At 41.6% G+C, this 127,228-nt stretch overlaps 7 protein-coding genes across 7 annotated transcripts; 2 read left to right on the plus strand and 5 right to left on the minus strand.

Moving 5' to 3' along the window:
• Positions 1-10,700: 10,700 nt before the first annotated feature.
• RPF1 (ribosome production factor 1 homolog) lies at positions 10,701-17,463 on the plus strand (the record flags this gene model as incomplete). Its single annotated transcript, XM_084266421.1, has 9 exons — positions 10,701-10,871; positions 10,970-11,026; positions 11,991-12,071; positions 12,481-12,576; positions 13,346-13,499; positions 14,080-14,162; positions 15,009-15,190; positions 15,271-15,397; positions 16,209-17,463. 9 exons carry the CDS (start codon positions 10,701-10,703, stop codon positions 16,248-16,250), a joined length of 993 nt encoding a protein of 330 aa, XP_084122547.1. The 3' UTR covers positions 16,251-17,463.
• Positions 17,464-17,554: 91 nt separating this feature from the next.
• Positions 17,555-21,450, minus strand: GNG5 (G protein subunit gamma 5). Its single transcript, XM_084266422.1, has 3 exons — positions 21,294-21,450; positions 20,078-20,233; positions 17,555-17,802 (listed from the first exon to the last, which is right to left on the minus strand). The coding sequence occupies exons 1-2, from the start codon at positions 21,372-21,374 to the stop codon at positions 20,108-20,110; spliced, it is 207 nt and encodes a 68-aa protein (XP_084122548.1). The 5' UTR covers positions 21,375-21,450; the 3' UTR covers positions 17,555-17,802; positions 20,078-20,107.
• A 1,183-nt stretch (positions 21,451-22,633) lies between these two features.
• SPATA1 (spermatogenesis associated 1) lies at positions 22,634-37,222 on the plus strand (the record flags this gene model as incomplete). The annotated part of the gene is given in 14 exon segments (XM_084265879.1): positions 22,634-22,666; positions 23,569-23,675; positions 27,133-27,153; positions 27,155-27,248; positions 29,240-29,293; positions 29,392-29,686; positions 29,772-30,020; positions 30,576-30,702; positions 30,862-30,922; positions 31,878-31,995; positions 32,795-32,920; positions 34,603-34,772; positions 36,173-36,271; positions 37,115-37,222. Coding segments are annotated over 14 exon segments (1,662 nt in total).
• Positions 37,223-39,590: 2,368 nt separating this feature from the next.
• Positions 39,591-44,459, minus strand: CTBS (chitobiase; the record flags this gene model as incomplete). The annotated part of the gene is made up of 7 exons (XM_084265829.1): positions 39,591-39,819; positions 40,740-40,901; positions 41,621-41,718; positions 41,912-42,083; positions 42,637-42,845; positions 43,816-43,954; positions 44,322-44,459. The coding sequence occupies 7 exons, from the start codon at positions 44,457-44,459 to the stop codon at positions 39,634-39,636; spliced, it is 1,104 nt and encodes a 367-aa protein (XP_084121955.1). The 3' UTR covers positions 39,591-39,633.
• A 279-nt stretch (positions 44,460-44,738) lies between these two features.
• Positions 44,739-67,711, minus strand: LOC311193155 (vitellogenin-2-like; the record flags this gene model as incomplete). Its single annotated transcript, XM_084265880.1, has 34 exons — positions 44,739-44,892; positions 45,039-45,200; positions 46,295-46,454; positions 46,539-46,636; positions 47,107-47,198; positions 48,503-48,689; positions 49,801-49,936; positions 50,638-50,776; positions 52,097-52,239; positions 52,337-52,549; positions 54,087-54,173; positions 54,335-54,382; positions 54,722-55,063; positions 55,321-55,496; positions 55,585-55,813; positions 56,600-56,726; positions 56,931-57,116; positions 57,797-57,890; positions 58,216-58,405; positions 58,505-58,624; positions 59,221-59,322; positions 59,982-60,106; positions 60,520-60,617; positions 60,741-60,958; positions 61,329-61,547; positions 62,624-62,749; positions 63,231-63,396; positions 63,479-63,639; positions 63,737-63,887; positions 64,324-64,472; positions 64,631-64,792; positions 64,948-65,199; positions 66,984-67,135; positions 67,672-67,711. The coding sequence occupies 34 exons, from the start codon at positions 67,709-67,711 to the stop codon at positions 44,777-44,779; spliced, it is 5,166 nt and encodes a 1,721-aa protein (XP_084122006.1). The 3' UTR covers positions 44,739-44,776.
• A 3,881-nt stretch (positions 67,712-71,592) lies between these two features.
• On the minus strand, positions 71,593-93,107 carry LOC311193156 (vitellogenin-2-like; the record flags this gene model as incomplete). The annotated part of the gene is made up of 35 exons (XM_084265881.1): positions 71,593-71,711; positions 72,560-72,721; positions 74,068-74,227; positions 74,878-74,975; positions 75,770-75,861; positions 76,190-76,376; positions 76,645-76,780; positions 77,289-77,427; positions 77,815-77,957; positions 78,047-78,259; positions 79,314-79,403; positions 80,143-80,193; positions 80,623-81,339; positions 81,749-81,924; positions 82,012-82,234; positions 82,343-82,487; positions 82,952-83,137; positions 83,251-83,344; positions 85,007-85,196; positions 85,283-85,402; positions 85,867-85,968; positions 86,079-86,203; positions 86,502-86,599; positions 86,751-86,968; positions 87,251-87,469; positions 87,803-87,928; positions 88,818-88,983; positions 89,073-89,230; positions 89,345-89,495; positions 90,014-90,162; positions 90,250-90,411; positions 90,958-91,209; positions 92,646-92,797; positions 92,903-92,923; positions 93,038-93,107. 35 exons carry the CDS (start codon positions 93,105-93,107, stop codon positions 71,593-71,595), a joined length of 5,610 nt encoding a protein of 1,869 aa, XP_084122007.1.
• A 6,391-nt stretch (positions 93,108-99,498) lies between these two features.
• On the minus strand, positions 99,499-115,616 carry SSX2IP (SSX family member 2 interacting protein; the record flags this gene model as incomplete). Its single annotated transcript, XM_084265911.1, has 13 exons — positions 99,499-99,580; positions 99,783-99,903; positions 101,879-101,990; positions 103,948-104,121; positions 104,552-104,688; positions 106,148-106,298; positions 109,328-109,499; positions 109,577-109,652; positions 111,138-111,273; positions 112,451-112,561; positions 114,222-114,422; positions 114,658-114,824; positions 115,574-115,616. 13 exons carry the CDS (start codon positions 115,614-115,616, stop codon positions 99,499-99,501), a joined length of 1,683 nt encoding a protein of 560 aa, XP_084122037.1.
• Between the last annotated feature and the right edge of the window lie 11,612 nt (positions 115,617-127,228).

Raw genomic sequence — 127,228 nt, forward strand, 5'->3', positions numbered from 1 at the left:
GTGAAGAGCATTATCTGCAGCAGCTTGCTTTCTGAAAGGAGAAAAACTGAAACAATTCATGAATGCAAACGTGAAGGCCATGGCACTTTCCAAAGAGTTTTGAGCTGCAGAGTTGTGGAGTGCCTGCCTCCTCCTAAGGCAGGGTGACACCTCGACATACAGCTAGTAGGTGAGGGTACCAGATGGACATCTCACCTGAAACAACAAAATTATGTTCTTCAATTTCTGCCAGCAGGCCTAATGGAATGAAAGCTCCTGAGCCCAGAGGAAAGCAGATCATTGTGTCCCCAAAAAGATGGACTGCTTCCTCCTGAGATAATGTTAAGGACGGGCTGCTCTCCGTGCAAAGCTGGAGGGGTGCCCAGAGAAACAACAGCGTGGCCAATGGATGCGATGATGTTCATCCTTGTGAGGGTGGCAGTCTGTTCCCAGGACTACCAAGCACAATACAGCTGAATGAACAAGTGAGAACAAAATTTTAAATACCACCCTGAGCCCGGATAAACGCCTGGAAAATTATACATTCGGTTGTAAAAAATCTAGACTGACATGCTAAAAATCCTCAACAGAGACTTGCAAAGAGACTACAGCCATCTGAGCAGTATATTCTAGTAAATTTTTTAAAAGTACAACAGAACTTGGTCTGGATAAAGCATTTACCCAGGAGCTGGAGCAGTTTTGTTAGGATCCCTAGCAACACCATCACTCCACCTCTCAACAGCTCTATGGTTGGCATTGTGTCAACAATATTAGCCCTTCAGGTTGTGTAACAGACTAATGATGCAACCCTTAGGGATGAAGGTGGAGGTGCTGGTACGATGACAAAGTCCCACCACCCACATACAGTAAGAAATAATGGAGATTAGGTGAGGCTGCAGTCAAACATGAAACATTAAAAATACTATTTATTAACAATCACAGAACCAATTAAAGTAAATTTATATAAACTATTTAATTAACAGATTAGAAAGCCTGAAGTGACCTATGTGATCTTCTAGTTTGACTTCCTGTATAATGGAGAGTAAATTTCCCTGAACTAGTTCCTTTCTGAACTAGATTTTTATCATTTTAAGGTGGAAACATCACTTCTTGATATAAATGGCAACAGAAAATTTACCATAATTCATGGTAACCCTCTCAATGGTTAATTATGGGTAACTATAAATTAAGATTGTAGGTCTTGGATCCTTGCTAGAGCTAAGGTATGTATTTTTAAATGAATATTTACTACATAGAAAGGTACGTAAAGGGCCCCCATTAACCTTCTCTTTGATAAGCTAAATAGGTGGAACTCCTTGAGCCTCACATTAGAAGGAGACCATCCTAATCCTTTAATCATTTCTCATGCCTATTCTATGAATTCCCTCTCATTTTTCATCACTCTTTCTGAATTTAGGACACAAACCCCATGTACAACATTCCAATTTGCCTTGCATCAGTGCCAGGTACAGAGGAAGTATAAACCTCTCTGTTCTTTCCCAATATTTACTTGCTTGAGCAATCAAGAGTTAATTTCCCTATTCTAGTCACCATGTCAGAGAAATAGCAATTGTGGTCTATGAGTCTCCAACTCCTCTTTAGTGACTCTGCTTCCCAGAAGAGAACTCCCCATGAGATTTGCTGAGCCCTTGTTCTTCTCTCTAGAATATATATTAAGCTTATTCATCTGTATAAAGCAAAACCACTTTCATACTGATTTTGAGGAAGAATAAGGCAGGAAGGGACTTATCAGAGAAGACCATGAAGTATGTCTGAAGGAGGACAAGACAGGTCTTCCAAATCCGATACTGGCTCATTAACAGTTCAAGTCGAATTGCAGAAGCCATGAACAGATGCATTGTCAGCTGATGGATACAATCCCAGTATCAGACCAAATGCTGCCATTTCTTTTCACATGCACTGAAAACTCTCCTGCTGAAATACAAGAACAGGGCTTGAACCATTTAGCCTAACCCTCTCCTGCCAAAGGTAACCAGATCGTACTTTCCCTGTCGTAAATAAGGTCACACAAACTTGGGAAGTAAAATATTTTCTCAGGCAGTAGGAAAATATGATCAGAGTGGAAATACAGACAAAGGAAAATATCACAGCTAACTCTTCCTTGTCATCTTGTACAGCAACTTTTACCAAAACGGTGGGTTTGATTCTGTCCTCTGGCTCCTACTGCAGGGGACAGAGATACTCTTCAGCATCAGTCTGTGCTGGGTAGAGCTCCAAACTTGCAGAACCATGTAGACCAAGCAAAAGAGCTACTGCACTGGAAAGGTCTAACTTAAGACCAGACTTCACAATGAATTTCATTTCTTCCTTCACTCAAACACTATGCACCAGACGGGATTGGCTCTGACAAGCTTCTACTGTAAAATGGTATAAAAGAGGCTGAAAACTAGGCCAGAGCTAGGGATAGTTCTTGGGAAGCTCTCTGGATTTCCTGGAGGGCAAGGTGTGGCTCTGTATGTGGGAGGTAAACAGCAGTGATTTTCTGTTACTAGTAATTAGGTGCAGCTTGAGTTTCATTAATAAGAGCTACATATGCATACTGGAAAAAAAAGAGTTTATCTGACACTGGGATTATTACATGTTGCCAGCTAAATGTCTTACAATGTTCATTACCTTTGTTATTTTGTGATTAGCACTTATAAACATCCAAAAACGTGTTCATATTTTATCAACACATAAGAAAAAAAGTTCTGCCACTAAGAATTTATAAAGTAAAAGAGAAGGAAATCTCCTGGTAAATCTCCAAATCATGTCTGATATTTTGGATTTTCTTGCATTAGCATTTGGTTTTCACTAACTTTAGTCCTTTTGATGTTATGATCACGATAAATATAGAAATGTGATTTCCAGAAAGTTATCCTAAGGTGAGTAAATAATAATAATGAAAGAAATGGAATCTTGTTGGTGAAAGGGGCTGGGTAGCCTTAAATGCAAGAGATACTGCAATTCTGGTGATTCTTCATTGACATTTAGCAATTCAAACCCTTTAATGTAGCTAAAATTGGCTGTTAAATTATTGTAAAAATCTGTTCATTGCAATCTCTAATCGCATCCTACCTCAATATTATGGCAGGTAGTCTAAAATATTTCAGAGGGTGTGGGGGTTTTTTGCTCCATTTTGGTATTTCATAGCATCATAGGTTTTCAGGCCAGAAGAAAGCACCGTGATATTCCAGCCTGACCTTTTGCACAGTACAGGTGTCAATTAGATCAACTGATGGCTGTACAGAATTCTGGCGTAGCTAGAGCACTTCCTTTGGAAAAAATCCACCTTCTTGATCTAAAGATTTAAGGTGATGAGGAATACTTCACAGGTGCATCATTGTCATTTAATTTTTTCAAGGCTTAGTTAGTGTAAGGGGTTGGTTTGGGTTTGGTTTTATAATCAAAAAACATCTCTCAGCTTTCAGGTGCTACATGTTTTTAAAAGATTTGCCTGCTAAACTGAAGATTTCTATGATTGCAGTTACTCTCTTCTGTAATTCCCAGTGAGTTAGCTCTTATGTGATTCACTGATGGGCTAAGCAGATCAAGTTTTTAAAGTCTCCTCTGGAAGAAGGGTTTCTAGATGCCAATCAACCACATAGTTCTGTTGAACCAGTTTGTTGGTTTTTGTATTGATATCAGGCCATGACATACTGCTTTTCCACCAGCAAAATCCTTACTGCTACAGACAGTGTGCTCCCCACATTTATCCACAAAGACAGCTTTTCTGTGTGCTCTTAATTGCTTTTCTTAATTGCTCTTCATAATGCAGTCCTCCATCAGATAACTGATCGACATGTTTCTTTCTTGGAAACATGAGCCTGTGCTTAACTATATTGAAATGCACATTGTTCAAGTTAGCTCATCCTACTAAAGATTCTGGTAACAAATCCTTATCACGCATCACTTCACAAGTTCTGGTTCTTATGCAAATGTTATCTTACAAATTTGGAAACTAATATGTGTTAGTGGCCATCTATGAATACCTCTGATTTCTTAATAATACCAAGGAGAAAGTGGTCCAGACTAATTTTTCCCAATTTAAAATGTAAAGTATCTACTAAGAGCTAGAGAGTAACACATCTTGACACCAAAATGTATTAAAATGCAGCATTTCAGCAACATACTTTGCTTACCTGTTGATAACTTGTCTTGATACCATGGAGTTAAGAGTGATCTGCAAGGGGAACAGCAGTTTCATTGGACATGTTTTACTCTAAGGAAATTGTTACCTTATTCCTTTAGAAACACCTACAAGTTATGTTGTAATAATTTTTAATATATTTTGAATATATCTGTGGGCAACCTGAAAGCAGAAAAAAAGCACACTTATTTGCTATACCAAGTTCTATTTATTACTGAGAAATTATTCCACTACAGCACAAATATGCCTTAATATAAAACAAAGGGCAGTTGATAAATTAAATGAAAACACAAATCCAAAACATATCTGGTTAGAAACAAGTCACACTCTAATGTTGGACAAACTTTCTTTGTCACTATGAAGGAATGTTTTCCTACAGTAGCCCAATCCATGTGTAATTGCCACCAGCAGAAAGATACCAGGATTGCTTCCCACAAAGAGAACCACCACCCTCCCCAAGAAGTTTTTCTACATGCTCACAGAGTTGATGAAACGTTGCCACTGACTCCCTTCCCTTTTACGGGACAGTTCTTTAGAAAAGGATAGTTATCTCCAGGAGCAGCAAAATTAATTCAGCATTAACACCAGGCTAGAAACAGTAAATGCTTCTCCTGTATTTTGCCATGGGTAGCCATCACAGAAACTTCTCAGAATGTCTAAATGCATCAAGTTACAGTTTTCTTGTGCACAGAATTTCTGGTTGGGGAAGTATTCCAGTTTTTGGCACTAGGTGCTTGAAGCTCCAGCAAACTCCTTTATCTTTTTTTTCAGCTTACATAGAATAAATGCATTATCTAGCAGTTTTAATCTACTGACTAACCAGAAGTGCTGACAGACTTGCAGTAAATCAAACACCCAGTATTCATCAGGCTGATCAGCCCAGATTAGGATAATGGCCAGCTATGCCACCTTGATAGGTCCTGTAGGAAGGAATTATTGTAATGTCTGTTATAACTACATGTTTATAATTGTGTTGACATCCATACATAAAGGAGCTGTAATTCTTTTTAAATCTAATGAGCTTTAGAACTGGACACTTACATGGAGCAGACTACAGGATTTCCCTAATTTTTAAATAAGACATTTTCTGGTTTTTTGTAAGAATAGCACATAAAGAATACCACTCTCCTTTGCTGCATTTTTGTTTAGATTGTATTTAAGTTCTGCCCTCTCTGGCTTCCAAAACCTTTGCTGCTTTTTCTTTCTTACATGCACACACATCCACCTTCTGAGATGTTAGACACAGACTGTGTAAATGCATCAGCAACCACTGCTCGAACCACTGAGCTCAACTGCCACAACTTCAAGAAGGGCATGGAAGACCCAGGAAGAACAGGTCTGTCATCCTCACCTCCGTCCCTGGGATGACTGCGGAGTGAGTACTCCAGGAAGACATTTCCAAGCACCTGAGGGACACAAAGGTGACTTAGAACAGCTGGTGGGTGTAAAGTGGCTTTACCATTGGCAAACCTTTGATGGGAAGGCTGGCTTAGCAGAGGAGGAAGAGCAGTGTATCCTGTTTACCTCAACTTCAGGGAGCCCTTGGACATGGTCTCCCACAGGACCCTTACAGTCAAATTGGTGAAAGACGGGGCGAAAGCAGGTACTACAAGGCAGGCGGATAATCGGCTGGGCTGTGGGGCACAACGGGTGTTGATCAGCAAAGTCTACCAAAAAGGTGGCTGGTTACTAGCGGTGCCCCTCAGGGACCCTCACAGGGGCCAAGCTCTTAATGTCCGTATTAATGACCTAGACAAGGTGACAGAGTGCACGTTCAGCAAGTCCTGGTGTGATACCTGGATTGGAGGCACCAAAACTCTGGAAGACAAAGCTGCTCTTTAGAGGGGCCTTCACTTTTCACTTATTTTGCCTTTATTTGTTTTTAAATCTACAGCTTTTAACATAAAAGCTATAAACCCCACAAAGATCATAAAGAAACACTCAAAAGTGAGAGCATTACAGAGCAAAAACTGACTAAGAAAATTTCATTTAATGTCCTTATTCACCCATGGTACAGCAAACCTTAATTTCCTTTTAGGCACAGACAAGTAAGTCTGCATTCCTCATCTGTAGGTGCTCAACTTGAGATATCTGGAATCTGGTATCTAGAATGATCCTGGGCACAGTGAATTGTGAATCTAACTGAACCTACCTGTGGTTTGAACATATGGTGCTAAATATTCTCAAAATATCCAGCACTGGTGTCTTACACTGGGCATTCTAACTTCATAGATACATTTGATAAAATAGCAAATGTGTTTAATTTTCCCACATGTATAATGGACATATCTTCTTTCCAATAAGCACTTTACTGTCTGTACACAGCTCAGCTACTGTAAAGGGTAACCCAGAACAGTGTATGAAAAGAATTAATTTTTCTGAAGAGCTTTGGGATGAGGGCAGACACTGGGAACACAGCATAAGATCTAGTGTTTGCCCTGGAACATTAAACGAGCTTCATTGCGTATGTTCCCCATTTTATCCATCAGACAGATTGCCCTGGGTGACTGAAAATACTGGAATGGAGATCCGCTGAGGAATGCAAGCCTCTAAGTCCCTAACAGGTGATCCTGAAAACTGCCCACAGAGATCCTGTGCAGGCACCCTGTAATTCTTGTTTGCTGCCCTACGTAATGCTGCCCTGGAGAAACAGCTCTGGGTATGCCCACGTCTGGGAACAGTCTGGAAAGGGCTAAGCACTTTAGCATTTATTTCATGCTTCTGCTGAGCTGGATGAACAAGAGGCTTTTCTACAGCAGAGACCTAGATGGCTTGGTACAGTGAGGCAGAACAAGCATCGCAGGCTTTCTCTCAGAAAGGGATGGTAGAGATGTCTGTTGTTGGTATGACAGCATACTGTGGCGCGCCCATGTTCAACTCCTCCTCGGTTAAAGGGATGGATCAAATAAGACTCCCCTGCCAGACCGAGCATCTCCCACTCCTCTGAATATTCCACCCTAGTGAGACCACGTCACCCTTTCTTTTTTCACAGTGCAAAAAGCCTAAGAGAGCATCGGACCAGGAGTGTAAGAGGAACCAGACTCCAGCCCCCGTGCTCAGGGCACACATCTAAAGACAACCTGGTTGCAACCCATTCTCTACAGCTTGTGTCTGTATTGCTGTGTTTAAACTAAACTACTGGGAGACTATGGAGACCTGGCCAGAAATCTAACACCCCATCCCTTCAGGAAAAGCGTGACCCAGCCACCAGCTATTTGGTCCAGTGTTTTCTGCACCCTCTCCAGGCAATAACTTTGGTCAGAAGAATGAAGAAAGTTCTCACCTCTGAAAAACCTGAAGGCCTGTGGTTTGGTTGTTCCTGTAACAGGACAGATGTTTTTCTGTCTCCAGAGGCTGAAAAATCCTGTTTTCCATAACAAATGCAAATACTTTAACCTTTGAACAACCAGTTAAGGAAAGCTACTATCACTAATTTTGCTATAGTCAGTGCTCTTAGTCCTGGAGAATGCCTACAGAGAGATGCTCCAAGCAGGACTGCAAAGAACTTCTATTTTGAGGGGCCTGGAAAGCCTCAGACATGATGATCAAAGCTGTACTAACCACTCTGCAGTCTCTAGGCTGAGGTGCTTACAGGCATAACAAAACCCAGACCTTTGGGGTACAACTTCGTTATCTGCACAGCACCAAGAAGGCATGGGAGAACTGGCTTTGAACCCGAGTAAGAGGAGTACACGTCTTAGTTCAGTAGCCTGCAACCCTGAGCTGCCTCACTGCTTACTCGTGCTTTGATGTGACCTCATGTTCTGCGTATTTCCCTCTCTTCAACACTTTCAGATCCGTGACAGCACTGTTTCCAACTACAGAACTGGGGGGGGGGGGGGGGGGGGGGGGAAAGGGTTGTGCTAGAGGAACATCAGTCACTTCTCCCCAGCCTCCTGCTCTACTCGGAACTGGGACGCTACAGAAACTGCGCCATCAATCGCATGACCTTCAAATTACTCCTACCAATTGGCAGTCACCTGCTTTAACAACAACCGCAGGGGACTCTGGCTTGCTGGGTCCGAGGGAGATGCTTTGCCACTCTAACATGGCAAGGCATCTACAGTCAAACTGAATCAATGTTAAAAACATACAACAGTTCTTTATTTTTTGAGTGAAAAACCAGCATTCTCTGGGAAGACAGGGAGAATCCTTTTGTCTGTATTTCTTTTCCAACCCTAGCAAGGGTTGGTTTGGGTTGGAGCCCTGCACTAGGGCATTTTGTTCGGTATAATGAATCTTGAAGACAAGTAGTACACCTTCTCATTACCTCATTTCAGGTAATGAAATGAAGGAAAACAAAACAGGAACATAGCAAACTGTTGGTTATTACATTTAGGAAAACAAACAAACCAACAAACCCATTTCTCTAATAAACTCCTGAATGCAGAGCCACCTTGCCCTCTTTTCTCGTCTCATTCCATAAATGTTTTCTAACTTAATTTCCTTTCCCCAAGCAATTCTTTGTCCTTTCAACTTGATCCCAAGATATTTTTCAATTGCTTAAAATGTCAGAACAGCAAAAAACTCCAGTAGTCTATCAGTGCAACTCAAAATGATGCTTCCACTACAGCAGCTGGGTCAGTGGTAATTTACAGAAAGGTTTCCTCCAAAATTCCTTTAGTGCTGACACGGAATAAATGTCTTCATTCATCACTCTACTGGAGAACTTACTTGGTTTGCACAAATCAAAGCTACTGGTGTTTTCATGGTGTTTGTTTGTTTTTTGTTTGTTTGTCTTTTAAACCAACTTCTTCCAAAAGATCTTTTCCTGGCAATGTTACATTAGTTGTGTGAAAAAAAAAAAGTATCCTGGTGAAGATGTTTTTGCCATAGAGTTCAGAGTGAAAATACACAAAGACCCAGGGACCTTCTCTATGAAGAAATTAAATTAACGCTATGCATGCATTTATTAGTTGGGCCTCCTATTGAAGTCATAATTGTACCCTGTTAATGATCTTATTTTTACCAAGTCCACAATGCATTTCTGGTGTCTTTTTATTGCCCCTCCCCTGCCCTGGGAAGTTCTTGCATTACTGTGTATCATTATTTTGTTCCTGACAGTCCTTGGAAAAAAAGCCTTTGAGTAATATGAGGAGGTTGTCTTCCCACTTCCTGGGAGGAAGAAAGATAATGTGTTTTTTCCACACGTAAGCACTCAGCAAGCTTCACACAGTGATGCTGCACACTATTTTGCCATGATTCCGACAGAAGCAACATTGCAAACTGCAACTACGAATAACCTGGAATTGCCTATTCGTTCTGCTAACAGCAGTGATGAAATTCTCTGCTTAAGACTTTGAGACGCCCTTGCAATCTCTGATAGTTGAATCAGCCGGTGAGATAGTTACAGAAAGCCCTTGTTTAACATCCTCTTAAGTCAATCCCCCAAACCTTAATTACCATGGAAACTACTTATCCTTAAGGCACTGAGGATAGCTGTAGTATTTTCTCTTGACAAAAATGGGAGCAAGGCCAGAAGACTATGGCATTGTGCATAATGAGGCCTTTGATCTTTCATTTAAATCCATGTTAAGTGGAAATAACCTCAGTGAAGCAAGTTGAGTTATGGAGTTAAATTTGTTTATAGGGGAGAAATAGGTTTGAAACATTGTCTAGTTCAGGTTACTTCTAGATCTTTTCCCACTTTCTTCACCCATTTATGCCGCAGCTTTCTTCTTCACTTTTCTAGTTGAAGAATCTTCGTAATGCCAAGTGGTATTTATATGGGTATTTAGTAGGCACCTTCCAAGCTCTGAGACACCCCTTGGGACAAACGGAACCGATCAGCCCCACCAGGGCCCAGAATTGTGCAGTCTGAGCTCGAGAATGCCTCTGGCACAGCCCAGGCTTCCCAAACCCCCCAGGTACCCGGCTCCTACACAGCAGAGCAGTGTCTCAGCAGTGCAGCCATACCCGCACACCTCTAAGCTGGAAAACCAGCTCAGGAACAGACTGCACCTCATTTCCAGCTTCACAGAGCTGGGCCTCTTTATTTAGCCGCAGGGGTTCTCGTTTGACATCAGTTTTGAGGGCCTGCAATGCAATGCGTTTTCAGGGGGGCTACCGCGAGAAATCCCCCCGGCTGCCTCGGGCAGCCGGTCCCGCAGCCTGGCCCGCGGGGAGCCAGAGCCCGGGCGCGAAACGCGCCCACAGGGGAAAACACAGCTGCGTCACGTCGTCCCTGGCGCCCGCGAATGCCCGACCCCGCAAGCTGCACGGCGGCGGCAGCCTGCATGGTGCCCTCTCCTCTCGAGGCCCGCCCGGCAATTCGCCAGCACTTCCCAGGCACCCGCGGCGCCGCAACAGCGGAGCCCGCGCCACGCCACGGCCCGGGGAGCAGCTGACAAACACCGCGGACAGAGCCGGGCTGCCGCCCGTACGCCGGAGGAAGCCAAACCCGCCAAGCCCCGCTGTGCGTGAGCCCAGGCACAGCCACGACACTCGGCGGAGAGGCTGTCGCCAGGCCGCATGCGCGGCGGCAGGCCTGTCTTTCCGGCCGGCGGCCCCAGCGCAGGCGCAGCGGGTGCGGAGGTCAGAGGTGAGGGGTCAGCTCCTGACCGGCGGCGGCATGGCGGGTGGCGGCCCGGCAAGTGGCGGCCCGCAGGGCTCCGCGGCGGAAAATGGGGCGCCGCCGGCTCCGGAGCGGGTTCTCTTCCCCCCGACCTTCAGCGTCTCCGAGATCAAGAACAAGCAGCGGCGGCACTTCATGTTCCTCCGCTGGAAGCAGCAGCAGAGGAAGGTGCGGGAGGGCCCGGGCGGAGGCCGGTACCGGCGGCGGGGGTGGGGGTCCGGCGGGGCGCGGCTCTGACTAACGGATCGCTCTCGTTCTCCCGCTAGGAGAAACTGGCCGCCAAGAAGAAACGCAGGAAAGAGCGAGAAGCCCTCGGAGACAAAGTAAGTGCCCCGGCCGCAGGCGCCGCGGGCCCGTCTGGCGGCGAGGCCGCTCCCGCTGCAGGGAGGAGGCGCTCCGCCGCCGGCGGGAAGAGCTCGCCTCGCTGGCTGCCGGGCCTCGGCTCCCGCGCGTGAGGCGGCCTCTCCGCAGCCGAGTCCTGCGGGACGGGGGCCTTCAGAGAGGCGGCCTCGGGCAGGGCCGTGTCCGGCGGCGGGGCCTAGGAGCCGCGTTGGTGCCGTGTTAAGCGGTGCTGCAGTCGGGCGGGATCAGGTTCGTGCTAATAGCGGTATAACAGCAGCCCCTTCCTGAGAGCCTCACCCGTCTGATGCGCCTGCGGCGGCGTTGGGTTGGTGGTACTGGGAATTAGACTCCAGTATGCCATTTTTGTATTAATGAAAACAAACAGATCTCACCTAACCCTGCCCAGGCTTGGTTGTCTGCTTGTTTCCAAGCCTAGCCATGAACAAGGCTTTTGCTTCTTCCCCTGAACTACTTCAAAAGCATATTGACAGCTGAAGACAGTCAGTTGTGAGCTCCTCCTGCATTGCCGTACTCTTTTAAGAGTAGTGTAAGTAACAGGGTAAATGTATGCTATTAGTGTTAAATTGTAGATGTCGAGGCTAAAATGCGTTGCTGATGGAAGTTGAGCTTTTTTCTTCCACAGAGAAGTGGAAAGACCCCCTTTTTTGTTGTTTGGTTTGGTTTGGGGTTTTTGTAATCCCTTTTCTTATTAGACTGAAATTAATCGGTGACACTGTTGTAGTGATGTGTCTCCTCCATATGATCCACTCTGAGGCCTCAATACCTATGTGTATTTTTAGTCAAGATGATGTTGTGACTTTTTTAAAAGCTGGCATAAAATAACTAGTACTTCTAATTCTAATATGATGGTAGGTTGAATGTGTTTTTTGCATTAGACTTAAAAATTACATGAATGTGTTATGCTAATAAACTGACTTATTTTAGGCACCTCCAAAAGCCGTACCAAAGACTATTGAAAATCAGAGAATCTACGATGAAACGACTGTAGATCCCAATGATGAAGAGGTAACCGCTTCGTTTCTGCATGTGCTATTAAGTTATCCATTTTTTTTCCAAGAAAGGAAATAAAATGGAATAATGAAACTTAACATTCATCACTCTCCTGTTAAGGTGCTGATGAATTACTTGTGACAAGTGGTGGGTTCACTAAGAGGTGATGTCATTCTTTTATTACCTACATTGGATAACTGCTTTTAGCATTACTGTTATTGATGGTAAAACCTGTCAATGTTCATCACACTATATTCTTAAAAATGTAAAAATGACGTGCTTTGTGATGGTTATTTGTAGGATAGATCTTGTGAATTGGCATTTTTCCTACTAAATTCAATTTCATCAGACTTTAGCTCAGAGTGAAGAATTGATGTTCAGTGATTGCATGTATAGCAGTTTAACAAGATTTGTGTTCTTCCAGGTTGCTTTTGATGAAGCAACTGATGAATTTGCACCGTACTTCAACAGACAGACAGTTCCCAAGATTCTTATTACAACATCAGACAGACCTCGTGGGGTACGTATGCTTTACTTGGGGAGTTCTGAGCAATCAACTCGTTCTGAGATAGCAAGATTTTCATATTCTGCTTGGTATATTGAAGCTGAAAATAAAAGCTTTCACGTGGATTTTTTTCCTGCTGTTGTATGTAGCAACTATTAGGAACCTCTGTGAGTATGTAATCTATTAATTTCTCTAGCACTGTTTTTTTCCTTCATTAAAAAAAAACCAAACAAAACCAAAATCAACCAAAGAAAACCAAACACCCTTACCCCTCCCTAAACAAACCAAAACCAGCCTCATGCATATGTTCCTGTGTGCAAGTGATCTGTATTATCTAACTGAGGAGATTACTGACATTTGTGAAAGCTACAAAGAAAGTGTTTTTTTAAATAGGAAAAAGTTTATCTGGAAACTGGGACATTAGTACTTGAACTAATAGTTACATTGTATTTTGAAATGTTACAAACTTGTAAGTGAATATCCTTAATAAATACTTGGTTTGGGGGTTATGCTTTTGTAATTTTCCTGCTTTGCTGTGATTGAGAGAGGATGAAAACATCCTTAAATAAAAAAGCCCCTAGTGTGCTGTAGTCTACTGCAAATACTATTTTTTTTTCACTGACCAAATGACATAATTTAATAGTTTGTCTTCAAATCTTTATCTAGATACTGGAAGTAATACATCATCAGGGAGGGCAGTTGGAACAAGCAACCCTCCCTTCCCCAAGTACTTGAATTTGACATTGTATTTACCACGTTGCAATTAAATCTCCTTTTTTTGCAGAGAACAGTGAGATTCTGTGAACAACTGTCTACAGTTATACCCAACTCCCATGTCTACTATCGGAGAGGACTGGCTTTGAAAAAAATTATCCCACAGTGTATTGCAAGGGACTTCACTGATTTAATCGTCATTAATGAAGATCGCAAAATACCAAGTATCCTTTTGTGTGTTTATTAAATAGATACACTAGCTTTGGCCTCACTGGGGAAAGAACATAGTTCTTTAGTGTGTTTTAAAGATATACTTAATTCCTGGGTTTTTTTCTCTTCAGTGTGCAGTTTACAGTGTAACTGCAGTTAAAAAACACTGTGCCAACTCGATTGTATGAAACTTGGGTAATGAAACTCGGAATTATTAAAGGAACAGTGTTGGCTTTTTTAAGTTTAATTTATAATGCATGGATAAGCACTTACTATTTCATTAAACCTAAGTTTGATTAATTTACAAGTTTTTCTGTCCAGGAAAATTTAGTTTTGCTAATAATCAATTATTAGTAAGTGATAAAGTGATAGAAGATAACCCTGGTTAGCTATTGAAACAAAATTTAATGGACATGCTTCAGAACACTAGTTAACCAGATTATGAGTGTATATTTGAAAATATAATGAAACATTGTAAATCAGGTATAGATGATGAATATAATATTCTAATGGAACAGTGTGCTTTGCAGATAGTGTTCCTTGGTAAGTTACACCTTGAATTTTACCAGCCCTTTTTTTTAACTCTCTGAACAGATGGTCTTGTTTTAAGTCACCTGCCTGAGGGTCCAACTGCTCATTTTAGAATGAGTAGTGTCCGTTTGCGTAAAGAAATAAAGGTAAGACTCAACCAAATTGAATAGATGTATAGTTTTTTGTTCCGAGTGTTGAAAGTGCTTGTGCTTTTGTGCCATTCAGCTGATCCTGTCAGTGGTTTTCTGTAAGCTAATATGAGGCCAAGGACTACCTTCATAAGCAGCATATTTCTACTTTGATAGCTATTTTGTGAATTTCTTTAACTGTCTGCAGTGTAGTTTTGTAGTTGTGTCAGAAATAGCAGCTGATAACCTGCATCAATTGGGAATACCCAGTGTTTACATACACGTGATAGAGTGTATAAAAATCAGCAGTAAAAAGGTTTTAAATGGATGTAGTTCCTAGTTTTGAATAAAACCTAATTTTTCTTATTCCTACAGCAGTCACTCCTTCTGTAGTAAGCATTGCTTGCTTAGCCCTGCGTAAATTGCAGTGAAATGTTTGTTTTTCTCTTTTTTTAAATAAGTAATCTTTAAGCTTCATCTGTGCTTAGTGTAGAAGAATCCTGTGTTGGTTGGTATTAGTGCAGAAAGGAGACTCCTGTGATAGGCAGACTGCACTGTTTGCTCTGAGGGTGCTTCCAGGAATGGAAATTGGTGTAGGAGGAATGAAATGTGAAATTTGTGCTTTTGTATTCAATCTGTATTGTTGAACTGAAAATCCTGGTGTTACCAGATGCTATTTTACTTCTATATGAGTTTAAGTAAGTTGTGTGTGAAAAAAATGAGTAGGGCGTGTTACCAGCCCTGCTAGTAGTAAGCCCTGGTTGTCTTCCTCATATTTGACTTCAGACTCTTCTTTGATAGTGCATTAAATTCCTTTTGTATTCGATCTGTCCTCTGCGTTCCTATCTGCCGCTTTGGTTCCAGCGGACAGGGAAGGAGCCCACGGAACACATCCCTGAGGTCATCCTGAACAACTTCACAACGCGACTCGGCCATTCTGTTGGCCGCATGTTGGCTTCTCTCTTCCCACATGACCCTCAGTTCATCGGAAGGCAAGTGGCAACGTTCCACAACCAGCGGGACTACATCTTCTTCAGATTCCACAGGTGACCTTTGCCACAAAACTCACGAGTGAGAGAGCTTTCTAGTCATTTGCTTCCTGACTTGTATTTTCTTCTTCCTCAAGATACATCTTCAAGAGTGAAAAGAAAGTGGGGATTCAAGAACTTGGGCCACGTTTTACATTAAAGCTGAGGTCCCTTCAAAAAGGAACTTTCGATTCCAAGTTTGGAGAATATGAATGGATTCATAAGGTATGCCCAAGTAATGGTAACAGTCCTGCTTGTGAAGGGAGACTGACGCTGACATGAAATGCAGTCACACATCTTAGCCTAAAAAAGTGTCATGAATGCAATTCTCAACATGGAAGTGTTTGCCTGAAATACATAGAGGTATGTTTTGAAAAATACAGAGCAGAAGAATTCTGCTATACTGCAAGTTAAAAATAGCAAGGATGATGAGTATCAACATACCACAGCTACTTATTTGCAGAATGTAATTTATTTAACATTTACAGATAAAAGGAAATGTAAAAACTGCTCCCCTTGGTATAAGCTATTATTGGAAGCACAGTAAATTGACTAGAGCTATTTTTGTGCAAGGTGAGCGCAGGAATCATAATGTAAAAATGATTAAGCTATTTACATAAGTATCAATAGCAAATCAAAAAGTAACTGACCCCTGCACATCTTCAGGTGAAATGGACTCTAGTCAAGGATAAATTGCTTTTCTTGTCATTTTTACCATGGAACTGCAACTGATTAGTAAAACTTGTGAGTACCCAGGGGAAGAAAACTAATACCCCTGCTGTAGTACATGAAATGGATAATCTTGTTTAAGACGCTTTGTCTACTGTTGGCAGACAGAGAACTGCTGCATGTTCTTTAGTTCTAAATCACTATAATTCTTCTCTCTTGTTAGTCCTGAAAAGCTGACTACAGACTCGACTGCACTGTTAACTGTGACACATTCCACTGCCTACCCTGCTGTAAATGGGAGCAGTCATCCTTGTTTGTACCCTGTTGCATGAAGCTGCTGGTTAATAACTTTTCTTTTAAATTTCAGCGCCGAGAAATGGACACAAGTAGAAGAAAATTTCACTTATAAGGGACAGCTTCCTGCCAGTTGCTGGTGACCAGAAATACAACTGTTTTGAACTGTGGATCATCTCCAACTCTTAACTAATGATAGCGACACTGAACAGTACTGTCTGCAGAAAGACAAACTGCAAACATTGAAACTTTCTACATGAGCAGATCAAGTAGGACTGAATCTTTCTTCCTGTGTTTGTAGCTGAATCCAACACAAGAAGTACAGTGACTCTTTCTCCAGTTTGGCAGGAAAAACAATGCCAGTGTCAGAGCAGCTTGTAAATTAGCTATCAGTGAAAATTTGCCATGACTGCTGCTGTACTGTAGAGATAAATTACACTTTGCAACATCAGAGACAGTAAATATTTTGGTTAAATAAAGTATTTCTAATTTGACAGTTTATTTTGCTATTAAGTAGCTAAACCCACCCAGATGTCTTCTATTAATCAGGTAAGAGAGAGATATTTTATTACAGTATGCTGTTCCCTGAAAGTATGGTGATAGCTTTCCAAAAATGGTCCATTCAGAAGGCTGGATGCAATCCAGGAAGTCTGTGGTATTTTATTTCATTAACATCTTGCATAAAATAGCCCTGTTGCTGAAGTTACAAAAATAACATGCTTGACTCCTACAGGTATCTCTTCTGTAAACGTCATACTCAGAAGAGGTATGTACCCAAAGCAGTAGATACTCCTGTATATAAAAACAAATAGACACTGATGGGAAAGAATTCAAAGGCCTGCTTACAGGAAGCACATAAAGCTATTTCATCTGAAAATGCTGTTGGGTTAAACATGTGAGGTCTGAGCAAGGTTTTCTGTATTGGACTCTTAAACACTTCTTCAGCCTCAGAGCTGTACTTGAGTTGGTATTACCTGCAGAATAGGCTACTCTTCTGCCTTAAGTTTGCACATTCTCACTAGAAAGCTGCGATTTCTTTGAATTACTTTCTTTTCCTATGCAATTCTACTAAATTTTTTTTTGTCTAAAAAGCAAGGTGGCTCATACAGTAAGTCATCTACTAGGGTAGAATTACTCTTTAAGATAATTAAGTTACTCCTTGTCCTTATTTAATATTTATGATACGGGACAGCTGAATAGCTGAATTATAAACTAACAGCCAAACTTTTTTTTCTGTTCTATTATGCTTCTAAGTATAATGAAATAGAAACCTTGTTGCTCTGTAACACTGTCAACCCAAGGCAAACCTGCAACAGCATGGAATATTTAAACAGAGTCCTGTATATGCTCTCCAGCTGCTGCAGTAACTGGTGAGGTGTCATCGTATCCAGAAGTTTATCAGTAATTTCAAGACCAAACTCTAACTCAAGGACACTTTTATTTTTTGCTTGGCATATAAAACTGATTCCCTTATGAAACAGAAGTATTGTAACTAGCATACAGTTCATCTGGAGAGGTAGATGGTAAGAGGTCTGACAACAGTAGCAATTTTACAGTTAGATTTGGCACGTTGAAGCTAAGCATTTTGTACAGACTTCAAACAAGGCCACTCCTTGAGGTACTCCGCCTCAACACATGTCAGCAGTTAGGAAAAGATGCTAAAAGATCTGAAAAACAAAAACCAAAACACAGTTAGAAAGATATCAGTGTTAAAATGCAGAAATTAAATTCAGTTCGCCATGGGTAACTATGAAGGGAAAAAAAAACCTAACCCTCTTTTCCACAGCTATGTGGTTTGTGAAATAAATCCATGTTAAATCCATGAGGCTGTCCCCAAGGGTACAAGAAGATAATCAAAACAATTATAAAAGAACTGAAGCTTAGTGTCTTCTGGCAGCCAAACTGCTAAGTGGAAGGACAGAAGTTGTTCCCAGTCACTTGGTGCCCACAGAAACAGCAGGTGTATACTCTGCCTTTGAAAAGCAAGGGGAGTCACTGTAACCAGCAAATTCACTTCCTCTTCACTCCTGAGAGGTGGTTCTGACTGCGCAAACAATGAACTCTATTGGCTCATCATGAAAACACCAGGATTACCACTAGAAATCTGCCTATTTTGAGGAAGTGCTTGCAAGAGATACAGTGAAGGGATTAAATTTTCTATGTAGGTAGTGTAACTAAACCTGCTGTTATGATGACTTCAGGGGGAGGGGGCTTGGGGGGCTGGTGGTTAGGTGACCTCCGAGGTCCCTTCCAGTCCCTGCCATTCTGCAGTTCTGGGACTTCTGCCTGTAACATCAACAGAAACAATTGCACCATTCCAAAACCAGAAAGGGAAGATAAGGGCTGTAATTGAGAAGGAAAATATTAAGCCTCTTCTGCCCTGCGTATGCACACGTGTGTGTGAGACACAGGAAACGCTATTTCCCGACATCCACACCCAGGAATTAGTAGACTTTGGCAAAGCTCAGTAGGAAAGTGTATGTGTCACTGATTAAAGTACAGTTTATTTGGCTTTTTATAGGTCATGAGGCTACAATGCTTATAGATTATCTTATTTCTTCCTTGAGTTACTGGTTAAAGCTGATGCTACAGTAGGGTGAAGGTAAGTCAGTGTCCAACAAAAATACCTTTTAAATAAAACAGTTGATAAAATTCATGATAGAAATACCTCCAAAAGCTACAAGAACTCTCAAAGCACATATCAATTCCACTGCTGGATTTTACTACTCAAAACAATGGAGGAAGTGTCTTAAATAGTTACACATTCACCTCGATATTGTTATTACTCTGGTCTTTACTAGCACGAACCATGTTGTTTATACACAAACCTTCTGGAACCTTTCTAAGGTCTGCTTGAGGGGAAGAACAATTCTGAAGAAATTTCAACAGCTCAGCCTGGGTACAGTCACCTTTCTATAAAGCTGCCGAAGTAACACAACTTAAATCCAGCAAACTACAACTCTTTGGATGATGAAAGTCAGCTACAAAATCAGAATTATTCAAGGCTAAGACTTGCTATGAGATTTCTAAGGATAGTTAACTATACTTAACTGCACGTCAGGCACTGCAAAATAACATACACGCTCTTGCCCCTAACAGATGCCTGTCAGGAGGCACTGGAGAAGGACATGGTAAAATTACCATGCATTTATTGCAGGCAAATACCAAGCTACTGTGACTCTGAGGGTCTTGGTGAGACCACTGTGGATCTGAAATTCACCTTTCCATACAAGTTAGTCTGAAACGTAAATCACCAGAGTTTTCAAGGAATGCCAGATTAATCTTTGTAATGACAGCAACAGCATTAATGAACCTCTATAAGTTTGGAATGAAAACCTAAATGAGTATTGAACTGTTTCTAGTTATTTAAACTGTTATTCATGTAGTAGCTTGGAGTGGAGTATAAGCCTTGACACGATTCCCGGAGTACGTACTTCTTCCTTTTGGCTTAAAGGGTGTGTCCTGCAGTGCCCTTTGTGACTGCCACTAACCTGTCTTTGGAAGGGCTCTTTGCAAAGTCCAAGATCTAAAGTCTTGCTTTGTGTGTCACAACAGGGCCTTGGCAGGATTACCTGCCTGACAGCATACACATGTGAGAAAATGGAAATAATATCCTTACACAAAAACAAGAGCAGAATACAGCCAGGTTAGTCCAAATAGCACCTCAGTAGTAGCTGGCCCCACTACTACTTTGCTGTAGCAACAGAAACTGGTTGAAGCTCGGCAACAGCTAAATGAGCTCATGCTACTCATGAACAACATTACGTCCACTACAGAGCTACTACCAGAACAGGGGAGGAGGGGGCCAAAACAGGGATCTAAACCAATACCATCTGCAGAAGTACCATGTCTGCTCTGAATGCTTTTAATACAGGCAGTCTGATTTAAAGCCAGCTATTTTTAATGACAGAACAGTTAATGAATTGTAATTCAAGAACTTACCACTGAAAGGTATCAAAGTAGTTCCCATTATTACAAAAATGAACAAACTTTCTGGGGTCTGAATGGATTTGTACTTGATGATACTCCTGTCAGTAGGGGATCGTGTTGTGCATTCTGCAGGCAGAACTGCTTCAAGTCTGCTGCAGCCTGGGAAACCTAATCATAATAAAGGTTGGCATTAGAATTCACTGAACGCTCTGGTCAGAATGAAGCTACATGACAAAGTACAAAGAATACTGTTAAAAGATTCTGCAATATAGTTTACGTAGATTTTATACAAATTTCACCATAGTTTTTTTGTTTCTAATGACAAGTTGTGCAATATCAGAGTAAGAATTAATTTGGAACATTTTCATGTTAAAAGCATAAAGGTTAAAAGATAAGGAACATCTTGGAGAGGGCTCTGAAGACCCTTTTTCTAGCATAAATTGTTCAAAACCACAACCCACAGTGTAAGATGCTCTACTCGACTATAATGTCATTTCATCTCTTCCCTTGGAAAGCCATCCTTATGATGAGATAGCGTATGGGGTGTTGCCAGGCTGTACCTCCCTAACAGTGAAAAAGTTCTTTGTCGTGCTGTAACTCTGAACTCTGAAAAGACAAAGTTTCAGAAAACAGCATCTTCACCGATTACCGTGTACCTGCAGTTTGTCAGGGCTCCTCTAATGTGCCAAGGCTCAGACTGACGCTTTCAGAAACACGCAAGCTGAGGGCACAGGTCTCCATTTTACAGTGCCAGGCCAGCCAAGGCAACCTGTGGTCGAACCCCCGACTCCAGCTGCTCTTTTCACCACGGTCCGCTGGGAGAAGGCAGTCCCCGGAATAAGGAAACGAAAGGGGAGTGGGGCACGTCCGTCGCGCCGGGGCAGCGCTTCGATCGGGGAGCGGCCCCGGGGGTCCCTGAGAGGCTGCAGGAAGCGAGCAGAGGCGGCGGGCCGGGCCGGGCGCCGCACGGGCCGGGCCTTGGGGAGGCGGCGGGAAAGGGAGGCAGCTGTGCAGCCGCCCCGGGGCGCGGCCCGACGGGCCCTCGGGGCTAAAGCCAAGGAGCGGGTCACCGCCGGCATGGAGGCTCGGCGAGACGGGGCAGGTCGGAGCTGGCCGCTGGCCCCTACCCGGCGGGGCGGCCCGGCCGCCTGCGAGGAGCGCCGCGGGGCGCGGTCCCCGGGCCGGCGTAATGGCGGCGCGTCTGCCCTGTCCCGGCGCCGCTTCTCACCTTCACTCGTGTCACACTGGCCTCCAGGCGCAGCTGCTGCACCACCTTCTTCATGGCCGCCACGTTGGAGGAGCCGGACATGTCGGGAGCGACTGTGGACACGACAGGCGGCGGCACACCCAGCGCCAACTTCCCCGCTCTTCCCAAACTCTCTGTCCCGGCGGCGCCTGCGCAGCTACCGCCGCTCCCCAGCCAGGCCCCCGCCGCGGGGGGCGCTGCGGGGCCGCAAGCGGGCGGCGGGGCGGCCCTGCGGGACGGGCCGCTGACCAGGTTTGCGGTTAGCGCCTGCGGTTCGTGGCTGCCCGCCTGCGAGCTGTGTGCCGGGGCCGGGACCCGCCTGGAAACACAGAAATAAGGGAGAGGTATCGTGCGGGAAGAGCTTGTGCTGTGACCAGCCCCGTCTTTGGTTGGGAATCACTGCGGCGAAGCGTTCAGTCAGGTCACTCGGGAGAGCTCGTTGCGGGGTGTTGGGAAGAGGCAGTAAGGACACGGCCCCGCTAAGCGGGTGCGTCCCGCTGCAGGAGGACAGCTTGAGCCCACCCCATGGAGCCGGGCCGAGACCGGCAGGGTCCTCTGGAAGGTCTGGTCACTTGCGCTGAGGAAAAGGTGAATTAGGCGTCGTGGGACTGCGAGGGAGAGCTGCTGAGATGACCTGAACAGCCAGGATACTCAGCAGGCTGAAAATCTGAGGGAGGTGTGTAACCTCTGAGGTGCTGGAAGAGCCTTCAGAGTGAGGGCACAACACAAAGTCATCACAAGTTTAGGGCAGAGATGGAGTTAAGGGCAGGATTTTTCTGGCAGGGTTGCCCAGCACAGTCAGGTTCCGTTGGAATGCCGTGTTTGGTGTGCAGGTGGCTTGGCTGAAGTTCACCATAATTGTCCCTTTATCAGAGAGAAACCCAGACCTTTCAGGAACCCCTCTGTGTGGGGATTTAGGTCTGTGTCTTTAGGAAGACAATGCAATTGTGTAGGAAATTACATACAACCAAAGTATTTTTGAAAGGGGAGAAAATGTGAAGAGGAAATACTCCAGGGCAGATCTCTTGGAGCTGCCGGGCCGTGGTTTAGCCATTCCCCCAGTTACTTAGGTGATACTCACTGGTGTAGAAGGTGTGGTTGTGTCTGTTTGCCTGTGGTTAGCTGGAGGCTTCTGCCTCCGCACAGAAACAACTTTTCCATCTTCATAAATGGAAAGAACAGTAAACGAAGGCGAAGGGTATTAATGGGTTAACTTCTCTCGTAACAGATTATCATGCAAGTCATTCTGAAAGAATACTGTGATCAAAAAGAAAATAAGAACACCCACCTGGCATTCACTGCGATCAAGTGCAGCCACCAACATGTTCAGTCAAATGAGACCTCGAACTTCACAGGTGAGAGTTTTTTAACTTCTCCATTGAAATTTTTTCAGATTTCACAACTAAAAGTAAGAAAATATTAAAATAAGTGGCACTGCAACGTTTTTAGACCTGTGAGGAAATAAACTACATTTTTAAAACATAGAATATATATAAAGCATTTCTGGTTTATATTTATTAGCAATTGCAGAAATATGTAATATAGCTTATTTGCATGGCTTCTAGTTTTAGGGAAGTGCATCATCATTGTTAATGCTATCTGATTTTTACTAAAAATATCAAGACCCAGACAGTAACAGTCCCATAACTGCTACAGGTTTGAACACAGTCTAAGTGAACCTTGCTCAGAACAGGCCTAATTATTTGTGTGGCAGACATTACCAGGAGCATTTAAGTGCTTCCACTGTAGCTAAAATTAACAACTGTTGGAAATATTTCTATTTCCCCCTCCTTCCTTTTCTTTTTCTCTTTTTCTCACTGGCAAGGTTATGTTGTGCTGCTGTTTGGATCAAGCTTTCAGGGCTTTGCCCTTTTTATGAGATGAACAAAGGTAGGATTTCAGCTGGAGTATTTTTGTAACCATGACATGCTGTAGTGTATCAGCTGGTTTTGGTAAGCTCTGTCCGTTGCTGTCACAGTGACATACAGCAGTAGCACAGGCTCTCTTCTCTCACTTCCATGGTTGAGCTTGTTCTAATGTGTCTTACTTTGATGCTTTCAGCTGGTGTTCAATCACATGTTGCTTTACTCATTGCTGTTCTCGCTCTCTAGTCATCGTCAGACAAAATCTCATTCTTCTAAGCCATATCCTAACATCAGAGAAACCATTCCTGTCTCCAGAAATTCAGAGTCCACCTAAGCATATAGGAAGATGGTTGTAATTTCTCTACAGTTACAGTCACCTTTTCTTTTTTTAGTTGCTGGAGCTCCATGTTTTTTATGTCCCAGAAGAAGTGTGGAACTTCAAGCTGAATACAGTTCCCATAGCTCTTAGTAGCAAATTCATCTCAGCTGGATTTATAAGGTGGGTATAGCCTTAGGCTTCATGTACAGCATAGGTCCTTTATGTTGTCCTTCACTCATTTGGTCTGTTGCTCTTTAGAGAACAATCTGTCAAAGAGGTTTGTTCTCTAATCAATTCTGGAGGGCAAGTGGTGCCCATGACTAGTGTTAGATCTCTTTGGACTGTTTCAGGCTTAGTTCCATGGCAACCCTTGATGTAGACCATTGAAATGCCCTTCCAGAGTCATGCTAGTATTTCTGCACAATGGTTTATATTGTAAAATCACAGTCTTGCATTCATTCTGTCTCAAGGAGACATTAATTTCTAAGGAGACAGAATGAATAGAATCTTGAATTCTTTTTGGCAGTGGGCCAGCGTCAGGACAGAGTGGCTGAATGAAGACACAAAAGTGTGTCCTTTGCCTGGAACAGGGATATGACAATCTGAGCTCAGTCTGAAGGAAGAGCTTAAGCCATGTTTCTCAAGGGGAAGCCCATGCAAGCACCAGCACATCTTCTTTCACCTTCAGTAGTATTTCTAGAAAGTTGTCCACACTACCATGTGCAACGTGTGCTCACAGGTAGCTGTGTAGAGGACTTTGTGAAAGGATACCCCAGTCCTAGTCTCAAACCTGGCACAGAGAGATGCAGTTTTAATCTTTGATAACTTAGAAAGTTTGTTTTGTACTCCTAAACACTTACAAAATCTCTGTGTATCTAGTGGTAAGCAGTTGCAGAAAAATCAAATAATGTAAAGATGTGTGTTGAAATGGAGCTTTTATGTGTACCTTGTCTGCTCTTGTGCAAAAACTGTCACCTTAAGCTGCAGAGAATAGGGTTTTAAGCTGCAGGCAATATGACTTTTATCTCATTTAAATTTAGGCTTGTTCACTGAAGACAGTGTACTGTGTAGCTGGACAGTAGTCAGGTATGAGCATGCAGGGCTGAATGTATTCATTCTCACAGCGTCTTTTGTTGAAATGTTTCTCAAAACCAGATTAAATAAGTACCTGTACCCATTTTGTTTGCTGGACTAGTCTCCAGCAGAGGTGTGAAACGCATGCCTGCAGCAGGGACTTCAGATCATATCATGTGACTGGGCATCTGCCACTGCTCTCTGTTCCCTAGTGTAAACTTATTTCACTGAGGCTCTGAGATATCAAATTAGCATTCTCATCAATTTCAGTGGGTTTATATCTGTCTGGGTATTTGTTGTTTGCTGACGAATCTTAAATAATTGTTAATTTTTCTACAGGTACTATGCAATGCTACAGTACTTAATCTTAGCAATAACTGTCATTGGTTCAGTGTATCATTGTTTTTAAAACCAAACCCCATATTTTAAAAATATTGTCTCTTATAATCCGGGAGAAGGAAAGCAGCCTTGCTGGCACTCATGCTGTCCGCTCAGCGTGACAACCTTAGTGCTGTCCAAGTCAGCTTAACACAGGATTCCTAGTCTAAGTACAGGCCACTTTAATTAATCATGAAATCAGAGGAAAATATATAATTGTCTATGGCCCTCAGTTCTTGTTCCTGTGAATTTGATTTCTCAGACCCTGTGATCTTTTCTTTCTCGTTCCTCACCACAGAAGCTATACTTTTGTTATTTCTAGATGAAATTGCTGCAATAAACTCTAGTTTGCATTACTTTTAAAGGAACATCCTGAAGCAATTGACTCAGATGTGACTAGTTTTCTGCTAGCCAGTGGATGCAAGTAAGAAATGTATTATATTTTTCTAGCAGCTGCACTGGCAAACAATTTTCAGGTACATTTTCTGCTGTGCATCTCATGTTCTGTATACCTAAATCATTTTCTCTCACGATACATCATAGTTACCTAGATGCTTTCCCTGCTGTTCATGCATGCATTAGATTTAGATTTCCATTCTGGTCTGGGAGGGCATTATCAGTGAAGGATGTGCAGTTTCAGAATTGCCTGTGAAAGAGCTTGCATTTATTGGGTTTCAGAAGGCCGTTCAAAGGGCATATCTTCCCCAAGACACCAGCATGAGGAAAAGATAGCTAATGAGAGAGATTTGAATTATAGATCAGCTCAGTTCTCATGTAAGACCTTGGAAGAATGAGTTATGAATTATGCATCTATCTCTCTTTTACATATTTCTTTATACATTTGAAATAAATAACATTAGGGCTACTGTCTGCAGCAAGTGTGGGCAAAAAGTGGCAGTGAAGAACCACACAGGAGCTAAATGTAGAGGGACCAACAGTGTGGCCTAGGTGTACCCACTCTGCAGACGTGGGTCACTGCTGCTTGTCTGTGCTCCAAGGCAGGTTTGTCTTCCTGAGAAGGGCCCTCTGAAGTCCAGGGTGTTTGCAGCAATGCAAGGGAAGCATTGCAGCCCACTGAAGTATTGATTCTATGAAATGAAGCTGAGGGTGTTTTTACAGACATGGGGTGTGACATGAAGGAATATATGGCTGTTTGAGAGAACAAACCAACCCTGACAGGTTCATGTTGACCTGTCCAAGTTGAAGGGATAGTATGTTCTTGTCTGTACTCTTTATTGAGAATGGCATGTGCTATCCCCCAGGCTACCTCTGTACATTGCTTGAAGAGCAATGTACTGCTTGGGCCCAAGTCATGCTTGGTAGTATACTAGCACTTAATCAGCATGGGATAAGTCTCAGGCCTTAATGTGTTCCCTTGTTTATTTTATGTGGCATGGGAGCAATTAGAATTGCTTATGCTGTGCTGCAGAACTTTTGTGTGCCTCTTGCACATTTGGCTTTATTCTGCAAAGGTGCTTTTTATTCTATGGTGATTTTTATACTGAGCTCATTACTTGAATATTTGCATAGTTTCCAGTAGTACATTAAGTGATGCAATTCATATTCGTGTCAGCTCTCTCATCCTCAAACTATGGTGGAAATGTTCATGCAGCAGTGTTTGGTTTTGATTTAAAATACATTTGCATGTACACATGCACACACCCAACTGTAAATTTGTGCTGGAGAACACAAAATCAAAGGAATGTGCCTGCTCCCTAAAGTGGAAAGTGATGAAGACTCCTCTGGCACTTAGTGCTTGAAGGAGAATGTTCTGCAGTCCTGAACTGGCCTCACGAAACTTTGTCACCTGTATGGAAAAGCCTGACTGTAGTTTCCAGTGTTCTTGTTACTCATCTGCAAATGAGCAAGAGCGTTCTGAAGAAGTAATTTTCAAATTTCAGCTACTTCTGTATTCTTCCTTTATATGCAGGTCCTAAAATATGAATATTGCTAGTTAATGTTATGACAGCCCTTGGAATACATTCTGCCATAACATAATACAGTATTCTGACTCAACCATACCAAAAGCTTCCAGCCTATATGTAACTAGAGAACAAAAGTGTTCCCATATTTGGCCATTCTGTCTGTGCAAGCCAGTATGAATATAGCATTATATTCCCCCTATTAACTAACTAGCCATCGCTATTTGATCTTACAGATGTATTAATGAATAACAACATTCTAGGGTGTCTCCTCACATGACATTGAGTGCTACGGGAGAAGCTTGGAGAGTACCTGGGTGGAGTTGCAGTTGCAGATAAATTCAAATTTTTAAAATGCATTGGGAAAAAACTAGCAGTGGTAAGTCAATAATTTTTTTCTGCAGTGCTCTTCAACTTTATAAAGTAAAGGACAGATTTCATTCCTGAAGACTGGATAGTATCGCAAGAAAACAGATGTAACTTTAAGAGCATTTGTTTTTAAGAGTTTTTTAAGAGTGCAGGCTCTTGTCAGAGCACATCTACTTCCCCAAATACAAAGGTGCAGCTGGACAGGTATATTAGAAACATCCTTTAAAGCATCAGATGTAATTAGTTTCCATCCAGTGAAAAGATGCTGGTTTTGCTAAGGCATTGGATTAAATATGACAGATCAAGTTGTATTTAAAAAAAAAAAGATCCCCCTAAGGTGATTGTAACAATTACAAGGTTGGGAAAGTGGCACTTGAAGAATTTGCAGTGAAAGCTGAAGAAGTCAGAGTAACTCTACAAGCTCTTTGTGTGACCCACACAAAAGCCTTTAAAGATTTGTCTCTGAATGGAACCTTCTCTGGATGTACATTTGTGTTCCACTAGTTAGTCCAATAATACAGCCTGAGATTGATGTAATCAAAACTCTACATCTCTGAATCACAACAGTTCCTCACATTGATGCTCTTCCATGTCAGACACACAGACTCACGTGATGTACATACGTATAGAATACTCTTGTCACTTCTCATTTCACCTGTTATGCATGGATTTGGAAATTAATTACAAGCTGGAAATCAGTGCTGCTGTTTACTTCGTTTGTAGTTGAGTTATCACTAAAGTTCCCCCATAGAAGGGTATGATAAATAAATACATAGAAACTGAAAGATCATGACACAATCTGAATCTGAAAATGCGCCTGTGTCTTCAGAGAATGGAGGAACATTTAACAGCATGATAGCAAGTAAGATGGCTTGTTTTCTTCCTCACTGATAGTTCTGAGATAAAGAAAATTTTCCAGCTTCCTTTAGAATGTCAGGGATTGAATAAAATATTTTACCTTAATAGATAATTAAAGATATGGGTCGATACAAGTGGAGATTTTTAGTGACAAAGATACAGTTTTAATTTGGTGTATTTACCATCGCTTGATCTTTAACTTTATAACAAAGTGCAAAGCAATAAACTAACTAACTGTTTTATTTGTTGTTTAGGGTCATGGTAACCTCATTGAATTACATCCCCATGATCAAATATTTGTTGAGTGGTTTCTTCCCCCTCTCCAGTCTTCTGTTTCATAACAGTAACAATATGAGCAGTGCTAAGAGTTGTACCCTACCTGCAAGTAAGGGTCTTTAAATGAAAAAGAAACCAAAGTTGTGTTCCTTTGCTGATCCTCTTCTTGCATATAGCCTGTGTCTAACAGAGAATCAATGACATTGCCTGGTTGTTATTGACAACAGACTTTGGCCACATGCTTAGTTCAATTCATTATTTAAATGTAATATCAGGTTTCTTTTTTTTCTATTTCCCTTTTTTTTTCTGTTGGAGCACATATTTCAAATCTGCATTGATATTCTCAGACTTATGGTTTTGAAATGTGAAAGTGTGTATCACACAAAGAGTATCGAGGCAACAAATACAAAAAGACATTGGAGAGTAATAGATTCTTTTTTCCTTAATACATTAAATATTTTGCAATATTGTGTCAGGTGGACAGAAAAAAATATGTAAGACAGCATTTGTGTTCAGATTCAGCTTGAAGCAACTTCTGATACAGACAGTCTAAGACTTTCTTCTGCTGTGACTGTTGGATCAGGTCCTTGGTACCACAAGGGAAAGCGCAAAGATTAAAAAAAAAAATAAATCAATACATCCATGTGTTCTTGTGGGTCTGAATCAACAAAGTTCCAGTGCCATGTCAGATAATAAAAGGGTAGCCTGTGTTCCTTCTTCCCCATCAGGCCATTACAGAAGGTAGTGCTGGTTAAGAGAAAAATGTAGTGTATAAAGGTGATGATAGAATGCAGAGATTAAGAGATATGCAATGTTACTGATAAACAACTATTTTGCTGGTTACGTTTCCATTCTTTTTATTTCAAGGTCAAGCCAAAGCAAGAAACAGAACTGGAACTGGAAGCATTTGCTCCTCCTCATGTATGTATTGTATGGCTTTTAAGGTATCAGTTTCAGCAACTTTTTACATGCCACATTTCCTCTTTTGCCCTGTCTGATGAATATACTGCATATTTTAGGCACTTTGTCCTGAATTATACTTACTGCCCGAAGCGGAATACTTGGAAAATATTTATCCATTATCATCATCAACTCCACAAAGACTTCACTTTAATGCAGAAGCTAATAGGTTTGGTTATAGATCAAGATTATCCAGTCTTCCCCCACCAAAACCAAACCAAAACAGTCAAAATGAGGAAGTGCAGGGTGCTGTGGAATATGCTGAGAAAGAACCTGTTCCAGTGCTGCACACAAGCCATAAGGGAGACCATAAGAAAAGGGTTCAAGAAAAGCAGACATGGTTTAGAGAAAAAGGTAAGTTTAACCAAGTAGTGAAGGAGGATAATGAAAGAAGAATGGTTAACACTTACAGTAAAACAGTATTTCTATTATTATGTAGATCAAAATGGATCCAGTGGATCTCTCGTCACACCAAGTCATTCAAATCCTGCAGACTGGGAGTCAGGAAAGAGTGATGTGGTATTACAGACCCCTCTGCAAAATCACCTCAGCCAGGACCAAAAAGAGCATCACAGTCCTAAGTGGAATGGCAAAGCCAAAGGAAATGCTCTTACTCTTCATGAAAACCACAGAGATGAACAAAGCCAGAATAACCAAACACCCCAACATCACATTAAATATCAGAAAGGTACAACTGGTCATTGTCATCTTTTTGCCAGAGCATGCTTTTTAGAAAGTTGGCAGAGTAAAGCTAAGTTTTAAGAAAATTGTAGTTCAAGCATGATTTGAAATTTGCTATAAGGACAGTATTTTAGTTTTTAAAACAATTATAATATCTTTCAAAGAGCTGCAGTTTTTACAAAAACATTAAGAGCATAAACATTTTGCTCTTTTCTACAAGCTGGCTGCAGATTGTAGAGGATCTTTGGTCTCTGAAAAGCAGAAATTGTTAGATACAGAATTAGTGTAGGGAAGGTGAAATAATTAAGTGTTTTCCATATCTGTGATAATGTTTCTTGTACCAGAAATTACTGGGATTAGTTAGATACTAATTCTCAAAACAAAGATACCTTCTCCCCATTTATTTCTTTCTTCTGGTGTTCATGCATTCCCAAACCCCAGAGATAACATTATTTATTGGATTGATGCACTGCATAGGTTGGAAAGTCCAGGCATTGAGTCAAAATAGCTTTAATGTTGTGAGTGTAATCTGTATATTTTGATCATTGCTGTCTTGTCACAGAACTAACGAACATGGAAAATAACGACAACCAAACAGGTACTGAACTCGAAAGAGACAGAACACAGGATGCTGGAATTCTTAAAATAATAGAAGAGCAAACCACAGAATTTGTAAACAAAAATGAAAGGTTAGCAAATGATGATCCTGCTAGGATAATGGATAATATTATTTCATAGCTAGAAATGTTTATTGTACAGACTTCAAATAAATGAAGAAAGAAAATGGGGGGGGGAAGCCCCCATTTAATTACATGAATTTTCACTTGCTGCTTTGATTTTATCTGTAGCTTGCAGCAATACAGAACTAGCAAGTCTATGGCTGATCCTGGTGAAAAAGTGGAAAATCAGGTGTGTTCTATAAGGTAACATTCTTAGTAATCTGGGGCAATAAACATATTCCTCCACCTAGAAATAGTCTAATTTGATAAGGCAGGTGTCTCGTTAGAAATATGAAATACTCAAATGAAGACTTGAGAGTAGTTGAGAAAATTGATTCATGCATTGCTACTCTGCATATTTGCTAATGAAAAATCAGCTGTTTCTAAACAATGAAATCATCAGAAGTTATACATCTGGGATAATTTAACTGGAACTACATATAAAATATCTCAGATTTATTAATTGTAACATTTTCAACAGTAATGTTTTACTGTTTTTGTTGGTGACATTTTTATAATTTCATATTTCCTGTGGGGTAAATCTGTCTTCTCTCAAGCCAAGCAAAACTGATAAAATAACCTATAAAATACTTTAAAAATACATATGAGATAATCATAGCATCAGAACTAGAACGTATTTAGGAAGACCCAGCATCCCCATGCAATCATGCAGCAAAATAGCCATCGACTGTTAACTGTTACCTGTGAGCTCTTGTGCAGAAGTGGTTGTGGTGGAGTCTTAAGAAAATAATTATGACACTGAAAATCTGCTATTATAAATTTTAGTGTAGAAATTGGCGGTCCAGATGGGTCAGATGGCAGTTTTAATGCCCATTATTCCTGTTCTTGTCTGGGAGTGTCAATAAACTGTGAGGTTATGGACGTGGACAAGAACAATGGGTAATAGTTACATTTTTTTGTCTCTATGTTCTCTGTGATTTAAGTGGTCAGTGCTCTGATTTTATTTGCAGAGGTCCAGCTGTTTGTAATTCAGTAATCTTTTGTACTGGTCACAGAATAAAAAGTTCATATGCAGAGTTCAGATTCAGCCCCTCCATTCACTCAGGCCGCTTTTGGGACATACAGCTAAGGCAACTGCTCAGGATTGTGCGTTATGTACTTACAGTTGTGTCTTGACTCTACAGGCAGATGAAAACAAGCAAAGCCATCTTACTATTCCCAAAGAACCTACTTTGTCTCCTAGTTCGCCTTTCCCGGCACTCTCTGTAAATCCAGCTCAAGTTCATTCAATTCAGACAGCAAGTGAGTATATAATGCCAAGAAATGGCAGGGAAGTGAACATTCAGTCAAGACAGAATAATGAAAACAGAAATAGCTACTTTATGAAGGAATGTTTATGCACATTCATTCAGTGTTGTTACAAAATTTTAATTTGTGGTGGGAAGACTCCAGGCATTCATAAGTGCACGGGCTGTTGGCAGAGCATGGCAGCTTCCCAACTTGTGGATGAAGGAGAACAGAGCAGGGATCAGAAGAAAAACTGCTGGCTCCAGTCAGAGTGTAGCAAAGAAAACTATTAGTAGTATTGCTGAGGCTGCTCCTTTGAGGTGGAGGAGGACGAGGATAGTGAGAAGGTAAGTGATTGACCCATGTTGCAGACTAGTGAAAGTCTGAGATACTCTCCTGCCTATGACCAGGTGGAGTTTAAGGCCAGATTTTGCTACAGTTTATATCACCAAGTATTTTGATCAGGAAATAGTCTTTTGGAGGCTTTTTTGGCTTCATGTGGAAAGAGTTTTCAGTGTATGCAGTATGTATGTTTATCTTGAGTATAAAGTTTTAGTAATACGTTGTCTGGGCATATAAGAAGGTGTTTACTGGTTTGTATGTGTATATAGTGCCAGGATGCATGCTGGATGTCTCAATTTTTTCTAATGCACTGGCCATTTTGAAAAGTTAATTTATTAAAGTAAAAAAATTCTCGTGTCTGTTCTTACAGAGCTTATGTACTGATTTATGATGGGTGCATTACAAAAATTTGATTGATCCTTCCTACTTACAGTGTCCAGGTGCTTGCTAAATATAATTATAATATCTTTAGAAAACAAGATGGTAGAACAATTGCACCAAATGAAGAAAGACAGAAGGCACATGGAAAAAAATAGGGAAGAACTGATCAAAAAAGCTAAAGGGCTGCTGGAACAAAATAAGCTGAGGAGATACCAAGGTACACTTCTAATTTATTTTGGAATTTGGAATGACTGAGAAACATTTCCACATTGGTTTCAGTGTCATTTCTCCTTGTCAGTGAGCTTAATTAGAGAGAGAGCAGCTTGCTAAGCAATAGTTCTGGGAAGGTTCATTTGTACAACAGTGTGCTGGAAGGATCCAAGGTTGCTATGTTTCCTTCTACTTTTTTGGTGGCAGTCTTCCAAATCTAAGAATATCCTGGCTTTTATAAACTATTCAAGTTGTGTCCCATGTATGTACAGTGCCCAGAGAGCTATTGCAGGCTGCTTGAGGCCCAGGCAGGGCTGCTGACAGTTTCTAAACCTGTCTTTAGCTGGTGCTTGCAGAGGTTTTTACTGTGTCCATAAAAGCTTCTAGTCAAATTGCCAGTATAATACTTTTTGTTTCTCCTATCTAATGGTATGCAGCTTATGGCATGGAAGTTACAAGCCTGTTGTGACAAGTTTGATAAACCTTGTTTTTTAACAAGGTAAAATCCCATTAAAATCCCACCCAAATTTTCTTTAAACAATTATTTTCAAGTTTATACTTAGTAAACTATCATCCCTAAGTTACATTCCTGTTACACAGACATAAGGTTTAATCACTTTGATGTTTTGAGAGCTTTATCTTTGTACTTTAAATATAGCTAAATTACTAGGAGTCTCAACTATTAATAGCAGCTTTGTTGAAAGAAGAAGGCAAGCCAATTCTTTAAGTTATTCTCTAAGGGCATGGCTACACTGCACTCTGCAGCACGCAAAAGTTGTCTTAAAACCACCAAACCCAAACTTGGGTACTTGAAGCAGTGGATCTGTAATAGCATAGAGCTGCAAGGCAAGCTAATTTACCCTGCTGAGATAAGCCCTAAATGGCTCCCACGTTGTCTTAAATTATGTTACCCACTTAGGTAAAGTAAAGGTTATTTCATAAGGATTCAAACAGCTTCTGCAGGTTCTTTTAAGAAGCACCTCTACCTCTGATTTATTTTTATTAGACCTGTAGTGTTCCATCACTGCATTTGTGAACATGTTTCTTCACAAGGTCTGAAGGGAAGAGCATACTCTGTAGTAACAGTGGTCCAGTCTCTATTTAATATCCTCCTAAGACTGCCCTGCTGATGGTCACTCTCAGTTACATACAGTATAGTCCTCCAACAGCTGGGTTCTTTTTGGAAAGTTTGTAAGAAGCAGTTGTCCTGATTTCCTAAAATATGCCTTGGAAGAAAGAATCATTTAAGATGCTTTGTCGACTAGTATGTGGCCATAAGGCTGCCACACTAGATATGGACAGATTTATGTCCCAGCTGTTGATAGCACATTAACAACATCAGGAATCACCGTTAAGTACAAAGGTAAATAACTGTTTCCTATAATCTTGGGACTTTGTGTAAAACTGAGCTGTCCAAAATCACTGTCCCTGCAGAGTTACAGCCTTGTGTTCTATCTTGGTGGACAGATAAAGCCTTTTGTTGCAGGTGATGGTGAGAAAATTGTTGCATTTATAGTGAATGACATCTTAATAAAGATTTTTCTCTTTTTTTCTTAAAGAAACTTCTTGCCATGTTTTAATGTGTGCATGGGCCATTGAATCTTGTGAGAGTGGTTGGTCATTGCTGTCTTCACCAGACCTTATGTTAAGGTGAACGAGACCAAACAGTGTTAGTGTTTTCCTCTGCAGTTCGTGAGGAATGGAAAAAGAAGTACTTTGAAACAAAGAAAGATACAGGTGCACTTGAGGAGGCTTTAAACAAACTGCAACAAGATTTAGAGCTTTACCACCAGAAATTACTCTTGCAATTGGAAGCCAGAGATAGCCGAAAACAACCGAACAACATGGTAAACTCCAAGGTATGTTCTTGCTTTAACCTCTCTTTTTATACAGCTCGGCTGTTGGTTTGGGGTTTTTTTTCCTATTTTATACAAATTAAAGTAACCAACTCATCACTAACAAATGACTCATAGTAGCTTTAACAGCCAAATACCCCTCAGTGATCTAATGTATGATGTATAGAATTGCTTCAGCCCGTTCTTCTCAAAAAGACTAAAGTGCTTGAGTCTGAGCATTTAATTCTTTATGCTTTGTGTTTGTACAATACTCTGTCGTCACAGAATCCCCTTTTGTTCAGTATGGTTAATGAATTGTTTGGTTCAGTGGTGTGTGGTTGTATTTCAACTACAGAGATAATGAATGCTAGTTGTGTTTGGAGGACAAGAAGTATCTCTTGAGTTGTGAAGTGCTTGCACCTGAACTACTGTGCAACTGAGTCAAATCATGGTAAGGTCAGAGAGGAATTAAATAAAAAAAAATCTGCTAATTTTTCTAAGTGTGTTAGTGGAAGCAAGTCTGTTGGTAAATCTGAAGCTAGGCCAGGAAAAATAAATGTCCTTTTTCTGTATCTGAAAGGTTGGGGGAGTATATATTATATATGAATGTGTATTATTTGGACTCTCTTAATATAAGTGTCTGCAATATAACTATAGGGTTCATATTACATCAGAGTACTATCTGTGCTCTGATACATTATTGCTTCTTTGAGGGTGTTTTTAGGTCTCTCCCTGGCTTGGCACAGAAGCCTTATATGAAGGGTAGGCACAACTGACCATGCACACAGCAGTTATTTATTGGCTAGCAGGCACAGAAGGGGACTAGGATTTACAGAGCTGTAAGGCTAAGCAGGGATATGTGCTCTTCATCCCTCATAAACTACATACTACGTTAGTCAGGTGGGAAGAGTCAGGCTTTGAGGAACCAGCTATTACTGGTTTCCCCTCTCCACCAGCTTTGTCCTCACAGGTGACTCAGCTACTGCTGAAATGATGTGCTGCATAACCAGGACTTTATCAGCACTAAACATCACATGAGTGTAGCAATATCAACAGATGTACAGTTACAGTGATAGTAAGCCTGAGAGAGACAAAAAAAGGATTTAAAGTATTATAAATGGGGGGTAGCATAAAAGATAATTGCAAAACAATGTGCCATTATTCAGGAGATCTGATCTGGATCTTAACTTCCCAAAGCAATAGGGAGTGGAAGAACCTCCACACCCAGCTGAAGGGAGCAGCATGCTCTTGGAGAGCAGGCTGCCTACAAACCAAAGGCAGCTCAGGATGCATTAAGGACTGGAAGAAAACAGCGGAGTTGTTGAAAAATGTTTAGAGGATTGTTTCTGAGTGGTGATGTAACACCCAATGAGTGATGAGATGCACTAAAGCTGCATGTAAAGTGTTGTTGTTGTTTTGTAAAGAATTACACAATCATCCGGATTACTACAGTGCAGCATGAACTCGATCAACTGAGGAGGAAGCTGGATAATACAAAAATGAAGCTCATAATAGAAATCAAGGTACCCTGGCTTTTAATTTAAACAGTCAAAATATGTATTAAAACCCCTTTAGATCTTTCCAAACATTAGGTGATGTATTTGCTAAACAGTTCTTGTTTTATGCTGGTAGCTTTACTGTGTTAGTTACCATTGTATCTTTATCACTTCAGCTAAATTACTCCAGAACACACATTATTAGATGATTTTGAGCATATTGCATTCAAGCAGTTGGATTTTTCAAGGCATTATGTAAACTAAGCTTCACAATTTTCATGAAATTCCCATTTCAGTCTAACAGTAATCAAAGGAGCATACTTTGTGAGGCACTGAGCAGCAGGTAACTATGGCTAAGGAAAAAAAAAAGCCCAGACTGGTAAAAAGGGGAAAAAAAACCCTGATATAAAGAGGAAAAAAATAAAAAGAGAGATAATGACTCCCCAAGCAGATGCTTTATTTCATATTGGTGCTGCCTACAGCTCCCTTTGGAAGTAAGGTGATGGTACAGGTCTTCACTGTAGCTGGATAGCTTTTCAGTTTGAATGCTTGAGTCCTTAGAATCACAGAGACTGCCTGTTTACTAGGTAACCTAGAGTGGATGTATATCTCCTCCATTGTATTACAAAGAGTGGAAAGCACAACGAATTTCTTAGTTGTCTGTTAAAAACAGCAAGGTGGAGTACAGAAGGAAGCAGTGATACAATTAGGCCATCCAATTAAACATGTAACATTTTCAAGATAAGAGATGTAACCTGTATTCAGCCATCCTGTATAAAATTCAATCTTGGTTCTATAAACCCATATGCATGTCAGCTCCAGAAACTTCCTTAAATTGCAGTTCCTTAAATTACTTGTTTTTTTCTGCAGATGAGAAAGCAGGCAGCAGCAGATTTACGAGCCCTGAGAGCAGAACTGACACAGAAGAAGATTCATTCAGCTTTAATTGCCCAGTCCAAAAATCAGGAACCTATGTGATTTTTAACATCTGTAAAGTCTTCAGAAGCTCTGTAATGTACACAGAAGCTCAGAATTTCTGAGCATTTTTACGTTCTTACAGGTATACAAAGACATCATCTGGATAAATCTTGTGGAATTTCTATACTAGGCCACTGATGTACCACAGCTCACTTCTTTTTTTAAACCTCACTCTCATTGTAAGATTAGTCAGCTGCTTAAATATGTGGTTTAGCCTAGTAACATGTCTAAAACAAAGTTATTTTAAAAGTGCAAATTAGCGTATTGTGTAGCATCACATTCATTACCAAAACATGTACTAAGCAAAAAAACCTGTAATCCATAACCTCCTGTTCTTATTTTCAGGCACAAGGATTTTTTTTAAACGATTAAAATACATCAGTAGAACTACAGGACCAGTAATCCTTTATGTAGCTATTTACTGAAGTGTATTTTTGTCATTATGTCTGTCTATAAATTACAAATCTATTCTTACCATACTACTATGAAGTATGAACAAAGTCTCTGATAATCTCACCTTATTTCACATGTAGTTGGTTTTGTTCCATCTCTTACATGGACCTTCTTCTGTAGTTAGTGGGACTGCAAGCTTTGTCTGGACAAGCTGTAATGATGATCCTTGAGCTACTTACAGTATTATATTGCATACTCTCTTTTTCTTTACATTCAAGCTCATGCATGTGCTTAGATAACAATTTTCTGAAACAGTAATCAGAAACCTCTTCTTGATAGTAATTTTCTGACTCTCCTCTTTGCTTTTTTGCAATTCCAGATGTTATTTGTTAAGCAGTACAGCAACATGCTAGGAATTAATGTCAGCTAAAAAGCTGATAAGGCTGTATTTATTACTGAGGGTGAAATACTCATAGGAAATCAGTAATAGATTAATTATTAAAACTACAACCACTTTTGCTCGATTCAGGATGGAATCCTACAGCCTGTATTTCAGAATTGTGTCTTATTTAAGAGACAAGGGCAGGCAACTAGCTACTGGAAAATCTGAACCCAAATTAAAAAATAAATCGTAATATAAATGCTGAATTATCTATACATCAAATAAGTTTATCACTTTCTTCTAAAACCTACAGACCAGAATTCTAGTGCAAAACCCCTGATTTTTCCACAACACTTTGTTTTTTTTTTTTACTGTGAGTACTTTCCATCACCTGTCATATCAACCAGTCAGACACTCCTGGGAAGTTCTCCACATCTCAGTAGCTAGTGTGGTAGTGCTGCTCTTCCTTGGTGTTTTCCCAGTAACTATGTAGCAAGGGTAAATAAAATAAAAAAACCCTCATAAAACAAAAATCAACTGCTCTACAACTGACTACATCTATCTAATTAAGTAAATTGTTTAATTAATGGAGTCACTTAAGCAGGACACAGTTGCACTTAATCTGATTGTGAAACAGTTCTGAGAATCAGTGTGGGCTGTAAGCTGTGGAACAAGTAAAGCATAAACAAACACTGTTTACCAATCTTAGTGGAGACAGCATTTTATTTAACAAAAAAAATCCTGTAAACATTAAGTCAATCTTTCCATGACTACAGCTACTATAAAAAGTTACACAGTATTTCTAGACAAATTATTTTATGAAAAATATGAACTAGAAAGAAAATGGAATCTCAGAGACAGCACCACAAACAAACAACAGGCTACTGAATGAATCTTTTGAGTGGAAAATTACATATGCTGTTCATTAAATAAGCTTCTGAGTTTTAGTTTTCAGGAAGTAAAGCAGTTTGAAATGGAGGACCAGATCATCCAGGTCCTCTCCATATTAATATTCTCTCTTCAAGATAAGGTAAAAGATTTTTGGCTTTTGAAACTGAGGAATTTACATGATACACACAGCAAAACTGGAATTTCCTTTCTAACAACAAGCAGCCTGATAAAAAAATTTACTGGCAACAACTTCATGTTACATAATCAGTCCATAAAATAATTTAATCTCTAGTGGAGTAATCAAGCACAAGTTTCACCAAGTTGCACGTAAGCAACAATCCGTCTCTCCAGTGTTCTGTTTCATTTGATTCACGGGTGACTTACCTAAAATAAAAGTTGGGGTGGGAAGTTAGAAAGCTGAGACTGCACCATGTGGCCCTGGAATGGATACCTGCTGCAGCAGGCAGCCTTAGCAGAGGGGCATTATTTGATCCCTCCTGTTAATCCACCTGGTTTTACCCATTACCATAGGCACTGGGTTGTGAAAAATGTGAGCAGTCTTTTAAAAAACCTGCTGCTAAAGCAACACTGGAACTTTCTGAAGAATGAAAATATGGCTTTGCATTCAAAATAAAGTGAATTTGTCTAGTTCTCACAACTTTTTGTAATTACAGTATATTTATATAAAGTCAAAATCCATGATAGTACAAGCCATAATTCAAAAAAATACCAATTTTCATTGTTTTTATGGTGTCAGGGCTTGCCACATTGCTTCAGTTTGTTGTTCTGCTACACCTTCCTTGGAATAGTCCAGACTATTTCCATTCCACATGCCAATGCCCCTTAAACCTCGGTTCCTCACATATGCTGCTTTCAGAGAGATGCTGCGAGGGTCATCATACCATACTTGGTGGAAGTGACCAAGAGAATCCTAGGAAAACATTTAAACACCAGCATCAGTACCTATATCTATATATATAAAAACATGATACATTAAAGTTCATTGAGTTTTGATACATTTTCTGTTGAACATAGTGGAAAATACAAGCAAAATCTCAGCTATTCAAACTACAAAGATTTACATTGTGATACTTTCCTGATTTAGAAATGATTTTTCACACAATTAAAAATTTTAAGTCAGATACTTGGCTATTTTTTTTACTTGTAGAATCTAAGTTATAAACCAGTGATACATTTTACTTAGGTTAGACTTAGCTAATTTTTTAAAATACAGCTATAATCTCAGATACCCTGTCTAATCTTACAGGTGAAATCTGTTAGACATTAAGTACAATAAACAGTTTTAGAAGAGATTGTGAAATTTTGCCAAAGTTCTGCTGCTTTGAACTTGTTTACATCTTTTGGTCATCTATGTGTGAAACTTAAAATTGTGTCTAAAGAAACAGACAAAATGCATACACTGTTGATCACATAAGCACAATCACTCACAGGCTCCTTCACTATCTCTAGGTAGAAACCAATGCAGAAAACAAGCTGGTGCATGGAAGCCACTGGGTTAGAAAAACTTCAGAGCATCTCAGAACCTGTTTTCATTTACATCAATCATCAACTCTTAAAAGTAATTAGAACAGTGAAGGATGGATTTCTTTGTGCCCAAAAGTCCTTTTTGACATGATACAATCTCTTGAGAAAACTGCAAATTAATAAAACCCTTTATTACTCCTGCAGTCTTCAGTTGCACCCCTCTTTTGGATCAGAAATGCAAGATATGGAAAACCAGCCATTCTTTACTACACAGAAAGTAGTCAAAAATACAAACATTTTTAATCAAAGAACTATGGTTCATGAACATTTACTCCACAACATGGTGTCTTAAAGACACTTACTTACCTTGTATTCATAAAATGGAGATTTCTGTACCTCATCCCACATTGCTCCTGACAAAGAGCTGTTCACCTGCTGCATTATGGTTCTGTAGGGGACCTGACGCCCCGCAGCATCACTGCAGGGAGCCCCGCGGAAGGGCACTTTGGAAAGGGAACAAACGTGAGCCTAAAAAAAGAAACAGCAGAAGACACACATGAGTTTTGTGTTACATTGATCTACTGAACTCCAAAATAGTACAGCCAACAACGATGTCACAAAGTGCATTGAGGGTCCCAAAAATGCCAAATTTTCAAGCACCTGGGGCAGACACAGTACTTGTAAACATAAATCAGAACAGTTAAATGTTGTTTACTCTGTAGTGATATGGGATGGCTGGACATCATTCAACTAATACAACTGTCTCTTCCACTTTTCATTCACTTTTGTATTTTTTGTAAGTATAATGTTTGAGACTCCATAAACTGCTAGACTTTAACAGCCATAGGTTTGTTGCCTCTAGTGTCTAAGCAGTGAGCATCCCTGCTTAGAAATGCAGTCCCCCAAGCAGTGAGCTCAGAGACTGGTTTGAGAAGGCAGATACAAAGGTTGCAGTGCCTTGGAAATCATCTCTTTTCATACAGATAAGAGACTCCTATAGCTTCTTAGTCAGACATGGTGCTTGGGTATCATGGGATTCCGGTTGCGTAGGGCATGATGAAATGCCTTGTTTGGTAACACACTGCTCATCAGTTGCCAGCCAAGCAGAAGTCTCTGTCTCAAGTCCCAGCTTTATCTTACCCATTTGACCACGTGTTTATCCAAAGACAGGATCACCAAAATCTAGCTGGCTCCTTCCAAAGGAAAAAATGAACAATACAACTGCAAGTGAATAATCTTCATCTTACCTCAGACAGATTTTGGCAGACATAGTCATAGCCATACCAGGGGACGCCCATCACGAGCTTCTTAGGATCAATGCCCATAGCAATGTACTCTTCATATCCTAGTTTTGATGGAAATAAAAATTAAGATGCATTATTGCATTTTCCCATGTATTTTATTCTTAGAACCAATATAAAACTTGCATGATCCCTATGGCGCAAACTCCTTTACCTCCCACCTAAATGCCCCTACACTACTGCTACAGGTTCTGTGCAAGCAGACACCCTTGCTTTGGGGAGGTGTTTTGTCCTCACCAACTAAAGTCTGCAGGTAAGGAGCATTGGCTTTTGCAATACAGTCCGTCCATATCTGGCTCTGTTCATCATATGACATCACAAATAAGAAGTCACAGGCATCTGCAATCCCAGTATAGTTGTAGCACCTTTTATCTATGCATGATGGAGACCAAGCCACATCAAATGTTACCTAAAGGAAAAAGGCACAAGGTAGTATTGTGTGTGGCAATTAGAGCTCTGCTTTTCTTTTTAAAAAAAGCTGTAAAAAGTCTTTCTCAAATGTTGCAGTGGTTAACATACAGTGATACCAATGAACTACTCAAATGGTAAACACTGGCTAACAGTGAGTGCCCTATTAGTGAATTCAAAGCACCAAAGAAATTAAATACAACATGAAAAACATCTGATCAAAAATAGCAAGTGTGATGCAAAGCCTAACAACTTTAGTGATGGGTTTACCTAAACATAGATGCTTCTGCACTAGAAGGCTGTACTTGTCCTACTTTCAGATTCATTAACCTATACTGCCACAGGCAATAACACCATTATCTACAAACCTCAGTGAAACCCTTCTTTCATTTGAATTCATACAGGTCAAAACTAGTGATTCTTACCATAGCCTATCACAGCCAACATAACTAACCATTTGTGCATTAGATCTGCATATTTATTCATATACTAAAGACCATTCTCAAAACTGCTTTTCATAAAGTTAATGTTTATATAGAGAACATTATTATTACCTGTGATCCTGGAATTTCTCTGTGAAAAGCATCTGTAGTTTCTTTAACAAGCTCTGTTAATGCATAATACTCAGGGGAGGTTTCATTAACCTCTTGCTCTATATCTATGTTAATTCCATCCATGTACTGTCTTTTTGCAAGGTCCACCTGTTGGGATATCCACGCTGCTCTTTTAGCAGGATCAACAATTTCCTTAAGAGGTACATCACCTAGACAAGAGCCCTTCAAGAGTTAATGTGTATTTGCACCGTGGTAATAGTAGGGAGAAAAGGTTTGTCTTTACTAAACCAACTAACATAACAACTCCCCACACTGGTAAAATAGAAAGGAGTGAACTTTTTACTCCAAGCATAATTTTGAGAACCCACCCCAGAAGAGTGTACCAAGCTTCTTCGAGATGGCAATGTTTAAAAAAAAGTTCCTTTTGGATTTTTTTTCCCCTATCATTTTACTCTCTTTACTTCTGCTTAGTATTTTTTTGGTCACTGTAAACTTCTTTTCTTGAAGTCAATTTACTTCCAGTATTTCCAGGGAGCCAGAGGGACTGCGTCTTACTGTTCTGATAAACATACTTCTACATTTAAGCTTTGTTGCTTTTCATGTTGTGATCTTAGATTACGTTTTTGCCTCAAGAGAGCCAAAGCTTGATTACAGCATGTAAGCACATATACACAACATGGACTTTGTTTTTCTAATCCTCAGTCCCTGAGTATTTGTGTTTTAAAACTCAACCACTTCCTCCTAATACAGAGGGATTAATTTAAGGGAAAGATACTAGAAATTACTTGCAGCCCCTTCCCTCCCCTTGTCTTTCAGGTACTGCACATAACGCCCAGAACACAGACCCAAACAGCTATCTACTACAGGCTTGTCCTTTCCTCCCTTCCTCCCTCTTCCGCAGCAGCTGTGATGTTCCCTGTTAGAGAACTTCCATTTAGAGGTCACTGGAATGGTTTTGCTATTACTGGGGCAGAAACCACCAGTGGTTTTCTTTGTAATACCCTGCATACCAGCACATGCAAACTGTCAGGGTATTACAGAGTCCTGTGTGCATCATCCCCTCCTAACTAACCCTCTTACTGGGTTTTAATACTCCGAGTACAAGGTACAGCCATGCCTACCTTACACTTATTTATTTATGTATCACCTAAGTAACCCCATTTTCAGAGTGTAACCAACCTTTCAGCACGACCCTGGAGCCTCTGGAATGAGCGTAGCACATGAGCTCAGGATCGTACTTCCCGAAAGCTGCCACGGTTGTAATTTTGGACCAGTTGTAGGATTTCCAGGTATCCTTGCCCACATCGAACACGAAGACCTTGAAAAGGGGCGAAAAAGGGTATAAAGCACCCTCGATAGCTACAGAGACTTTCTCAGCAGGATGATTATCTTCCACGTGCCTCCCGAAGAGGCACATGATCCCCGCATGCCGGCTTGCGCAGGTGCCTCCCTGCTCGCCGGAGCGGTGGCCGAGCGGCCGGCCCGGCCCGTGTGCGGGGAAGCCAGGCTCGCCCCAGCTCTCGCATTGCCCTGGAAACCCCACGCACCGATTTTTTAACCATCTGCTCGACCCCAGTGCGGACAGTTAAAGCAAAGCAGCTGCGCACGGCGCGTTTAACGGGCCCTCCCTGCTGGCCGGCAGCGCCGCGCCTCCCCGCAACCCCGAGCCGCCCGGGGACGCGCACCTCGAAGCCGGCGGTGCCCGTGACGGGGCGGCAGAGCCGCGGGTCCTGGCAGGGACATGCGGCAGCACCGGCGGCGGGGCCGCCCAGCAGCTGCAAGAGGCCGAGGGGCAGCAACCACCGACCCCACGGCCGCCCCATGGCGGGTCGCCGCTTCGCTTCCGCCTCGGGACCGGCGGGTGCCGGCCCGGCCGCGCAGCTCCGCCCCGAGCCCGGCGGGCGGCGTGGCAGTGGGCGGCCCGCGGCACGCTGACAGCCCCGTGGGCGGCCCACCGTCGGTGGCCGCGTGTTCAGAGAGAAATGAGCCCGAGCGACGGCTTTTGCAGAGTTAACGGTTTATTAAAGGCCGAACGCGGCGAAGGGTGCCCAGAATTATTTTCAGGATCTCAAAACAAGGAGAGAAGGAGGGGCTCTGCAGGGGCAGGGCTGGCACCGGCACCCAGCAGCGCGCCGGGGCGTCACGCCGGGCACGACTGCTGTTCACAGGAACACGCCGTGTGAGCCGAAACGGTGCTGACGATGTCCTCGGGTTTCTGGTCTAGCCTAGCCTGGCTTTCCAGAGTGGCAGCGGAGTCTGTGAGTGAGAAAAGAGGAAAAGAATTTGTGTGAGGTGTTCCTGTGCATCGCGGTACCCGTGGCACTGCAGTGAGCCCCGGGCTTTCACAGGGTCACAGCCGGACTTGGCCGTGCTGTCCACAAGCACCCGTTCGGCAGCCTCACCGGCTGGCACGCAGTGGAAGCCCACGGAGACCGGGACGGCCCTGGTTGCGGAGCAGCCGTCAGCGCAGCGAACCACGGGCTCCACGGAGAAGCATTTTGCTGCCGCCTTCTCAAACGCAACCGGCTTCTCGATTTTGACAAATTTGCGATGCAGCTTGCAAGCTGTGAAACAGGAATGCCCTTAAAGCACCTACGGAATTAATAGAACTAACTTTTTGCACTTATTTCCTAGAATTAGCAACTGAGACCCAGCGGATGAACCAAGTGACTCGAGCTACGTGAGCCTGAGCTGCCTGAAGCGAGTCCATGTCCTGTCAACGGCTGTCAGAAAGCGAGGCGTCTGGGGCGCAGTCCCGAGGACAGAGGCTGGCCTAACAGGCCCTCGGTAGGACACAGGTGGCCAAATCCAAAAAGATACATGTGGAAACCTTGGTCAACTGACACTCAACTTCACCCAGACTGTGACAGCACTTCATTTTGGGGCAGTAGAGGCTCCTAGATACCTGTACATCCACTTCTGCACTGTGCCCTGCGTCACACCTGCCTTACCATGGCTGGGTAGCTTAATCCTCAAGCCTCTCTGACCCAGGCCTTCCGAGACCCATCCCTCAGGAAAACTTGATCTAAGAATATATTCAAAAAATGCCACCACATGCCCAGAGGGTTGGGTTCCACGCCAAACGTGGTGCACCCCAGCATTACCAATACATTCATGTTTTGTTTCCATGCAACCTAGATGGTAAGAACAGTTGTTCCTGGGCTGAAGGTTTCAGATTTAGTACATCTTCACTCTGAGGAAATTAAAACAGGGATTTCCCACCTCAAATGCCCTCTAGTTTGATAGCCAGGGATAGATTTATTTTTTTTTTCCCCTGGGAAACTAAAAGCCTGGAAATAACAGAATGGAAATAAAGAATGAAGCTATTAAGAATGACATGAAATGTCTTTTGTCAACAAACTGCTTACTCTTCATACTAACAGACCATCTTTGTGAGTTTTAAGTTTATAATTTTATCTGTAATACACAAACTTCAGTAACAACATAGTGCATGTGAAGTTGATGTAAAAATGTGGCAAAATCAGAACCTGCAATGAACTGCCAAACTCAGGAAAAACAGATATATATTTTTAATCTGTGGCCACTAAGCACAAAAATAGTGAAAAATAATAATTTTGCTACAACTAATATAAATAATTTATTAATGTGACTGAGTACTCAAAGGTAATGAAATTAATATATGTTAGAAGCTTCATACCTCCAGCACAGGGGTCTTCTGAGATGATCCAGGACTGACCAAAACTCACTGCATCTTTGGCTAAATATCCACTGGGCATTTGATACTCCCTTTCCTTCTCAGCATCGTATTTCCCACAAATACCACATGTTTTTCCAGCCATCCAGAAAGCAACCCGAATCTTTGTGGAAATAAAGAAAAGATGCCCTTAAATGACTCTCTTCTAAAAATAAACCCGCCGAAATTCATTAAAACAAAATATTACCTCAAGTCTATGCCCATCATAATATAGTTTGTCTATGCCATAGTCTGGGGCCTTTAGTGACAGGCCGTCCTTTTCGCTGCTGATCAGCATGCTGGCATCTGCAAAAGAGAAGCAAGAAAGGTGTTTCTTTTAAAAGGAATTTACTGTTGCAGGGTTCAATCTGAATCACTTGTTAATTTCCTGGAGACTTAATGCAGGTCCTAATGCATCTTGAGAGTGGGGGGGAATGAGAAAGGCCCTTCCTTTTCCCACAAGGCAAATCCCTGTGACGCGGCTGTGGCCAGGGGACATCTCGATGCCTGTTCTGTGGTCTCTGTAATCAGCCCAAGGTGCCACAGCCCTGCATTGTTTGGTTTCTGCACAGATACACAGGATCAGCATCTTTCTTTGCTCAACTTTCTTGCCACCCCCTATGAAAGGTAGTGTGAAGGTGTGTTACAATCACCTATGATGAACTGTTTCTCAAATCAGGGCGATCTTTATCTGGAGAGGTGTTTGCAGGATCACGTCCTCGCCTTCTTCAAAAGGTCAGAAAAGATTAAATGACAAAGAAAGCTGAGTCTCTTACCAGAATTAGATGTGTATGGAACATCTGTTGAGGCTTGAACACCATTAATCTTCAACTGGATGAGTCCATTGGAAACATACATGTCAACCTCACTTTACATAAAGGAAATGAGTATAAACAAATGCTTCTCCTTCACCCTATTCAGCTCACCATTTCTACATCTGGTAGAACTGATGCTACAGGATGCTGGTATCATTCGGGCACGAGTCACCTGCTCCCTCTGGGACAAAGTCTGAGAGACCCCAGGAAAGCATGCTGGGAGGCGTGCTCACCAGACACCTTTCCCTGGCTTTACTCATCTCTGAGTGTCTGCTTGTGGCCACAGTTCAGGCAGGAAGACATAAGAGAGGTACAGGGACCCTTCCTGCCGAACATTGTAATTGCTATTACATTTGCATACATGGAAGGTGCTTTGCATTTCAAAGGTGATTTCCCTACGGCTGCACTCTCACAGCCTGATTGTGTATTGCAGGGTTTTCTTTAGAGCAGTGTTTGCAGTGTGTGCTCTAATGAAGAAACATGAAGCTCAAGCACATCAAAAGCACATCCATACAGTTGTATGAAAAGATTGGTAATGATACAGGGATGAGGACTGTCTTTATCATGAAAGATACAGTCTATAAAACAAGCATCCTTCTGTTCTTCCACAGAACAGGTGCAGGGAATACCAGTTTGTCCCTGTTTCTCTAACTTTATGGCACAGTTAGGCACACAATTCTCAGAAATAAATAATTACTTGTAATGAAACCTTACAGATCAAAGCCTGTTTATGTGCTTTGAAGAATACTCCCTACCATAATTTTGGTATGCATAATCCCATACAATTTATAGTATCAGACTATACTTTTAAAGAAGAACCATTGATGGCAGAAGCTCCAAGATGAAACAAAGTGTTTCTTAAATTCATTTAAAATAGATTAGAACATTATGCACCAACTAAGGGATGACCTAAGAGAGTGCCTCTAATCTGGGATAATTCCCTTTTTAGCTATGTCCACTTCTCAACATCTCTGCTGAGATGATTGTGGGTGCTAATTAGTTCTAATTATTAGCTTAGTGTAGGAGGCCAGGCTAAATTATTGCAATAGCCCCTTTTGCATTTGTAGTTCATGTGTCTACCTAATTACTAAGAACTGAAACGAGATGGTTAAATGCTAACAAATTAATGAAGAATTTTGGGAAGTAAAGGCGTCATGTTACTGCAAACCTCAGATATATTTCAGAAGCACTTTTGAAAGACAAATTCCCAAATCCCAGTGACACTCCTAGAAATCTTTCCATCAGTAATTTTTGCATGAGACTTAGGCTAACACCACTCTGCCCTAACAATCTGGTCTCCACGTTTATAGCATATGCAGCTCGACATCTTTTTGTGATTAAGTCTGCAATTACTTACTGGCTGGCGAGCCTGACATTTATTGCTGTAAGGTCAGCAGACTCTTCAAGCCTTTTTATCATCACCAGGAATTTCAGTTCTGGACTACAGTCCTGTACCAGGACATGGTAGCAATTCACAGGCATTGAATAATTAAATTCAACTCCATTGAATGTTGTGATTGTATTTTGGAAAACTGAACAACGACCTGAAAAAAAAAATAAATTCAAAAGCAAGCCTTTTATAATCCACATAAAGACAGTTATTCTATTTTAGATTTGAAATTAAAAAAAAAAAACAAACCCAAACATTTTCTGGTTTAACCTATTCCCATAGCAAAGCAATATAGTTCCTTCAGACAACATATCGGATTTGTAGTAATAAGAAAGCAAAGATTTTCCAGTCCCAGACAGCAGCGGGACCCACTCATGATTCAGTTGCTGTGTGAGATAAATTCTGCTCGGAGCTGGGACCAGTGCATCTCTCTGTTTGTGGCCTTTTGGCTTTTCTAAGTTTGATGCAGTCAAAAGAATTTCTCAAACGTTTTTAACAATTCACATGGCATCAACACTGGAGGTAATTCACTAAAATGCTGCTACCTTTATTGAGTCATAGCCAGGATTACAAGGAGATGAGGAAGAAAAAAAGCCACACTAGAGTAAACATCTCCCCTTTTCACTGTAATGGTATTTTGTTGGCAATCCTACCAGCTCTGATTTGAAATTATTTTCCAACAATTTTAATTAATATGGACCCGTTTTGGTGTTTATCAAAGTAATATGCATAGGTATGGTGTCAGCCCACTGATTTCCAGCAAAATGTGACTTCTTATCCCAGTATTACATAAAGCTTTTCCATTTAGAATTTGCCCTAGGTCAGTATAATGTGATTAGCCCTTAGTACAGCATTAATGAAACAATAATCCCTCCGGAATCAAGTGCAGGACGTGAAATTAATGGGTATATTTTGAAGCTGTCTTAGCTTCTACAGAACAGCGTTTATCAAGCAGAGCACCCCAAACCTGAGGTCACTTAGATATCCCTCTCATAAACTTTGTAATGTTTTCCTTTTGCTTCACAAGCCATCCCTGCAGTGAAGTTTCAATGGATGCGTTTGGCATCGCTTCATCTTACTAATGTGAGTTTCCTTTTCTTTACATCCTCACAGAGTTTGATACAGGTGAGTTTATTTCTATCTGAAGTCCAACTGATTATTTAAGTGAATGTAAAATAATTTCAAGTTATGTCAAAAGTGTAAATCATATTTCTAAAAATGTGCAAAAATCAATCAGTGCTTGTGCAGATAGGTTGATTGCTGACCTTTAAGGTTTTCAATGATTGAAAGCGTTGCTTGGAGAAAGGTGTTCCTGTCAGGGGGTGGTAGTGTTGAAATTGGTGTGCCTGGACTTGATGGGAATGGCAGAGGAAGCCTGATGGCTCTGTCGTAAATTGTGAGCTGAAAATCAGTCAGAAAACAAACAGGAATGTAAACGTGAAACGGAGTGAGGAGATGAGATTGCATTTTCCTGCAATGTTCAGAGGGGACTGCACTGGCTGACAGCTAAATTAGAACCTCGATGTAGGTCAGAGCTAAAAAGGAACAAACTCCTCTGTGAAATAGCTCTACAGTTGGACGCACCCACCATGTATAGAATAGCAGTGCTGTAGATGAAGTTTGGTATTCACCAATCTGCAGCCTTTTTGGGAGTTGTACATCACGTTTGCCCAGAGTCTGAGCAGTTTGCTTACCTGAAATGCTCACCCTCTCCCTGCCTATATGTCGAGAGCTGCTGTTTGGCTATCATGCTTCTGTAGAACCTCATTTATTGCCTCTTCCATGACACAGGAAAACCTATTATCTTCCTGAAGATTTGGGTCTTTTTAATAAGTTATTGTTAAAGTGCAATCAGTTGCGACAGTGGCTTTGTAACCTGTTTTTTTTCATGTGTTTACGTGCTACATGAAAAAGAGAAATGCATTATAACACATTTTCGTAATGGAACCCACTGTGTGAATGTAATGTTCTTGTGATGGGAGCTTCTTTAGAGCTTAAAAAATAAAAAAAAACCAGAATCAGTGGGTTAAACCCCCCCAATGTTAACCCTCAATGTCATAAGTGCTGAATGCCCCAGGATAAAAGATGAGGCTAACAGTTACCTCAGGTAGCTTGAGGACCACATCACAGGTTCTTGGAGAAGTCAGAGCCATAACCAGGGTTGCCTGGTGTGAGGGACCACGTTGTTGCCTTTGGGAATACCCAAGCACGTATGCAGCTCCTGGAAGAAATGAGTAGAACCTGGAAAACGAAGTAAGTGATTAAAATAGTCTGTCTTTGAAAAAAATCGGTGATAATTTGTACAGACCAAAATACCCCCAAAAAGGCAGTATGCCTTCTGTGTTAGACATGTTTTCTATCAGGGTTTGGTAATACATGGCATTGTGCATGGGAGGATGGGCAGGCACGTTTTAACTGTTAATGGGTGGAACAGTCTTCAAGAGACTGTATGGCAGAGTGGTTGAGAAGAAAAGCACAGCCAACTTGTTTTAAACACTTTCAGAGTTAAAAATAGGCACCAAATGCGTTAAAACTGAAATACTAACATGCTAAAAAATAGACAGCCTCATATTACTGTGCCAGTCCTGCAGCAGTGACTTTTAGCAAGGATCCTTCACCAACTAAGATTTTCAGTGAGTTGGTTGAGTTCCCATACAGGCTTGGGACACAGAGAAATACAGAACATATTCCTTTAGAAAAGGCATGGTCTCAGAGCCAGAGAGCTGTATGCTGTGGCTTTGCTCCAGAATAGTCAATGGGGTGGTTTCATCCCCTCTAATAAGGGCAGATGACAGCGCTTCAGGCAGTTCAGCCTAAGACAAGAAATTGTCCTCTTCAGTAGACATTTGTTAACCAAATCACCTGCATGCCTTTAATGTGAAGGCTTGTGCTGCATGCTTAGATAACTGAGTGGCTGTCAGTGTCTGTGCTTTGGTAGCACTATGAGAAATGATCAGGCTTTGGCATGGGTCTGTATGTTAATTGTGGGCAAGTGCAGGTATGAATGCAAGGAGTGAATAAATCCGGGAGATGCTGTATGTGTACAGATAGGCATCTCTGGGATGGAATCCAGCAGGTACAGCTTTCTTACACCAAGCATCGTCACACATTTGCTATTCAATGCTCAGTAAGCCTCATGGGAAGTATCTGAATCACCTTCCTCAGAAGGGGGAGGTGAGGTGCCTACATTAGGAAATTACTCTCCCTGTATGGTCTGTAAGAGACAGACTCCTTCAGAGAACCTGAGTCTTCTGCTCTGAGACCCCATCGCTTAGGAAGCAGTGGGAGACCAGTTTCCTCATTCTGGCACTTCCAATTAAAACTGTACAATACATCAGGTGAATCCCATTATCCCCTTTGTTTCAAGCAGTTTCTCCTGCAAATTGAAAAGCACTACGCTTTGAGGGAATGAATACACAGAAAAAAGAGACACATGTAATCTGGGCTTTTTTATAATATTTTGCTGATTAAGGGGATATTTTCCAGCTCAGAAACTGCAATCTGTAATGATCTGGATCACTGACACAGGTGAATATTTCAAAAGCTAAAGTAAAATCTCACCATCTTGCAGTTGTTCGGACTACTGAAGGCACTTTTGGCCACTGCAGCTTCATCTGCGTAGCTGGGTAAGCGGCGAATTGCCCTGTGGCAATCTGAGCACCAATCTGGTAGTCCTGGCAATCTTTACCCCATTTAAGAGAACCCTAGCAGAGGGGAATATATATATATATGTATATGTAAAAAAATAGTAAGATCTTTATATTTCATTTACATTTGAGCAGCTCATTATTTTAAACTTACCGATACTTTATGGGAATTTATTACTGAAGCATCAGCACAGACTTTCCACCTACTTGATCCTGTGATGCTCGAGACAAACACCTGTATCCTTGTTCCTGTGGGTTGTGTATCAGTGTACAGCACAAGCTGTAATCCTGTTTGCTGCTGGTTTCTGTGGATGGCACGAAGGACTGCAGCCAGTATTGGTGGCTTGCTGTCTCCCAGGAATTTAGGCTTAAGCCAGAAAAGAGGAAATAGAGATCAAAGACACAAATAAAGTGTCAAAATGACTGTATTAAAAACACAGATAAAACACATTTGTAAAGGAAAAGTTTAATTCAAAGAGTCTATTTATGTGAAGCATGGGACAACATCACAGCTCATCACTCAATCTATTCAGTTCACGTCTAGTTTTGCCCCAGTCTCTCAAGGGAGAGCTGCCATGACCTATGCAAGTAAAGCAGTAGTGCTGGGAATCTGTAAAGTCACCTCAGTCTGAAAAAAAGGAAGTATGGAGTAGGGCCTTACTATATAATGAACCAGTATCACCCAGCTCAGCACTGTGCTCTTACCAACCTGTAGCTTAGCTAAGAGTCTTCTTGATAAAATTCATGTAACTGCCTGTTTAAACCTGTAACGATTTGTGTTGGCAGAGGGATCTGTTCCGGGCAGTCCAAAGTGCGGTACTCGCCCAAGGAGCAGCATGTGGCCCCATTCAGAGTCGGGCTGAGGCTGTCCTACAAGAGCTGTGGGGTAGGAGTCCCCATGACCAGGGCAGAGCTGCAGGTGGGCCGAGCCGTGAGGCTGCGGGTTGTCCCTGTGCCACCAGGTCCCGGGGACAGACCCACAGAAGGGCTGGGCAAGACAGAGCTGCTGAGGACTTGTGGGGAAGCAGGGAAAGAGTGAGGCTGTGGCTGAGGAAGAAGGGGGGTGGTGTGTGGTGAGAGCACTGGGGAAGACTGGGAAGAATCCAGGGAAGTTGTAATGTGGTGAAAAGATGGACAAGAGAGGTGAATTCAAGTTACATGGAAATGAGTAGGAAAAGGTAGATCTAGTTGCCCGTTTTTCTGCAAGCTACTTGCAATAACAACTGGGAGCTACTGGTGCAGAGAGGGTACCTCAGCAAAGTAAGTTTTACTATTTTGTATGCAGGTAGGTCATGAAATGAGTGACAGTTTCCATTGATGAGACCTGCACCAGATTCCATCAGTTCGTACAATAGTTCTCACAGAAGGACCAGGTACTATTAACCATGTACCATGCAGTCCTTCCTGAAGAAACACCTGGAATGCTATCAAAGCTGGAGCAGTACTGCAAAATCAAGGTCGTTCCAAAGGCCTTGTATGGTCCTGCTAACAGGAACTCGTCAGTAAAGACCCAGTGAACAGAAGAGCAGCAGAGTCAAGTCCTGAAGTTTTACAGAGAGCTATGCACTAAAAAATGTACCTGAAACCAGTTTCTGTTCAAGCAGGTCAGCACTGCTAAAGTCTTCTCATATTTACAGTGAAGTATTTACTGAGTAACACAAATTTCAACATATCCATCAATAGATTCCAGTTTCATTAAAAAACATAGCCTGTATTGAGTGAATATCGACCAGCATTCAGTGGCTATCTGATGCGCTCTCCTTTGTGAACCAGGAAACATTCCATTTGCTTTCTATATGCTACCTAATATGCTAAATTTTTTAGTTTTCCTATTCTTTTATAAACACACAATAACTGGAAATCCAAAGCAAATATTTTTATTTCTTATACATTAAGACACTCACCTGAGACATGGCACTAAAGATGCCTTCATCACTAGCTGAAGCAGAGGAGAAGCTGATGCTGCAGTTCAGAACTTCCCTTCCTGGGTCCTGCAAAACCAGAGAATCACCTCAAGGCAAGTTTTTTACCACTGGAAGGGGTTGCAGAAGTAATTTCTCTTATTTTTATTCTCAGAGAGCTAAGCTCTAGTTGCAACACAGCTAGTGAGAGCAGTTGCAGGCCCTGCTCAGGGTATCAGCAGTAAATGTACCTGTGCATCTGCTGGCTTGAACCAAAGCCGGTAAATGGGTAAATTTGCCTGTGAAGATAGATAGTATGTAAGAAGATCTAAGAGAAGACATAGGACTAACTTTGGAGAAATGCATTAAAAAGTTCAGTGTTGAGTATAGAAAAAACCCTGAAACAAAATATTTTTTTAAAAACATTTTAAAGTGAAATCTTCTGAAATGCAAAACTTTCTGAACTGAAATGTTGAAAGGTTAAAGGGGGACAAGCTTTGCTAGGTGGTTACCTTGTCCATCCTGCAGCAAACAACCACCCTCAACTCTCTGTTCTCTCTTTCTTTGGTCCATACTCTATGGGGGGAATTTCCTCATGCGCAAAAGAAACAGAAAACAGTCCAGCCTGGGTGAATTACCTTTTGGTGGGAATATTCAGTGTCCCCACTGCAGTGCCAGTCTTCGGAGTGGTCTTCGCTGCTGCTGCTGCTGCAGATTTTACTGCTAGCAGAGCTGACACTGCTGCTGCTGCTGCTGCCCCGGCTGCTGCTCTTGCAGTTGCTGCAGCACCTCTTCCCAGGTCGCCTGGTTTCATCCCTCCCGTGTTCGTTTCCAGGCCCTTTGCCATGAGCAGAGGCAGCAGTGGCAGAAGAGGATGAACTGGAGAAGGGGTTTGCACTGGGCTCAGCCCAGAGGTCTGTCACTGGAGGCTCTTTGGTTCTGTGAACCTGTTTCCTACGGCGGCGCGTTCCGTTTGTGACCTCCAAACACAAGTCAAAGCGTTACGAGGTTGTAGCTTGTTCTAGAACATTTTGCTGGGTGCTGGACAAGCTGCTCAACCTCAGGCTTTCAGTGAAATACAACCCCCTGACCCCGCAACACTGCAGAAGCTGCACTAGAACTCACCTAGACCCGTTCTTCCCCGCCAAAATCCTTGCTTTCCCATGCCAGTTTTCCACACTATAAACCTTTCATTTACAGGAAAATATTTCCCTCTCCAATGCTCAAAGTCTCTTACCTTGAATACATTTTCAAAGCCCAGAATCTTCTTTAGTTTAGCTTGAATGTCCTCCAATGGAGATGTCTCAACCTCTTCTTTAGCCCCTGAGCTTGCTACATCAATTATTTTGGAAGCTGCTTTGGATCCTGCCTGAATCTCCAGCTGAATTTTGTCAATATCAGCATCTGTTTGAACTAAAATCAAGATACTTACATTGCAGGGTTGTGCTGCTTGAGCAGTACTCTCAGAGATTGACAGAAAAACTTGTTGTCATGACTGTACCTGGCTTCAAAACTATTTTGGCTTCAAGATCTCCAACTAATTTGTGCAGATAGGAACTTCTTAAGAAAGCAGAATTTCGTGACTTCAGGCTGAAACAAGTGGAGCATCCCAAACTCTCAAATTTTCTACAGGAGATGTGTGCATAAAATCTCCCTCCTTCACTGTGGTGATGTGCCTCTTCTGAACCTTCCTGGTATCCTTTGGATATCTCGCTAGGAGCATGGCTTTGCTGCATTACACAAAAATACCACAAATAAAGAGATTTTCCACAAAAAAAAAAAAAAGTCACAGCTCCTAAAATCTTTCCTCCTATTAATGAAGGGAATGATGACAGTCCTGCCTAAGTAAGTAAGCACAGCTTAAAATTAGGGATACAAGCATTGGAAGCTGTGTTTTTTCCTCCAAAGTGTTCTGCAGAAGAGGACAGCTCTCCTGCCCAGCCTTTCCCAGGCAGTGTTTCACAAACACACTCCCAGTGAGAAGCTGTAGAGCTCTTTGGTGGGGCTATTGCTCTCCATCAGTTTTGGGTCACTAGTCCTCCTGTTACAACTCAACCTCCCCTTCCCACACCAGCCTCAGAAAGAGCACCTAAGAGAATGGGCTTCTGCAGTCCACTGTGGGGACTGCCTCAGGGTTTGGGAAGAAAATTTATATCATGCCCAAGAGCCGTCTTTTCCACATCACTTTGTCTTGGAAAAAAAAAAGGGACACGATACAAAGGATGCGAAATTCACATGCCAGCCCATGACTGCAGAGAACTAGGAAGACTTGCTGTCAAGGCCACCCTGCCTGCATGAGGTGATGAGAGTGAGTAGACTTTGAACAAACATGTCTGGAACCCACTGGGACTTATGTTAGGCTCGGTCTGGGATATGGCAGGCACCTGCTGAACCTCACAGCCCCTGTGTTTGTGATCTGGTTATTCAGCTGCTGTGCTGGGGGTGCTCAGCCCCTCCGGGGAGCTGTCTGTTCTCTACAATATAGGTGCAATACTGCAAGTGAGAGGCCTCCTTACCTTCCAGCTGCCAGGTCTGGAAGGTCTTTCTGATGGCTGAAATGGCCAGTCTCCTTTGGGGAGAAGCTGGGATTTCTTTTCAAAATCTACTTCTTCCATGTTCCTTGAAACAGCATGAGCTTCACTCCTGCAGAGGTGATAAATGGCACACAACTGACATCTGATTTTGCTTTCCTGCCTTTGCTGGTGCACAAAAGACAGTACTCAGCTTTATGTGGCTGCCAAGGTAGGGCAGAGCCTAACAGGGAGTCAGTCGTATGTTGATGCTTTTATCACAAGGAGCTCATGGTAAGTAACACGTAACAAGCAACTGCAACAAGCTCTTCTGTACCTCACAGCTGCGAGCTCAACCTCCTGACGGCAGGGAAGGGTTTCAATCTTCAGATTTTTCTCTTTAATATTTATCCTAGCATCAAATTTCATCGTGGTGTTGGCACTGAAGTCGGCGTGAAATTCCAGCCCGCTCTGGAAGTACTGTGTATTAATCCCCATCATCGCCCTCACGTGAAAATGCGCCCTGAAAGGGTGGAAATAAAAACGTGCATAATTACAGATTAATATGCACATATTTAACTTTGAAATGCAAAATTACATTTTCACGCTGTTCTGTTCCTTGTAAGAGCACTGCTGATGGATGAAGAGATGTATCGTAACAGGATAAAAACCAGCTGAAGTGCCACTGAAAAGGTGAAAGGATTTGCCTGCTGAACAATGCTGACACTGCTTTGTCACTAATAGAGTGCTTGAGGACAAGCTAACGCCTGAGCCTTCTAGCTTCAGATTGTGCCTTTTAAAATTATTCTTCTTCCTAGTACTGTTGCTTTTGGTTTTGCATTTCCCTTTTCCCCCTGAAATCCCCCCAGCTTGTGGCAGATGGCGATGACATGCTTGTGCGCAAGCACATACACCGTCCCAGCTCAGTGTCTTTTGTCACTGAACAGGTTGAAATGTGAGCATTTTTAGCAGTGGCAGAACAAGAGCACAGCATCCTGTGGGATACAGTGCACATTGCTACGTCTGCAGGGTCATGGAGCATCAGGTCATTGTGGTGCTGTCCTGCAGCTTCACTGCTCTGGTCTAGCACAACTGTCCCAAAGCTGGGAGATGTCACAGCCCTGTGTAACGAAGCGCACTTACATATCTATTTAAAGTATTCATATAAATATAAATATAGATATAAATACGTGTCATTTTTACTTTGGCTTGATGTCAGCATGAATTTCCATGTTGGCTTCCAACAGCTGCGAAGGTCTAAAATTGTCAGGTAGTGGTGGGGATATCTGCATTTCCACTGCAAAAAACAGATGGGAATTATATGGACAGAGGAGCAGCAAATGCTGGAGATACGGTGTTTTCAGTAAGCAGAGTAGTTAATGCATGGGCAGGGCTCTTACATTTTGAAATACTTTAGGTGATTATTTAAAGATGGCTACACCAAACCAGAGTTACACAAACACATCCCAACTGAAACACGTTAATTGCTTCTCAGACCCTTTGGAGGTAGTTTGAATACTGATGTTTCCACATCACAAGAGTACTTTTCAAGATTATAGAGCGATTTAATTTCAGCAGATGGATTGGACCCACAATTATTATAGGGAAACCCCTAAGCTCACCATCAGCCACAGCCTGGGCCAGCGCAGCACCACACAGGCTGAACTCCAGCGGCACACCGACCACTGTGGGGACAGTGTGCTGCAGCTCAGCCACCACCACTGGCAGGGTCCATCGGGCCGAGATGCCTCGCTGAAACTCTTCCAACAGTTTTTTCAACACCAGCTGCCAGTTTGATGATCCAGTTAGGCTCTGAAAACAGAGCAATTGGATAGGTACGTGCATAAGAAGAGACAGAGAAGGGAAATTATTCAGCATCACAGATTAAAAAGACAACAGCCTTGTCAGTACCATCATGGTCTGCTGAATGGCATCTTTATCAATGTCAGCAAAGGCGATCTCTTGGCCCAATACTTTGACATAAGCAGACACCAGAGTCTCTTCAGGAGGCAGTTCTTTCCATCCTGGAAGCTATGGTGTAAGGAGAGATGGGGGAGAAAGTGAAGAAACAGGTAATGTCAGTTAAAAATTGTAATGTATTAGCAAAGAGTAGATCCCATCTGAAGGCTGGGAACCATGGTTCCTTAGCCAAAATCTAATAGGCATCTTAAAGGTCTTTGCCAATGTGGCCTGTCTTACATTGCATAACTGACTGCAGTGGGAGTTTCCTCACAGAAGGATGAGGTAAGAATTTGCTAATTTCTGCTGCTGTAAGCAGGGGGTGACACCCAAGGACTCATGAACAAAAACCTTATTCAACAATCATTTTAAAGAGCAGAGCAACCACTGACTGTATTTTAACATACACTTTAAAACACGTGAATTCTGGCTACCAGCATCATCATCATCTTCTTTTGTACTGAACATTAAGGCCAGACACATGCTGAGTGAAAAGGTGGCATCTGTTGACAGTGTAAGTACAATGTAAGTACATCTTTCCATGACCAAACAGGATGACTGACTCCTCTCTCACTGAAACATCAAAGGGACGACTTGGTGGGTGATGCAACCCTGGCGCTGGTGGGAACCGTGCATTACAAACATCAGAAGGGTGCACAGAGACGTACCGTTTGGCCGAGTTCCTTCAGTGTCCTGTATGTGTCATACTCTGCAAAGGGAATACTCTGCTTCCTGATAAGCTGGAGTAGGCTTTGTGACCGGAGAGCCACCTGTATGAAACACAATTGGGTGTCTCAGCCCAAGTACATGAAGCCATGGAAAACCTCTGTACCCAGTATTACGCTCACTAAGGCTGCTCTAAATATGTGCTTCATGAAGCCGCTGCACTTATAAGGCTGTGTCTGCCTGGCAGATGACTGCAGGCTATGGCTGCAGATGCTGAGGACATGCTGAGCCAGCTTTGAATTAGTCAGCAGGGATAATTTTAGGGCAGCACAGAGCTCAGCCCAGGCTGCAAAGCTTGCCCAAGAACCTGAGTAAATGCCGGCGTGCTGTTACATGGCTTCATGCTGCCCTGGCTGCACTGCTGGCTGAAACTTAATTTGAGATGCTGTTTCCCTGTACTTATGCAAAGTACCCTAGATGCCACATGACTTTAGGTAGGCAGATGAATGTTCTGCTGCGTAAGCTTTCCATTGCTCTGCTGGATTTGCATGCCTATAGTGAATGCATTCATTGATGAATCTGTGTCAAGAAGCCAAATTAAAAGAAGAAGCCCGGGTAAAATCATTATCTAAATTTTCTCTTCCACATCTGCCCTCACAGTCAGAGATGGAGTTAAACACTACATCATGGTCCGAATGACTTAGCAAGGCATACTACCTGTAGCTGCCTTGTACCTTGCTGGCTGTTTGGCTGGATTACTTACCTCGACAATATCCGTTGCAGTATTTGCATAATATCCTCTGACTTTTGTGATTATATCAGATGGAAACATGGCACTGGGACCATTCATTAGATAGGCCCTCCAAATGGCACCAGCCTGATATTGGACTATCATGGGAATAAAAAGCAGCAGAGATGTTGGTTAGGTGTTTGGTGCATGTAAGCCACCTCAGGTACTTGCTGTTCTAGGTCACGAGGGGTTCAGTCAGGACTCAGTCCCATGGATCCTCGAGTTTGTAACCCCAAGATGGGAACTTTGTTCCAGGGCAGAGTCAACACAACCACAGTGATTGAAGGATGCCCAAATCCTTGTTGAGTTACTGCTTTCCCCAGCAGATACCCAGAGGGGAGAACACCCCCTCAGGGGATTTTGCATGTCAGAAGGCTCTTGTGCTTTTCCTGTTTCAAGAGTGCACTGAACCCCCAGCCCATGATATGAGATTTTGGATGAAAATCATGGGACACAATAGATGCATTTGGCTACATACTCCAAAGCAGTGAAGAGGGCAGCTGGTACTCACAGGAATAACCGCCGATGTGAATGACCTTGCTATAGCGATAGCTCAGCCTGTCAAGTCTGGGGCTCACTAGTTTAATAGCAATGTTGCAAGCAGCAGATCTGAGTAATAAAGAGTTAAAATCAAATGAAGGTAGACATCTGTGACTCAATTCCTAGAAAACTGCAAGAAAAAAGAATCATCTGGATTTTTGCTACTAAAAATATACTTCTTCCTCTACTTACAGGCTATAGAGCTGTGGGATCCTGCCTGCTGCCAAAGCCTTCATGTGTGAATATGTGAAGCTGGCTACTTGTAAGCTGGGCTCCAACAGCAGTGAGCTGGCTATAGCTGTTACAATTGGAAGAGACGGCTTAGTTTCGAAGAGGACAATGCAAGCCACCATTCGGACGTTAGGAGCAAGTTTGTTATCCATAAAGACCTGAAGGCAGATCTCCCTGACCTAGAGGAGGAAGGCACAAACCCATGAGTACTTCATAACACCTCGGTGAGAAGTGGTTCCTAAGCTGTGTGTGTATAAGCTGCAGTGAATGGAGAAAAGCCTCAACAGAGACTTGAACCTGAGCTCTGCCACTGTGGCATTGCTGGGTGCAGAGTGAACAGTGTCACCAGGACTAAAGCGACCCTTTAACCAGACATCTGCCAGGCTCAGGTGATGGCAAGAATGTGCAGTGTGAGCAAGAGGAAGACCAGTAGCTGAGGAATCTGCCCAGAGTTCTGAGTGTTACCTGACGGCTTTATTGCTCCTGCATCACTAAGTAAGCTCAAATCACACCCTCTACAACGTTTGCTTAAATAATAATTTCACTTACTTTTTCAGGGTCTTTTCTGGCAATTTTCCGCAAGGCCAACACGGCGTCAGCATGAATTCTGCTCGGAAGTGAAGCTGCAGCAGGTGAAAAGGTTGGCAAAAACTTTGTGATGCGTTTGATACTGGCTGGCTGGCCCGCGTTGCCGATGGCTTTCAGGGCCAAGGCCATGTCTTTGGTGTTGCCTTTGCTGGTGGCCTCAGTAGCAAGGTCATGGAGTGGCTGAAAAGAGAGAAGTCTGTTAATCTTACCGTGTACTGATGCATAGAAACATGCACTCCCACAGCAAACAAAACTGCTACAGGTGCAAAACCCTGAGTAAAGCTGTTTGGGTTTTTCTCCCAGGAAAGGTCTCGCCATCACTGTCAGGATGCTAAACATGGAACATACAAGCAAACTTGCGTTTTCCCTGACACGGTGCTGCAACTGATGTTAACTGAGCTCCTTGGCAGACATCTGTACCAGAGTGCCTGCTGCAAGTTCAAGAGCAGCCCCAAGCAGATGCCCAGTTTGGTCGCTCCCTGGGCTCCTGCGCCAGCCCTGCCAGCCTGCAGTCCCAGGGCTACGCTGCTGCTGAATTACACTTCCGTAGGTAAAACTTAGGGGCCCTAACCATTTAGGTTAGGCCCTAACCATTTAGTCCCTAACCCAAACCTTTCCATGATTCTGTATTTTTCACTTCCTATAGCAACAGCAAATTCACTTAAACAACTTTGCTGTCCTGAGAAGGCAAATTACCCTTGTGGTGGCTTGGCTCTATTTCTCTCATTGTGGAAGATTTGTATCTAACAAAAGCAGGTCGTGTCAGTGCTGAGTCCTTCTGAGCAATGAATTAGAGCCACAACATCCTGAGTATTTCTGAGTGTGATGTGGTATTATGTAGCAGGGCCTCTTTGGAAGCCCTCACCTGCGACGTACCCACAGCTTTGCTTGGATTCACACCTCTGTGCCTTTTTAATCCATTTTTGAAGTACACTCTACATAATGCAAAAGTTGGGAGAAGAATCATGATTGTTTTGCTTTAATCCTCAAGTTGTCCGACCTGAATGCAGTTTCAGGCTGTTTACAGGATCCATTATCCCCTGGGCTTCCACCACTTACATTTGAAGTTCTGAACCTGATTTTTGGGAGGCATCAGCTCTGTGTTTCAAACTGTCTTTGCAGTTTTGCGGGCAAACACAGCTAAGAGTGAGGCATATAAACAGCTAGTTACCCTACTGCCAGCATTGCAAGAGCTAAAAGAAAGGCATTTTTAAAATGTCTTCACCCCTTATGAATAGGAATTAAGAGTCACTGACCTGAAGAAGTTCATTTGGACAAAAAGGAGACTGAGCACAGTATTTGTTTACCATGCTACCATATCCCAGGTAGACAAATATTCGAAGCATGGGTGCTTTCTGGATCTGGGGACAGGTCAGAAAAGTCTGCAGAGGAAAGAATCAGCAGTTGTTAATGTTTCTAGTAGCTAAAGCTGGTATTTAGGGAAAAGTACACTCAAGAAATAAATGAATAGGATCTTTCCTAAATATTTTCAGAAGTCAAGTCAAATGCTAGTCATTCATCTACAATAGAAGTAAATAGCCTTGCTCCAGTTATACAGTACATACTTTAGATTTTGGTTACATTATATGATTTTCTTTGTCTATTTTTTTAAATTATTTTGGCAAAAAGAAATCAATAGCAATTTTCCTAGGCTGTGTGGGTTTTAACATCAAATATCAAAGCTATTAAAAATTTTTGGCAACAAGTGATTCATCACATTTTCTAAAGAGGTCCCATTTTTGTTAATGCCTTGCATTTCACAGCTGTAGAAGAAAATACGTTGCATCTTTCACTCTAATCCTGTGAATTCACCTTTAAAAACAGAGTGGGGAGGAAACAGAAGGAAGAATGATCTGTACTCACTGAGGCAACTTCTAGGGTGTGCTTGTTGGGTGTAACGAAATGGAAGGCGAGCGGGAGAGCCACAGCTGCTTCCCAGATGTTCAGCTTCTCATCATGAATCTTTTGCTTCAGGAATCTGAATGTGTCAGTAGCTCCAGCAGCACAGATGCCGCTCAGGAACCAGGGCCTGCCAGGGAGAGGAGGACTCATTATCCCCACTGCCTGGTATGCCTTGGATCAGAAATCTTGGCTGAAGGTGACAGAGTTACCTGTGGGGAGGCTCGCTGGCAAACTGGACCCACAGAGACTCAATCTGGTCCATGGTCACTGTACGAAAAAGCTGGACCATCTGCAGGAACTTGGCTGAAGCTTCTTTAGTGGCTTCTTCTTCTTCGTTGTGCCGACCTAATTGCCGCAGTGTTTCTGTTAACTATAGGAAAAAGACAGTTGAAAGAATCCACATTAAAAATAATTTGACCTTTAACCTTATAAATAATGAAGGAGTATGGAAAGTAAGCCTCTAATACCTGCAAATCTGGATTTTTAATCCTTATTAAAGGAGTTGGCATCTGGAGTAGCTCTCCTGAGAACTGATAACGAAGACTCCCCTGGTTTTGCAGCTGAGTTTTTGGAGCACTGATGGGAGTCTTTTTGATGTTGACCAAAGACAGTTCTTGTCTTCAGGGGAGAGAAAGAAATGCATCAGTAGCCTTTTACCCTACCATGTGAGTGCAGGACATGTACAGCTCTTGGAGCAGACTGAGGGGTGCCCAGCAAGACCATTAATTTGACCACAAACAGACCGCACACTTCTCTATTTATGCATTACTTGGGATTATCTGGAAGCGTCATGGGACTGGTGAGAGCTCTCATTAGAGTTTGCCAAAGACTCTGAGAGGTTAGACAATTGTTTCAGGTGTCCCCACAGCACCCCCTGACTGCAAGGCATGGGACCTGGCTGGGCATCCTGAGTGATGCACCGTGCAGCAGCACCCTTTGCAGCCCACGGGCCAGATGCTCCTTGTTAACTCACAAACCAACAGCAAGCATGTTTTAGGCATCTCCTCCTGGCTCTTATAATCACAGCTACACTGAAGACATGCACAGCACCTACCTTGCCTCCATGGCTGCTACCCCACTGGGTTCATTGAAGGGAGAGAACTGGTACACCTGCTCAGATGTAGCAGACAACATCAAGGCCCCGCTGTCATCATACTTCATCTTGTAAGTGATCGTCACCGTGCCCTTAATGTTTCTGACCTTCTAAAAGTGCAAAGAGACCCAGTCAGAAGTACACACGAGCGGTAGTTAATGAGCACAGATGAGCCAGACTCCCATCTAACATCAGAGCAACGCGTGAGTGATTAGCAGAGCAGAGGGTCGTGCCAAAGCGTGGCAGCAGGGCTCTGTGCTGCTCCTACCAGGGGGCAGGTGGGGCAGGGGCGGATGTATGCCATTCCCGTGTTCTTCACCGCTTTCTCCTGGCAGTCCATCAGGTCCTTGCTTTTGGAAATGGTGGCACGGTTATTCTTGATGTCATCTCGGATAACGTATCTGGTTTGGCAGATGCCTTCAATGCCAGCCTGTGAGTATTAAAGGCAATGAATTTTCTGTTTGAGATGTCATTGAAACAGCAATAAATCAGTCAAGAAAAATGCCTGGGACGTGTATGTACAGGCAAGTTACTATACAACAGTAAAATGAGCATAAAAGCAAAATCAGAATGGAAAAAACAAACCTCCTGTAGCTCATAGACATTTTGTGTTTTTTTGATGGTTATCTGCATCATGTTCAGAATCCCTCTCACTAGATTAGTGCACAAGATGGGACAGTCCTCAGGGGCATAAATACTTCCAACCCTTCCCTCAGCGTACTCAAACTTGAAGGCTTGGCTGAAACACGCAGAAATAGTCTCTGTGACCCTTGAAGATGGAGTGAAGGGGTCTGTGGGCCAGTAGCCATTGAATTCCTCCAGTTTCGGTGATCGAATCTGTGAACAAAATTAGGAAAACATTCATCCTGTTCATTCAGTTTGAAACAGCAGTAACAGGGAAAATGGACACTGCCAGTCCATGGCTGGACACAAGTCACTTGGTCCGACACCACAGGAGATGTTTTCCACCTCACACCCTTGTGCTGGGCCAAGGAAGCATCCTTGAAAATGCAATTTCCATGAAGGATTTCTGCCAGAAAAATAAGATCATGCAAACAGCATTCAAAACTTCAGCAAGTCTGGTGAAGCTTGTTGGGCGAGTGGCGGGTTTCTCATGCATCCTTTGCCGTCTGTCAGCAGCCTGTACAGGAAGGATATTCACCCATTTTCCCCAGATGTCCACTGGCAGCCAAGCCACTGCTCATGAGCTGCCTGCTTAAATGCATTGGGCACTATTCTGGCTGCTTGTCCAGCATGTCCCAGCCTGCCAAAGCCTCAGCACAGCTGATGGGGAAGCAGAGACAAATGCAGCACCTCGCACAGGCGATGGGCCCACTAGGGAGATGGCTTCTCTGTCATCATTTTGAGTTTAGCAAGCTGTAAAGCTTGCACACAAGCCTCGACTGCTACCTAGTGGGAAGTGCGTGCCTGCATGCGCGTATGTCTCCACTTGCACACACATACACACCCGCCTCCCACCCTCCCACATAAAAGTACAAGTCCCTGCGCAGAGGGAAGCGGTGTGGGTTTAGTGCTCTGCTTCATTTTAGGCATTTAGGATCAAAGCTGCATGGGTGGCTTGTCTCTTGTCATGTTTTCTCAAATTAAATCCTACTCAAACTATTGGTCTCGTTTGCTGGAGTTACAGCACCTCTACAGAGGTCGCACAGAGCCCACTGTCGCAGCAGTGTGCAAAGTTTGGTAACAGGAATTCCTTCGTGCTGTTTCAGTAACATATGCACAGGACTACAGACTGAGTAAACTCCTAGAACAAACACTAAGTGCTCTCTTACAGCTTTCTCCTCATGTAGTGCCTTCTAGATACCTTTCTGTGGTCTTTCGTTCCACGCCAGTGTTCTTAGGCTGTTTGGTTTAGTCTTTTTTGTGAGTAACAGTGCTTCCAGATCTGATATCATTATGCCAAGCACAAACATTATCATCAGAATTTGAATTAATGCCTACATGAAGAACATCAAAAGGAAGATAATGGAGACAGATGGGACTTTCTCATGGGGTAACTGAGTCCAGCTCCAAGCTGGACTGAGTTGGAATACCTGGATATTTCATGCTTGAATTCTCATTTTCATACCCAAGCTTAGTGTTGCCTTTGTAAAACTACCTTAAGGTCATTTCTTTAAAGCAGCTCCCTGCCGTGTTCCTCTCTGTGTGGGGATGAACCCAAGGCAGCTTTAGCAAAGGGGGGTCAGTTAGTGATGGCGGCAGAACTGGGGCAACTCTGGCTCCCCCCCCCCCCCCCAACCCAGAAGCATGGGCTGCGAGGAAGCCTGCAGAGCTGTCTCTATGTCCCTCCCCACAACCCAAAGTAGCTTGGCTACAGCTGCAGACACTCCAGCTGTGCCCTTGGCTCTCCCCCAGCACAGCTTGGGGATAGGGGGTGCAAAGCTCAGTGCCCATGCACACACCTGTGCCCATGCTGAGGAAATCACCGCTGCTGGAGCAGAGACACTTGGTCTGACATCAGGCTTATGGGGTCATCTCAGCACCAGAAAGGGCCCCAAGCTTCTGTAAGATCTTAGCATCGTTTTGTCATTTGTAGCCTGGAGGTATGAACCAAGCATCTGTGTGTGGATGGGTGCGTTCCTGCTCCCCTGGGGATTTACCTGGAGAAGGTGGTCACTGCGAGACACACGGCTGATCTCCAGCTTGCAGGTCAGCCTCACTCCCGCCATTGGCAGGCTTCTGCCAGGCAGCCCGTGCAGGATGAAGCCCTGGTAGCCATACAGGTAGGTCTTGCCGGTATGAAAAACAGGCTCTGTTTAAAAAAAAACCCAAACAAACAGAAACAGCTCCTGTACCGTAACTGTTTGTGATGCTCTCACGAGAACCATCTCTGCAAAGAAGGGAGAGGGTGGCTGCTACTGAAAAATTGGTCTGCCTTGCAAGCAGCAGGCAAGGCACAGTTGTATGGGAGGACACTTACCGAGGTCCTGCTTCTGACCCCCTGTGTGGGAGGAAAGAGAAGGATGCATGAGAAACCCACCATCTCTGTGCACACTTCCATTTATTATTCATTTATTGAGTGTGCTAATGGCTGGCAAACAACCACTAATGGGCTCTGGGGATGCAACCCACACAGTCCACACCAACCCCATTCGCTAGCTGCTGCTTACGCTGCTGTTCCCCTGCTGCTAAGCCTAAGCACAGAAACTTAATAGTTTGCAGCCCAAGTCATAAAAGGGCCTCAGCAAATTAAGCTGTAAATATCCCTGTGGGCCCCGAGAAGATGCAGTTTGCTCAGGACCATGATGGCCATCGCAGCTTGGTAGTGGTTGTAAAGCTTCCACTTACCCACGAGGGTGAGCACCAGGGCCAGGACAAGTCCCTTCATGCTAAAAGCAACTGAAGAGTGCAGGGGAAAACCTGTGGCTTTTATAGAGGAATTATTAACAGGCACAGTGAATTTTGTTGAGTTATCAACTTTTTATCAGCCACTCAAACCCTTTGAGGGAGATGGGGTCAGGGACAAGGTGCTGGGTGTTATTTCTGAGCCAAGACCATCACAATTCTGTTCTCACATCACCACCTGAATACTCTGAAACTATCTTTTGAAATAAGTGTTTAAAAAGTATTAAAATATAGTTAAAGCCAAAATCTTTCTGGTGCAAGAAAAGCTGCTGATTGTCCTCACGCACTGGCAGCCCCAGCGCTGTTGCAGCCTGTGCTGACTTTGCCCGGGTTACCCTGACCTGACCGCGATGCACACAGCTTATCACACTGGTGTTGCTCCAGCGGGGTTGTGCAAAATCCCCCGGCAGCCCTCCTGTGACACGGCACCGATACCCACCCACTGTGTGTGGGACACACCGTCACCCCCAGCGCTGCTCTCTGGGGACAGGAAATGCACCCAGTAACACACCTTCCCCCCCACCATTGCCAAAAAGGCCATGGCTAAACACTGCTGGCAGGCACCTGCCTTCCCTGACAGGGCTGACGCGTTGTCCCCTCACCTGTACCACTAGCCACGGAGGGGTGGAGGTGAGGGTTACCCCTGTGAGGTGGAACGGGTCAGGCTGGCTGGCATTACAGACACAGACCTCTTGGCTTACAAAGGCGTACAAAGCCTGGTTCACCCAAACTCATTTCATGTCATGCCACAAGGGATGGCATCTTCACCCTGCCGCACAGCCCCCGTCTCACACCAGTAGGCGTTTTCCTGTGGGTCCTACAGGCTGCTCTTGGCTCCAAGGTTTGGCGAGGTCCCCTGCCACCCCCCACAATGGGGCACAGAGCTGGACTTGCCGGGGACTGACACAGACACCCGCACTGCCCCTATCAGAGATGTGCACAAGAGGGTTACAGCGGCCCCCAGACTGAGGGGCATCTGTATGATTAAAAATTTTTTCTTACCTTCAAGATAATTTGAAGTCTGGCAAATGCTTCCCCGTGTTTATGCTGGCCTTATGTCCCAATCCACCTGCTTTAACCTCTTCCCTGGCACAACTGGTGGTCCACGAGAGAGAAGCTAAGCCATCCATGAAAAAAGCAGCATTAGTGAGCCGCAACATGGCTTTGAAGGTTGGATAAATGGTAAGTGTAGCTGAGCAATTTGGGTATACAGCTACTGGCAACTCAGAACTGAGGCTCAAAGGGTGATATCTTATGCCATAACTATGCAGCTACGCAGTTGGGTTTTTTTAAAAATCCCCAACCTCACAGGCAGCAAGGACTTGGAGACAGTGGTGCTGCAAGCAAAGTGCACTGCTGTGATGGCAGATTACATACAATAACACTTGTGTTCAGTGCCTCAAAATCATAACGCTACATTGCTAAACCACCACACTAGAACAGTGAAACCACAAATCAAAACACACCCCAAAAAAGGGTTCTTCCTGGGGCTGTGCCTGGCTGCAAGGGCAGGGTATCCCCAAAGTCCCTGTCCCCTCCCAGCTTGGCAGAGTCTCGCCTCAGCACTCAGGGCAGCAATCACTGCATCCCAGTCACCCCAGCCCTGCTGCTGCATCATGGTGGAATCATCTATGCTTCTGCTCTAGGCATAGGCAAAGCATGATGGCAAGGGCTTTGCCTTTGTGGGGGGTGTCTTTGTAGAACAGAACCTTCTTTTTCTAGACCATTTCTCCAGTACATCAAGAATGAATTCAGCTCACGGTGTGTCCCCCGTATGCTCACAGCCTTTCCATGCTTCATATTTCTTCAGAGGATATAATCTGAATTAAAAAGAAAAAGAAAAAAGTCCTAAAAAAACTGAGGTGATGAGCACCTTTGCCGTGGCCAGGATCTGCCCTGGACAGCATCTCCCCCAGCTGTGCTTGGCACTCTCTGCACTGGCACTGGGGAGAGGCAGAGGCTGACTGAGGGATCCCCACAGCCCTTCATGAGGTAGTCACCCAGAGCCTGCATCCCCCCACAGCCACACAGGTGCTCCAGCTGCTGCAGCGGTTGAGTGAGTGACTCTCACCCATGGGTCTCCAGCCAGAGTGTCACTCTGAGCTCATCACGCTCCTCATGCCTGAGCACTGTGTGCCAGCCCTGGGAGGTGGGAATGGAGGAGTGCTGTGAGCTGGCCCCACGGGAGATCGGGGGGGTCACACCAGAGCCCCCCATGGAGCCTAGCTCCAAGGGTTCTGCTGGATCCTGCCCAGGGTTATCTGGGAAGTCTGTGTTTGCCCTGTGCAACTTCCAGGCAGGCAGCAGAGCCCCCAGCTCACTGCCTTACCGCTGCCGCCACTGCCCACGGTCAGCTCTCCCCTGCCCTGCAGCGCAAGGTACCACAACAGCACTTGAACTGCATGTGACATTTGCATCTGTCTTTTAAAAGTATTCCTATTGGTGCCAAGGGCTTTACCTGTCCAAGCTATAAACCCCACATGTGTGCATCCGCTGAAGGCACCAGAGCTCCTGGGGAAAGCAAAAGGACTCTTTTTGTTGCAGAATGTTCTCAAGGGTTTTCAAAGACTAGCTGGCGATTACCTCTCCACTCCATGCACTCATAGGTATGCGCCATCTCCCTTCATCGATTTCTACTGATTTTAAGACCCAAATCACTTGTTTCTCTTTTAGTTAGCTTACTGACAGTCTACATTTTTAACTACTCTGTAGGATCACACTCTGCTCTGCATTAACAAACCCAAAGAGAAAAACAAATGTGTGGTTGTCAGCGACAAAACGGCTGGATGTGTGTGCATTGATTGGAGACCACTGATGAATTAAGGCAGGTAAACTGAGTACAACAATATTTCCATTGAAATTTGTGCAAAACTCCTGATGACTTAAGCTGCCAACAATCTTGGTGACATCAATGGCTCGGTCTGATCCATCTCCTATGGCAGTTCTCTGGAAAAACAAATCCACCCAGAGTGCATACTCAGCCTGCAAGCACAGCCTTAGGGGCAAGCAGGAAACCGTCCAGATGCACTGGAATCCCCTGGACTCCAGTGCTCACAGTGGGTCAGTATATCCCTCCCCGTGCCCGTGCAGAACTGCAATGGCTGAGCAGCGAGCAGAACCCACCTACTGATGGTGGCCATAAAAAGGGCATCCCACCCAGAGACCCTTTGGTGGGTGGTGTGTTTGGGTAACTCCACCGCATCCCATTCAAAGACACCCTACCCCAATTCACACTAGCTTTGCCACGTGGTGCAGCAGAACATAACACGTTCTGGCCTTCCTCGGAGCCACCCTGCCCAGTGGCATGAGGTTCAGGCTCATTCCCTGTCCTTGCTGTTCCCTGTGGCAGCACTGGCGTGTCATCACCGCAGAGCACTATAGCTGCCTTGCTGCTGCATCATGCAAAGGTGATCAGCTCCTGCTCAGGGCACACAGGGTCCCAGCACCGGGGCAGAAAGCCCCAAGGGAAACAAGCAGGAGCCTCTCACCACAGCTTCTGCCACACCACACAGCCCATATCACCCATGGGCCTGGCACAGACATGTGCCTGGAGCACAGAAGACTCACTGACTCAAGAAGTCTACAAAACAGGGGGGCAGAAGAGGCAACACAGACCTCCGCTTTCTGTAGCCAGTGAAGTAAGGAAGCCTTCAGCAATTTTTCCATGCATGGATTTATTATGAAATCAGATATTTATGGGCAATCATAACAGTTGCTACAATAATAAAGTTTAATACTTTAAATTACTTGGGAAGATTCTTAAACAATTTAGTATCTCTATTATCCCTTAAGATGAGTTCTTTTATACCACGTAATAAAAACATTAAAGTGTTTCTGCTTTCTCCTGCACTGCAATGTGCAGCTTCACGCACTGCAGTCTTCGTTCTCACAAGAACACGCTACGTGTGCATCGACAGTGTCCTGCATATCCTCTGACTTCTGGTCAAACTTTGTCTGCTTGTCTGTCAGGCTGGTAGCCGAATCTGATGGGGAAGAAGGAATGAAAAATAAACAGAGTGCTTCACAGGTAGTTTTGCAAGGTACAGAATTTACCACGCACTAGTTATTAATTACAGCAGGCTTGGCTTCTCCTCGCTGACTTACATATTTATACTTGTCTAAGTCACGCAGAGATGTTCCAGGAAACTCACTTAATTAATAAGCCAGTTCTACCTTGAAAACTACTGCTTTATTGTAGAATTTTATTAATCATACATTTAGGAGATGATACTGTGATCTTAAAGGAAAACCAAACTTGGGAAACAGGCATAATTTATTTCTAATGTAATCTCTTAGAATCTACAATACATCTATTTAAAAAAGGCATCCTCCTACATAACTGCTTGTGTGCAGGAATCCCATCCACACCTGTCCTTCTACTGCCTGAATCATCCCAGTGAAATAGGATCATGCCCAAAGGCAGTGATATACAAAAAATGTGCAAAGTGGGGGTCCCTGTCTGAGGGGGCTGCACACGATCAGATGTGGCTGAATCCTCACAGGCTACAATATGGTTTTTCAGCTGAATCACAGCATTGACTGCACTGTCACCCTGCCCCTTACTCCGTTATTTCAAAGCACCATGAAGGGGGGTTCCATTTAGGTATAATGAAAAACATTGCAGAGTTACAACAAAGACACATCTCTCTTGCTAAAGAAAGTTTACATATTAATGAAAACAGGACAAGATTTTCAGTCCTTACAGCAGTAAGTCCATCCCTACCTGTGGATATGTTGGATTATTCAGTCATTTCAAGTAGAACAACTGAGTCAAGGCACAGTCTATTTAGACTTGTGCAGCTCCTATTCAGTAGGATTTCTGTTGACTTACCAGCTGGGAGACAGTGAAACCCAATGGTGACAGGAGTAGTCTTGGTGGCAGAGCATCCTTTCATACAGCGCAGCACGGGCTCTGTAGAATAGCACTTGGACTCTACACCCGCGAGCTGAACCGTCTTCTCAAGCTTCACAAACGAGCGTCGGACTTTGCAGGCTGCAACACAATCATTGGGGATAATGCTTATGTGCAAAGTCTTCCCAAGACTGCCCCATTGGCCAATGTTGACAACTTGCAAACAAGCTTCCTCTGTGAAAACTGTATTGTGATCATAAGTGAAGTAGCATCCCTGACATAAACTTTTCAAATCGGCTAATGAGATACCATAAGTGGATTTCAAATACAACTGGCTTATTTATAGGTTGTCATAGTCTGATACACCTTCTAATAAACACTTTTCAAAGTAAACTGGCTTACAGAATATAACTGCAAACCCACATTCAAAAGCTGTGAATAGTCAGCTGTGGAAAGAAAGGGGGCTAATTTCTGAAAAATATAAATAATCACTGAAGAATTACTCAATTACCAACATCACTCAGACTCAAAATTGCTGCAAAGAGAGACCAAAAGTCATTATGGCCAGCCAGCAATATTTATCTTGTTTTGGATTCCCAGTGCAAGCAGCTACAAGTGTGTGAGAAGCTAAATGGACTGCAATCCAGTCCTATGAGCGCCAGTCTATGGAATTCCAGACATTTCCACTGTACGTTAAACAGAAACACAACGTGTGGTCACTACCAAGCCCTAGAATATCATTGTGTACACACAGGTGGACTCCATAACCATCTAAAGCAGGTTGGATGCCCAGTGTTCTTTACAAAGACAGCGCTAACAGTTGATGTACAGCTAAACACATAGAAGCCATCTCCAGGGACCAAGGAAGTCCTTCCCACCCATACAAGTCTTCTTTACAGAGGCAACGTGCCTCTTCTCCTTGCAGCAATGTGGTGTGCTGTTGCATCATAACCTCAGCTGGGAGCACTGGGCACACCATAAGATCCTAATCTACTGAAACACTTAAAACACAGCTTTTTGATTTCAACCATGTAATTAAGTCCCCGGAACTGCTCATGTAGTTGAATGCTTTGCATGACAGGTTGCACTGGTTGAAAAATCAGGTGGTCAGCCAAGGTAAAATAATTAATAAACCCCATCTGACATTTTTGATGATCAAATACCAGCTAGAAAATGCTGTTGTGCTTAAATCAAAGTGTTCTGTGTGAATGTATCCTTTTACTTTTCTTCTGATCTTCTAAAACACTTGAAACCTGAAACAAAGATTTTGCTTCATCCTGGTTATTTAATGTCAAATGACTTGTGCTATGTGACTTGTAATTTCTTGCTCCTTTCTAAACTAAGTTTTTTTATACTTAAAATAACTTAGTGAAGCCTTTTAAAATACGTTTTTTTAAAAATTCCTATGGATTTTAAATTCTATAAATAAAATCTAGATTTTTCTATGCAAATACAGTAATATATTAAATTTATCAGAGCTTGCATACCTCCTGTACAAGGCTTTTCTTCCAAAATCCAAGAATGCCCAAAGCTCACTGCATCTTTTGCTAGATATCCATTTGGCATCCGATATTCCTGTTCACATTCTGCATCATATTTTCCACATATTCCACACATTTTCCCCGCCATCCAGAGAGCAACTTGAATCTTTGAGGGGAAAAAAATAATCAAAACCATTTCAGGTTAAAAAAAAAAAAAGCTATGGAGCAGATTTTTTTCTTTAAAATCTCTTTGCTAAGTATTTGAAAGGGTCTGACAGTCAGATGTCAAACTGCTGCAGTGCTGCAGCCTTTAAAACCTACTGCGCCAGTCTGGCAACTTAAGTTTTTAGTATCAGAGACTATTAATAGGCTGAAGCTGTTGTCTGATGGAAGTTTTCATGGTACAGGTGATATATGCAGTATAGTGTAGTGATTTCTTGCTTCCCTGTTTCACATTCTTTTCAGTGCAGCCTTTAAAGCACCCATCTGTTCATCTCAAAAGAATGGCTGCGTTTTTGCCAGTTTGAGAAGTGATGCAGCTGTAAGAGCAGTGGACAGGAGCTGAAAACTCATTTTTCTTGCAAATGCAGAGCTGGCTCAGCACGGGCATGCTCACAGGCCCACTTCCCAACTCCCACCTGTACTGCAGGGACAAGGGGTTTTGTTGATGGAAGATTCTCACATCTCCTGCTCAGAAACAAAGAGCTGCACACATTTGCCTTTGCCACTCCCTACTCTGGCACTCACAAATACAGATTCAAGGGAATGCTCCAGAAATTTCTCAACACCCAAGCTTATGAGGGGGAAGAACAATACCCTGAATGAGTATCCATCAAAGTACAATTTGTCAATGCCATAAGCTGGGGCGAAAAGTACAAGCCCTTGCTTTTCACTTTGGATCCACAGAGAAGCACCTAGAAGAAAACAAAATAAGTCAAAGCAAAACCCAACCGAAACAGACTCAACCTAGCTTCTTTAGGAAAGAAAAGAGCTCCTGTCATAATTCTAAAATGTTCTCTCTCTTGGAAGTCCTCAATCATTCTATTCAAGAAACAAGACACGCAGCACAACAATGTAGAAATATGCATGTATAGAAAATAGGTTGGGAAACAATTTTAATAACAACATATATATACATACATATATATATTTTCCCCTGGGCTACTTTTCTTTGGATTATGAACATATTCTAGAACTTAGTTCTAGAAATTATTATAAAGCTGTCTGTAATATCTGTATAGCTATGTGGCTATACAAGGCCCTGACTACCCTACAGTGGAGTAAAGAAATACGAAGAACACTGCAGGCTATTTACCAGGCCTCCATACTTACTCTCAGCAGATTTCAGAATGCTAGCTACATTTATACCTAAAAATCTAATGGGGAAAAACATTGATATACTCATGTGGTGAATTTTATAGTATAATCAAAAGACTTCTCAGATTGGAAACTCCAGTGGGAGCTGCAGCAGTATAAGAAAAGGATGGATCTTCCTCATAGTTACATCCTGCTTAGTTTGGGCACTTCGAGTTTCACACTCTGATCAGTCTTTCTAAACACTCCTATGCAAGCAAGTAGAATACATGTTCTTAAATATTCACCTTACAACCAAAGGTAGAAATACTTATTGAATACAAAATGATTAAATCTCTTTGATAGATTTTTTCTCTCTCTTTCTTTCTTTTCCCTAAAACGTGTGATCACTTACCAGCAGACACATATGAAACATTTGTTGTTGGACTTTCAGCCCCATCTACCAGCAGTTTCACCCGTCCGTTTGCAGGGCGCATATCAATTTCACTGTTAAGGAGAGGAGTGTTCATACCCTGCTCGTATCACATGCACACACACACAGTGACAAAGGCTTTTCCCTGCTCACTAAACATCACTGGTCACAGCATAATCACATTTCAACTGCTAAAACTACATCAGGGGTATTCTTGTCACCTAAGACACAAGATAACATCATCAGCATCTCATTCAATATACATGGAAAGTAAATAAGGGACATGTTGAGATCCCATGGGCTGCTAACCATTGCAGCACAGCTTGGATCTGATCTCTTCTTGTGTCAAAGGTGGACCATGTAGTCCTTTCATGCTCCCAGCACCTGTCAGGAGTGACTTACTGACTGCCAAGCTTGATGTTGATTGCTTTCAGGTTCACAGCTTCATCAGTGTTCCTCATCATCACCAGGAACTTCAGGTCCGGGCTGCAATCCTGAGCCAAGATGTGGTAGCACTTTGCTGGCATAGTGTAGTTAAACTGAACTCCATTAAAGGTTGTGATCTTGTTGTAGGAAACTGAGCAGTAAGCTGGTTAAATAAAATGCTAGTGAGTATTTGCTTTTCATTAAAAGAAAGTAATGAAATGGCATATATTATTTTTAGTGCTATATTATCCTTGCTTTATATTTTTTTCACTATGTGGTATTTTTGTATGGATTTCAGTTGAACCATTCTCACATTATTACAGCACATTTCCTAATTAACTGGAGACAAATACTCCCACAAAACTCGGAAGGTGCTCAAGTAGTTTGGGAGACTGAGGATGTCATGCTTCTGAACCAGATTAGACCCTGACCTTTCAAATTCTCGAGCACTGCAGCGGGAGCTTCAGCAAAGACATTCCAGATGGGAGGCTGCAGCTCTGAAGCTGGTATTCTTGGACCCACAGGGAGTGACAGGGGAAGCCTCATGGCTTTTTCATAGAGGATCACCTGAAAAAGGAGAATGTAAAAGCACATTCAAAGCACCTATATGCCAGCTAGTCACAGGAAACAGCTGAGGTCAGTTTTTTTCTCCTGTTTAGAAATTGACTTCAGTTTCTTCTCCTTTGGCTGACAAAGACTTTATGTGAACACAACTCATCTGACTCACTGTCCATGAGCTTTTTGCTTCCGCTTACAGTTTTCTCTCATGGTATAGGTCATCATTCAGATATTATTTGGGAGACATTTAATTACTCCTCTTCAAAGGTGGTTAGGTGGCCACCAATGGAGCTACTACAGATGGAAACACGTGCCATTATGCCACCTCACTGCCTTTTTCCATGAACAAAATCATTCTATGAATATTCTTGGATGTAATTTTAAAGGGTTGAAAATAAACAAAAGCTGTTTTCAACATATGCATCCAAAACTACATTTGCTTAATTTTCCTTTCTCAGAATCAACACACAGTCTCACTTTCCTACTAGAAAAAAAAAGAAAAAAGTGCCATAATTACATCAGGAAGCTTGATAACAACATCACATGTCCTTGGAGAAGTTAGAGCCACGATCACCCTGGCTTGTCGAGAAGGATTCTTGTCTATTTTTTCAGAGAACCCCAGCATAAACGCAGCCCCAGGGACAAACTTGTAAAACCTTCAAAAATTGAAATCAGAAAGCTCTGGTGAAATAGAGAAGCAAAAGGCAGCTCACTTCCCAACAATACATGTGAATAAGTAGCATAGACTCTTCAGGATCATTAGTTAGGTCCCCATTATCACTCCCCATCTTACTGACCAAATGTTCAGTGACAGGACAGACCTGTTCCTCTGTTTTCGGTAATTATGTCCAGTATAAAGAATTACTGTACATTACAAGAGGATAGCTGTGATCTCCCCCTCAGTTTTATGTCTGAAGGCAGTACTCAGATCAGAGAATAAAATAACAGCCAGTACTTTAACCAATAGAACCTAATGAGTTGCTGTCCATTTTTCTCAGTTGGCCAATATCATGAACGAGCATCACTAAAGATTAAAACCTCACCAATCTCCTATGGATCTGACACTTGAAGGAACTTTATGCCACTCCAGTTTCACTTGTACAGCAGGGTGGGCAGCAAACCGCCCAGTTACCAACTCAGTTGAAATCTTGTAGTCGTGGCAATTCCGGCCCCATTTCAGGTAAGCCTACAATGGAGAGAACAACAGTCCGTCTTTAAATGAGCGTGCTTTTCCAGTGCTCCATACAGCTGTATATAATTATTTTTGAGTCTTACCACTGCCTTGTGAGCATTGAGGACTGAAGCATCAGCACAGACCTTCCACTTGCTTGAATCTGTGAGGTTTGACACAAATACCTGCACCCGGGGCCTGATGGAGTCAATATCAGCATATACCACGAGCTGGAGGCCTCCTATCTTCTTATCATTACGAATGCCATGAAGAAAAACAGCTAGTACTGGTGTTTTAACATCTCCCAAAAACTTAGGCTAAGAAAGGGGGAAATATGGAAAGAATATCGTTATAAAAGTGTTACTGTGGAACATTTTAGATGCAAGACCTAGATGGATAAATGGAAAATAAACAACTGAACTGCATACATACACCACCCATATATATGGGCCTATAAACTCTCATGTGTGTGTCTAATGTGCACATGCTTCAGTAGGCACAGAAAGATTTTATCACTGTATTTTATATAGGCCAAAATTTGTTCCATTTCCTGACAGGTACGTATCCTTCCAGGATGCACTTGATACTATGGAAATATTCATCTCATTAGGATACAGTAATGACTATGTGACTTGGGCTTCATTGCTAATACCCACATAATTGCCTGTGAATAAAAATGGTTCAGTTTGACTAACACCATCAGCTCTCAGTTATACTCATCACTCATTCTCACAACAAGAACATCCTCCAGTTAGTGTCCACCTGTCTATTTGGCTTGTCTGTTGGCTTTCACCTCACACTTCAGGTGTGAGCTGTGAGACAAGTTTTGCATTTGCACAGCACTCTGGCACAACATACAATCCACGACATTGTCTTCAACATCAAGACCCACACTCCCTTGACAGCAGTGCCTTAAGCGCACTATGACCTGCAACTTCTTCATTCCATCGTTAGATTTCACTATCACTTGCTCCAGAGAGCAAGCCAGCACACAAAAGTCTGGGTGGTGCTGAGGCACCAAGGTGCTACATGTCACCTCTGGAGCACACCTTTCTGATGAGGCTCCTCTTAGCCTCGGCATCCACCAACAATGGCACTGCAGGACCTCAACTTCTCTCCTGGTTGCAGAGGTCACAAGATCAATCTCTGCAGGCATCTGTTGGATGGGACTGCCATGAGGTCATGGTTCAAGTAGGAAGTATCTTTACCTCACTTCAGAGGAAAGTGTGTCTTGCTCTTGATTAATACCTGAGACTCAAGAGGTTGGCATTTCTCTCTTCCCATTATCCTAGCTGTACAATTACTGCAAGTGCCCAGCCACTCTGCTGTTCTTCCAAGCTACCGAACCCCCCTAAAAATGATGCAACTAACCCTGTAAGCAGCTCGAGATGAGGCATGACTGGATCTGGTAGAAGAGTCTGTACTCCTGAGTTGGTCAGCTGGGATTTTCCTTTTTGGGAACTGCAAGAAGAAAACACATCATGATCAGAATGGTAACTTAAAACATAGATGAAGCAATTGTACTAGGCAGCACTGCAGAATATTCTTACAGAATGTGGAGTTGGCAACCTTTTGTTCCAACTCAACAACTTGCAATATGGACCAGAGTGAGACAAATTGAATCAGCTTCTTGATTCAATATGAAAGAGTAGAATTGATTAATTTTACTTCTTGAAGGGTCCAGTCAACTGGAGGATACACTGAATGGACCAACTGAATGGACACACAGATGAAATTTTTACTTTTTGAGGAATATTAAATACTCTGCTCCTGACTGGCTCGCACCCTAGTAAGACTCTTCTACTGAACTAAAGTACTATAAAATAAGGTACCCTCCCATGTTTGTCAGCATCACAATCCCAGTGTGTGTCAACAATTATTCCAAGCCAAGAAACCAAGGGATAAAAGCCAGTCTAATGACCCAAGCTCTTGATGGTAGGATCTTTGTTCCTCCAAAGTGTGCTTTGCTAAGGCTTTGCATCTACTTTGCTAAGCCTCAAATTGTATCGTGTGTACAACACAAAGAAAAACATAATTCTCTGTCTTCACACAACTCAGAAGAACTGCCATGGTTGATTACTTGTTCTAAATGTTACCAGCAATGTAATTTTCCTCAACAAAGACAACAAGTTGCCTTTAAGGTTTGCATTTGACTCATGTCAGATTCCATAATTAATTTACCGAGGAAAGAAAAACTCACCTCTTGTCTATGTGCTGATCTAAAGCGATACTGATAGATCTCACGATCTCCCTTTGAAAATGATAAAAACAAGATGATGAAAAGCCTCAGAATAAAAGAAATGCTGCTATTATGTTGAACTCTGAGCACTTGAAATTAAGTAAGGATAGTTCTGCATACCACAAGCACATAATGAAGTAGTTTATATAGAGCATTAAAGTTTCTACTGCAAAATTATGACAGAAGTGTGCAATATATATTGACAGAATTGGCAAAATTGTCAAAAAATTTGTTCTCTGTCTATACCAAAAGTTTCAACAAACTTGTGGAAACTTTCGAGATGCTTTGATGCATCTGAGAAAACGATTGCATGTAAGTTTTATGCTGCTAAAGTTTACTGTGTCAACTCATAATTTCCTGATTGATGATGCAAAGACAGCTGCCATCAGGAACATGATTCACAAACATTAGCAGCATCAGTCAAATCAGTGACAAAGTTACCCATATTTTGGAATACGTGCTGCTGCCATCTTCCAGATGTCTTGAATGATGCCCATGGCTATGGTGACTCCATGACTTGCTGCTGCTGCTACTGCTGCTGCTACTGCTGCCATTCAGAGACCCTGAATGATGCCCATGGCTATGGTGACTCAATGACTTCCTCCTGCTGCTACTACTCTTGCTGCTGCTGCTACTACTCCTGCTGCTGCTGCCGCTACTCCTGCTGCTGCTGCCGCTACTCCTGCTGCTGCTGCCGCTATTCCTGCTGCTGCTGCCGCTATTCCTGCTGCTGCTGCCGCTACTCCTGCTGCTACTACTGCTGCTGCTGCTACTGCTGCTGCTACTACTGCTGCTGCTTCTCTTGCTGCTGCTACTGCTGCTGCTACTGCTGCTACTGCTGCTCTTGCTGCTACTGCTGCTCTTGCTGCTACTGCTGCTCTTGCTGCTGCTGCTGCTCTTGCTGCTGCTGCTGCTCTTGCTGCTGCTGCTGCTACTCTTGCTGCTTGCACCCTTGTTTCTCACTTGCTTTACTTGATCATTCCCATCCTCATCCACAGCCTTTTTGCCATCAGGAGAAGCAGCAGATGATGAGGAAGAAGAGGCAACAGAAGATGAACTGGAGGGATTTTTTGCATTGGGGTCTGTCTCAAGCTCTGTTAGCATAGTTTTTCCTTTCTTAGAAGGTTGTTTCTTCTGGTGCCGTGTTTTGTTTGCAACCTTTGAAAACAGTTGAGAGAGAAATGCAAGAGATGAGATTGATTTGGTTCTATATTTACAAAGCAAAACTTCTCTGGGTGTCAGACAAACTGCTCAGATCAGCCTTTCAATAAACAACAACTTCCATGTATCATGCACTGCAGAAGCTGCAGAACTCCCTTAGATCCACTCTGCCCAGCTGACATCTACCCCAGCACAGAGGACCAGCCAGAGCTGGATGCTCCCCATAGGATCAGTCCCTCCAGATGCAGCACTGCCTGGCAGTCCAGGCACTGGCATCCTTCAAACTAGCCCGATCCATGCTGTGCCTTGTCAGCTTTCCACACTGAATTTCAAACCCTTGGCTTCACTTATATGAAAATTCCACACACACCCTCCCCACCCCCCACTGATGCTCAAAGTCTCTTACCTTGAATACACTTTCAATGCCCAGAATCTTCTTCAGTTTAGCTTGAATGTCTTCATATGGAGAGGACTCATCTTCTTCCTCAGACTCTGAGTTTACCACATGAATTATTTTGGAAGCTGCTCTGGATCCTGCCTGAATCTCCACCTGAATTTTGTCGATATCAGCATCTGTTTGAACTACATACCAATTGCATATATTAGAAGATTATACTGCTTCAAATAGCACCAACAAACCTAAGGCAAGACTTGTGAGCAACATTGTACCTGGCATCAAGACTATTTTAGCTTCATGTTCTCCAATGAATCTGTGCAAATACGTATTTTTTAGGAAACTGGCATCTCTGGATCTTCTGGAAAAGCAGAGCTGACAACCAAGATGATGCAGTTTGACACAAATATCTCGTTTGTGAGTTTTTCTTCCTGTGCTATGATGAAGATCCTCTTGAGAGCTATAGGTGTGTCTCCTTGGCATGCTGTCAGCTCCTTGCTGCATTGGAAATGAGCATGTGAATACCACTGGGAGTGTAACATAGCAAAAGTAAAACTGCAGGCAAGTGGGTAAGTATTACTGCACAAACAGAAAGGAATAGGCTACCATTGTGAAACCCTCACTGGAAGCTCTCTCTGATGGCTTGAAAGGTTCTTCCACAATACTTGATGAAGCATCTTCTGGGACAATTGAGGTCCTCTTTTCAACTCCTATTTCTGCTATATTTCTTGATACAGCAAAAGCCTTATGTCTGTTGAGATATACACAAAAAAAATTTGTTAAATTATTCCAGTCCTTTGTCTTTAGATTAAATGAAATATGTCCGTCAGTATCATGTGACAGCAGAGAGATATGTTGTTTGAACACAGGGATTGTATATGCAACTATAAGTACATATATTATTAACAACAAATAAGATATCATGAAAAACATCAGTTCCTTATATCACAGGAAGAATTCACAATCTGGATAAATTTAAACAAAACAATAAAAAAATCCAGACAAAATAATAAAAAAATTAAAATAAACTCCTAAATAATTTACATAACTTTTTACTTTTAACTCCCTGATTTCTCTTCCTTGCTCTTCATCCCAAAGGTTCTGCTACACACTGAAAAGTCGCCCTGCCTCTACAGACCACCATAAGAAGTCAGCGACTACTGAACTTTGTAAGGTTTCAGCAACAGAAGGTGTTCTGAAGTAATGCTACTGTACCTTCCAACCACTATCTCAGTTTCCTCCTGGCATGGATTTGTCTCAATCTTAATATTTTTCAGTTTCATGTCTATCTTGGCATCAAACTTCATTGGCACTCTTGCCAGGACCTTGCCTTGAATTTCAACAGCATGTTGGAAGTACTCCGTGTTGACACCCATCGTGGCGACTATATATATGTATAAGCTGAAACAGAGCGAAGCGGTCAGATGTAAGAAAAGTGCACTTTTTTAAACATATAGTTCTGCCTTTCCATAAGAGACCTCCATCATACCTAAAGCCTCACAAGCCTGCCATACCTTGGGTTTATGTCAGATCGAATCTGCATGCTGGCTTCAAGCAACTGGGAAGGTCTAAAATCTCCAGTTAAAGGGGGTGTCATCTTTCCATCAACTGCAAAGAACAGAACAAGATTTTAAAAGCTGTAAAAATAAAAGGAAGGACTTGGGTATAAACAAGAAACAGTTTTCAGGAAGAGGTAAAGTTTTTGTTAATACAACTGTGGCTGAAAATCAAGACAGACTTTGGGGTACATGAGATCTTTTCCAGTCTGAAAAATACTGAAAATACACAGGAAGCTTGTTCTGATGCAGCACATTGAAAATTAAAATTAAAATATAGTAAGAAAACAAAGAGTTGGCCCAAATTGAAAGTTTTTTAATAGTATAACATTACATGTCAGAAATGTGAAGTGTCAAAAGACAGAGTGAAAGAAAGGTGGGCAACCAGGCTAAACAGGCCTGGCTCTCCAATCTTTCCTTACATCAAGCATGAATATCTTTTATCATACTGCAGACCAAAAACCAGATGCAGCTTCAGATGTGCTAAGGAGGGGTGGAAATAACTTCTGCCTCTGCTCTGCTGTTGCAGCCAACGATGCAGTTGGCTTTCATCACCACAAGAGCACACTGCTGATTCACTACACCAGCTTGTCCTCCAGCCTTTTGCTGTACGGGAAGGCCCAGCCTATAACACTTGCATTGGATACTCCATCCCAGGTGAAGAGCTTTGCATTTCCTTTGTCAAATTTCATCACACTTCCATCAGAACATCCCCTTCAGCCTGTCAGAGTCCCTCAGGGCAGCAGCCTGACCTTGTGCAGTGTAGTGACTGCTCCCACCAATGCAATATCATCATTGACCCAGATTTGCTAAGGGTGCTGCCTTCTCCAAAATTCAGATTGTTAAAAGATGAACAAGTGCTAACAATGGAAGAACAGTGTCATAACAATCCACCAATTTGACTTATATCTGCAGACTACTCTTGGAGATCAGCAGTCCAGATAGCCTTCACTCTGCAGCCCATCATTCAATCCATACTTCCCCAACTTGTCTACAAGGATGTTATTTTAAAGAAAAGATTAAAACCACACACAAATCAGGTGGCAGGGGTTAGCAGGCATCATTAAAACAAACTAACAAAGCAAAAATGAAGAGCAATGAAGAGTGGGGACGTATGAAACTTCCATGCAATGAAGAGCATAAATACATGTAGTTCACTCTTCATTCCTTACGCAGTGTCAGCAAAAACAAGGGTCAGATTTGCTTAAATTGAAAGTCTCCTGACAACAAGCAGTATGATCACTGAATGAACTTGTAGATAGGAGTTTGTACTTTATTCTTTTAAAACAGAAGTCTCTGTCTCTTTTCAACAAACCCCCCTCCCTTTTGATTGTGTTCCATTTTCTTCTTTGTTTAATTAGCTACTGAACCCTGCCCAGCTTCTGTGTGCATCTCCAGGAGCCACCACCACTTCTGCCCATGTCTGCAGTCAGCTCCCTATGCAACTCCTGTTTTTTCTGGCTTTGGATGCTTTGACCTTTCTCTCTTAGGTTTCCTAGGTTCTCTTCTCACCTCACATGTCTTCAATCCATTCGAAGATGAAGCAGAAATCAACTGCATCCAGCTTCTCAAACACCTTCATTAGGTTCCCTCCACTACAAAAATTCTTTTTCTAAATTCCTGGTTTTCTACTTCTTTCTTCAGTGCCTCTCAGCCTGTCCCTCTCATCCCACCCTCAGAGCTGACACAGATCGCCTCAAACTCCCCAACTTACTGTTGACAGCTGCACGTGCCAGAGCTGTTGTGTATGACCCGTACTCCAGCGGCAGGCCAGTGCAGGTAGGAACGATGTATCGCAGCTCTCCCATCCACACTGGCTGTGTCCATTGTCCAGCAATGCCATTGCGGATTTGGCTGGTGATTCTCTTCATCACTGTGCTCCTGTCAGCAGGTTCTAGCACAGTCTGCAGTAAAACAGACATCCAAGAGGTTGGCATATGAAAGTACAGTGGTGTCAAACCTTGCATAGAAAAGTAAGGGTCCCCAGTACCTTCAGAACCTGGTGCAAGACTTCCTTGTTGATGTTGACATAGGCCAGCTCTTGGCCAAATAGTTTCAAGTAGGCTGATACCAAGGGAGCTTCTGTTGGCAGCTCCTTCCATCCCAGGAGCTGGGGAACAGATAAAGAAACAAGCAAATTTCCTCACTGTAACACCTAATTCCCCAGTGTTTTGTATCCTGATGCAATCACATTTACACAGAAGGGGTCGGCCATTAGGCACACTACACCCCCTTTGAAAGCACAGCAACAAATCACTTTTCAAGGCAAAGCCATATCCTTGTAAACTAAGTGAGGCAAATGAAGGTAGGGAGGAGGAAGCCTGATCGGCTTGAGACTCATGGTGCTGCAATGCCTGCCTGCCCCCTCCCCTTCTGCAGCCAAACACGAGTTGGGGAGGAGGTAGGGCCAGAGTGAGAATTTGCAGGAGCTGTTGCAGCCATTGCAGGAGTGATGTTCCCTGCAATCTCTCAAGCAGACAGCTAGATGGATGGTTATCTTCTGAGACTAGCAGAGGAAGCATCACTAAAAACCCCTTTGTATAACCCACACATTGCATTACTGAAAATACCTACAGCTTTTCCAATCTCCTTTATCTTTTTGTATGCAGGATATTCAGCAAATGGGATATTTCGTTTCATGATGACATCTGTGAGGCCTTCCACGTGGACACCAACCTACAAAAAGAGCATGAGAAGGAGGAGTCTGAATCACAATTATGGAGACAAAACTTTGTGTTCAATTTTAGTTTTGATGTGCTTTATTATTGACTTAGGTAAATATTTACCTCCGCCAAATCAGCCACTGATCCTGAAAAGTATGCCATCAGCTTGGAAATGATTGCTGAAGGGAACATTGTCCCTGGGCTGTTCATAACAAAGACATCTCCGACAGCACCAACTTTATAGTTATCTATGGCACAAGTAAACAAGAGACACATCTTTTTTCTAACCATTCCGCTTATCATTCAAGATCATGTTTCTGCAGCTTTTCCCACTGCCAACTCTAAGATGTATCATTACATAACTTTTAACTGTTCAGGCCCAAATTAAGAAATGGCCATTCATGCACTTTTAAAGAGGTGACTGTCACATTTAGTTCTGTTTCTTACTGAAATGCAGAATGCTGTCCTTGTCCAAAGAACTCTGTGTTTCTTAAGAATGGATGTCTGAAAGGAAAGTTTCCCAGTCATTGAAACACTTTTACTCACCAAAATAACCACCAAAACTCACGACCTTGCTATACCGATAGCTCAGCCTGTCCAATTTGGGGGCCAGCATCTTAAGGGCGATATTGCAAGCTGAAGATCTAAACAAAATGAGAAAGGTAATAATAACATCTGGAAATAAGCTGCACCCCATCAGAATATAAACTGAACTCAGTTTGTCAGCACATGCAGTGCTCTCTCCCAAGGACTGATGTTTTGCAGATCGCTCACTTTGTTTCTGTCTCCACTTACATGTTGTACAGGTATGGCAATCTGCTCTTGGACAAAGCTTTCATGTGGGAGTACACAAAACTGGCCACTTGCAAATTGCTCTCCTTCGTTGCCACATTAGCTATCGTTGTTATTAAAGGCAGGGCAGGCCTTGTCTCAAAGATAACAACACAAGCCATCATTCGCACTTCAGGGGCAAGGGACTGGTCAGCAAGGATCTGGATGAGATATCCCTGCACCTGCAGAGAGGAAACAAAGTGTCTGGAAATAGCTTTTTGCATTACTGACATTCAAAGATCAGTCGACAACTTCAGAAGAAATAACTTAATATTACTGTTATTCTGAAAAAATACTCCTTTTTTTTTCTTTTTCTAAACACACTGAAACCACAGACACGATGCCAAACAGTTCCCTCATTACCTTTACAGATACCCTTACCCTTACACAGATACCCTCATTACCCTTACAGTGCATGTTCTCTGATTTTCTAAGTAAAGAAATCCCTGACAGATCCTACTTACTGTTTTGGAGTCCTTCCAAGCTATTTTTCTCAAGGCTGTTACAGCATCTATCTGAACATGGATGGGGATATCAGAAGCACCGGATGAAGATATGGGAAGGAACTTGAGGATGCGCTTGATGCTGGCAGGTTCTCCCATGTTACCAATACACTTCAGAGCTAATTTCATTTTGTCTTCACGACCCTTGCTGATTGCTTCATCTGCCAGGTCATGGATGGGCTAGAGGCAAAGCACAATTCAGTCTTTTTGTCCTAGTATATAGGTTGTCCACAGTTTTCCCCTTACTGAAAAGCCTATCACAATAAAGCAACTGGTTTTAATAAAATAATGCAGTGATGGCTTCTCTCAGGACTTTTCCTTACAGTGTGAAAATTGTGTTTTTAACAATGAAGAGAATATCGATATTAGTACAATGATTCATTGCCTTAGTTCTGGAGAAGACCTATTTGTATTTGCAAGTCAAATTGCCAGTTTTATACTGTATCTTAAATGAATTAAGCCAATGTAATGCTCTCTAAGCTACTAAAAACAACCTGAGAAAAATCCACGCACCTGAAGAGCTTCTTTAGGACAAGCTGAAGTCTGAGAACAGTATCTATTGACCACAGAACTGTATCCCAAGCAGGCAACTTGCTGAAGCACAGGACTTTTCTGGATTCGAGAACTGGTCATTAAATCCTGGGGGGAAAAAAGTGGGAAAAAATATATTTAATTTGGCATTCAATAGAATGCTTTACAGCTTTCAGAGCAGGGAATTCATCAGAGCTTATCTGGGGGAGAAGCAATTTCAGAATGATTATTGCTTACAACCAAATTAAATCAGACTGTAGACGTTTTATTTGCAAACTACACTTAGTTTAATTCCCACTAGTTTCATTAAAAATCTGCATTTTTATCAGATTACATAGCACCAATTTTATTTTCCTCAACTGAGCATAATACTCAAAGATCATGTCTAAGTATCAATCTATAGATGGAATCCTTAGAACAGTGTGTAACACAAGTATGTTAATGATGCATTCTCACATTGCATCCTTTTTTCCTATTTGAGAAGAATGTTATTGACTAGAGATGGGAAAATCAGGTTCAGAATAAACGATGTGCTATAACATCAAAATATCTGAAGTTTGCACTAATGCACTTTCCAGTCTGCACTTTCCAGTCTGCAGGAATAGTTTGCGATTGATTTGTAGAACAATTTGCCATCAAAATAGCTATTCAAATGATACAACACACAGATCATCATTTGTTTCAGAAGTAAAAGATGAAAAAGTACACAAAGTTTTGTCTGGAGAAAGTATGACATGTGATCCCAGCAAACTAAAATGGGCATCTTAGAAGTTTTTATGGGAAAAGGGATTTTATATTCATGTGGCAAAAGGAAGACATGGAACTGTGTGTCCTCTCATATATGTAATTCCAAAAGAAATTAATGGTTAAACATTTGCACAAAACTGGTAAAACATGAGAGGAGAATCCAGTCTGTAATACACTTCATAATCAAAAGTTGTCACCAATTATCATTCCTTCTGCTATCAAATAGGAAAGATCCTCCTGATTTACTCACTGCTGCTACTGGAACAGTTTGTTCATCAGCTTTCGTGAAATGGAGAGCGAAAGAAACAGTTAGGAGAGTCTGAATGTAGTTAAGGTCATCACTGCGAATTCTGGTCTTAATGAATTTCAGTGTTTCAGTGGTGCCTGCCACAGAAACTGCACTCAGCAGCCATCGCCTGCAAGCAGGTTAAAAAGAAAATCCTTAATTTTAGCTCCAAATTCTCAAAGCATCATGAAGATACCTACAAGTTGATACAATGAATACCTGTAACGGGGTTTATCTGAAAATTGTCTCCATATGGACTCGAGAGTGTCAGCACTTGCTATCCGGCAGAGCTGGACAAGCTCCGAGAACCTGTATGGCACATCATCGTGGAAATCCTGTTGGTTATTCAGGACTATGTGTTGCAGTGTTTCTGCAATCTGTTACGAAACACGAGAGAGAGGGCATACATAATTAAATCCTCTGGAATTTACGATCATTACTGTTAATTTTTTTATTAGGAAAGCCCTTTGAACACCTAGAAAGGCCATTACCCGCTGCTCAGGGTTTTTCGTCTTGATTAGCTGCAGCGGCATCTGTGGTGACGCGGATGGGAAGTGGTAACGAAGGCCTCCGTAGCTCTGCATGGAAATGTCCGGGGCACTGCTCCGCTCGCTTCGCACTTCAAGCAAGGTGAGCTGTTGTCTGTCAAGAGACGAATGCCATGGGTGATTGTTATTATCTGCTAATGGATAAAGCCTTCTAATTGGAACAGAATAGTATTCAAGTTCCTCGATTCTGAGGAGCTAAGCCACTGTCTTCTGGATGAGAGCTACCCACTCAGTGTAATCAATGATCTTATTTCTATGTGTACCATCTTCCTCCCGGCACTACACTATAACTTAGCCCTTTTCCAGGACAGAGTAGTAAAGTTGCATTCTTATGGTATAAGTAAGCAAAAGAGCTTTTTCCGTTTTCTTCCATGTAATTGTAGTGCCAAGCTCAGCAGAATACAAAGAACGGTTCACTTAATTGTTAGGAACATGGAAAACCCAGGTATGAGTACTCAAAACTTTACCCATACTGCTGTGGAGTTCAATTCTCATTTCACTTCAACTGAGGGGGAAAGAGACTGTCAGAATCCATAATTATTCTCACTTTGTGAAGCAAGCCCACGTCCCTACTGAGTTTTGATTCTGGCTTTTCAAGACATCACCCCCTACCTTGCTTCCATGACAGCAACCCCGGTAGGTTCACTCAATGGTGAGATCTGATACACCTGCTGCGACGTCACTTCTGTAATCAGGGTACCACTGTCCGACTGCTTCAGTTTGTAGGAGAAAGCTGTGGTCCCTTTCACAAGCCTCTCTTTCTGAAGGAAGACAGAGACATCCAAAAAGTGATTTGGAACAGAACTGATGTGCTTCTAACTAGGAAAATCTTCCTGCGTCTTACGTACCATCATGTCAACAGGACAAGGATAGATATAAGCCATCCCAACACTCTTTGTCACTTTTTCCTGGCAATTATTTTGGTCTACAGTTTTGGTAACAGAGAGTCGGCTGTTCTTCCTGTCTTCCTGGATGACGTACCTCGTATGGCAAACACCTCCAATTCCAGCCTGGCAGATCAATAAAGATAGTGAGACTTCCCAACCATACCAGGATTTCACTGCCTGAGAAGCTGTTTTACTGAACAGATTCTGAAGGAGCAGTAGGAGGGTAAGTAGGTCGACCTACTGAGCAGTCTTCACCATGTTTTTTAAAAATGTTGCCATCACACCAAATTAATCTTATTGAACTAAGAAATAGACATGAACAGTACTTAGGGATGGAATTTAAAATTAAGAAGTAATTGAATGATATCAACAATGAACAAACAGAATGGATCTAGTAGCTGTACTGGGGAAGCCATAGAACGGATACATTCATAGCTAATAACGTTTTTTTCCTTTAAAGGGTTAAAATCTTACAGACAGCTATAAAAATATCCACCACAGACGGTTTGTTCAGTATGTAAGTGCATGCTTTCTTCTGTATGAATGCAAACTGGCTTTTTGTGATGATGAATGTTTGAAAGCAGATACAAATGAAGAGGAACTTGCAGCAAGAGCACCTAAAGAGGACACGACCTTACAATGAAGTAGTTTTAGAAAGGCAAAACAAACCTCTTGCAATTCATACACGTTCTGTGACTTTTTAATGGTTATCTGCATCATGTTCAGTATTCCTCTCACTACATTGATGCATGTATCGGGGCAGTCTTCTGGGCCATAAATGTTTCCAATCCTTCCACTACTGTATTCAAACTTGAAGGGCCGGGCAAAACACGAGGAAACCATCTGGGTGATTTTGGAAGACCGAGTAAATGGGTCCCTGGGCCAGATGCCATTGTATTCCTCGACTTGTGGAGAGCGGATCTGGGAGGAAATTAAGACAAGACACGTGAATAAAATTACTGTGATACTATGCATGCAAACAGATTGGAAGAAGTTAACATAATCACTGGTTCAATAAGATTTCCCCGCAAACATAGGCTTAGAAATCCGTAGCAGTTTATTCTTTTGTCTCCTGCTTACACTGCGGTAAAACCAGTATAAACCCCGTGGGCTCAGCAGCGTTACTTTATCTTACAGAAGCAGTTAACATACCACTATTATCTCCCAGGGGCATTTTAAACTTACATTAACTCTACAGGGAGTAAGGCTAATTCAGAAACGTAATAAAAATTTTCAATGATATTTCCCCTGTGTTTTCAGCATTAAAATAAATATTCTGCTTTAGGTGAAATTTATATTTTAAAAAGTTTGCATCGTTCTAAATGTAAAAAAAATAGAGTTTGAGAGTATTCCATTTTAACTCATTCCCTTCCAAAATTTTTACTTTTACTAAATTAGTTGCTATATTTCATGCATATTTCTGAATTGCTTAAATCAACCATTTTAAAAATAATGGACATTGTTCATTTTAATAATGGACAATGTATTCATAAACCTTATTCTTTTCCTCCACAATGAAACACAGTGTAAACCAGAAGCAATTTCCATAATTCTGGCAAAGTTACTGCCAGTTTAGGTGCCTTGGAGCACAGCCTGATGTGTTCCAGGATGAAGGCTACAGTTCCTAGCCCATCATTTTGACATCTTGCCCTCATCAATGGAAGACAACCTACAACTCAGCTGCAGCCAGTAAGGGCTCCGTCTCTGACCTTGGTGCCCAAAAGAGAAGCTCAGATTTGTAACTAAATTAACAGACAAGAAATATTTTTCTGAAACATATTTATTTCAGATGGGTCAGGCCCTGTGTTTATTGATGTTGGCAGAGGGATGATTTCACATGTACAGACCTTTACTGCATTAGCCAAACACTAAATTTTATCATACACTCCTTTTTGATGCCACTCATTTTTTAGTCTTTCTTTTATCACTTATCACTTTCTATCTTTAGTTTTAATCACTTTTTAATTCTACATTTATTAATCGCCTGCACGGCAATGATTTTACGTAGTGAAGTCCTGGCTTCCCACAGAAGGGAGAGTAGAATCAAATCTTAGAGTGGGCTTGAGTGCCCTGAGGTGGAAATAACCATTTTCTAACAGAACTCCTGATTTTGGCACCTCTGTTTCCAACAGAAACCATGAAGAACATCCACTACAAACAATTTCCACAACAAACACCATAAGTGCCTGGGTGCCATATCACTTGCCGCTTCTGAAACCTTACCTAGCAGGTCATTCTCTGACCCCAGCAGTGCTAAGTCTCCAGCCACGTTTCCTAAACCACAGGTTAGCCAGATGCAGTTAAGACTCTGATTTACAGGTTGTCCTGGCACAGCACATTTGGAAGGCAACACATACCTTGAGGAGGTAGGTGTTCTCCGACAGCCCACTGATCTCGAGTTTGCAGCTCAAGCGCACGCCGGCTTTGGCTAAGCTCTTTTCTTGAAGCCCGTTCAAGACCCAGCCTTCATAGCTGTACAAGTGGCTCCTTCTGCTACCGAATCCAGGGTCTGTGGGGAATAGTAGCCATTTTCACAATACTCACAAGTATCTTCTAATAAATAGGTATTTCAACAATGTAATCAAAATAAGTTTATACAGGGACATTTACTTACCAATGTCAAACTTCTGGCTACCTGCAAAAAGAGATTGAAATCCCCATGAGTGATGTTCAGTCTAGATTCTACTGTTGCTGCTGAACGTCAGGAAATTTGGGGAAAGAGAGATGAAAAAGGGATACATAGGCTTACCTACAAGGGTGAGCGCTAGTGTGAGTATGATTCCCCTCATAGTGAAGGTGAATGGGGCTCTACTGGACATGGTGAGACTTTTATGGAAGGAAGCCCAGGAACACGTGGCTGTGTTCTGCTGAATTCTCAAGTTTGTTATCAGTTTATGTAAACACTTCCCTTTTTGCAATAATACTTTCTCTTCAGATGGAATAATGGAAATCAAGTCACACCTTGGCACCTCACTGATTTTCTCCTAGAAGCCCGTTGCTGGATGGTTTAAAACTTCCTAGTTACCCTACTAAACATTTTTATGAGACCATTTACGATGAATTTTACAATAAACATATTACTTAATTTCTTATGTTGTGTCATGGCTGGCTGCTGGCATACGGTCCTGCCACAGATGAGGTTGATTTTACCCAGGTTATGCTGACCTGGCATCTGAGCCAAACTGTTATCGAACTGATAGTGGCCCAATTAACAGAGTCAGTGTCACACATGCTACCAGCATTGTTTCTCTTCCCTCAGAGCTGGTTTTCAGCCACCCCTGTAAACATGAGAAGAGAAATACAATAAACCCTTGCTTATCTTCTATCATATGTGCACCAAAGCACATTTAACATACCATACATGTGTAAAATATGTATTTATTCAAATAAAACAGAAGATCAGTGTGTCCTTTCAGCTTCGGTCACACTGACCAGGAATATTTTTTTATATTAACAAAGATTTCATAAGCAATCTGTAAATATTTTATCTTCCAAGGTAAATGACAGCTGAAAGTGAACAATTAAAACCCACAGAGACTCTTAGCGGTAAAGCAGGGGGAACAGGAGTGCAGGTCAGCTAGAACTTTTGCATTTCCTAAGGAGCCAAATACAACATGCAGCCAAGTACCTGAACCGACACAGGCTTGCAGCCAGCTTCATCACCCATTTACGTCGGCAGCCCAGGAATACATCCACTGAGTGGTCCATTCTGGAAACTTCAGGGGCATGGAGGCAAGTGGAGATGTGCAAATCACACCTGCCCCTTTTAAGTATGATAGTAGATTGATAACTATAGAAAGAGAGGAATGAGTTCTGGTCAATCGTGCCCCCAAAAAGTTGCACAGTCCTCCCAAATGAGCTGGCTGGCAGTTGGATCAACAAAATCAGGCAAAAAAAAAAAGCACAGGGGTTTATGAGTTGCAAGGTATTTCTGGATGGGTAACTTCGGGCAATGCAATAAACTCTGGGCTTCAGTCACACAAAAAGTGTGAATCCAACTCTAATTTAACATTTGTGACATAGTGGTTATTTAGCCACTTCATTTCTGTTTCCACATTATCTGTGGTTATAAGATTAAACATAGGAGCACAATTTGTGGCAAAAGCTATTTGAACATTTATTCATTTAACCACAAATGAACATTCATTTTACATTCCAGCAGTTCCTACAGCCTGACACTAGCAACTGCTTTTCTTGGGCTGTCGCTCTCACAAATCTTGACTTTTCCCAACAGATTCCTTCTGGGCTGTAAAGCCACCTGGGTCTGTGCATCTTCTATTTTGGGAACTGCCAACCAGCAGACTACAGAAAGCTGCTTTCTTTTGGGGGAAAGATCTAACAGACACAGACACACCCGACATGACTGACATAAGCAAGAAGTATCTCTGTCCTGGCTTTGGCTGGGTTAGAGTTAGTTTTCTTCCTAGGGAGTGGTATAGTGCTGTGCTTTGGATTTAGGATGGTAATAATGGTGACAACATGGGTATGTTTTAGCTGTTGCCAAGCAGTCAAGGACTTTCAAGCTTCTCATACTGCCTTGCTAACAAGACGTGGGGGGCACCCAGAAGCTGGGAGAGGGACATGGCCAGGACAGCTGACCCAAACTGGACAAAGGAATAGTCCATACCATGTGATGTCGTGCTCCATATATAAGCAGGGGTGGGCCAGAAGGCAGGTCAGCTTATGGACTTAGGGAGCACCAACTTGGGGCGGTGGGAAATTGCTTTGTTCATCACTTGCTTTGTATATTTTATCTTCCTTTGTGTGTGTGTGTCTCCTATTAAATTGTCTATTTCAGCCCATGAGGGGGTTGGCCTTTTCCATTTTCAATTCTCCCCCTTCTCTCTGGGAAAAGAGACTGAGCAAAGGGCTGGGGGGGTATTTTAGCTGCCCGGCAGGTGAAAGCACAACAGTCTATTTCTCATGATTATTAATCTATTCTATTATGTTCAAGGGAACAAGCATGTTTTGTGTGTCAGGTGATAAATTTTTCACAATGGTGGGGCAAGCTCTTCCTGACAATTGTAATTAGCTTTCTATTGTTGAACATTTCTTTAAAACAAACTTACCTGCTGTAAACTTACCTGCTATACACTATATACTAGCCCTGGCTGGAGGCCAGGCAACCGCCAAAGTCAGTCTATTACTCCCCTTCTTAGTTGGACAGGGGAGAAAAGATATATTAAGAGGCTCAGGAGACAAAATAAGGACAGGGAGAGAGCATTCTGTCAGCAATGACATGGGCAAAACAGACTGAACACCAAGTGAAGAAGAGAGAAGCTACATAATTTATTACACTACACTACAAAGAACAGTAAAACTCGAGTCAGGAGCGTGACCAGATCTTAAAACAAATGCAACCAGATCTTAAAACACTTTCCCCCCCACCACTCCCTTCTTAGCAGACTTCAGTCAGAATTTTGCACCCTTCTTCCCCTCACTCACAGTACAGGGGGGGCAGGGACTGTGGAAAATGGAATTCTTAGTAGCACCTTCCCCCCACTCCTCTATTCTAAGAAGACTTCCCCTCTGCCATGATTTTGTTCCCTTCTTCCCCCTGCTCGCAGTGCCTTGGTGTCTGCACAGCTCGTTACATCTTCTCGCTCCCTTCTCCAGTGGGGTTGTTTTCTCCTATATGTGATTCTCAGAGGCACTATGATTATCTCTAGCCGTGACTTTGGCCTTGAATTGCCTGATGTTTACATTTTTGGGGGCTGGCAGAGCATTCCAGCAGCCATTTTTTGCAGCCCCCAGTCTCTCTCTCAGCACCCAGCTACGCAAAAGTACAGCAACGCTTCAGTCAGTTGTACAACTCAAAACTTGAATAAAGCAACAAGAATACTGCACCAGGGTGAAAACTACAATATAATATACCACAGCTATACTATGGACTTTCTTTTTCCTAATTATTTTAATTGCAGTGCAACTCTGCTGGGCATAGTGAACAGTAGAGGTCAGATGTATTGTCTACAAGTAATCACTAAGTCATAAACTGAACATTTCTTTTGAGATATTTTTGGATCCAACTGTATCAGCCTTTTTATGTGTTGTCATCTACTCTCACAAAATAGAAGAGGGGGTGGAAGGGAAGAAAGTAAAAGCAAGATGCCTTCACACACAAAAGCTTTGTGGAAAGCACAGATTAAAAAAAAATTTTTGAAAGGCAGCACAGAGCAGCTAAATTAATTTAACCTATCTAGCATCCCCATAACCCTGTAAACATTTACATTTTCCTTTTAAGAAAAACCTGTTTAAATTTATATTATCTTGGAGTTTTATTAGTTATCTTGGCCCAGATGAAGTGTACACAGAATAATCCCAAGAAAAGCTAGGAGGTGGTGTGATCTTTTTTCATATACAGAAATATTTTTGCCCTGCTGCAACTGAAACAGAGCAAGTTTCCAGAAGGCAGTGGAAGCAGGAATGCCCTTATGAAGAGACCTGTTTTACAGGGAGAAAGTTTTCATTCATTAACTTTTTCTTTACTATCCAATTTTTTTTTTTTTTTTTTTTGCAAAAGCTGTATTGTGTCAGCCTCAAGCACTGGGGATGAAAAGGTAAGAAATTAACAGCTGTAATTAATCCTGGAAAATAAATTCTCATACCTCAGATTGATATTTATGGTAAAAGCAGTCTTTCATCACTCTAAGACCAAAAAAAAGCAGCAATTATATCTAAATATTTTGTGAAATAAAGCACCATAGTTTAAGAGAGCCACTCATCTGTCTCAAAATTATTCCTAGGTAAGCTAACAATAGCTGTATGCTAATCAGTCACTGGCAGGCAGTATTTCTTGTTCCCTTGTACACAGGCCACTTGCTCCATTATCTCAATCACACACCCGTGTGCAGTGAGGAACCTACATTACCCTCATACAAGCAGTCTCCCTCTTTGCTGTCCAATGGTCTAAAAGATCCTGAAGTTGCTTCCACCACAACGAAGCATCACAATGTCACCATACTACTAACCAGACCATCTGCAGTATCCATGCTATTGCTAACAGCAGCTTCAGATTTAAGAGCTTCCTGATCACTGCATACAGAGCAATCCAAAAACACTGCAGTCAAGTTTCCTTCTTACAGTGACAGGACTTACAGCCCAGACTTCCAGAGCAGGGCTTTTAAGAAATCAGCTCGGGGTGTAACTGCATATGCACTTCTAGCATGGCTAGCTCTTCCATCAAATCATTTCCACTTCTGTAAGATGGGTTACAGAATGTTAAAGCAAAGATTAGTACAAAGTGTTTATTAATTGATAATCATTTGGTAGGTAAAAAAAATTAATAGTAATTTACTTTGTTGTTCAAAAGGTATTTGTATGCTAGAAGTTACCATCATGAGGAAAACCCCGCCTACTGGAAAGCCCAGCTAAGGCACGCCGCCATGACACCTGCATTACCTCAGAGGAGCAGCAGCCCCTAGCGGCACACTGACCCTGCCTCGCCAGGGCCTCGCCGGCCTGCACTCGCCTCACACGCACAAGGCACCGCGCAGCACCACGCAGCTACCAACACACTACCCTTCTCACCTCACATCCTTACACTTGAAGATGAGTTTTCATTCTTCCGTAACTAGGAGCCAGGCAAGCGCTGTCCAACACGTTGCGGGGAAGGTGTAAGCCCGGCAGGACAACGCATTGCTGAACCCTTTCAGCAGATGACATGACTGTGGTCACACACTTACTGAGGGGGAACTGGAGAAATAGGAAGTGACGTTATGTGGATTGTCTTTCCAAGCTGACTATCCACACAGCAGAAAGCAGACCAAGATGCTTGCACATCTGCTTCCTTAAGTGTGTGATGCCTAAACCATACTATAAAGTATTCTCTGCAGTTTACATTGGCTACTACTTCACCTCAAGCTCTAGCTCAGTGTGCTGAAGTGCTGAACTACCACCATCAACTACAGTTCTGTGTCTTAGCTTCTTGGAGAATTCTGGTTTTCTTTCCTTCCCATGTTATTCTATTGCTATTTTTCCAGGTAGCCCAAACACTCTTACACCCAATTCTCAAAGTATCAGGCAGAGCAGCAATACACTTTCAGTGAAGGATTCTAAGCTTCAAAGTTAAATTCCTGAGAAAGCCAGAAATTTCTTAGGCATCTCCAAAAGAAGATATTGGGAAAACCCAACAAGAGATGAGATGGGCTCGCAAGAGGCAAGGAAAAGCACATGCTGTGATTCAGGTGAAGGAGACTTTGAAACATCTTACATCTACTTCACTATTTTTATCATGTTACAAACAAAACAGATTCCCACCCACCACCCCACCCCCACCCCCCCGGCCAAAAAAAACGGTTCTTGAGTCAGATAAAAGAAAAAAAAATACAGAAACAGTTGCAGATTTGCTGACATAGTGAACCTTGGCCCTACAACCATGATAGCTTAAAATGTCAGTGTATACAGAACACAGCAGCAGGGTTTCTTAGAATAGACTTACACGTTTATTGTTCACATTGGAAATAATTTGGTTCCTGACTGAACCATTGAAAGTTCTAATACATCTGTAAACTGATATCACTATAAAACAATTTAAAATGCCATGTAAAATACTATGTATGCAAGTGTTTCATTTAATGGTTTCTTAGCATAATAATTTTGTCTATTTACAAATATATAAAGATTCTGCACTTTAATCTGAAATATCAAAGAGGTATTTTCAAGTCACACAACTTAATAAATATAGAACCTGTTTTGTTAAAAATCTACAGTATACTGTACATTCAAGTGGAGGCAAAAGAAGTTTTAATGCCAGTTATACTCAAGACATAAACGAATGTTTCCAATAATCAAACAATTTCTAAAAGTGCTATCTCTGATGAAAGGTAACAGGACCCAGTATTTTATTACAGTCAGTTTCAGACCATTGCTTCATTCACAGAATCAGAGCTTCTGTTACTAGAAAAATATCAAAGCTTTTATGTATTTTTAAATTATCTTCTTTGAAGAGTTGCAAGAGAGGCAAAAAATGGTCTAAAAAATAAAAGCCATGTGCACACACAGACACACACACCACAATTCCAATCACCATATAATCCTCTAGAAGAATGATCAAACTCACAGCATTCTGTTTCACTTAAGAATGACAACTTCATGAACAGATCTCTCTCAAAAAAACCCCCAGCAGGCAACCCTAGGAAGTCTAAGGCAGTTGTTCTATATGCAAGTGTCTACACAGAGTGCCAGCTCCGGGTCTTCCCACCACTTCATGCATTACTCTGTTTCTTCTTTGTCACTTTCAACCCACTGATTTGGCTTGCTATCTCCAGCAGGTTGCTTTGATGCAGCACTGGAACTGGGAAAAAGAGAATGTTACAATGCAAGTTATGCTCTGGATAGAATAACAGTACTGGTTTTATACTATGATGCTTAGTATGTTTTGCTATGTATCAATCATCAGCCTTACATTAGGATTTCCACAAGTTATCACAGCCCAGTCTCTAGGCTCTGGATAACTTAGCACTATAAAAATAACTCTACAACACCATTTCAGATACCTGTTATGTGTAAGATACTGGGATGTCTGGCAAGGTTCTGCTGAAACAAGACCACTCGACACACAGTGATGTTTTCTTTGCTGCGATGTAGATTTCACTAACCGATTGTCTTGCTCAGAACCTAAGAGATACACATATCAACAGTTAAACTACAGTCTAACCAAAAAAAATTTGAAGGACTTGCTTCTTTATGCCCTCTGCTTTCAAAAAACTAAACATCTTATGGCACACCTACAATAAGTCTTACTGTTACAGAACTGTGATAAAAAATTTAAATATACTTAATGGTACTGAATGAAGTTATGTTAAAATTAGGATGCTGAATTTGAGTGTTTAACATTTCCATACACAGCCACCACTACACATGATCCTACTGACATCAAGTTTAAAGTCACATGAATGTAAAGTTTCTCACTTCAATACTGATGGAAGTTTTTTTTACTCCTTATGTAAAAACTCCACCATCATACACAATAATTAACACCAACATGAGTACTTGCAAGCTTGCCAGAGTATAAAAAAATAAATTAGAAGGAGCAAGCTGGATACTTCAGCATTTCTGTGAACATAGTCATCACTAAAGTCAAAGGAAAGACATGGCCAAAGTTGGCAGAGCCAGATCAAGCCCTGCTAACTCTTCTTCACATTCAGATTTCAAAGCATTCAGGTGTGGCAAAAAATAGAATGATTCTGTATTCAACGGTATTCCTCACAGCACTACGGAATGAAGAGCTTTTCGACAAGTGTTATGAAAAAGAAAGTTTGACAAAAGTCTAATGATAACCTCTGGAGTAGCATCCAAATTGGAATATGATTCTCTGTATGGCAGATGTACTTTGGTTTCATTGCTATTACATAGCAATTTAAGGTTGGGATATATAAGATTGAATAACACTACTTAGAGAATAATGGCATTAGATACATCCAGAAACACTAGAATTCGGGATAAAAACAATTACAAATCAAAAGCTTTAACACGCAATAAAAATTCAACAGCTCAAGTTGCCCACAGCTCATTAAAGCAAATCATTCTTCAGAAGCAACAGCCAGACAATCTCAATTCTGTTCCTAAAAAGTCATCTTTTCCTGCTGTGGAAAATTCTTTCATTTCACACTTACAGAAGCACTACAGGAACTTCACAGGGGAGAAACAAGGAGAACACAGAAGATTAAGCAGGGCTACTTTATCTAACAAGAATATAAATTCAAGCTATCTTTACTTGTCAAGTGTTTCACACATTTATCTTTACATCTTGGCTGCCACAAGAATCTGTTTAAGAGACACTTAATTTCTCCCCCAATCCTTTCCCCCACCCTCGCCCCATAACATCCCTCACACCTTACACAGTATTTAAGGCTTGTCAGTGAAGACCAAAACTTTGCATGTGTATATTCGGCCATGGGAAATAAGCCTACCAACTTGAAAGAAAAAAACTGCAAGAGTAGAAAATACTTTCAATAAAAACAATATTCTAAGCTATGTCATATCATAAGCCTTTAGACATACTTTCATTATCTTTTCTGGATAATTAATACCTTTATGAACATTTTAATCTTAATTTTAAGTTGCTTATCCCTCAAATTTATTTTTGTTATGCTCTTTTCACCATTTCTTTTTCCAAAGGATTTTTACTGAACACCAATGCATATGCATGCTTAATAGTACTTCATCTCAAATAATTAATGCTGCCATCTCCACATGATGATGCCACTGTTTGCAAAACTTGTTTCTAATCTATATGAATCTCTACAGATCACAACGCCTTCAACTGGCTCGGCAATTAATATGCCTATATTTATTTTAATACCTCTAAGAGTTCCCCACTATTAACAGCTGTGCTGTTGGTTACTTGACATTCACCAGATCACTTCAAGTATAAATTACTTTCATAAGCAATTGTCAGGGAGGGAGTTATCACGATTCCCTTTTTAAAAGGAAGTTTTGAACCATCAGCTGTTCTGACAGGTAGAAGCACAGTAAAGTTTGTCTTGGGAAAAGTTTAGTTTCATAGTTTTGTTCATGTTTCCCCCCCCCCTTTCAACTAGAAGATGCAGAAAAACACATTATAGTAACATAGTTTGAACCAAATACTTGCTTCCAAAGAAGGCACTTGGAGTTGTCAGACTTTCAGAGTGCTTGTAATCAGTAGACATACTTAAGAACTGCTGCTTCAGCCATGTTCCTCTATCTTCTTCAAATGCCTTTCTCTAGAAAAAGAAAGGCCAGTTTATACTTAGGACCACAGGAACAAGCATAGTCCACATTAAACTGATACTATTCCATGTAACTAAAGACAGCCAGCAGTTTAACATAGAATTAGTCATGTGAGCAAACCTTTGAATTAAACAAGGATTATCTGAGGGATGCATTTATTTACAAGCCAAACCCCATTGTTTGTTTCACAGAAGTCTGACTAATCTTTCCATTTTACTGTTCTCCAGAGACACAGCCTCCTATCAGCACCTCCTATGTTCCCCTTCCGCCCCAGCATAGCACCACTTCTTGGAGGGAGCCCTCATTTCTGGACAGCTGCCAGTAAGGATTAGTGCTTAAACCCCAACCCTGAGCTTTTGCCAAAACAGATAAAAGTGACATTGAAAACAGTACTGATTACTTCTGCTTGAAACTGGGGTTTAAAGGGGTTGTTTCATTTTCCAGTCACTCTGAGCATAGAGGAGAATATGGCTAAAAGACAACCTCCAGAAGATCCAATGGCTCGAATCAAGCAACAAGCTATTCCATCTCCAAAAGCTATCAGTGAGAGGATGTCCCCATTAAATAAAATCATTTCTACCATGTCAGGAGAAAAGAAAGCAATGTAAACCTTTTCAAACATGCACAAAGCTTACAGCATTGCTTCTCTTAATACTTAAGCATTTTAACATGCAGAAGCATGAGTAGTTACACTTATGCTACAGTAATTACTTATTATCACTCAAGATTTTTAAAGCTGAATTTGAGGTCCAACATGGAATTCACTAAATCAGACACAAATGCAAAATGATAAAATTGAATAATCTCTACATTTAGTGTTTTGAGTCAGTATTTGTCAGTGTGAACTACTGTTGTGCCAGTATCTCAAGGATACAATAAATTTTATAGCACAATAACTGCCAAGTTGCCCATCTAGCCCAGAATTCTGTCTCCAACAACAGCCACAAGTGATACTATTTATGAGGTCTCATGAACCTGGCCACTTTTTGCAGTGCATTCCCTCAGAGGTTCCCAGACCCAAAAGTCATTTGATTAAATATGCTGGAGGGCACACCCTTGTTCTCTCCTCTTACTGTCCATCTGCTAGGCAGCTGCCTTTTTAACCTGGTATTCATCACCTTCAGAATCTCCTGTGGCTGCAAAATCCCAAAGTCAACTACCCAACATGTATACTTTAAAAAAAAATGCTTTAGACTTAATTAGAAGCAGTTTCTATGAGTTTCTTCTAGTTTTAACCTTGAGACATTTGATCAGTGCTGCTTTCATCTGACCTACTGAATTCATTGTTTTGTAAGTTTTAAACACATCCCACTCCAACTTTCTCCTCGGCATGTCAACACAAGCACTTTTTAAAGCAAGAAATCTAAGACCACTTCCTTTCCTTCAATAGCTTTTTTCCCCTGTCATCATGGCCACCATTACCTGCTGAACCTGAGACCCTTCATGTTCTTGGCCCTAACTATCGCCTGGGCCAAAGGACACACTAGCTCATTTTAGAAACACATCTACCCTGTCTCCCAGTATGCATGCTTACTGGCCAGCTTAACTACAGGAACAGAACAGATAATGACCCTACTAAAGGCAAGGCAGTAATTTGTTTTCCACAATAGCCACTGGTTTTTACAAAAGTTTAGGAATCAAGTAATCTTGAGACATCAACCCTGCAGCCAAATCTGACAGCACTTTGCATCAGCCTTACTTTCCAACAGATCATTCCAGTTGCAGCAACTGTATTTTCCAATTCACACAAAGAGTCTTTTAAATGCCAACAGAATGATCAAATTGACCAAAGATATCTTTCATATCGTATAGGAGTGATCTTTCCCTACAGATATGTTAGCAAACATCCATTGTTAGATGGTTGCACTTTATTACTGTTTCTCTACTCTTATAATAGTAACTTCTTCCATAGGAGTTTCCTTTTCTAATACCTTTCCACTTTTCTAATACCTCAAGTCCTAATCTAATAGCAGCTTCAGTAAAACTTCTTCGTTCTTTCTCAAAATTCTTCTTCTGTTCTCGAAATAGCCTCCATTCTTCCTGAAGACGCTCTCTTTCTTCCAATAAGTAGCAGTCCTGAAGTAACAGCGTGGTGTCGTCATCACATGGAGACATAAGCTGCTGCTGCAGATGTAAAGCAACAAATAAAAGGACAAACATTAATTTGGGAGTGACTGTTAAGAGGCATAGTATTTCCACAGGTTCAGTTTTATCAAAAAAATGCTTGAAGCTTAATATGAAGACAATGCAGTAAGTGCAAAGTTGGTGACTGGTGGGGGCAAGGTTTCAGATGCCAAGCAAGATGCTCAGGGAGCTGACTTCAGACTTCCCCACCTTTGTTTATCCCCCCAGATCGTTCCTACCAGAATTACGAACTCATCAAATTACTAACCAACCCACTAGCAGACCTATCTTAATGGTTGGTTTAAGTATATTTTATCCATTCTTTGATAATGGTTTTTAATGTCTGAGGTGAGAAAACCAGCAGATAAAGCCACCAACCTACAAAAACCATAGATTCAGTTGGGAAAAAGAAAAAAGTAAAGCCTACTACCTGTAGGAGCTGTTGCTGTGTTTTGATCATTTCTTTACATTGCTGAATCTCTAACTCTAGCTTTTCAGTTTCCAGCTCATGGTCTTCTCTTGAAATCACATCTTTGTCATTCAAAGCTCCTGAATGTACGCGTGCCACTAAGGGGGGAAAAAAGAAGCCCTACTTAAAATCAAAACAAAAAATCCCTCATGTCAGGGACTCTTAGCAATATCAAAAGGCTTTAGATAATTTTCTCATCCTGGAAGACTGATACACAGCATGTTCAAAAGTACAAGAGATGCAGAATTGGTGCTATTTTTGTAACTATGTACAGACCCAGTTCAGAAGAGAGGCAACAAAACACATAGTTGTGTCACGTTCCCCAAGGTAAACCAAGTGTCTGCACAGCACTAAAGAGCATCACACAAACCACCTGCTTGTTTCAGCAGTTATTTAAAAGAAAAACCAGCACACAAAATCAAGGCAACTGAAGATTTCTTTTTACTGACATGCTGTTTGCCTGTTCTTCTGAGCCCATTTTTGAAGGGCTTGTGTGTTCATAAAAATATGACAGTAACTATATTTATCACAGATATAAAAAGAAAGCCTTTTCTTTTACGTCTTGCAAAGCAGAAATGAGCTAGCAGAACATTGTGTGCATGTTTTCACCCCAGTAAGGGAATGAATTACAGAAAGGAAGCATATGTTAAATAAAGAAATATGTAACTATACAGTTTCACACATACCTATCACTATGATCATAATGGTCCAAGATTTGATCCCCTGATGCCAGTGTTCAAACATTAATTGAATCCTAGAGGTCTAGACTATGGCCATTTTTTATTGATAAAAGGTGACTCCCAGAAGACAGTAAATACTTGAAATATTTTTCCTGATGTTTATAACTATTTTACAGTTAGTTACATCAAATCATGTATTACTCAGAACAAGCACACTCTTAAAATCCTTTCTATGGTATAAAGATACTCTCACAGACCATCTGCTCTTTTATTTGCAATTGCATGCATGACCTTCTCAGTCTTATTCTTGACTGCAAAACATCCCTGTGGTAGCAGCAGCATTTGCTTGCATGGGAAAAATAATACTAGGAAAGAATTTTATGTATTTTTAGCTGTCTTTTAATGCTGTTTAACAGCTGGAAATAGGGAGAGTCCAGCACCATACCATCAGCCAGTTCACTCTAGAATGCTAGAAGAAGCCTCAGAGGTATCAATGTGGCAAGCCTTGAGAAGGATTTACATATTTTGAATTCAGTTACTCAAGTTGTTACATCTGCATTGCTTGAGCATCATAAAGAGGTGGGGAAAGACAACAAACATTACACAGGGCATATACTTGCAAAAGAAAATATTTCTTCAGTAAGCTATTGTTCACTATGTCAAACTGTTAACAGTCACTTCTTGTTTGTGTGCTACAGCTTCCCTAACAACCCACAATTAAAACTCAAGAGGAGAGCATCAGTCACAAGTCTTTCCAGGAAGTCTGCCAGGTCACAATTTCTTACACTTTGCTGTCTGAACTAAAACTAAAGTAAATCCTAGTAGCATACCAAATGGAATTATCAGTAGCATTTGCTATCTACATTAATAGAGTCACCTTGGTTATCCAGCTTTTCAACGTGATTTTTCAACATTCTCCACTGTTTTCTAATGCTATTGGTAAGCTGCTCTCGCACAGTTTCACAAGACAGTTCCCACATATTCTCTTTATTTAACTCTCCAATATCTTCTTCCAGGTCCGACAGCACCTGTAGAAGCAGAAACAAAGAGTCTGCTGCAAACCACTCTACCACTGAGAATACATGTATTTGTTCCTTTAATTATATATATGGAAAAATTTACTAAGAGACATTTATAGACAGGAAATATTTTTTCCATCAGGGATTTCAGTTCTGCAATGGCCTAATGCTGAAGAGACAGAAGGGACCTAGCAGCCCCCAGGACCCGCCACAGAGTAAGAGACTTACTCACTCTTGTACATCTTCTGGCTAAAATTCAGATTGAGTTCTGCTGTCAAATTTAGGCAGTAGCTGCCTAAATAAATCCTACTTATGCTGCATAGTGCAAGACAAATGTTTCCTCTTGTTGAGAACTAAATAATTTGTCCCTGCCTTATCCCCCTAATGATTAAAAACTGCCACAACACACCAATGGTACAGTGGAACTAGCACATCCCTCTCCCACTTCCATTTTACACAACAGTTCAAACATCAAACCTGAATGCTCTCTAAGAGACAAGACAAACCTCTAAATAGTCAGAGAAGACTAACCCAGGACAATGTAGCAGATTTAAATTGAAAAGCTATAGTCTTTTGAATATCCAGCATGAATACTCCACTCTTCTCAAGCATGTAAGCCATTCTATATAACCCCTTTTATCTACAAGTAGATAACAGAAATGGGATGTGAAACACAAAACCAAGAAGTTCAAAAGCAAACTAGTTCATTTACATTTGCAATAAGCATGTTTGTTCAAACCTGGATCACAGAAGATGCTAAGGAGCAAAAGAATATCTAAAAACTGCAGGCTTTTTGCTGGTTTTCTTTGTGGGTTTTTTTAAGTGTTTAATGTCAATCCTACAAAACATTTTACTCCTTTACTTATGTTCCTACACCACTAACATAATGAACACGCAGTCTGGACTAGGCCTCTGGATAGTGGTGTGACAATACAACAACCTCACTGGTTTCACAGCTGTTATTTTGCACTGAGAAGCAAGCTGATAAATGATGCCACTACATCACCAGCTGCCACAGTCCAAGGTGTTTCCCCTCTACAAATCAGTATGAATTAGCATTTCTAATTAGAAATGTTTTGGTTTTAATTCTGCTCGGAATTGAATAAGAGTTCAGATTTCATATCAAAATGTTATGATAACCACAAATAAGCATGGACTATCAAATGTAATGCTTTAAATACCAACTCATTTTCAGTCAGTCACAAAACAAACCACTATTTCCAAATAAAAACCAAACCCATGTAAAATACATTGTGCAACAGGTTAAATACATAACTTATTCCTACAAAATCAGTCTTTGTCAAATTAATATAAGCAGGAAGAAAGTTGCCAAATGTAAAAAACATAACATTCCTACCATGACAAAAAAAACATCCCCTCTTCTGGAGTAGCACAAAATTAGAGAAATAGCTTGGACTGGAAAGAGCTAAGCCAACAAAAAACCTGACAAACCAAAAAATGCTACACCACCCTACAACACTGCTGACATAACTCCACTTGAGACTAGCATCTACTAAGTACTTATACTATCACCCTACTACTAGAAATTGTGATTATCTTACAAGTAGTTGTCTGTTTAATTTGGTTAATTAATAGTGTTAAAAGAGGACTAATCAGAAGTTTCAGTGCAGGCTTTTAGTATTTTCTTAGTAACATGTTAATTCTACAACAGTTAATGTGTGTAGTCACCCAAGAACAGTGAGCTTCAGGGCCCTAAGTCCCAGTTTTCTTCAAGTCTGTTTCATTGTGTAAATTCAAAGACCCCCTCCCCAAAGCTAGATTTTCACCAGTGTACTCAAGTTTGTGACAAATCCTCCTGATTCCACTGGAATCCTAGAAGTAAGGACCATTTACAGAAATAGTACCCAATTATGGTTTATACTATATATAATACCCAACACCCATTACTGAAGACCAACTTCTTGTTGCTGAGCTGTAGTAATAATCAGATCTACTGATTACCTTGAAACTTCATCATGTAGGAATCACTTTGTATGATATAGGGGCCAAGTCATCCAGAGATGATGTCTATTCACATCTTATGAAGCAGCCAGAGTCTAGTGCTTTTCTCCATAGCACATCCTGGGGCTGAAGATATGCAACCAAGATGGCTCAGAGAGAAGCAGTACAGCAGCTTGAGCAGGACAGTGGACCTTCTAAAGTATAAGTACTGGATCCCACAGAAACACCACACATCCAGCTACCCATATTCTTACACATCAACAAGTACTAGTTACTGTAATAAAGAAAGTGCTTCACAGTTTGTTCTGTTCTGTAGAGTATCCATGTTATCTCCATATGCTATTACTAGTAACACCTGTCTTGAACAACTCCTAGAATGTAGCCTTTATGCACATTTTCTGTATTTCAGCTCTTAGGCCCCAGGACATACTTTCTCCTATTGCTAAAAGAAAGCTTAGTTAGCATTCCACGTTGTTCCTTCACTCTGACATTAAAAAAACAAAACCACAACTTCTAGCAAGGAATCTGCAACATAAATAAAAAGCCTCTCTAACACTGTGCAGTGTACTGTTCCATAAAAATAAGATATCCTGTGTAAGCAAAGAACTGCTTAAAATTTGGAAGCAAGCAGAAAACCCACAAACTATTTTACTTGGAAATCAAACATTTTTCTTGAACATAACGGCTCTGTAAAAGGAACTAACAGCTACTCTAACCCATGCACACAAATTTCCTCCACCCCCTTGGATTCTGTGGGACACCTGCTTTCATTCTAGCATCAACATCTTAGTACAGAGGGCAGGCAAAACATAAAATGCATCTTTATATAGGATTGCATGCAGCTAGCTATTGCATTTAAAATTCATTCAAAGTATACTTTCAAGCTTTCCACTGACTGACTGGGAATAATTCCCAGGCAGTAGAACTTTTAAAAACACAGGTGGACTTCAAGCACAGCACAGGACATGCAATCCAACCCAAGTCTCACAAGTAGTTTACTTTTTCTTTTAAATAATCATATTACACTAGCACTATACCTAACCACCACAGATTTAATTGTAACTGAAAACACTTACTGGCCCATCTTCAGACCTTTCTTTGGGTTTCTGTTTCTGTGGTGGGAGAAGTGAAATAATCTCTTTCTTCATTTGCTGAAGAACTTTTTTCAGCTCAGCATTTTCCACTAGGAGCTGTTTTTGGCGTTGTTCATAATCACTTAACAGGACTTTGTACATTTCTTCTTCATTTCTGGAAAATAAAGTTTTACAGTAACAACCTAATAGCAATAATAGATACTTCAATTAATGTTGTTCTAAGACAACTACCTGGCTTCTGTCTTATCAGTCCTCCACGCACCTCTCTTCCCATCAGCTCTACCAACATAATTTAGAACTTCCATAGCTACAAATGAAAAGGATATTTCAAAGTGTGAAACAACATGCAAATATATAAATATTCAGATGATATTGCATTTACATGCAGTTATTGTAAAGAGACCACATTACACAAATATTCCCTTCAATTTTCAGACCCATATAAAACCACATTGTCTTGCTTAAAGTATGAATGTCAATAAAAAGAGAATTTTTGTGTTTGGAAGCCTCATGAAGGGCTGTATTCTCATCCAGTCTTTTCTATGCATTTAACAAAACCATCTCTATTTCAACTTTTCTATCAATTGCATATCAACTCTAACCTCTCCCCTGGCAGTACCACCAGTTTTATCTCCAGTTTAAAGTAAGCAACTTCCTCGTGTTTCACACAGTGCTCCTCAAAACAGAGAAACTTCTCTGTCCATGTTTGACAAAAAAGCCACACAGAACGAACACAAATGACAAACATCACTACAGCTCAATTCTAGTTAGCTATGAAACAAACAGTAACTAGATTTAAAACTGTTACTTTTACTTCACCAATACTTGAACTAGTACTAGCCAACTGGAGGGTGAGGCTTCATGGATTCCTGAGCTGACACCTAAAGACTTTCTGCAGCTAACATAGATCTGGTTTGGCTTACCCACAAGCCCTTTCAGAAAGTTAAACCAGCAGAAAGCCAACTCAGCAACAGCATGAACAGTTTTCTTCAGGTTCACTGAGCTCAACAAGCTTAATGAGATACAATACACACTACAGTTGACAAACTGTTGAGCATTTTGTGGTGGCAGGAGGGATGAGAGAGGAAGAGCAGGACTTCCCTTCCAGTGGAGATAAGTAGTATAAATACTCCAAGGACAGAAATGTGAACCAAAAGATGCAGATACTCTTTTCTATTACATAATACTGATACCTTTTTTCAGCCACACATTACAAACTATACTCAAGCTAAGCTGCACTGATGAGTGTCTTGAACACTATTTTTGGGCAGCACAACATACAAGCACTCCTATAAAGGAGATTTAATTTCACATAACACTAGATGCTATGTCTATCTTGCATTATTTCCTCTAAAATTTCCCATCATTTCTTGCTAACACATCTAGACTGCAGTATCTCAAGGGGAAAAAGCTTGTGCAGCATTCCTTCCTGATTGCAACTGATAAGCATAATACACTGTTTATGACACCATCCAAAGTCTTGGGATGGTAGCCGTAGCAAAAAAGTAGAGGAGAGAGCTGTAGCTCAAGCACTGATTCCAAATAGTTCTCCCTAGTAAATACTGTAATTTTGTTAAAATGTCCACTTGGTTTGGGCTTGATAAACACTCTTAGGGAACACAACATAAAAGTTTTAGCCTTCGTCAGCTAACATGAAATATTACATATTTTATGTAACATTCTAACATCTATATTTAAAAATCTAAGAGAGCACCTCACTCACTTTATCTTTAAAGTTAAACATTTTTAACATACAGAGTGTTGTGTTGTAGTGAAGTTCAGAGCTACTTACCTATCTTTTTATCCTTTTTGTTCATGACTAACTGATGTAAGCGTTCCTTCAACTTGTTATACTCTCTCTCTTTCCTCTTCATATCATGGTTGTACTGTGTAGCTCTACTTGAAATTACATTCTGTAACTTCTGTACCTAGAACAGCCCCACAAAAACTGTTTCTTCAACTAAAGCATGAACATTTAAATTTCTTTAGAAAACCAGAGCACATGAAGCAAAACAATGCTTCTATTAAACTCCTTCTGGCAAAAAGTAGTGACAGAGCAGGAGAACAGCCCCCACCCACTGATTCTGACCTCATATGTATCTCAGGGGGATTTAGTTCCTTGTCCACAAAACCCAGCATCATAAGCAATATCTCAGGATACTGTAGCTCCTCTGAAGTACAACTGAATTCACATTCTGGCAATTCACATAACCTGCTTCAATGTGTTTATTAAACAGATCAGAGACATATTTTGTTTCAGTAGTTCATATTCAGGATTTTGTTTTATTTTAACTCTAAAGTATGCTTATTAGGTATACACTAAAAAAATAAGTTCTTCTTTTGGGCATCACAATACTGGAAGACAGACTTTTACAACAAATGGAATAGAACATTAAAATACATCAAAGCACACTCTAGGCCTGTACTATCAATACATGGGTTGTTTGTTGGTTTTCAGGGGTATTTTAAAAAAGAACATATTCAATATTTTAAGTTGGAACTTCAGGATGTTATCCATATACAGTAGTGCCATGTTTACTAACTGTATTCATATGTTTATGAACACAGAAAAACACTCACAGAAACTTAGGAGCCTTGTGAAGTTCAGCAGGGGGGACAGAGCAACAAATCCCAAACTAAGCAGTATCTTGGATTTCAAAGTGGTTTTTGATCTTCGTTCTTCCAAGACTCAAGTTTAATGAGACCATGCTTTTGGACTGGGTTTCCACCCACCTTCCTTCATTTTGGTCTTTTACTCTTCCCTGCAGTGTGACCAAAAAAGCTCCTATACACTAACCTTTGAGGAAGTGACTGAACCCTCCTGTCCCCTCCTACTTTGATATTTTTTAAACATTCTAAGATAAAGCTATACTCAAAAGTGCAGAAGACCTCAGAAAACTGCACATGTTCATTTCTGCAGTACTCGGACCTATCCCTTTCACAACCTATTTATCCATATAGAACATGCCAGCTTCGCTTTGGTGAAAAACATGTACCAACAACCACCAAAAAAAAGGGAAAAGGAACAATTGCAAGTCTCCTTGCAAAAAACCTTATTATTGCATCTCTATGTAATGACTTGTGTTAATGCACAAGACAACTCACTTCATCCTTTTCATTTTTAAGTAACTGGTGCAAATTTCTGTTCTTGCTTTGCAGTTGTCGGTCTCTTTCCTGAAGTCCAACTATTTCTCTTTTAGATAATTCCAGTTGTTCCTAGAAAGTGTAACAGTTCAGTATCAATAAGAATTACTAGCAAGGGATTTAAAACGAAAACCCAAATAGCAAACCAAACTGCCAAACTACCTCACTTGAAGTAAGTTCACCTATGTATTTCATCCCTGATGTTTTGAAGATGATCTAACTTGTCACTGAGAATGCAAGATCTGTTTTCTAGAGCAGTAAGTAGAATTCCTCAGGGCAAGAAACACTCATGTTTACAAAGACAAAAATGTGGCTTGGTATTTAACAGTTATCTTAATGAAAAAAGTAAAAACTGTTTAAGTCAGGATTCTGTAAGCTTATCTATACTGGGAGAGTAAGGTAGAAATCATATGAATTTGGGACTACATTTTTACTGGAATGTTTCTGTTAAATAATCAAGGAAACATTTAATACACACAGCCAAACTGTGACCCTAGCAAAGCAAATGGGATCTCATGTATATAGAGTAAGGCTAGACACATAGATGATCTCACTACAGATAATACCAAACTACCATTTTAGAAATAGTTTCCCACAAATTATACTAAAAAACACTAGAATTGCCAACCCAAGCTCTTTTTCTTTGCATGTCTAGTGAGCTACAAATAGGTGAAGATATTAAAGCTATAAGAACTTCCAAGCAAACCACATCAGAACATAGGTAATAGTGGAAGTTAATAGAATTGTTGCATGGTATCTGGAAGAAATTACATGCTGGCAGCTAATTTAAGTGTCCTGGCATTGAAGCAGTACTAACAAGTTTTGACCACACACACCTTTAAAGCCATTTGTCTGCAGAAAGTAACTGGAGTATTCTGGAACCTAAATGTATAAAAATGAGTGCAGTAACACATGATTTTTAATGTCACATTGAAATGCTTCTACACTGAAGACTTCTCAGCAAGAGAGCTGCTAAGTTAGAGAATCTACAGCAGCATTTGTCACTGAGCTGACACCGAGCTGGCCAGCCCTAGTGAAAAGCAAGCTTAAAAGGCCCTGCATCATGCATTTTTATGGACAGAATCAAGGGAAAAGATAACACTCTTGTAATATGAGTGCACATCAAACACCCATAGAGTAGCAGAGGCTGTGAATGTCCAGTAAGTCAGCTACTCCAGTGACTGGCCTTGTGCATGTATTTACCCTGCAATACTTCAGTTTTGACTACAGATTTTACAGTTCTTACATGTGATTTTGTAGTTGGCTATGCAAGGAATCCAACAAAAGAGACATGGAAAAAACCTACAGGTGGAGAAAGGCTGATAAACCTGTGACACACACCAGAAGTGTTACCTACACACTTAATAGTTACGATTATATTGGGAATTTATCTTTCAGAGCTGGGCATATCCTTTTAAGTCAAGGATACTACTACAACTGAAGTATTTACAGTTTCACCCACAGCACACATTAACGCTTCTAATCCAAACAGTCTTCCCTCTTCCTTGATTAAAGATGCCATAGTTCTTTAAGTTTTCACACTTAATTCCTACTCCATTCACTTTAAGGAATTTTCAACTCTAAAAACACTTCCAAAAACCCAACACACAGATAAAAAACACAATTGCAGATTAGTACAGGGGAGAAAAACTAAACAGCACTCACTGTTAGAGTGCACAGTGTCTGTTAAACATGTGCTGCATAATAGTGGAGAAGTGATCTTGTTTTCTACCTTTAATTTAGCATAGCAGTTCTGTAAATGATCCATGTCGCTACCCAGTTTCAGATGCTGCATTTCTACTTCTTCCTGAGCTCGAAGGTTCTTGTGCTGCAGTACAAGCAATTCATTCATGCAATTTATGATAGATATTAAATTTAATTCTTTTCCTTTGGACTCCGCATAAATAGAAGGAAAGCCCAAGGTTGTCAGTTCCTGTTAAAGACAAGGCAGGAGAGAAGGAAATAAATAAATAGACCAATCTCTTAGTTCTCCCAAAGAGAAATTGTATCAAGTGAAATCCTGTATGAAAGGGAAAAAGTGCTATTCCCCAAAACGTTTGCTTCTGAGCATGGAGAAAGAAGCCTTCTTAATCCAGTGAATCTTTGCTATCACAATTGATTTATGACACCTTCACCCAGCCTCCAATAAATAAGCATATCTGGCTTACCCTGTTGAGATAGGATATACTCTGGTCAATATTCTCTTCGGTGCAGAAGGCACTGAAAAAGCTGTGCATGCTTTTGGATGAAGGCAGTGACAAGCGTAGCACTTGTGAGTTCATGTTTGGAGAAGAAATCTTTTTTTCTGAGGTATATTGAAAAATATTTTTGCTATCTAAAAAGTTAAAAACAGTAAGAAACAATTAAGACTTAATAGCTTAAAATATATCACTTGCAAAAAATATCCCACATTCCTAACTACTCAAATTATTCATGGAAATCTACAGTTTTAGAGCTAGAATTTCATCTGGAATTACATATATGAAACAAGTCACAATTCAAAAAATGGATAAGCTTCCATTGAAGATTTAAACACTCAAAACCACTTTAAGGTATTATAGCTCTCAAAGTTTACTCATCCACCAAGATCAAACTGCCCAAACTTTCTTCCTAAATGGCTTGCTAAAACAGTTTAAGTTACTCTTTCTACACAGGTGGAAGTGTTGTATATTTAGTGAGAATTCCTATAGAATGCATGACATCCTTAAGTGAATGCTGTGATTTATTCTTCCACTAGGTAATGGTAGGTATGAAAATATTGACTTCTTCAATAAATTTGTAATCAATTTGAGACAAAAGCACAAACAAGTAAAAAAAGCCTCTGAAAGTGCAAGACATCCTGAAAAGTGTGTTAAAAAAATGTGTAACTGTAAGGTCTCAGAAATTTTATATATGGGTGAGCAGACAGTATTTTATAGTAGCATTTCTGTAAGGACTTTATCCAAGACAAAGCACTCTATGTCCTTCATATTATTTAACATCCTTCTTAACTAGTCAAACATGACATGCACAAGACTCTTTAGCAGCGATATCGTCACTAGTAAAGTTGGCAAATCCACTAAATTCCATACACTACTAGTTTACCTGGTGACAGCACTGGCACACTAATAGTCTTCCAATCTCCCATAGCAACAAATACAGGCAGGGTACCTGAGCAACTAGTTCAGCAGTGAAGTATTTAGTACAGTTGCTGGCAGCGTGTGTTACGTAGGCATCTCCTAAAATAGCAAGATCATTTTAGATTAACAATACCACCTAATACAGCGAGAAGCTTAAAGCAGGCATAGGAGAGTGACTATTGGACTTGAGCCATGTGAGTCTTTCTTCTATGTTACACACCATTTGGAACACAGTAAGCACAGCAAATACTACATTATGAAATTAAACCTAACTCAGTATAGATGCATAAATCTTGTAAACTGTTAAATAAAGCTAAAATGCTATGAAACACTGAAGAATCACACTGTAGATTACTCCGTTGCTTCTGTTGATGTACAGAGAAAAAACAAGCCAAATATTAAATATTTTCCTGACATAAAACAAGAAACCAGGACCTATTTTAAAGTCTATAGGAAGTTTTAACATAAGTCTGAGTGGGATAATTAAAAGAGAAGAACAACAAAGACTCTAGAGAAGATATATTGGCAGAGAGAGTGGAAAAGGAACTTCTAATAAATATTCAACCATTTCAATTAAACTTATGTTATATTGCCCTTCTCTGGCAAGTTGCTTCTTTGCAGAATATCTAAATTTGTTGAGGGAAACAATTAGGGAAAGCCTTACCCTGTTGGCACAGCCACTTAGTATAGCACTGGCCCTCTGGAGGCCAAAGGAAAGTCACAAACCCAGAGTAAGCAAACCCTCTTTGTCCTCTCACCCTACCTCCACCTCCTGGTAATAAGTCACCTAATAGCATTAGTTACCACACTGCTGGAAATTAAAAATCCAGCTTGTATGCTTAAGACTTGGACTGCGTGACCCATCAGCTATTATGAGAACAATGACAATTCAGGGAGACAAGCTGATGGGAAAGAACACCCCCTTTTTCTAGTTAACACTTTGGAACAAAGCCTCGTATCAGTTTAGATGGCCTCTGTATAAGCAACTTCTAGATTTCTGATAACCAAAACCTGCTATTTTTATCACTGTGGACAAACGCTATCCTTTGAGGGAAAAAAGAAGAGGGGGGCATGGGAATTGTGCTCTCTTATCCATACAGTCTCGAGCACACAAGAGACAGTAGAAATACTTATCAACATTTCGAAGCACAGAACACAGTGCCCAAGGTAACACCAAGGTTTTAAGAGGTCGCACATGGTGCACAGCCACGTTACCAAGTGCACAGCACCAGAAAATAAAATATCCACTTGGATGAATATTTCTCCAGGCTCATGAGTTTTCTTGGATAAAGGTAAACAATTACTCCTCAGGTGAGCTGAAAGCTTGCAGGAGCTACTAAATGACATATAGAAAGTACACCTAAACCAGCAAGAAAATGCAGTCAATACACCCACCTAATGTTCTTATTTACAAAATGTTTTTCTGCTTTGTCTCTGTCCATATTAATTTCTGCTCATCTTCCCCCCCCGCCCAGAAAACCAAGATGTCCAGAAATGAAATAAATGAAGATTCAGATTCTAAAGACAATAATTGACCTCACAGCAGAAATCTACATGGCAATCTTTGCTTTTTTTCACCCATCAAAACAACTGTGCTTTTAAAAATGGAATTCAAAGTCAAACTAAAGATTAAGAGGGCATGCTTCTTACATGTTAGCTTTGTTTCTGTTAGATCCATCAGAGAGAGTAACCTGCAAATACAAGGGAAAATAATGTAAATTACGCTGCAAGAATACTCATCAATTGATCACAAGCCTGCATTCTATTCTAATCAGGTATTTCAAAGGGCTGTTAAGAAACTCAAGACTTGGAGTCCATTTGGGACTGTTGGAAAGCCCACAAAAATACTCACATTTCAGATATGCTGTTACTTTCAAACAAACTGGCTTTTGTTCTTTAAGAGGCTGCATACCCATTAAGAGATGTTTTACCCAGATTCCCTCAGAGTACAGTATTACCAACCCACAGATCAATAACACTGACAATTCTATTCTAACACAGCATCTATCATCCCCAAACAATGCCTAGAAGCAGGAACAGGACTAGTCCAGGGGTGGGAATGCACTGATTCTCTAAATTTGAGCCCTGCAAGCCACACAGATTCATTCAGCGCAGATATCAAGACTACTCTCTAGTGACACACTGTTTCCAGGTACACCAAGAAGAGGACACAGAGAAAATTAACACAAACTCAGGCTTGTAAGGATGTCAAACGAAGACAAAGAATGAAAGAACATGTAGGTAGTACAATAATAACCAGATTAAGCAGCTATATTTCTGATATTAATCAATCTTGAAGGCTCTAGAGCCTTCAGTACGCTGTTTAATACATCAGATTAAAAGCCATCCTCAGCAACAGCAATTTCACTATTTGAGAAGTGCCAAGCTCAAAAGCTTCCTTCAACTGTTAAACCACTACCCTAAAGTACCTTGAATTGTTGTGTCATCAAACAAGCACAGCAGCTTTGAAGCAGTAATCATTTTAGAAAGTGGTCAGCATTTTGTATTTGCATCATTTTCACATACTGCATTTAGAATTAAACTCAGATGTGCAAAATGAGGTAATCCCATGTCAGCTGCAAGAGAGAACGCTACAAGCCTTTAGTCCCAAGCTAAGAGCATCTCATCAATTCCACGTGGCTTCTACTGCCACTTCAGGACCTTAGCCATGACTTCTAAAGCTATCTAGTGATTAAGATCCATCGGATACATTTCCTTTCCAGCCTAGGCAGTTCCTCTGGAGCAACACGGCTCAAAATAGCCTCAATGAAGTATGCAAGAGCTAAAGATGAGCTTTGCTGATGAAGACAGCATGGACACAAAATTAATTTAGATACAGTGAATCCAGAATGGATTCTTCACCTTTGACATGCTACAGCTCCCTAACCCCCGTAATATACCAGGGAACATATTCATGAAAAAGAAAAATGTAAAATCTGAATCCGTATATTTATGTAATTGTGGAAGAAAAATAAAATCCATAAGACTGAAAAGTACTTTGGGGATCTCCCTAGGCTATCCCAGTTAACACAGAATGGGTTTAGTTAAACAAAAGTAGCAAGAAGGTTTTGGGTTTTTTATTTTGGGCTGTCGTGCCCTCCAAATCTTCATTGTGAAAACACACAATAAGAACAAAAAAGTCAAAAATATGGCTGACTGCAACTGGGAGAGAAAACAATCACTGACCAGCCAAAACTGCTGTAACTACCTAATGATTTTCCTTCTGTGTCCATTCTCTGCACATAGACATTTGTTAGAGCTATTTCATGAACAGGTTCAATGACTTGCCCAAAGAACTGTGATGACCCAGTCAGTGCTTACTAGATGTAATTCTGGCAATTGGTAGTGTCATTTCCTGTCCCAACCACAAAATTCCTGGAGCAGACAGGACCTAAGTGTTTATCAAAAAAATATGAGGCTCTGGGACCCAATTTCAAGTGTGTGAACATAACAGCAGAACCATCTCACTGCAAATAGAAATCAAACACCCAAACAAAACCCCAACCTAAATACACACTTACCGTATAATTACAGAGGGCTTGATTGATATCAAGGAAGTACTAATCAAACCAAAGCATTTGAGTGCTTGTCAGAACAAGTGAAATAGAAAAACCACCAAAGATCTTACAGTGTCGCAGACTAACATACCAGAACTTGATTCTTAGAAAGACACCTAGGGAATTTTTTTCTTCCAAAAGCCTAAAGAAATATTTCTACAGACTTCTACATGAGTCACTAACAAATACAACTTTCTGAGAATAAGTTTAATTTAACTTCAAAAAATAGTACAGTTCAGAGGCTGAAAAGAGTTGTTCTTAATAATACTGATTTTTGTTTTGGGGGGCAGGAGAGGGATGGACAATGAATGTACAAGATTCAAAACAGAAATCTTAAGTATGCATGAGTTCAGGCCATGCTAAAACTCAAAGGTTGCAAGCAGTAAGATTATAAACTTTATGTAGCACACTTATAATTCTTAGTGTTGTGTATAAGCTTGAAAAAGAGTAGTTGTAACTGGGATGGTAAAACTCATTCAGACAATCAGAAGAGAATTGCTTGTCACAGCATTGAGCTGTGATCAAATTACACCATCTGGCCATCTCTAACCCACACACAGGGTGTGACACAAAAAGGAAATGCAGTATCTGGTAACCCAAACTTTCTTTACTCCAAGGTAGGAGAGGATAGGGAAATGCAATGTTTGGAGAGGTGGTTTCTGTCTGCCCCCAATGTCTTAATGTCTTGGAAAAAGATTTAAAAAAATAAATCAGTATCAACCTGAAATTGTCTGACAAGCATTCCTTCTCTGTATATTTCAAATACTGCTGCAAGTTGTGGCATGTGTATGTTTCAACTAGGAGCAAGGACACAGTTACTTCTTAGAATTCTTTCTACTAAAATTATAACCCAAAAGGAGCTGTGAATCTGCTTAAAGCTTTCGCATTTACCTAGTAATCCACAGATGCCACACAGATGGCTTTTACCCAGATAGGCAGAGATACATCAGTCTGTAAATGTAGGTTACACTTCAGTCATGACATTGTAGGTTTACAAGTATATCCCTGATAATGTCATAAGACATAATTGTTTCAATTCATGTAGCCACCATGGAAGTACAAGTACTTTCTCCTTAGAGTTTTGACACATATTCTCTCTAAAGCTGTTTTAATAACACAGCTTATGATTAGCACTAAAATATGCATATCATAGCCAGTTATAACTGTATAGTCTATAGTTTTTAGAGGAAGGAATTATTTATTAGATTTTTAGTGACCTTTATTTAATATTGCAAGGCCAACATTAAAAATAACAACCATAGTAGACCCCAGATCTTTCCCCCCCAATTACAAGATAGTGGCAATTTCATTGTTATCCTATTAACTACAAAATGGGAGCGAGAGAATCCCTCCACTCACCCACATTATATGCAGACTTTAAGTAATGTTAAATTCCCAGCTAAACTTCTCGGTGTTGTCAGAAGTAACGGGAAAAGGCAAGTCACATCACACAGCCTATGGTTATTATGTCTCTGGTTCATTCTAAGTATAATATGCTTAGAAAATCCCAGCTACATTTCTCCATTCCATTTTACTTAAAACTCTTGGGTTTTTTCTCTTTTTTTAAAGAAAATGTTTATTTGATCTTCTCAACACATAACCACAAGATAATATACCCTCACATCTGACAAAATTCAATGTTTGATGATTATTTTGTTATGGTATTTGCCTCAAACATCCAAATTACAACAAACATAGTCTGATCTACTACTTCAAGATTCAACTATACCTTCTATATACACAGATGACTGAAATTCTGTTAATGCAATCACTGAAAAAAATGGAGACACCTAGCTCCCAAATTCCTACCTCATTTTGAACTAACACTATGGATATTCACAGTAATATTTTCCTATTAACAAAAATAGTGCTGTTATTTAGTAATCTTCAAATCTTTATTTCTCTGTCTTCATTCACAAACCAGTTATTACATGTGGTTGGAGCAGAACAGCTCACTGACACCCAAGAGGAAAGCCTCAGGAACTGTCTTCTGCAGTTCCTCCTCCTTTTCCTGAGACCAACTTTAGCCAAAATTTCTAGCTGGAGTGTCTCTGCAAGCAGACTACTTTTACAAAGTAAAGTAAAACCAAGTATCATACCAAAAAAGCCAAATCACAACCTTACTAGTTCCTAAAAGTTGGTGGTATTTACTCAGCAGAGCCATAACTAGTGTTCCAGACCACAGAAATTATCTAAGTCACAAGTTTCAGTAGCATATAACCTGTAAATTAAATCAGACATGGAATGGAAGATGATAATTGTAAATAATTTCTCTAAAGGTTGCCAGGGAATTCAAAGAATGGTTCTGGAAATTCAAAGTTTCTATCGAGTAAAACAGAAGCAACACAGAACAGACCTGGTAACTGCAAACAAATAGGACTGGCGAAATGTCAGCATACCTACTGTGGAAGGACCGCTAACAAGCCTGCCACACTGCTCTGAAAGAAGGAATGAGCCAACATACCAGGCTCATAATTGGATTGCCAAAAGGCTTTTCACAAAGTTTCCTACCAAAAGCTCTTAAACTAAGATGCCAGGGGATTTATTAATGACTAAGTATAGACAGGGAAGAGCAAAGTATAGGAATAAGTCAAAAGAAGGGTGAGGAGAGGATATGAAAATATACTATGTGAAATTCAAACAAAAAAAAAATAAATCAAGACTTCCAAAGGGATCTACACAGGCTTCTCTGTTGTCCAGTAAATTTAAGAAGGTGGTGAGCAGGTAAATGACCAAGCTCATGTACTGTACAGATTTATTAAGAAAAATAAACACAATGACAAGAACTGCAGAAGGTGGTCCTCATACTAAGCAAATGGCTGATTAAAAAAAAAAAAATCAGCATCTGAAATGTCATAGTCATAAAGCCAAACTAGCTACAATGAAAAAAACAACTCTGCTAAACACTTAAGCCAACAACCTCTAGTTAGGTTTACCACACAGGAAGAGATCCCAGGATCACTATATTAGTCCTGTGGAAGTAACAGCTAACAGGCAGTTACCAGAACACTGGAAGAGAGAATAGAAGAGAGATCATTGTCATGTTTCTGTATGAACATTAAGCTTTCTCAGCTTAAATATCACATGCAGATAACAGCCTTCCCTGTATACGAGACAGAACAGACTGAAAACGGTGCAAGAAGGTCAACTAATGCTGTCATACAGTAAACTATTAAGCTATGAATTTTCAGCTAGAAGAAGAAACTGCTAGAGAAACAGAGCAAACATACAGAAAATAACTATTCACTGCTTCTTTTAACACATCAGTTAACACAGAATGAAGTGAAACAATCAGCACAAAAGCTGGAAAATAAGAACATTTTTTCCATATAAGATACAGTTGAATTGTGGACTCACATTACAATGAGGTGCTGTGACTGCTAGTACATAGATTGGCTCTAATTCACTGAAAAACATCCACCAGCAGCTATTAAATTTAAAAAGAGAGATACAATGTCTGCTCAGAACCCCTTTGGTTCCAGACTGCAGCATATCAGGATCTTACACAGACGAAAGCATTGCTGTCAAACCAACCTGCATTTACGATCATCCCCTTAGCATCTGCTGCCAGCCACGTTCAGAGATGAGATATTGACCCCAGTGAACCTGTTATTACCCTTCCCTATGCTCTCTCTAGTCCAAATGACAGATGATACTAGTACTACACGGCTTACCTCCTTTTAAGTTCACTATTAGAGTTCACCCAATACATTCACATCTTACTTTGCATGCCTCCTATTGTAAGTCATTGCCCTGAAATTCCTATCATACCTTTGCAGCATATAGAGCTCCCTGTAACTATTTCACTGACAGCACAGAAAGCACCAGCGTTCCACACACGCAGCAATACTACGAGTGTGATTTCATCTCCACATTGAAGTGGACCTTGCTGCAGATAAAGAAAAATGGAAACTGTTTCCTTCTAAAAGCCAAAATCCTTCATGGAGCCTCCGCTCCGCATCACGTGAAGCTACCAGCTAGACCCGAGCAGACGCGAATTCACTGACTCAGGGAAAGCTTTACGGCTCTCACCTCTGCGAGCAGCCGCCGCTTGTAGCTTCAGGGACGCGGGCCTTCCCTCGCCCCGGGGACCAGCCGGAGCCTGACACGAAGGAGCACGTATCAAGATCCAAAACACCGCCACGGCCGGGGAGGCTCCCCCCGCACCCAGCCGTCCCGTGGCCCGGACGAGGGAGCGCTCCAAGGAGACCCCAGACCGCGGCAACACTGCTCCCCCCAGCCGCCCACACCGAGCGGCGGGCGAGCAGAGCCCTGGGCGTCCCCGGTACCTCAGCGCTGCAGCGCGCTCCAGCTCCCTCACCGGCCGCGGCGCCCGCCGCTCCCTCCCGCGCCTCACCAACGGCCGCAGAGCGCCCGTTACCCGCCGCACCTCACAGGCGGGACGCAGCCCCGGTGAGGAGGAGCCCCGGACACCCACCCGCGTTAGCACCACCTGCTGCGGTGGGGGAGGAACAGGAAGGCAACTCCGAACCGACTCCGCGCCCCACAGCTGCCGACAACACCACTCCGGCCCTTCGCCGGGCCCCGCGGGGTTAAGCCCGCCGCCGCCCGCACACCCCCGCCGCAGCGCCGCTCCCATTGGCCGAGCAGTTGCTAGGAGACATTCAACAAGGGCCTACACCGCCCCGGCGGGCCGCGGAAGCGCCGTGCCGGCACCTGCTCCGCCGCCGGCCGCGGCCAGCCGGTGAGGCAGAGCACGGCCCGGGCCCGGGCCCGGCAGCGGGGCGTTTGCACCTGTCGGTGCCGGGAGGGAGGAGGCTGGTATCGGTGCAGGCTCCGCCGCTGCAGCTCCCGTGAGGGAAGAAGAGAGATGACTGTAGGTGGTGGGCCCTGGGCCCTCCGCGGCCACACCGGCCGGCTGCAAGGAATGGAGCTGTTACTTGGCCGGAGGTTCGGCCCAGAACGGCATCACCTTGGACAGAATGGTCACGGGTTAGGAAAAAACCCCAGGCATTAATATTAGCCCTTTGGCTATTTGTTGCTGCTTTCTGCCCCCCTCCCCCCCCCCCCCCCCCCCCCCCGTACAGACGGTTTCAGCGGCTGTACACAGAAGCGAGGAAGCCCTTCTGTGCCTCGCTGTACCCAGCCAGTGCAGACTCACATCTCTGTAGAACACGCCTGAAAGAAGACAGCTTCGTTGTTGATCTCAAAAGCTGTTTGGTGCTGTCTGAGATGAACATGTTACTGATATGAGCAATTAGCTCAGTCCAGGAATTCCTGGCACCCAGCAAGAGAAAGTTTTGCCCAGGCATCACAAAAATGCTGCCATGTGGGAGACCTCGTGTGTCAGACAGCCTTCTCTGTGGCTGGGAGCTGTGCTGGTGGAGCAGTGAGACTCCCAGCCTGGCACGTGCCTCGTTGCCCAGTCTAGCCTTCCTTCACTCAGTATGTGAGGCTTTTAATAAAATCACCCGGCAGAACTCAGTAAGATTAATTGATTAATCATGATCCACAGGATTTGCTTACATTCATTACTGGGGTTTGCAAGACTGCGGCTTTCATTGACTCAAGTGACATCTTCATAAATTTTTCTTGATATCTACCACTTTGATACCAAAGTACACCAAACGCCCCAGTCTTGTCTAGGTATACCTGCAATATCTAATTCTCAAGCCTGCATGTTGCTGTAAGTTTGCTGACATCTCACATCTCTTTATTCTCATATTTTGGTACAGAAGAGTTTGATTTTTATGTTGCCTTTCATAATTTGAAATTTTCTTCCTAATTTCTTTCAAAGTTCATAAAACATAATTTTCAATATTATCAACCTTATTGTGGTTTTGTTTTTAAAAAATGAGGCCACAAGAACAGATCCTTCTGAGCAAAAAACCATTTTTAATACAGTAAACATTTTAATTTCTAGTGCAAATGAGTCGCTCAAAATTTTTCAGCTCCATTCTCTGTAAGCTTTTCCTTATTGGTCCAATATTCTATTTATGTTTAGCTTTGAGGAGATTGTGATTTGAAATAATCACAAATGTCTAAATACAAGCAAAGGGAAGAGATTAAGGATTATTTTTGTCAATTTGAGGATTATCTTTGTCTGTTTGTCAAAAGCTAGGGTGTTACAGCCCAGGTCAAGAAATAACAAAATAATTACTGACAGAAAAGAGGCTTAAAATGCAGTAGACAGCATGGCTGTTATGACCAGAAAGCCACCATCACAGAACAAAAGCAGCAATTGGGATATAAAATATTTATTTTTAATAGGTCTTTAATTATACATCCTTTCATAAATTATCTACCCAAGTTGGAAAACTTTATTTTTTTCCCAGTAGCCTTAAGAAGGCGGTAACACAGGACGCAGGCTGTACAGTACCATTTTCACTGTTGGGGTCACAAGTGGACGGAGCGGTGCTCTGGCATGCAGCAAGGGATGGAACTGCGAAAGGAAATAAGTCCTGTAGGTTTTCCTGCCACAAACAGAGCTGTGAGAAACTTTCTTATCTCTCTTAGATGCTGCTTGCTCTGCTTTGGAATGCTTTCTCATTCAACATTTCTGGTTTTCGAAGGTTGGCTTGAGAATGGGAACATGTTGAATAAGGTCAAAATTACTCTTTCAAAATTCTCACCAAAGTTTAGCTCCCAGGAATGAAATATACTCCTGTCATCAACATTAGAAGTAATGCTATATCTCCATTTATGGGCAGACCATAAGTACTTCTCCAGGCAGATTTACATTGGGCTAGCAAACTGACCAGTACTTACCATGTAGGAAGCACTCCAGCACGTTACAGAAATACTGATTATTGTTTTGATTTTTAGTACCTTCACCATAACAGTAAGAAATATTTTTAATAACAATACATTATTTTTACATTTATTTATCATTGTAAATCATTCCTTGCAGTGCAAAAGAAATGTTTCATTTTATGACTCTGGATCTTTCTGCTTTAGATCTGCTGCAGGTGCACTCTTAGGAGGAAGCAGGCTTACACAGAATAGAATATGTTAGTGGTAACGACAAGTGGGACAACAGACCGAGTTCACGGGAAGGATTAAGCTGCTGGAGCTTTATAAGATAATACATGGGGTGGGTGGTGCTGAATTCCCTTTGTCTGTTTGATCTTAGCAGCTGTTCTGAAGTCGATGCTATTCAAAAGAGAACTCCCCAAGCACTTTGCTCTGTATCAGGGTTTGTTTTTTTTCCAAAGGGCTGGCCAGGAAGGGAGAAGTCTTTGTGGGATGCATTCAGGGAAGAGTGTCAGAGGAAATTTTATGTTATGAAAAGCTGTACCCCCACACAGTTCTTTACTGATAATGCACCAGTTTTCTATAACATCATCTTCATAAGCCACAGTGAGAATTAAACCACACTTTTCTAGAATGGTTCTTAACAAGATGACATATCGGTAGGATCTTGATGTAGGGAGAGGGTGGTGTCATTGGAGGTTTAAAGGCTCCTAAGGGATACAGATGATGATTACATCAAGCATTTCTTTTACTCTCAAGTAACATCATAAATATCCCATAGTGGATGTCAGGTTTTTGACCATAACCCAGATTTTAGAAGTACAACTCTTTAAGCAGTTTTTTCCTTCTTTACTTGGTTTGCTTGAATCTAGTTGATGGAATTAACTGGAGACTCACTTTGTTTTGCTTTATAATTCAGCAGTTGAGAAAAAAAAATATTTCATAGCCATTCCTCTCTGTGCTATAGAACATTATTCTTAAAATAAATTTTAGTCCCATTTATTTTATAAACATAGTTTATAGAATCATTTAGGGTGGGAAAGCAACCTAGGTTAGGAAACCTAGCGCTGTGAAGTCAACCACTAAGCACCCCATCTACACATCTAAATACCTCCAGGGATGGTGACTCCACCACTTACTTGGGCAGCCTGTTTCTGTGATTGACAACCTTTAGGTGAAGACATTTTTCCTAATCCAATCTAAACCTCCCCTGGCACAGCTTGAGGCTGTTTCCTCTCATCCTATTGCTAGTTACTTGGGAGAAGAGACTGACCCCACACCTCACTACAACCTCCTTTAAGTAGTTGCAGGGAGCAAGAAGGTCTCTCCTCAGCCTCCTCTTCTTCAGA

The sequence above is a fragment of the Gallinula chloropus genome (genome assembly GCF_964237585.1).
Source record: "Gallinula chloropus genome assembly, chromosome: 6".
Taxonomy (NCBI): domain Eukaryota; kingdom Metazoa; phylum Chordata; class Aves; order Gruiformes; family Rallidae; genus Gallinula; species Gallinula chloropus.

Excerpts from the sequence above, each read along its gene's own strand:
- GNG5 (XM_084266422.1), bottom strand. The coding sequence starts at position 21,374 with ATGTCCGGCTCCTCCAACGTGGCGGCCATGAAGAAGGTGGTGCAGCAG. Across the intron at positions 20,234-21,293 it reads CCAGTGTGACACGAGTGAAG|GTTTCCCAGGCTGCAGCAGA; the intron begins GTGAGAAGCGGC and ends TATTATGATTAG.